Source organism: Gordionus sp. m RMFG-2023, chromosome 3 (genome assembly GCF_954871325.1).
Source record: "Gordionus sp. m RMFG-2023 chromosome 3, tfGorSpeb1-WG-v2, whole genome shotgun sequence".
Classification (NCBI taxonomy): domain Eukaryota; kingdom Metazoa; phylum Nematomorpha; class Gordioida; order Chordodea; family Parachordodidae; genus Gordionus; species Gordionus sp. m RMFG-2023.
This window is the reverse complement of record NC_088777.1, coordinates 23092547-23236725: the sequence shown is the minus strand read 5'-3', so window position 1 is coordinate 23236725 and position 144179 is coordinate 23092547. Positions and strand designations below refer to the sequence as shown.

The 144179-nt window shown below is 27.4% G+C and overlaps 1 protein-coding gene across 2 annotated transcripts; it reads left to right on the top strand.

Annotated features, from left to right (window-relative positions):
- The first annotated feature begins 32340 nt into the window (after positions 1-32340).
- LOC135927454 (eukaryotic translation initiation factor 3 subunit A-like) lies at positions 32341-113767 on the top strand. 2 transcript variants are annotated; one of them, XM_065463443.1, is made up of 16 exons: positions 32341-32435; positions 32484-32686; positions 32733-32869; positions 32912-33134; positions 33179-33319; positions 33365-33576; positions 52217-52376; positions 66901-67095; positions 67141-67257; positions 86882-87070; positions 93672-93803; positions 96122-96304; positions 96454-96558; positions 99917-100153; positions 106037-106154; positions 113533-113766. In XM_065463443.1, exons 1-16 carry the CDS (start codon positions 32387-32389, stop codon positions 113748-113750), a joined length of 2619 nt encoding a protein of 872 aa, XP_065319515.1. In that variant the 5' UTR covers positions 32341-32386; the 3' UTR covers positions 113751-113766. The 2 variants fall into 2 exon arrangements, with proteins under 2 accessions (XP_065319515.1, XP_065319516.1); XM_065463444.1 differs by having other exon boundaries at positions 32348-32435; positions 32493-32686; positions 113533-113767.
- Positions 113768-144179: the final 30412 nt, after the last annotated feature.

Here is a 144179-nt window from a genome sequence, read left to right as displayed (position 1 = left end):
TATTTTTATATCCTCAAACTTAAAAATATAATATGAATAAAACATAGATGAGTTTATGTGATAGTTGATTTTCTAACCCAGTCTATGACAATAACATTTAAGAATTTTATTATAAAATTAAAATTACAAGAAATATATTAGCATCTCATTTTATCACTTAAAGATTATTATGTACCTAACTACTCGTATATATAATAACCATTTTTTGTCCCTTATCTGTGATACATCATCACTGATATTTTAATTTAACATGTTTAGGATATATTTTTTTAGCTATTTCCTTTAAAAAAATTGAAAAAAGTTCAAAAATAGCGATTATGACAATTGTCACCTATCTATGATACATCCTCAAATTTTTTATTTAACATGTTTAGAATATATATTTTTAGCTATTTCCTTTAAAAAAATTGAAAAAAGTTCAAAAATAAAGATTATGACAATTGTCACCTATCTGTGATACATCCTCACTGATATTTTAATTTAACATGTTTAGGATATATTTTTTTAGCTATTTCCTTTAAAAAAATTTGAAAAAGTTCAAAAATAGCGATTATGACAATTGTCACCTATCTATGATACATCCTCACTGAATTTTAAATTTAACATGTTTAGAATATATATTTTTAGCTATTTCCTTTAAAAAAATTGAAAAAAGTTCAAAAATAAAGATTATGACAATTGTCACCTATCTGTGATACATCCTCACTGATATTTTAATTTAACATGTTTAGGATATATTTTTTTAGCTATTTCCTTTAAAAAAATTTGAAAAAGTTCAAAAATAGCGATTATGACAATTGTCACCTATCCATGATACATCCTCACTGAATTTTAAATTTAACATGTTTAGAATATATATTTTTAGCTATTTCCTTTAAAAAAATTGAAAAAAGTTCAAAAATAGCGATTATGACAATTGTCACCTATCTATGATACATCCTCACTGAATTTTTAATTTAACATGTTTAGAATATATATTTTTAGCTATTTCCTTTAAAAAAATTGAAAAAAGTTCAAAAATAACGATTATGACAATTGTCACCTATCTATGATACATCCTCACTGAATTTTTAATTTAACATGTTTAGAATATATATTTTTAGCTATTTCCTTTAAAAAAATTGAAAAAATTTCAAAAATAAAGATTATGACAATTGTCACCTATCTATGATACATCCTCACTGAAATTTAAATTTAACATGTTTAGAATATATATTTTTAGCTATTTCCTTTAAAAAAATTTGAAAAAGTTCAAAAATAAAGATTATGACAATTGTCACCTATCTGTGATACATCCTCACTGATATTTTAATTTAACATGTTTAGGATATATTTTTTTAGCTATTTCCTTTAAAAAAATTTGAAAAAGTTCAAAAATAGCGATTATGACAATTGTCACCTATCTATGATACATCCTCACTGAATTTTAAATTTAACATGTTTAGAATATATATTTTTAGCTATTTCCTTTAAAAAAATTGAAAAAAGTTCAAAAATAGCGATTATGACAATTGTCACCTATCTATGATACATCCTCACTGAATTTTTAATTTAACATGTTTAGAATATATATTTTTAGCTATTTCCTTTAAAAAAATTGAAAAAAGTTCAAAAATAACGATTATGACAATTGTCACCTATCTATGATACATCCTCACTGAATTTTTAATTTAACATGTTTAGAATATATATTTTTAGCTATTTCCTTTAAAAAAATTGAAAAAATTTCAAAAATAAAGATTATGACAATTGTCACCTATCTATGATACATCCTCACTGAAATTTAAATTTAACATGTTTAGAATATATATTTTTAGCTATTTCCTTTAAAAAAATTTGAAAAAGTTCAAAAATAGCGATTTTGACAATTGTCACCTATATATGATATATCCTCACTGAATTTTAAATTTAACATGTTTAGAATATATATTTTTAGCTATTTCCTTTAAAAAAATTGAAGAAAGTTCAAAAATAACGATTATGACAATTGTCACCTATCTATGATACATCCTCACTGAATTTTTAATTTAACATGTTCAGAATATATATTTTTAGCAATTTGCTATAAAAAACTCAAAAAAGTTCAAAAATGGCGGTAATGACAATTGTCACTTATCTATGGTACATCTTCACTGAAATTTTGATTTAACATGTCTACAATATATATTTTTATCTATTTCATTTAAAAAAATTCAAAAATAACCATCATAACAAATGGCTCTTTTCTATGGTACATCTTTACTTAAAAATTTTAAAAAATAACTATGATGGAATAGTTAAATCAGAGCGTTATAATTTAAAGAAGCTTTAAGAAACTTTCCCGCCTATAATATTAATATCTACTAAATGTTATTTGACTTTTGGTCGAAAAAAATGATCTAGATATTTGATTAGGTGAAAAAAAGCAACCCTAACTTTAAGGCGTCTTTAAAAAAAACGATCCATATTTTGGGTCGGATTGAATAAAACGACCCGATGTTTGAGTCTGAGTCAGAAAAACGACCCAAACTTTGAGTTGGAGTCGAAAAATACGATCTAAACTTCAAGTTGGAGTCGAAAAATACGACCCAAACTTCTAGTTTGAGTCGAAAAATATGACCCAAACTTCATGTTGGAGTCGAAAAATACGACCCTAACTTCAAGTTTGAGTCGAAAAATACGACCCAAATTTCAAGTTTGAGTCGAAAAATACAACCCAAATTTTGAGTCGGAGTCGTAAAAAACGACCCATATTTTGGGTCGAGGTCGTTTTTTTCGGCTTGGACTTGGGTCGGAGTCGAAAAAACGACCCATATTTTGGGTCGAAGTCGTTTTTTTCGGGTTGAACTCGGGTCGAAGTCGTAAAAAACGACCAAAACTTTGAGTTGGAGTCGAAAAAAACGACCCAAAATTTGGGTGAGCTCTGTTCGAGCCGACTCGGCTAAGCCGATTAACAACACTATCCCCATCTATGTAAATGAGAAAAAAACGCGTGATATTTGTCGATTTTTTCATACTTTAACAGTTTTAACAAGTGGGATGTAGAACTTTTTATTTTTAGCTAGGGAGACTATGTAAATGTTGATTATAGAAAAACAATATATAATGGAGAAATTATGATGCGAAAAATGATTATTTTTTTTAACTTAATTTTACTTTTTAATTTTTTACTTTTATTTTTCTTATATTAATTTTAATTTTCTTTTATTTTGATTAAGTTTTTCACTTTGTATTTAATTATATTTATTATTATTTAATTAAGGATTCAACTATAATTTTAGTATATATTTCTTTTTATATTTAGGTTTTGATTCCCAATGACAAAATCTCTCAATTGTGACAATGGTGTAGGAGAGAGAAGGCGACAGGGCAATTACAACTTTTCAGTTTAATGCAAATCAATATATACTGTGGGACAAGGAGAAGTGTCAAACTGTATTCTAATACAAAAAAAATTCCAGAAGAACGTAAGAAAAATATGTAAATAAAAGTGAAAAAGAAAAATTTTTTGATAAGATTATGTTTATGTAGAATATAAAATCTAAAATTAAAAACAAAGAATTATAAAGGTAACATTCATAGTAGATAAGATATAAAGAAGTTTGTGTTTAGTTATTTAAAGGTGATAATTAGGAATTTTATATTTAGAAGTTACTGGTAAACTAAAACCATTTGAATTTTGAAACTAATAGAAACTATGATATTTTAGATTTTAGAATTATTATAAATTGATCACTAGAAATAAATATGACAAAGAAAAAGAAACATAAATTGCGAAGATTAAATTAAAATTTAAAAATTCGTCGAATAAGATTAGAATATAAATTTAGTGTTAGAAAATAGTTGATGTTGTAATTAAATTCTTATTGAAGATTTACGTTTAACTTTTATTTTAAGGGCTGCGAGAGATAAAACAGCCTCAAGGATTTGATATGTGAATGTATATAATATTAGGTTGTAGATTAACCAAAAATCTTCATAAAGAGAAACGGCTTTCGTCATTAGAAAATTTATGCCGCAAAATCGAGCTCAATTAGAGATCGGATTTTTATTTTTGAATCAAATAAGATTTTAAGGCAATTAGGCAACTTTATTCTAATAATAGTAAAAAAATAGAGAAATACTAAAAAAGAAATGATAAGATTTATTTTAAATTGTTTTAATCGGTTTTAGATAGAAGAAAATATCGTGCAGAATGAAGAAATAATTTTTTTTAATAATGATATGGATATGCGAAAAAAAAAAGAGACTTCTTTTTGAAATAAAAAGTACGTTTTTTTTAAATATGTTGTGCTAGAAAAGTTCTGATGGAATCAAATTGATTTTATACACAATTATGAGAATCATATTTTCAAAAAGAATGAAATTGATGAGGCATAATTATGAGAATCATATTTTCAGATAGAATGAAATTGATGATAGACATAAATATGAGAATCATATTTTCAGATAGAATGAAATTGATGATAGACATAATTAATCATATTTTCAGATAGAATAAAATTGATGATAGGCATAATTGTGAGAATCATAATTTATAAAGGAACAAATTGATATAAGACACAATTATGAGAATCATAATTTCTGATGAAATGAAATTGATGATAGACATAATTATGAGGATCATATTTTCAGATAAAATAAAATTGATGATAGATAATTGATTTGTTTTTAACAAGTTTGCGAGAGTTATGAGAATCATAATTTTGGTGTGTTGAGAAACAATGAAACTTGCTAGAAGATAAGTCAATTTTGGTGAAAAAGAATAAAAAAGATATTTATTCCAGTTGTTTTTGAACAAGGCGTGAACCACATAAAGAAGAAAATAAATAGATATTTTATTTTTCTTTTAAGAACAGGTGTGTAATCACAAGAAGACAAGATGTTTTTGAATAAAAATTTAGAACTAAGATTTTTTTAGATTCCAGATATTCAAGAGAATTTTAGATATAGATTCAACGGCAGTGGCTCCTACACTTTCTGAGCGAATGAAGCAGAATACCCCCCTGAAAAGTACCCCCTTGAAACGTACCCCTCCCCTTCGAAAAAATGATAATTATTTTATGACACCCATAAATTTCAAAAATAATTTTTATTGCATCAATTTTTAATATATATTATAAATAAAATGCAAAAAATATATACTTTATAAATATTACTTTTAAATTAATAATTTAGATAAATTAGGGGAAGAGAAAGCGAAAGAATTTATAATTTCATCAATATTTTATTTTTTCCATTGATAATATGGTTAAATTATTGAGAAATGAATCTTTCATGGTACTACTAAGTTTTGTTTTAATTAATTTAATTTTACTCATGACTCTTTCGGCAGTACATGAGGTTGTAGGAAGTGCAGCATAAAACACACCTATTTTAAAGTAAAAAAAATTCTATATTTAATGATGAAAGTACCTCTCCTTTTTGGATTGTAATGTTTGAAGTCTAGAACTTTCAAAATCAAAAGGTAGATTTCTCTCCTTCATAAAATCTTCATCCAAAAATTCAGTGTTATTATCTATTAGATTAAAAAATAATTAAGACAATAATTTATATTATACTTCTCAAATTAATCAAGCAATCTTTTGCCAATTGATTTATTGCAAACCCTATATCCTTCGAAATAGTTTGCTATTTTGTACAAGCCAAACTTGTTATCAACAATATTTTACCCAAAACATAAAGTGATAAGATAAAATTAAATTTTTCTATTCTTAAGACTATAGCACTAGCCATAGTGTAGCAGGATCTTCAGAATCCTTTAAATTTGTTAAAGCTGCCCTCAAGGCATCATAAAATAGAAAAAAATTTACAATATCTTTATATGACGATAGCCAACTTCTAAATAAAAAAACATTTTAAATCTAAATAAATAAGGTACTATTACCGTGTGGTATTCTTGATGCGTAGAAATCGTTGCGATTTTTTCAGATTATTACACTGACATTTTTTGAGTACCTCATATCTTTTTACACCATTAAAATAGACATAAATCTCATCTAGTATTCCTAGAACATTTCGAAGTTCTTTAATTGATTGGCATAATTGAACAACGATTAAATTTAATCGATGACAATAACACCAAATAAAAGCTGCCTTTGGCGCCTCTGCTCTAATCAAAACCTGCACACCATTGACTCTTCAACTCATGTTTGAGGCGCCATCATAACTTTGCCCAACTAGAAATTCAAGGGGTAAATTCATCGAGCCAAGTTTGGATATTATATTATGCTTAATATCGAGACCTGTGGTATTTCCCATACAATATATGTCAATCAGTCTTTCAACAAACTTCGGCGTCTCACAATTTTCATATCTTACTATCAAAGCTATTGCTTCTGATTTCGAAACATCATATGTGCCATCAACTATGATTGAAAAGCACCCTTTAAATGTAATCTCATTTTGAATTTTTTTATAACCATATTTTTTATGGTTTCAATGAGAATATTTATGTTATTATATGATAATAGATTTGAATATAATTTTTTTTTTAATCCCTTATTTTTTTTATCCCTTTTACACTATCATTTTTTTGTATATACATTTTTAGTACAGGTTCAGAATCTGCAATAAGCTTAATAAGGGCCATCACATTGTCTTCTTGTTGCCTGTTCCCCCAGAAGACTTGGTTACTAGATATTAAAAAATCTAAACATCTTATTATAATTCTTATGATAGAACGGTTATTATATACACATTCTTTCTGGGGTGTTATAAATTTTAATATCAAATTTTTATTGTGAAAAAGCCTTCCATAATCGGCCATCATATGTGCCTGTGAAGATTCATGCAGAATAATATCACGATTAATATTCTGCCATTTATCAGACCTTCACATGTCCATTTTGAATTTGTGTGTGGACCTCCAAATAAGAGACATGTTAAGCAAGAAACTTTATTCATTTTAATACTATAAGTAATCCTATTTCTAGCAATTTTGCTATTGTCAATATTAGTTTTTTCATAAAAGCTTTCATTAAAGGATCTGTTTTTATTAATATTATCTTTGGGGAATAAATAATGTGTAGGTTGAAGAGCTCCTAATTCTAGATATTTATCAATTATAAATATGTCAATTCTTTTTCCAACAATATTGATGGGATCATTTGATTCTAAGAAAAGGTAGGGAGGGAAGATAAGATATTTAAATTAAAATATGAATACTACTATATATTCATATTATGCTTAAAAAAATAAGTAGAAAAATTTCCGTCAATATATATTAAATTAAATATTAAGTTGGGGGGGGGGGGGGTATTATTACATTAATAAACCAGAGATCACTTGATCATGATGGATGTAACAAAAAAGTAAAAGAGTTAAATAATTAATAAAATTTTAAAAAAAGAAGTATCCCCACTCAAATTTACTGAAGCAGTTGCTTCGGAACCCCACCCCCCGTTGTAGGGGCCACTGTTCAACGGTAAATAGACATGTTTACAAAGGATGTGGATTGGTAGCTTAAGGACGATTACCTATAAAGGGCTCAAGGGAGATATGGATTTGGACTTCATTGAGGGTAGAGGGGTGATAGAATTTGACATAATAGTAGAAGTACTAGATGCGATTACCCGAAACCTTAAGACAAAGATCAATGAGAAAAAATATCTTAAGACAAAGTCGATATCCTGGCAAGTGCAAACTGTCGTAGAAGACTCGGAAATCTAAAAGATCGATACAGTTACAAGAATTAGATGAAAGGAGCTAAACAATTACAAGAGAACGTTGGAAACAAGAGACTAGATAGAACAGATGGTCAAGACGTTCACGCTGCAATCGTTAATCGCTGACCAATATAGACAGGTGTTTACTGAAACTCTAGTCTAAGATACGAAAGTCGACGACCTTAGAGACAAGAATTCGTGGAAACAATAGTAATCGCAGACAAATTATCGCCAATCATTTTCCGAGAAAAAGCGTTGATCAATTACAAGAGAACATTTTAAACAAGAAACTAGATAGAACAAATGTTCGAGACATTCATGCTGCAATCGTTAATAGCTTACTAATATCGCCACGGAAACTTTAGTCTAAGATACGAAAGTTGACGATCATAGAGACCAGAATTCTGGGAAACAATCGTTAATATCAGACAAATTATCGTCAAGCGTGACAGAGTTAAAGAGCCAATAGGTTAATACAAAAGAACGTTAGAAATAGGCGACTAGAAAGAACAACTGGTCAATGTTGTCAAGCTACATCGTTTACCAGATAATATGCTAATCATTAATTACCAGAAACCGTTAGAAATAAGCAAAGACTAGGATAATTTACTAAGGTTAAAACGAAATATAATTAAAAAGAGACTTAAGAATGTATCGGGAATCATGATAACAGAAGTGAATCGAGTTCGTCAATTGCCTATAGAGATCAAGAGATAATTGTTTACAAGGGGCTGACAAGAAACAGAAGGATTAAAGAATTTCAGATTGTAATCGGATACAAACAGTCCTTAGAAGTGAAGAATATTAGACAATAGACCGCCGTTGTTAGAAACTAGAAGACATTAAAGATTATGACGAATAGATTTGGTGGAGATACAAGATCTGTAAAGTCGAAATCGAAAGAAGTTGGTCATTCGCTGATTGGTGGGTCTAACTTAAGTGAGGGGGTTGCATTTTTGCGTTACAAAAAAATGCATTATGCAAATCGTAAACAAAAATAATGTTTTATTAAAATATCCCCGTCTATGTAAATGAGTATTTGTAGATTTTTTCATACTTTAACAGTTTTAACAAGTGGGATGTAGAACTTTTTATTTTTCGCTAGGAAGACTATGTAAATTTTGATTAAAGAAAAAGGATATATAATGGAGAAATTATGATGCGAATGATTATTTTTTTTAACTTAAATTTTAATTTTTACTTTTTAATTTTTTACTTTTATTTTTCTTATATTAATTTTCTTTTATTTTGATTATGTTTTTCACTTTGTATTTAATTATATTTATTATTATTTAATAAAGGATTCAACATAATTTTAGTATATATTTCTTTTTATATTTAGGTTTTGATTCCCAATGACAAAATCTCTCAATTGTGACAATACTATTCCAACAATCTAGGTCAACTTTTTTTACAACTTAATATTGAATTGGTGCCCGATGAATGGCGCTTGTTAATCGATTCAAGCAAAAACAGCTTGAAAGCAGTTTTGCTTCATAACGGAAATTCTAAGCGATCAATTCCCATCGCCTATTCCAACCAGTTAAATGAATCATATCAAAATATGAAATATTTATTGTCAAAAATAAATTATTCCATTTACGAATTTAAGATATGCTACGATCTCAAAATGATCGCAATCCTGATGGGCCTTCAGTTAGGCTACACCAATCAGTTATGTTTTCTTTGTCTCTGGAATTCCAGAGAAACTCTAAAACATTATACAGTATCCGAATGGGAGGATCGTCCGTTCTTAAAAAAAATCGCGTAAATATCCCGCTTGTTTCTAAAAATAAGATTTTGTTGCCTCCGTTGCACATAAAATTAGGACTAATCAAAAAAAATTTCAAAAAATTGTCCGAGGGCCCCACGATATACCTTAGAAATTTTTTCCCCAAGCTTTCCCAAGCAAAAATAAAAGAGAGGATTTTAGTGGGCCCCCAAATAAGAGAACTCATGAAGGACAGTTTTTTTGAAGATGAATTGTTACTCATTGAATTAAAACATAGGAATCTTTTAAATGGATATGCAGATCGTTCCTTGACAATCATAAATCAGCCGACTATCGTGAGAAAATTGATAACTATTAACAAATTATAAGAAAATGAGATGCCGAATGTCCCTCAAAATCCATTTTCTTCATTCCCATAAAGATTTTTTTCCTGAAAATTTAGGTGCTGTGTCAGAAGAAATGGGGGAGCGGTTCCATCAACAGATAGAAAATCTCGAACAGTTTTATCACGGCAAGAATCGTATAAATATGTTGGCGGACTACTGCTGGAGTATCTTTTTTGAAGATAAATCATCAACTTCATATTCGCGGAAATTTATTTAGATTTACCATTAAATGTTTTTAAATTCGATAAATTTTATGTTATTGTTTAATTTGTTTTAAATTCAATAAATTTATTGTATATTACAAGGTAAATCCTATATATAAAGGAGGGGGTGGGACAACGGACCGATAAAAGGTTTATTAAAAGTAAAATATGAGATAGGTTAGCTTAGCATAATATATTTATTTAAATATGAGAAATATAACTATTTCATTTAAAATAAATTGTTTGGGAATCGTACCGTGTGCAGTGTAGCGAAGAGAACGAAAGCCACAATAAATAGATATATTAAAAATAAAGGTAAATTTAAAAAATATAGGTTGTTTAAAAATTGTGTAAGGATTTTATTTAAAAAAATGTATAATAATAATAAGGAAGGTTTGCTGCAAAAATTAAGATATTTTTTAGTTGTAGGGATCATTAGAACCGAAGTTATAAACCTTCAAAAAGTGCTAAAAATGACCTTTTTGGCCACTTTAACCAAAAATAAATAAAAAACCTGACGTGCTAGAAAAAAACTGACAGAGGATTTAGAATATGCATAAAAAACTGTCTTAAAACATGTTTATTTTATTTTCTCCCCAAAAATCAAGTCGAAATTTGTCACACAGTGTTATTTTTCTCGTGGAGTAAAATATAACAACAGCTCCAATTTATTACAAGACCCAAAGGTTTAAGAACATCTTTCTAGTATCACAAACTTTTAACTAGGCTTAAGATAAATTTTTAAAAATTTTCACAATTTATTTTTTCCTTGTGGAGTAAAATATAATGGCAGTGCAAATTTATTACTAGACCCAAAGGTTTTTGAATATTTTCCTAATATCATAAACATTTAACTAGGTTTAAAACAACATCTCAAAATTTTTTCCCCTCGTGTAGCAAAATATAACAGCAGTGCCATATAATTACTAGACCCAAAGGTTTTAGAACATTTTCCTAATATCATAAACATTTAACTAGGTATAAAACAACGTCTTTTAAAAAAATTCAAAATTTTATTCCTCGTGAAGTAAAATATAATAGCAGTCCCAATTTATCACTAGAACCTATGATTTTTGAACATCTATCTAATATCAAAAACATTTAACCCTGATTAAAACAAAATAGTTTAATTTTCTTAATATTCAACAAATTGACCCAACATATCTACCCAACAAGTCAACCTAGCAGACCGACCCAGCAAGCCAACCTACCGAGTCGGCTCATAAGACCCTTTGGGTCGGGTCGGGTCTGATCGATGGTCAAATAGGTTGGCTAGGGTTTAGGGTCGTTTTTTTCAGCTCGAACCTTAATGGGTTTTCGGCCAAGCCGACCCGACCCAGCAATTTAACAACACTAGCGCCTACCCATACCCTCCCCAAGAAGAATTGGCAAACTGTTCCTACCCCTGCCCCCCCCCAGCTCATGTAGACGCGGCGTTGATATAAGATTTTTTATTAGACATTGAAACCACTACATTAAGTAATATCTATCAATGATCTATAAATTTTTACCGAAATATGCGGTTCAAAATATTGGAGTTCGCTTAGAGCTAAAAAATTAGTGTTAGGGTTTACATAGATTATGAGAATTAATATATATATCTGCAACAGATAGGGCTGCTGTTTGACTAAAATAGAAATTATGAGAAATAATAAATTACATATATTTAACTAACATTTTACAAAATAATAAGTATCATGAATAAAGACAAATATTTTATGGGTGTGGAAGGGGGGATGAATTTGGCAAATTTCATATAAAAAAAAGAATTCTTTAGAATAGATATAGAATAGATATAGAACATTATTTAAATAATTAAAATTGCATTATATCGTTCTTTCGCAATATGCAAAATAATCAGACGTGAAGCCAGGGTTGCCATGTCTCCCTCATCAGCGGGAGACTCCCGCAATTTTTTAGTTTACACGCAGACATCTCACTCTTGCAAAACTACCGCAATTTGAAATCTCCCGCAAAAATCTCCCGCAATTTATTTAATTTCTCATGCATTTTTTTTTTAGTATTTTAACGTTTTTAATCTAAAAATAATAGTTTTGAGAGAAATTAATTGATTATTTTTATATTTTTTAAATAAATTTTAAATATTTATTCGAAAATATGTCTAGTTTGTAAATTTCTTTCTATCCTGTTTTATATTTATCCAATAATAAATCAACATCATTTCATTCATATAATTCAGTACAGGGGAGTATATCAACATCGATTGCAATACAAAAATATTCTCAAAAATATTACAGATGCAACTACATTTGCGGAAATCGTATATCATGTAGTTCAACATTCACAGAGCTATATTATCACAATGTGGGTCGAATCTTTTTCTCATGATGTTTTACGACTCCAGTATAAGTGCAAACCTTACTTGTGGCAGAACAAAAATGAGCAAGGCTATCACAGGTGTTCAGTGGCCCCTACAACGGGGGGGGGGGGGGTCCGAAGCAACTGCTTCAGTAAATTTGAGTGGTAATACTTTTTTTTTTTAAATTTTAAAATTTTCTTTATTATTTAATTCTTTTACTGTTTTGTTAAATCCATCATGATCAAGTGATTTCTGGTTTATAAATGTAATAATAAGACCACCCACCCCCCAACTTAATATTTTTAATATATATATTGACGGAAATTTTGGTCGATGTTTAGTAAATTAGGTTGTTATCCGAGATTTCTTGCCATAAATTATTTTTCCAATTTTAAAATATGCCTAAAAATATTAACCAAAAAAAATATAAATGCCTAATTAAAAATTGCAAATCGCATATTATAAGAGATGATAAATGGCTAAATCACATTAGAAAAAGACATGGTGGGCTTAATTTTAACGTTATAAAGAAAAGCTTTAAATTATTTAGAAGCTGGCTATCGTCATATAAAGCTATTGTTTTTTCTACTTTATGTTGCCTTGAGGGCTTTAACAAATTTAAAGGATTCTGAAGATCCTGCCACTTCCACTATGGCTAGTGCTATACTCTTTAGAATATAAAAATTTGATTTTATCTTATCACTTTGTGTTTTGTAAAATTGTTGATAACAAGTTTGGCTTGTACAAAATTGCAAACCATTTCGAAGGTATAGGGTTTGCAATAAATCATATTCAATTGGCAAAAGATTGCTTGATTAATTTGAGAAGTATAATATAAATTATTGTCTTAATTATTTTTAAATCTAATAGATGATAACACTGGATTTTTGGATGTTTTTTCAAAGGCACAAGATTTTGTGAAGGAGAGAAATCTACCTTTTGATTTTGAAAGTTATAGACTTCAAACATTACAATCCAAAAAGAAAGGTATATATATACTTTCATCATTAAATATAGAAATTTTTTTAGCTTTAAAATAGGTGTGTTTTATGCTGCACTCGATTAATTATTATGCAGTTTAACGGAAGATTTAATGATGATTCGATGAAATTTTTACATCAAACATTATTATTTACGCCAAAGGGAATGGCAGAAAAATCAATTATAAAAGAAGATATCGAGAATATCGGTGAATTTTACAATTTAAATTCAAATCAAATTTTCGAAGAAATGTTGAAGTTTATAAATATTTATAAGATGGCTATAATGGGAAATGTAATTATTACTCATGACCTAGAGGTTCGAGAATCTAAAGATTTGTCAGATTCTGAGTATTGTAAATTTATTCAGTTAAAATATTTTTACCAATATATTATTTAGCTTCTTCTGATGATGATTAATTCATAGACTTACGATTCAGATTGGAAAAACTATTCATTTATTTTACCTTATCGTCTACTTTTAAATTTTTCTGCTTTCCCTAATTTAACAATTTTATATAAATATTTATTAACCATTCCTACAACCTCATGTACTGCCGAAAGAGTTATGAGTAAAATTAAATTAATTAAAACAAGACTTCGTAGTACCATGAAAGATCCATTTCTCAATAATTTAACCATATTATCAATGGAAAAAATTTTATTTAAACAATTAAATATTGATGAAATTTTAAATTCTTTCGCTTTCTCTTCCCCTAATTTATCTAAATTATTAATTTAAAAATAATATTTATAAAGTATATATTTTTGCATGATGTAATAAAAATTATTTTTGAAATTTATATGTCATAAAATAATTATCATTTTTTCGAGGGGGGGATTACTTTTCAAGGGGGTACTTTTCAGGGGGTATTCTGCTTCATTCGCTCAGAAAGTGTAGGGGCCACTGCAAGTGTTTTAGTACCTGTAGGTAAAATTCCACTTTTACAGACATATTTGACAGTTAGAGAATATATTACAGTTAATAATTTAACAAATTTTACTAATCAATGCTCTTGATATTAAATATAGCAACAATTTGCATTCAATTATTTAACGCCATCTATTTATTTTAAGTAAAACTTATATTAAAATTTAATCTTCATATTATTCATCCCACAATGTCTTAAAATATTTTCTGATGTCCTTATCAATATTTTATAGTTTTCTGTAAAATATATAATTCGCTATATTGGTAAAAATTACTTGATTGTCATTTGATAATTAGATATACTGTAAATCAACGACATATAATATTCCACTGTTTGTATTGTGCTTTAATATTTTTTTAATTTATGATTTAATTTTATCAATAGTTTTATAATTATATTTTACTTTTATTAAGATAAATAAATTAAAATTACTCACTTTATAAAAATTTATATTTGATATATTATATTATTTAGTAATTTTATGGATCTATTATTAATAATTATAATACATTTCATTCTGTCTTAAGACTTATCTTTGGCTTATATTCCATTTATTAAAAAACATTTTTGGTTCATTTTATATATTTATAAATTTATTTTCCCAAAAATCTATAAATTATGATGAATAGTTTTATAAAAAAATATTAACTTTTACATTCTTTCTTTCAAATTATTATTTAAGATATATGCATACATATTTGAGGGTCAGAGAGTGGGGGGAGTAAGGGGGATATTTTTTATTAGCTAAAAATGATATTTACAAAAAGTAAATTTCTGAAGGGAGGGAATTTCCCCTTGCCCCCCCCCCCTTGGCTACGCCTATGTACGTTATCCAATAATCCTACCACATCTGAAATAGCGGCTAAAATATACATAGTACATTATTATTATTTAAATAATATTTTATAGGATTTTATCAAGACATAGTCTTTGGATTTTATATCGATTCAAAAAGATGATTATTCTTTAATCAGATCTTAGTTGATTGAACAGTATCATTGATAACTCGAATTAGTTATATTTATCAGGATATAACTTACGATACATAATGTTGTTTGTAACTCTTGTTTTAACTCATTGATGACAATCTTTATTATCACGAGAACAAATTCAAGATATAGCTACATATAAATGCCCATGCGAAAATAGAGGTTAAAGTATGTTGAAGTGAACTTTGTCCATGTTGAGCTTTGTAAATTTTTATGACAAATGCAGGTCTAAAAGAAAATCGCAGGCTCGTAACATAAGTCAGGATCAGTTAAAATTAAACTTATTACAGGAATATAAACTTTATTACAGAGAAAACAAGATTATTAATCGATATTATTTCTTTTCAAAGAGGTGACAATCAATTAAAACCCAGTTAATTTTAACATTAACTACTCCTAACCCCGAATTGAGCAAAAGTTTTGCGCTTTTGTAAAAAAAATATATTTAGTAGTCTTTAAAAAAAAACAATTTCAAAAAGTAATCAAAGTTAGAAACAAAAATTAGTAAAAAATAATTAATGTGGACATAATAAATATACAAGAATTTTGCTAAAATCAAACAATTGACATTTTTTTAACTGATTCGGGAATAAATTTATCATTTTCCTCATAAATCTTAACCATATAAGGTTGGATAACCATAATATCACTGCTAATGCGGTCCATGAGCTTGGTATCATGCCTTAGTCTGGAACATGTAATTCGGTGAAGTTTTATGATACTTATTGGCTGCTTTTAACTTCAAATGTAGTGGGTTTAGTGTCAAGTAAAATAAAATATTTTTCATTGTCTAATAAAAATCATAACCAACATCTAGCATAATAGTATCATTAAATTTAGTCGCAAAAAAAATTGCATTTTTTTAATTAAAAAATTCTACATTAAGTGAGAAAAGATTATATTTTACATAAAAAATATTATATATATCTATATTATAATTTTCCGATGTCCTCGCTACGACATTCGTGATGTCATATCATCGTTACGCATTTATTTATTCTTCTTATTATTATTTACTAGTAGAAAGCCCGTCAAAAATGACGTGGAATGAGATTTTTATTTGTTTTTTTACGATAGATGTCATGCCAGGTCCAAGCTCAATATTTGAAAAAAAATTCCAAGCATCCAAGAACTTATAATTTTAAAAAAGTTCTTCAAGCCCAGCTCTACCCATAATAATTTGTAAAAGATAGTTCCAAGCCCAGTCCTACCCATTATAATTTTGAAAATTTTTTCTTACCTTGGTGATAGTTAAATTTTTAATTAATTTATCATCACATGAAGGGGAAATATCTGATTTACCAATTGGTCTACGGGTTAACTCCTGATATATGCAAAAAAACAGGTTAATGATGCTTAATACTAAGTGAATGTATGGAAATATTCTAAATACGAACCTAATTTGCTAAATAGCGACCAAAATTTATTAAAATGTAATAAGACTTATTATTTAATATATTATAATGGAATCACGTGGTTGAGTCCGGCCTCCTATATATCATCCCCCTAAGGATGGAGCCACCAAGTTAGAATAAGAAAAAAAACATAACCATTACCGGGATTCGAACCCGTGACCATGGGATCAGTAAGCGAAGCTCTTGCCGACTAGGCCATAGAGGCTTTCCAAAAATCACGATTTTTCAAATATATATTATAAATATATTTGGTAGTGCCTATCCAAATAAAAAATAAACAAAATTCAAATTTGATAGGTAGTACCTTAAGGTAGTATGCATCATTAACCAAAAAAACATGTGAATTTCGTAATAAGGGAAACTGGGAAAGCCCGGGCAAACCACTTATTAGAGAATCATGACAAAATCAGGTCTGCCCTAATATTATTATAAGAAATATCAAATCATACTTATTGGAGATAACCCCATATATTGTTACGAAGAAAAATATGGATTGAAATTATGTCCACTGAAACAATTCTAATAAAATTTATTTTTTATAATGCTTAATGATTAATGTTTGTATCATTATTTCTTATCTATAAAATAAAAATAACTGACTCTTATACTTTTTTGTAATATGATCAATTCAATTAAAATTATATCTAAAAGATAAATTTTTGTTTATTATATAGGGTTATTGTTGTTTTTCAGATAAATTTAGTGTATGTCTTGCATTTCCGAAGATTTGATAAGGGATATCTATATCTTTATGTTAAGTAAAAAAATGTTATCTATTTAAATTACAAAAATGCCATTAAACACCAATTAAACTAATATGCAAATTATTTATATATTTTTTAAGATTTTTTTTTTATTGCCATATAAATTTAGGCTAATTTTTTTAAAAAATAATGAAAATTAATTATTATTTTATAATTTTTATTTATCATTATTCCTGCTCAATAAATAAGTTATTGATAAACACATATTTATATTATGGCGTTATTTAATTTTTTTTAATTTACCTACTATATCCCACATACCTATATTGCATTTTAATTTAATAAAACTTTGATATCTCATGCTTTGTGATTTATCACTATTTGTTACTCACTACTATTTGTGATTCATGGCTATCTCTGATTCCGTGCTATTGTGATTCCCATGCTACACTCTCCCCGTCCCAAGGCCGGGTTAAGGTGACGCCCTATTTAAAATGAATATTCTGAAAAAATATATTTAGTAAAATATAAATATTGCAAAAACTTTTAGCCCCCCCCCCCGGCCCAGCAATCTGATAATGTATCTGTTACATGTAAAACATCTATTTCAGGTGATTCTGATATTTCTCAAGGGCATACAAAATAGATACTTCTAGATTTTAAAAATCTTGTAACAGCTTGATGGGCTTCATCTTGCGTGCAGACATTTCGCAATATTTTTCTCATAGCACGAAATTTTAGAAATAATCATATTCAGCGAATTCTGAATATTTGAATGTCTCAACATTTCATACACTCTATAAATTTTCTAATCATTGTTATTAATTTTGAATATAAAGTTATTGCGTTTGATTTTATATATATCTAATAATATATAATAAAATATAACTGTAAATTAATTAGAGAGGTCATTGTAAATTGAAAAACTAAGATATTAAAAAGTATAGACAACATATATTATTGAAATTACTATTGGCAAAATATTATTTAAGAATTAGGATCAATCTTAAATATATTGTCTTGAGGCCGATTTTAAAAACGGCTAACTCATTATTTTATCTTGAATAATATTACGCAAGCCTAAATATTTATTTGTAGAAGGAACAAAGATTGGACACAAAATTTCGGCCTGGGCACGATATAGCGAAGACCAAAACAGCGAAAGAATATTCCCAAAAAATGTTCCCAGAATGGCGAACATTTTTGATATGAGAAAAGTATATAATTAGTTTTACAATGTCCAACAGTCTCTGAAAATTTAAAAACAATTATTAGGCGTAGAGAATGCGTAGAGAATTAGATAAAGAAGACTTTAAAACTAAAAATAAAAAATCTAATGACTATTATTTTGGTGAATGTAAAAGAGTTATTATTTAAAATATAAATAATTATAAAACTCTTCATTTACTTATTATAAGAAAGAAAGATGTATTGTTTTTCATGTTTTTAAATTAAATTTATACCATGTTTAAGATTTAAAAATGATTTTTATTATATTAGGCACATTAGGCATTAACAATTTATTGTAAAAAAATTAATAACATATTTATTGCTCTATAAACATTATATTTAATTAAAAATATACTAAATATTTACCATATCAAGATAAACAAAATAATAGTTATTTATTGATAATATTAAAAGAAGGTAGAGTTTATCTAATGGTCATATTTATTAATTATAATATACAAAAAATTAGTATTTATAAATTGACAATATATAAATATCGTGTTAATAACTTAATTTATTGGGAAAAATTAACATATTTATTAGTATACTAAATATTTACTATTATTATTAATATTTTAAAAATAGATATAATATGTATTTATGACTTTTTTAGTGGAGTATTACATTTATGGTAACATTTTTTTATTTTTCGCATTTTATTGTTCGCTGTTTCGTATACCGAATTCAATTTTTCTGGCTAAAACCGTTTAAACCTGAATTCATAGTAAAGAGCGATTGCGATTTAGCCGCGATATCGCAGCGACTAATCAGCTGGATCGATCGCAGCGATTTTCATTCATAGTGCAAAGCGATTCTATTAATTCACAAAATGGGATCCGTCAAATTATTATTCTTATACAAAATGATATTGAAGAGGAGGAGATTAAACAATTTTAATATTAATAAAAGAAAGGAGGGTTAATTTTACATCCTTTTTCCTAAACTCTTAAAAAATAAGGCTAAATCTTAATGAGAATGACAAAAGTAATTTTTTATAAGGAAACCTTTTATTACATACTTGAGCTTATAAAACCAATATTGCATACAACATCAACAAATTTTATAAAAAATTCTATTTTAGGAAACCTTTTATTACATACTTGAGCATATAAAACCAATATTACATACAACATATACAAATTTTATAAAATATCCTATAACCATTGAAGAAAAACTGGTTTATTTAAGGAAAAAATAAAGCAATTTATTATTTAAATATTTTTTATTTAGGTATTTAGCCACAGGCTATAGGTATCCTACCTTAGCTTATTCCTTCAAAATGGGCATATCTACATTCTAAAAATTGTTAGGAACACATGCAAAGCTTCTAATGTTGCTGCAAAAATCTTTCTTTGCCACTAAATGTCATTTATTATTAATTAGTTTAAAATATGAATTGATACTTATTTTGGCTTGCTTCGTTGTGGAAACACACAATTAAGTGGCTTCCACCACCCAAGAGGGCATATCAAGTGCAGTGAATTTGTTTACACTGTTTGGCAGTAAATTTACTCTACTGTCAAGGTCCATTTAATTAAAGTATTTGTTTTACTAATCCGTTCTAAGCCATAATTATTTTTCATAATTCTATCTATTAATCGCTATGGTTTGTGTTACGCGACAAAATTTTGCTAAATATATATTTTTTTATTTAGAATGATGTTTAAAAGCCTATCACTGCACAACTATTGAATTGAAATTAAAAAAAAATGGGATGACGGTTTGTGGATAAGCCAGGATTGATTGATAGTAATTTTCATAGATTATTGAAAAGAATAGAGAAATAAGATAATATCTAATTAATAAATAGTGTGCTTATCTTTTTAGAGAATTTGTTTTAATAGATTACTGAATTTTTGATGGTGATCATTATTTATAGATTATAAATTGATTATGTGAATTCCACTGGTATATATAATCATTGGTGAATTCATAATTGTAACAAATCAAGTATATTTGATGGTAAATCTAGAAATAAATTTAATAAATGATTGTAAAAAGTAATTAGATATTCTGTGAAAATTAACGTGGTGTTTAGACGTAGCCAGGATTTTCCTAAGGGGGTGGAGGAATTAAAAATTCCTGGGAGCTTAGCCCCCACGCCCCATTTTTGGGGGATCTTCGGCCCGCTTTTGCCCGGCCTTCGGCCGGGTTTCCTTAGTCTATATATAGTCATAAAATATTTTTACAGGATAGGAGGTTAATTTTAATAAAAAAAAATAAGCCTAGAACAAATATGAAATATATTTTTATTAGTTTATATAAAATATAATAATTAATTGTGTATACATTACTATAAAAGCATAGTAATAATTAATTCTAAACAAGTATAAGAAATATATTTATAAAATGAAGTAGACATATAGTTGATATTCCTCTATTATATAGAATTGGTTACAAAATACTAGGATAAATTCCATTTTTACAGACCTATTTGATAGTTTGAGAATATATTACAGTTAATATTTTAACAAATTTTACTAATCAATGCTCTTTATAATAAATATAGCAACAATTTGCATTCAAATATTTAACGCCATCTATTTACTTTGAAGAAAAATATTATTAAAAATTAATCTTTATATTATTCATTCCACAATGTCGTTAAAAGATTTTTTTCTGATGTCCTTAACAATTTTTTATAGTTTTCTGTAAAATATGTAATTAGCTATTGGTAAAAATTATATGATTGTCATATGATAATTGATAAAATTAGATATATTGTAAATCTACGACATACAATATTCCACTGTTTGTATTGTGCTTACATTTTTTTTATTTAATTCATGATTTAATTTTATCAATAGTTTTATAATTATATTTAACTTTTATTAAGATAAATAAATTAAAATTGCTCACTTTATAAAAAATTATATTTGATATATTATATTATTTAGTAATTTATGGATCTATTATAATAATTATAATACATTTCACTTTTGTCTTAAGACTTATCTTTGGCTTATATTCCATTTCTTAAAAACATTTTTGATTAACTAATGCTTTTTCCAAAAATATATAAATTATGATGAATAGTTTTAGTTTATAAAATTTAAATTTTACATTCTTTCTTTCAAATTATTGTTTAAGATATATGCATACATTTTTGGGGGTCAGGGAGTGGGGGGGGGAGAACTAATGGGAATATTTTTTATTAGCTTAAAATGATAATCACAAATAGTGATAAATTTCTGAAGGTGGGTAGAAATTTCCCCTTGTCCCCTCCCTGCCTATGGCATGGTTTATCATTCCATTTTATCATTAATAGTTTCTTATCATATTAAATATTTATCTTGTAGATTTCGCAGACGATATTTTTTTCAAATTTTATTTTAACATCTGATAATATTAAATTTTATAAACTTTTAAATCAAATACATATTTAAAAATGTTTTTACTATGTTGATGAAAGTGAATGACATATGTTTTGATAAAAAATTTATTTTATAAAAAAATAATTTGCATTTGAAAAAGACAACTCTGGTTTAGGGAATTATAAGTTATCAGTTGATTTGGATGCAAATTTCCCCCCAAATATGTACAGGTAATTTATACTTTTATTAAATTTGGTACAATCTGTGCATAAAACAATTGTAGATTTCAGAATTCTGAATTAGATATATAATGGTTAATATAATTCAATTCTTCAAATTGTTTACCAAGTTTTCAAAAAAACAGATTTCCTTTTTTCTTTTTTTAAAATTTAATATATATATATATATTAATATAAAGAAATATTACCTAGGCTTGAGTAAAGCCTGAGTAAAAAATGTTTTTAAAATTTTTGCTGATGATAGCTTAACATTTAGTTCATAAATTAAAATTATAAATAAATATTACCTTAGCTTGAATAAGCCTGAGGATTACTAATTGTTTGATTATAAAAGCTAATCATTTAGTTTATATATTAAAAGTATAAAAAAATATTATCTTAGCTTGAATTTTGTTACTTGAAAAATATTTGCAATTTAAATTTGGACAGCTTATTTTATCAAAATATCTGCTTGTTTTCTTAGTTAAACTTTATCGATTCGTTGCGGCGTATGAGCAAAAAAAAATTTTCCTTGCTAAAAGTCGTATGGCGTACGACTATCATTTCTCTTTTGTATTCAGTTATATCTATTATTTACCCCATGTGTTGTGATGTCCTAATTGATCGTGGCAGTGGCTATCTTTGTAAATTTCTTTGTAAATTAAAATTTTATTAAAAAATAATTTCATATTTCTAAAAATAAAATATTTAAATTATATAAAAAAAAAACAAGAATAAAATTTTTTTTTCAATTAATTAAATATGATGGAAGATAAAAAAATTAATGTTTCTAATGATACTATATCATATAAATGCGAATTTCCTAAATATATAGGTAACATCGATACATATTTAACCAAAATTGAACTTAAAAAATAACAGCCCAGATGACGATAACGCCACGACCTTACTTCATAATTTACCAGATGACATATTTTCAAAATTACAATCGATATGCACTGAATCCGATCTCAAGAAATCGTCGATACTCATCAACAAACTTAGATTATTACAGCCTTCCAAGATTCGAAACAAAAAAATTAGCGAATTCAATGAACCGGTTCAAAAAGTGAGAGAAAGTATTTTAGATTGGGTTACCCGTATTTGTCAACTCAATATGGACTGCAACTTTATCAGCTACGACAAGGTTTTAGAAAAAATAAAGGTATTGTTAAGGTAGCAAGCTATTAAGCCTAGCACTAAAGGAAGATAATGGCAAAGTATACGAATAATAAGGAATTGAATATAAAAATATTAAAAAAAAGAAGTTGATTGACTTTTGATAAATATAATAATAAATAAACGAGATGATTTTGTAAAAAAATAAATATATAAGCGCGAAAAAAAATAGAAACGATTATTATTTTTATGTATGATTTCATATTTTAAGGAAAGAAAAATAAAGAAATAAAAAGAGAAAAGAATTATTGAAGTAAGTAAAAAAAACATAGATACATAAAAAAGTAGTTGTTTGTTGTTATAATACCAGAGTGTTGTTTTGATATTGGTGACCCCGACGTATTACGGAGAAAAGAATATTTTAAAAATTAGAAAACATAGTAGAAGGTTTTAAAAGAATCAGAAAACCAGTATTTAAAATTAGAAAACATAGTAGAAGGTTTTAAAAGAATCAGAAAACCAGTATTTTTAAAATTAGAAAACATAGTAGAAGGTTTTAAAAGAATCAGAAAACCAGTATTTTTAAAATTAGAAAACATAGTAGAAGGTTTTAAAAGAATCAGAAAACCAGTATTGTTAAAATTAGAAAACATAGAAGGTTTTAAAGAATTGGAAAACCAGAAATTTTTAAAAATAAAAACGTTTGTAGTAGAAAGTATTAGATAAAAGCAGAGTCTACATGAGCGGGGGGTTAAGCTGCTTTAATGGGGATAGGATAAATTATTTGGGGGGTTATCTATTAAATTTTGAGATAAAATAGGAAAAAATTTATTGCTGTAAAAATTAATACTTTTATTATTGTATTGTTATAATACAATTCATCGAACAAATCTATATATTGCAAAAAATCATACACATTGTTTTCCAAATATCCTGTTTAGATATTTCAGCAAGCTCATAATGGCATAATAATTAATTCATTGTAAATAATGGAGGTTTTAATTGAATTTATTATCTAAAAAATAAATTCTTTATATTCACAAAATATTGATAGTTGGTAGTAGAGATAGATTAATTTAAGTTATCCTTTAAAAATTCTTTGAAGAGAGTATCAATAAATAAATAGGTGAAAATAATGATAAAAAGACATCGCCGCCGAAGGCGGCGGGGATTTTTTAGGGGGATAGACAAAAGTTTTTGAAGGGGATTTGCATCCAGTGAAAATTCTGTCATGTAGACGCTGGATAAAAGATAGAAAACCAGTGTAAAAAAATTAAAAAAGGTTTTAAAAAAAAGGAAAACCGGATTAATAAATTTCTTGTACAGCATACAAGATATATGTATAGTAGCATCTTTAGTTTATTTACAATTCTAATAGTATTTTATTTATTAACGTTGCAAATAGTTAAACTCTTTATATTAAAAGTATTAGTTAATTTTTTGTAGAGAAAAAATGAAAACTTTTAAATTTATAAAGTGTTGGGAATTACAATATAATATTGTGGGAGCATTAGTCATATTAGTGATTTGGATGTGCAATTTGATTTGGGGAAGAAGAGTTAAAAAGAGTCGTAGCGTGAGAATAAAGGGCCAGAAATTAACATTAGAGGGGCATAATGGAGAGGAGGATGTTATGGGAAAGGTAACATGGTTGCCGGTTCAAGAATTAATTAATGGATGGACAGAGAGTGAGGTAGATAAATTAATAAGTAAACCTGATGGGAGAGATGCATATAATGATAACAGATTGGGACCTTATAGGGGACCAAGGGAGAATTCTCAGGGACGAAGAGGGGAAATAAGACCCAGTTTTGAATCGAGAGTGAGGGGAAGAATGAATTGTTATAATTGTGGAAGACAAGGACATATGGTCAAAGATTGTAGGGAGGCAAAGTGTTTCGAATGTGGTAGATTTGGTCATATAGCCCCTTATTGTCCAGGAAAACAAGAGAAATTACAATGTGCGGGTTGCGGAAGATTTGGTCACAATAAGGAAGAATGTAATACGGGAAATTATAATACTCGAGGAATTTTTCCCCAGAGAGTAATTGGACCAAATACTTCAACTGTGCGAACCATTAAGGATGCCAGAGTTGGGGTAAGAGGAGTATTTCCGGAGGGAGTTGAAGATCAAACCGTGGAATGTTTTTGATGTCGAGAAAGGGGACATGTGGCAAGGGATTGTGCTAATTTGTGACTATATGATGGTAAAAAAAATGATACACGGGGCCAAGAGAGTAGGTTATTGGAAACAAACAAAATATATTCATGAGGACAAAGAAATATAATTGGGAATGTAAGGATAAAACAAGACGAGGTAATACATGATCCTTGTCCTAGAGTAATAATAGACTTCAATGGGAATAGGGTACCTATCTTATTTGACACGGGGGGCAGCTATTTCAGTAATGAGTTATGCGAGATATAGGAGTATTTGGCCCTATGGAATGATAGCAAATGAAGGCTTGAGAATACGACAATTCGATGTGTCGCAAATAGCAGTAATGGGAAGAGTGAAAATAGAGGCAATGACGGAAAGAGGGATAGAGGTTTTGGACTTATGGATTATTAATAGGAGAGTAGAAGCGGTATTGGGGTGGGATTGGATCACCCGGATTGGTTTATGGTATAGTTTTTGGGGGGTATTTGCATGGTGGGGGGTATTCGTTCCGATGGTGAGTGATGATATATATGGGAGGAGGACGTATGAGGACGTGGAAGTATTGTCCTGAATTGAGAACCTGTTCAATTGGGAGCGGGAGGGAGTTGAGGAAATGAGGGAAGAAATTAGGGATGGAGGTCGGGGAGTAAGGTTTAGGAATGAGGGAATTAGGAGAGATAGTTATAGTGGAGAGGTAAGCGGAGAGTGAGGAAGGGAAGTGGAAAGGAATAATATCATAAGAGGGATTGGAGCGAATAAGTTTAAGGGGGAAATAAGGACGCATAATCCTAAAGGGAAAATAGGGAATAATTCTAAGGGGGAAATAGGGAATAATTCCAAGGGGGAAATAGGGGCGTATAATTCCAAGGGGAATAATTCTAAGGAGAAATAGAGGCGTATTATTCCAAGGGGGAAGTAGGGGCGAGTAATAGTGAATAGGAGATGGGGGCAGAAATTTGTACAAAGGAAGGGTAAAAAATAATTGTAAGGGGTGGGTGGGAAGGAATTACGAGAGAGAATTAGCGGTGGGGAGTTAAGGGTATGCGAGTAAGGAAAAAGACAGGCAATGGGAGGGGAAGATCCAGGAGACAACAGATAATGAAGCGAAGAACGGGAAAAAGAAGTTGCAGGATAATATTAAAAATTTAATAAAAAAAGAAATGACAAAGGAGAATCCGAGCCAAAAAACGGCATGTTGCAACCGGGAAGGAGAATTAGAAGTAATCAGGATGCAGGAAGGAGTAAAAAAATTGGTGGATAATTATCAAGAAATTTTCGGCGAAGAATTAAGCTGTCTGAAAGATTACGAAGTATATATCAAATTAAAAGAGGGATGTGTACCAAAGTTTTGTGCTTTGAGGCGAGTACCGTTTGAATGGAGGAAGGATGTCGAAATGGAATTGGATAAATGGGTACAGAAAGGCATCGTATGTGCTGTGGAATATAGTGAATGGGCAACACCGTTAGGGCCTGTGAAGAAAGCTAATGGTCAACTACGCCTGTGCGCTGATTTTCGAGTGACTCTAAATCCCTGGGTCGTAGTTAAATATCCGTTACCGAGAATTGAAGAAATTTTAGCGAATTTGAAGGGAAGTATATATTTTTCAAAAGTTGATTTTTCCAATGCGTACTTGCAATTGAGGGTAAAATCAGAAGTAAGAAAGTTGTTAACCATTACTAGTCCCAAGGGGTTATTTGCGTTTTGTAGATTACCTTTTGGATTAAGTGTATCTGCTCCGATATTTCAGAGGACTATAGCTGCGGTTTTTCAAGGGATGGAAGGCGTATTCTATTATATGGATGACGTATTGGTAATGGGGCGAACTCCGCAGAACAGCATGAGCAAAGATTGAAGGAGGTGTTCCGAAGAATTAAAGAAAAGGATTTGCGGGCCAGTGCCGAAAAAAGCGTGTTAGGAGTGACGGAAGTCGTATATTTGGGACATAAAATAACGGAAAAAGAGGTTAGACCGTTGGATAAAAATATGACGGGAATTGCGAATATGTTGAGGCCGAATAATAAAATTGAGGTTCAGGCTTTTTGGGAATGGTAAATTACTACCACCACTTTGTAGAGGGATTCGCTCAAATAGCTGCGCCATTATATACTCTGCTAAATAAGGGTGAGAAATTTGATTGGAAGGAGGAACAGGAGAATGCGTTTGAAGAATTAAAAGCTAGAATTAGAAGGGAGCTCATTCTTATGTGTTTTAACAACGAGTTGGAGGTGGTGTTGGCGGTAGATGCATCGATTAAAGGAGTAGGTGGGGCGTTATTGCATTATATAGATGGAATGGAAAAACCGGTTTTGTTTTTCTCGAGAATATTCAGAGCCACAGAAACGAGATATTCCGTGATTGAAAAGGAGGCATTGGCTGTTATATTTATACTGACGAAATGCCGTGAGTATTTGATTGGGCGTAGATTTGTGATATATACAGACCACAAGCCGTTGGTACACTTGTTCAAAAAGGATAATAAGGAGCTGATGTTATCGCCCTGATTACAAAGATGGCTCTTACTGGTGGGAAGTTTTGATGTACAATTAAAATATCGACGGGGAAGGGAAAACTGTTTACCAGATATTCTTTCTAGGCGTGGAGCTGGAGAAGAGGGATATGAAATGGCTCAAGAGGATATAGAGGAGGGAAAGGAGCAAGGACTAATTAGAGCGATGGTCAAAATAGCCAAGGGAGGACCGATAACGTGGGAAGAACATAAAAGGGCAACTCTAAAGGATCGTGAATTGACTCGAGTTAAGGCGTGTATAAAGGGGCGAAAACCTTGGAGCGACGGAGATAAAGTTTTTAAATACATCGAAAAGGAATTAGCTATTGTGGATGACTGTGTGGTACGGGGAAGTCGGGGTATAGTACCGTTCAAATTGAGAGATTCGGTCTTGGCAATAATTCATGCAGGGCATCAGGGAGTTGAGAAAATGAAACAATGGGGCCGAGAATATGTATGGTGGCCAGGGATGAACAAAGAGATTGAGGACATAAGCCGAAGCTGTGAAATGTGTAACCTGTGGGCGGGTATGCCTCACAGAGGCAAGAAAAGAGTATGGCCCAAGACTACAGAGCCGTGGGAACGTATCAACATCGACTTCTTTGACTTTGAGGGTCAAATATATTTAATTGTGGTAGATGCATACTCCAAATGGGTAGAGTACGAGTCAGTAAGGGGGTTAACTACGCAAATTGTAATAAAGACCTTAAAGAATTTATGGGCTTGTTTTGGGGTAGCGAGGACGATCATGTCCGACGGCGGTCCCACTTTTATGAGTAGACAGTTTGAAAAATTTTGCGCGGAAACCGGGGTAAAACATGTCTTAGCACCTCCTTATCATCCAAGCTCAAACGGACAAGTGGAAAGAATAGTGGCTCTGGTTAAAAGTTGGTTAAGAAAATCGAAATATGGCGGGGGGGGGGAACTATGGATCGCCGTGGCCTATTATAATAATAGTAGAAAAAAGGAGGAGTTGTCACCGGCGGAAAAATTTTTGGGCCGTAGAACTCGCATTCAATTAGATTTGCTAAAACAAGAGGTACCTCCAGAGATGGATTCGAGAGATAATACGTGTAAATTCGTGGTGGGGCAAACGGTTGGGCTAGAATTTTTGGGGGTACCCGAAAATGGGAATCCGGTGTGGTCATAGAGAACGTGGGGCACAAATTGCATAGGATAAAGTTCCCAGACGGGAGAGAAGGAATAAGGCATAGGGATCAGTTAAAGAGAGGAATGGACCCCGGAAGACTTAGGTCAAGTCAAAAGACTTAGGTCAGGTCAGGAGGTAAAAGGGGAGTCAGCATGTGGGAAGATAGAGAGCGTATATAGAAGGAAAATAATAATAATTGTGAGAATAAAAGAGCATATAGAATGCGAGACGTAACAATTTTTGGAAGAATAAAAGAGCCTATAAGAATTAGGTGGGGAGGAGGGAGAAATTAATAGAATTGGCGAAGAAAACAAATGTAAATTCTTTTATATAGTCAATTTTTATCAAATGTAAATTCTTTCTAATAGTCAATTTTTATCAAATGTAAATTCTTTCTAATAGTCAATTTTTATCAAATGTAAATTCTTTCTAATAGTCAAATTTTTTCAAATGTAAATTCTTTCTAATAGTCAATTTTTATCAAATGTAAATTCTTTCTAATAGTCAAATTTTATCAAATGTAAATTTTTTTTTGATAGTCAAAATTTTGTCGAAGGGAACAAATGTAAATTTGTATAGTCCCAATTTTTTTGTCGAAGAGAACAAGTGTAATTTTATTTTGTTGTGATAATTAAAATGTCAAAAGAGTTGGAACGATATGTTGTTTGGGATCAGATTATTGGAAGGGAAATTTGGATATGTTAGAGACGGGAAAGGGGCGGTGTCCCAAATTATTTGATGAAAAGATAATTAATTACTCGGCGTGCAAAGCATAGGCTTAGGAGGCAGTGGGCCAAAAAAAGAAAAAAAAGAGGAACAGAGAAAAATTATTTATTTTTGTGAAGAAATTTTTTTTCGTTAAAAGTTATAATTCTTTTTTTTTGTAAGTTAAATAAAATTGGTGATTACCTCGAATTGTAAAAGAGGAATTCGTTACAAAGTACGTATTTTGTAAGGATTATATAGTATAGAATATATTTAGGTAGGTAATCAAAATGGATCAAAATAATGCTCCATGTTTGTGTAGAAGTTGGATCTGGTGCGGCCTCATAGGACCGGGGGCAGGGGTCGTCGAAGCGGACGGGGAATAATAAGATGAACTATGGAGGACGGAAGACGGTGCTATCGCTGCCAGGAACGCGGACATATTCAATATAAATGCCCATGGAATCAGGAGAGAAGGGCGGATGGTAATCGGACGGGATTGCAACGGGCTCGAGCAAGGGTGGAGGAGGTACCAGCGAGGCAGATAGCGGCGATTGTGGGGGCTCGGACGGAGCAAGTAAGAAGCGGTGAATCGAGGCCCGTCGCAGAAATTCCGGGAAAGAGGAGAGATGAAGAAGAGGAGCAGCTTGAACATCGTCCAAGAACAGCTAGCGTGGATCGAAGGATATGGCCCATAGTTGATTTAACAGTCGAGAGTGAGGGCACAAACGATATGACAGCGGGAAACAATATAACGATGTGAGAGGGTATCACGGCTGCCGAGAGTATAGGAACTAATCAAGGAGTGATGGGAACCGAGGAATGGAGGGAGCTAGTGGCAGTTCTGGACGATGTTGATTAGCTTGGAGGCTGGTTGGATGTCTGGTAGAAGATTCGGAGTGGGGCAACCTCTGGGAGGAGGAGGCGGAGGATCGTCTTTTCTGAAGGGGGCGTGTTAAGGGAGCAAGCTATTAAGCCTAGCACTAAAGGAAGATAATGGCAAAGTATACGAATAATAAGGAGTTGAATAAATAAATATTAAAAAAAAAGGTTGATTGACTTTTGATAAAAAAAATAATAAATAAACGGGATGATTTTGTAAAAAAAATAAATATATAAGCGCGAAAAAAAAAGAAACGATTATTATTTTTATGTACGATTTCATATTTTAAGGAAAGAAAAAATAAGGAAATAAAATTATTGATTTTATGTTTCAAGAGAAAAAAATTATTGAAGTAAGTAAAAAAAAACATAGATACATAAAAAAGTAGTTGTTTGTTGTTATAATACCAGAGTGTTGTTTTGATAGGTATCAAGCTCTTCTAAGATAATTAAATACAGAATTAAAGATTTACTCATTTGATATGACATTATAAAGGTAGGCAAAGAATTAGACGAAACTGACATCGAAACATCTATACATAAGATTGTTATCAAAGAAAATAAACACTCTGATCTAAAACATTTGGAGGGAGTAATACAAGATAAGAAAGTTTACGAACAAAAACCAACTAATACTAGATATGACAATACCCAGATGATGCCATGTACTGAGAGCAACAGACATTATGATAATAATTACAGACATCAGTTTAGACAACCATGGCAGACTCGACCATATTATGGCAACCAAAGATTCAACATACAAAATAACTATCATTTTTCAAGACGAAACTATGACAGTTTTTATGATCAAAATAGATGGGAAGCTCCTTGAACACGAAAGATTTACACCTAAAGAGAACCTAGGCAATGTTCCTTCAGAGGGTGGAATGTTGTGATGTCCTAATTGATCGCTATCTATTAACTAAAAGATTGATTTTTTTAAATTCTTTATATTAAATTTACTTTAACCTCGCGGACTCGTTTTATAAAATTAACTCAATAATTCGATATAAATTACTTGATAGATTTTGTAAACTATATAAGCGTATAAATTTATTGTACTTTAAAGTTAAAATATTTTATATATATTTTTATAAATTAAAATCTTAAATTTTTTAGTTAAATCTTGTCTAACTCCCTGCTAACCTTAACCCCATGGTACCTTAAATTACTCATAAACCTCTAGATTTTATCATAAAAGTCAAATCTTTTTGCTCTCTCAGTTTATTGTTATAATAGGATATATATTATATAGGATTTATATCATAATACTATCTTTACTTTTATTATTATGCGTTCACACAAAAACCTATTATTTTTATATTTATTTTATTTTGAAATATTTTTATTTAAAAACACTTATCTAACCGTACCAAATTCCTTAATTTCTTACTGCTTAACTCTTTATTTGTTATTATTATATTCAAAATTGTTATAAACGGAAATTATTTTAACATATTCAAAATTATCATTCTATTTTATATTTTGAAAAAGAAAATTTAGCATTACCTACTAATTATGTAATATTTTTTTTTAGGAAATTTGATTTTAGACGATACAAAATTTAAAAACAGGTAATATATTTGTGGTTATTTAGCCGTTTCTTAAATAGTCTAAATCAATGTTCTTGGCAAATTATATATCAGAATGTATAAAAGACACTTTTAAGTAATAAAAAAAAATTTGTGAAATTTATATTTAACAAAATACAAAAGATAATTAAATTTTAATAAAAGATTAAAATCTAATAATAAGGGTCTAATTTGTGTTAACTTCACTTACTTTTCGTAATGCCTGTGTACATGCATAAACCTGATAATGTTTTAAAAAGAGCTCAAGGTTATATCTTTTTAATATATTGTGAGTATTTATAATGAATCTTTTTAGAATTTATAGATGTTGGTAAAGATGATCGAGCATTAGAAGCATTAGCAGCCTTAATTAAAAATAAGCCTCATAAGATATGGCAGAAAACTCCAGAAAAAATTTTATATGATTATTTTAACAAATTCTTAACACTATGCGTTAAATTACGTAAGTCAGATATTGCCAAAGAAGGTCTCTATCATTATAGAAATATTTGTCAACAGGTTAACTAATTTTTATCACTCAAATTTAAAGAGATATGTATTACAGGTCAATGTTAGTGCATTAGAATCGGTATTTAGAAATTTTCTAGAATATGCAGAGAAGAGAACTTTTGAAGCATTAGAAGACTCAAAAGATAAAATTATACATGTTGATGATCTAGATGTTATCCAATCACCTGAAGAGTTATATATATCACATAAATATATAATAGCTGGGTATTTTAGATTATTGTTGAGTGCTGTTAGTGGGGAGGATTCATTAGATCGTAATAATCGTTTATTATTAACACCATGGGTTAAATTTTTATGGGAAGCCTATAGACAATGTTTGGATTTACTTAGGAACAATAATTTAGTCCAACCTTTATACCATGAAATTGCTAAAAAAACCTTTGAATTTTGTCAAAAATATTCAAGAAGAACTGAATTTAAAAAAATTTCTGAAAATGTACTTATATTACTCATAATTTTTATATTATTAAATAACTTCAGTTAAGAAATCATATCTCACTGCTTCAAAAACAAAATAACCCATCAATAGCGATTGATCTGAATAACTATGAAACCCAGCAAATGCATTTAAATACAAGGTTTATCCAATTGGATATAGCTATTCAAATGGAATTGTGGCAGGTTTTACATTATTTCATTTAAAATTTGAATTTTTATATTTTTTAGGAAACATTTAAAGTTGTTCAAGATATTTATGGATTAATGCAGATAACAAAAAAGCAAGTTAAAACTCCTGTTCGTGTTTGTTATTATGAAAAATTGGCATTAGTCTTCTGGAAAGCGGAAAATAATCACCTGTTTCATGCTTGTGCATTACATCGTCTTTATAGCCTTTTTAGAGATAATAAAAAGAATTTTAGCCAAGAAGATTCACATAAGTAATTTATATATCAATTAAATATCATACTACAAGATCTTGCTATTTATAATTAATCTTCCTTTATTTATTTTAAACATGAGGTCATTATTATAATGTTAATATCAGCAATATATAGATGCTCCTTTTTTTTAGTCAAAACCATATGTTTGATAGGTATCAACCAATAGTTAAAAATTTTATTACATGTTCTAAGTACTTTAAATGGATATTTAACAGGCAATATTTATTTTTTAATGAATTTTTAAAAAGTGTTAAATCTGAATTATTTGTTAGGGATATTTATCAATCCCTCAAATGAAAAAATCTTTTCACTACTAAAGAAGGCAATATTGTATTATATTTCAAAATTATTTCCATTATTGGAATTTTATTTAATAATTTGTAATTTAATAGCCTAATCTTGATATTGAAATATTTGAAATCAATACTGTGGGGATTTATTGTTCATTGTGGTGTTTGATTATGATAATCAACAAAATTAAAAAGTCATCATTTATTTTAGTGTTATCTCATACATTAGAATAAGATTTTATATTTAGAGATTGCCTCTATTAATAATTCTTGCATATTTTTAATAATAGCTTTAAATGCTGCACATTTTGATTCAAAATATAAAATTTTTAAGATTGAACAAATTGTCAACCAAACCATGACTAAATTTTTGTCAAAAAAATGAAGCGAGTAATACATTTGACAGTTTATATGAACCTTTTCTGGGTTTTTAATAATACAACAGATTCTGTAAAAATTTTAAAATTTTTTAAACATAAAATAAAAGATATATGACACCTAATTTCATACAAATAAATAAAATTAATATTATTGTAAGAAAATAATATTCAACTAAAAATAAAAAATATCGGCTTGGGTGATTAATTAACAATTTTTTCATATCTTTCTACCAGACCAATTAATGTAACATTAAAGGTAAACAATACTTTAGTAAAACACTTAATTTTTGCTAACTAAATATTTTCGGAACTAGGTCATCATAATATCCTTCTTTCTCCTTTTGTAATTTATCCATTGATTGATGTAGGAGATAATATTTGAACATATATTATTCCATATAATAAAATTCACTTTGTTTTAGTTTAATGACCATGGTTCTATGTTAATTAGTGAAACTTTTATTGCAAAGCACTTTTGGGCAAAACTTTTATCACGAAACATTTAAAGTGAATAGATTACAGTGAAACTTTTTTTGCAAATTGATAATCGCAAAAAATAACAAAGTCATTATTGCAAAACCCAAATCGCAAAGACAATATAGTGAAAACTAGTGTTGCGTAATCGGCTAAAAACTACGCCTAAGCCTAATAAGGCTAAGCCTAAAAATCGGCTAAGCCTAATTAGGTAAGCCTAAAAATCGGCTAAAACTAAAAATCGGCTAAGCCTAATTAGGTTAAGCCTAAAAATCGGCTAAGCCTATATAAATCTGCTAAAAATTAGTCAAAATTCTGCATCGATGCTTAGTATTAATTATTATTTATTTATTTTAGTAAAATAATTTATTTTATTTATATTTAATGTAAATATTTTATTATTATCAACAAATAAACATGATATGATTTAATATTTTTTATTTATATTATTATATTTTCAAATGAAAATAAATTTATTTATTTGATGTTATTTTAATAAAAAAAATAATATGCTGCTATATTGTAAAATTGTAATATTCTTTTTAATATAATTTATTAGTGATTTTCACAATCTTCTTTATAAATACATCTTTTATTGAGGAATTATATTGTAAATTTTATTAGATAAATAAACAATCTTTTAGGTGAAATCTTTTATAATTTTTTTATCATTTTTTTTAAATTATCTTTTTTATTAAATGAGGTGGATTTTATGAAACTTTTTTGATGATTTTATATGATCTTTTTAAGGATAATATTTTAATGTGACAATTGTCATAATCGTTATTTGTTTTTTGAATTTTTTTGAAGAAAATAGGTTAAAATAAGTATTAATAACATGTGTAAATATAAATTTAGTGAAGATGTACCAAAGAAAAGTGACAATTGTCATAATCGTTATTTTTAAAGTTTTTTGAATTTTTTTGACGACAATATGTTAAAATAAGTATTAATAACATGTTTAAATAAAAATTTAGTGAAGATGTACCATAGAAAATTGACAATTGTCATAATCGTTATTTTTAAAGTTTTTTGAATTTTTTTGAAGAAAATATGTTAAAATAAGTATTAAAAACATGTTTAAATAAAAATTTAGTGAAGATGTACCATAGAAAAGTGACAATTGTCATAATCGTTATTTTATATTTTGAAGAAAATAGGTTAAAATAAGTATTAAAAACATGTTTAAATAAAAATTTAGTGAAGATGTACCATAGAAAAGTGACAATTGTCATAATCGTTATTTTATATTTTGAAGAAAATAGGTTAAAATAAGTATTAATAACATGTGTAAATATAAATTTAGTGAAGATGTACCAATGAAAAGTGACATTTGTCATAATCGTTATTTTTAAAGTTTTTTGAATTTTTTTGAAGAAAATATGTTAAAATAAGTAGTAAAAACATGTTTAAATAAAAACTTAGTGAAGATGTACCATAGAAAAGTGACAATTATTATAATCGTTATTTTATAAGTTTTTGGAATTTTTTTGAAGAAAATATGTTAAAATAAGTATTAAAAACATGTTTAAATAAAAATTTAGTGAAGATGTACCATAGAAAAATGACAATTGTCATAATCGTTATTTTATAAGTTTTTTGAATTTTTTTGAAGAAAATATGTTAAAATAAGTATTGATAACATGTTTAAATAAAATTTAGTGAAGATGTACCATAGAAAATTGACATTGTCATAATGGTTATTTTTAAAGTTTTTTGAATTTTTTGACGAAAATATGTTAAAATAAGTATTAATAACATGTGTAAATATAAATTTAGTGAAGACAATGAAAAGTGACAATTGTCATATTCGTTATTTTTTAAATTTTTTTGACGAAAATATGTTAAAATAAGTATTAATAACATGTGTAAATATAAATTTAGTGAAGATGTACCAATGAAAAGTGACAATTGTCATAATCGTTATTCTTAAAGTTTTTTGAATTTTTTTGACGAAAATATTTTAAAATATGTATATATAACATGTTTAAATAAAAATTTAATGAAGATGTACTCTAGATAAGCGACAATTGTCATAATCATTATTTTTCAAGTTTTTTGATTTTTGTTGACGAAAATATGTTAAAATGAGTAATAATAACATGTTTAAATAAAAATTTAGTGAAGATGTACTATAGAAAAGTGACAATTGTCATAATCGTTATTTTTAAAATTTCTTTGATGTAAATGGGTAAAAATATAGATTGTAAAATTAAAATTGCCTGAGTATATGCCATAGAAAAACATATGGTAATAATAGATTCTTCCCCAAAAACAGGAGCAAATTGGCATTTTATTACATTTGTTCATCGGGTCAGAAATTAATATGCAAAATTTATATCATAATATCTAATCCTAAGTTAGAAATTATTATTTTTTTACCAATTTTCACCAGACAATCTTGTTTAAAATTTGGGTAAACTTTTTTTTCTATTTTAAAATCAATATCGATGCAAGTTAACTATTTTCGTCAAAAAAAATCAAAAAACTTTAAAAATAACGATTATGACAATTGTCGCTTATCTAGAGTACATGTTCACTAAATTTTTATTTAAACATGTTATCAATACTTATTTTAAAATATCTTTGTCAATAGAGTACATGTTCACTAAATTTTTATTTAAACATGTTATCAATACTTATTTTAAAATATCTTTGTCAATAAAATTCAAAAAACTTTAAAAATAACGATTATGACAATTGTCACTTTTCATTGGTACATCTTCACTAAATTTATATTTACACATGTTATTATAATACTTATTTTAACATATTTTCGTCAAAAAAATTCAAAAAATTAAAAATAACGATTATGACAATTGTCACTTTTCTATGGCACATCTTCAATTCAAAAAACTTTAAAATTAACGATTATGACAAATGTCACTTTTCATTGGTATTAATACTTATTTTAACATATTTTCGTCAAAAAAATTCAAAAAACTTTAAAAATAGCGATTATGACAATTGTCAGTTTTCTATGGTACATCTTCACTAAATTTATATTTACACATGTTATTAATACTTATTTTAACATATTTTCGTCAAAAAAATTCAAAAAACTTTAAAATTAACCATTATGACAATTGTCACTTTTCATTGGTACATCTTCACTAAATTTATATTTACACATGTTATTAATTCTTATTTTAACATATTTTCGTCAAAAAAATTCGAAAAACTTTAAAAATAACGATTATGACAATTGTCACTTTTCATTGGTACATCTTCACTAAATTTGTATTTACACATGTTATTAATACTTATTTTAACATACTTCCTTCAAAAAAATTCAAAAAACTTATAAAAGAACGATTATGACAATTGTCACATTAAAATATTATCCTTAAAAAGATCATATAAAATAACATCAAAAAAGTTTCATAAAATCCACCTTATTTAATAATAAATAGATAATTTTAAAAAAATGATAAAAGATTTCACCTAAAAGATTGTTTATTTATCTAATAAAATTTACAATATAATTCCTCAATAAAAGATGTATTTACAAAGAAGATTGTGAAAATCACTAATAAATTATATTATAAAGAATATTACATTTTTACAATATAGCAGCATATTATTTTTTTTATTAAAAAAACATCAAATAAATAAATTTATTTTCATTTCAAAATATAATAATATAAATAAAAAATATTAAATCATATCATGTTTATTTGTTGATAATAATAAAATATTTACATTAAATATAAATAAAATAAATTATTTTACTAAAATAAATAAATAATAATTAATGCTAAGCATCGATGCAGAATTTTGACTAATTTATTTTAGCCAATTTTTAGGCTTAGCCCATTTTTAGGCTTAGCCGATTTTTAGGCTTAGCCTAATTAGGTTTAGCCGATTTTTAGGCTTAGCCTAATTAGGTTTAGCCGATTTTTAGGCTTAGCCTAATTAGGCTTAGCCGATTTTTAGGCTATACCTAATTAGGCTTAGCCGATTTTTTTACCTAAAATCTCGGCTAAGCAGTTTTTAGTCGTCTAAAATTAGCCGATTACGCAACACTAGTGAAAACTATTACGCGAAACATATATTGCTAAGATATTATAGTGAATTTAATATCAGATAATTGCTAAATTTTATTTTAAAACATTTATTTTTATGTTGTTTGAATAATATTTAAAAAAAAATCGTTACAAGATTGATTCATTTTAATTTTCTTTTAGCCTTAATAAATTTATATAATGATTAATGAACTTTTTGGTTTATAAAATTTATTATTGGAATAAAATATTTTGCTATCCTGCTCTATTTTTTTCTCAAAGTCTTATTTTATAAGAATACACAAGGAACCTAGGCTTTATTAATATATTAATCTTGAGTTCATTAGTAAAACCTTCATCCTTATTGGCGAAGATATCTGGGTTGTATCAATATTTAGTGTCTAGTAATATTTATAAATTCATCAATCAGTTTTGCCAGTCACTAACTAAAAACAATTATAAACTATTTGACTGTCTATCAAATTTTGAATGGAGATTCAAAATAAGTTACATCCAAATGAAATAAAGTATTTCCCTAATTCAAAATTTTAAAAATACTTGTTAAAATTTATCTTTAATGGCATAAAGCACATTTTATAAATTTATGTTGGGGGGGGGGGTAAATTTATCTGGGCAAAAACCTGAACCAAAATGTCACCTCCATACTTACAACCACAAGTAAGGAGAAAACAGGGTTACATGCTTGCTTATAAACAAGTAACAAAAATCCATAAAAATTTCGCATTTATGATTTAAGGGACTTTTGTGTGTAAATTAATATTGAATATGTTGTTTTACTTTAAATAAATGCATTCGCAATATATTTATTGTTTTGCGGTAATACACTTACGATAAAGACTTAACTCAAACACATTCTCATCGCGATAAAAGTTTTGCTAAAATGTATTCGCTCTAAAGTATTCACGATTAATATTTCTCTGAAATAAATAAGTTCGCGTTATTGTCTTCACTATAAATGTTTCGGGGAATTGGTTTTGCAATATTACCTTCGCGATAAACGACATTTGTTAGGCTAAAAGTTTCGCTGAATTGTCCTGATACAGAATTGGATCTGATATTCCTTTTATCAGTTGAATAAATTCCTATTGTTCAACAATTGAAAGAGGGGTGTATTCCTTCAATTATAAATTATATAATAAAGGTTTCTGATATAAGGTTGATTGATAATATATTTTTTTGGGGAATCATTAAATCTTCATTTTTGTTGCTATCATTTTGAATGACACACAAGAGTTGATGTTCTCATATTGTTTTATCCTGTATTTTTTAATATGTCTAGGGTAGAATCTCTAAAAATGATATATTATAATAATTTAATTTTTCTATTAAATTTTATAGCAATGCCTAAATTTATTCTGAAATGAAAGGTTCCTCTGATAATATTCTTTTTGTTTACACACATTCTTTTTGTTTACACACATTCTTTTTGTTTACACACATTCTATGCTAACTTGGTCATTCATTATGCTTTTATAAATTATTTAAAAAAAATGTACCATCTAGGATGACAGCAGATTTCTTATGTTGAATAAAATAGATTGAACATAATAAATTATATGTTTTTAATTTTTTATTTTCATGATAATTTTATTTATTTATTTCTGAGGCTGTGTCCTAAATTAAAAAAAAGAGAGGTACAAAACATGTCCCAAATCATACATTTATTTTCAATTTATAATATATAAAATGTTTGATGTGAATGTTTACTAATTCTATATTTTATATTATTTGAAGATAATAAGTTTCATGAGTTTCAAATTTAAACACTTATATAAATCCTTAGAAACTAATATTACTTCTTCTTCTCCGTTTTATGGCGATTTCCAGGTTTACCCGAGTAGGCCAGTTTTCCCTCTGATTTTTCTTTTCCATTTTTGACGGTCCTGAGCATCAATACTTGTAAGATTCATGCTTCTCATATCCACCGCTATCACATTTGTCCACGTCATCTTGGGTCTTCCTCTAGGTCTTGATCCTCCTACCTCCATCATTGTGCATCTCTTTACCCAGTCATCTCTTGTCGTACGTTCCAAAAGCCCAAACCATCTTAGTCTATTTTGTCGCATTACCATACCAATCATTTCTATACCAAATCTTGCTCGCAATTCCTTGCTAGTTTTTTTCTCAGAGATATTCCACACATCCATCTTACCATCCTCATCTCTGTTCTTTTTAATTTGGCTTCGTGTCGTGAGTCGCTTTCATTGCCCATGTTTCACCGCCATAAACTAAACAACTCCTCACACAGCTTACGTAAACTTTCCCCTTTAACTTCAGAGAAACTTTTTTATTTGTAAGAATATACGACATCTCTCTGAACTTATTCCAAGCTTGTCTGATCCTTGCAACAACGGCAGAATCTACACCACCATCTGCGTTTAGCATATCATCTAAATAACAAAACTTATCCACTTTTTCTAGGGTTAACCCATTGCCAATATCCAGACCACCATTTTTTAGGTTATCATTATTATGTATCCCTTTCATGCATGTTCTACAAATAAAGGTCATTCTTTCTTACATCAAACTGCCCTTTTCCCCGCTACATCTTTTATGTACCCATTTCTGGCATCTGGTGCATTGGATAGAATTTCTAGCAACTCCTTTCCCACATACACCACAAGGCCACTTACCGGATTCCTCCATCTTTAGATTTTCCCCACCAATCATCACCTTTGTTTTTGATGCATTCATTTTCAGGCCCTTTGCTTCCATAGTCATCTTCCATTTACTAACTTTATCCCTCAATTCTCCCTCACTGTTTGCCATTAATACAAGGTCATCTGCATATAATATCTCCCAGGGAAGTCCTTCACGCATTTTTCTAGCCACCACATCCATTACTAAGATAAATAATAATGGACTCAGCACGGATCCTTGATGAAGTCCTACCTTCACCTCAAAGCTGTCACTATCACCATAATCCGTCCGTACTGCTGTTTGTGCTTCAACATACATTGCCATCACTGCGGTAACCAACCATTCCTTCACACCTGATTTTCTCAAGGCCCATCTAGTAATCTCATGCAGCACCCTATCAAATGCTTTCTCCAAATCAACAAACGCATAATAGAATTTCTTTTCCTTCGCAAGATACTTCTCCTGAATTTGTCTCACCACAAAAATTGCATCTGTCATGCCTTTTCCCGATGTAAAACCAAACTGCATTTCATCAATTTTAATTTGTTCCCTTAACCGCTTCTCTAACACTCTCTCAAATACTTTCATTGCATGTTCCAAGAGTTTAATAGCTCTGTAAGACCTGCAATCTAAAGGATCACCTTTCCCCTTGTATACTGGGATAATTATACTTCTTCGTCAGTCCTCGGGAATAGTACCTTCTGTGACAATTTTGGCTAAATTCATTAACCATTCAATCCCTAAATCATCAGAACCTTTAAACATCTCTGATACCACCATTGTTAAACCCGATGCCTTCCCTTTCTTCATCTTTTTCACTGCTCTCTTTATCTCGTCCTTGCCAAATTTACACCATGAACCTTCTACCTTTGCACAACTAATATTATTATCCCATTCATTTTCTTCATTCAAAAGTCCTTTCATGTAAATCTTCCAGTTGTTCTTATTTTTCCTTCCATATTTTTCAAACACTTTACACCTATCACATCCTGCCTCTTTTTTGACATCTGTTTTGCCATTCTAACCATATTTCCAATTCCATCAGCGCATTCCATTTCATTAGCAAACTTGTGTCTTTTTTCTTGAGCCTTCACTATTAATTAGTGTTGTAAAACGACTAACTCAATATTTTAGCCAGAAAAATATTGCATAAGCCTCGAAGTTTCGTCATTAGATATTCAAACCTTTGTTCCTTCTATAGACAAAATCTTCAGGCTTGCGTAATATTATTCGGGATGAAATATTGAGTTAGCCGTTTTTAAAATTCAGCTCAAAATGAGCCATTTAACAACACTACTATTAATTTCTTAGCATTTCTTTTAGCCATCTTGTAAATATCATTATCACTATTTTCTTTGCTATTATACCATACTTTGAAACACCTCCGTTTCTCATCTACGGCTTTCGCTACCTCCGGGTTCCACCACCAAGTCTCCTTATGTTTAGGCGGCCCTTTTGTCCATCCACATACCTCCTCAGTTGTCATTACCCAGGCTTTCTTCATGGCTTCCCACTTGTCATTCACCCCAGATGCTTGTGCCACCTCCGCCTCCCTAATCGCCAATGCCATATTGAATTGACGTCTAGCACTCTCCTCCTTCAATTTCCAAACCTTCAGCCTTGGGACAAACTTTCTTTTACTGACCCTGGCACCTTTAAGAGTGAGATCTCCTACAACTAGTCGATGCTTATTTATACATTCCTCTCCTGGTATCACTTTCACATTTTTTACACTACATCGATCACATCTCAATAACAAGTATGCACTTTTGGTATTACCCGACTTATAAGTCACCAGCTTCTCTGATTCTTTCTTAAACATTGTATTACAGACAATCATATCCATAGCATCACTAAAATCTAAAATCTTCTCTCTTTCCAAATTTCTCATGCCGTAACTGAACCCTCCATGTACTCCTTTATAACCCTCACTACTCGCTCCCACATGTCCATTCAGATCACCAGCCAGGATAATCTCCTCTTCATTTGCCAGTCTTGATGTCACCCCCAATAGACTGTCCCAAAATATATCTTTCTCTTCTTCACTTCTTCCAACCTAAGGAACATATGCCGAGATAATATTATATAGCTTTCTACCAAAAATCATCTTGATAACCATTATCTGGTTGTCTAGCCTTCTCACTTCGACTACTTTGTCTACCAATTTCTCTGCAACCAATACCCCAACTTCAGTCTTACCACCATTACCTCCTTCCCAAAAGAATTTATACTTTTCGCTAGTCTTGCCAATCATTCTGGTTCCATTTTCTTTCCATCTAGTCTCCTGTATGCAGCACACATCTATATGCCTTCTGTGCAATACATCGACGACTTCTCCCGCTCTTCCCATCATACTCCCAACATTCCATGTTGCGACCCTAACTCGATCACCCGTAAACTGGTTTCTCCACTTTTTATCAGGTCGTTTATGGCCGTCATAAGTTTCATTTTCATGAATAGTGGTTCCACCAGGTTTCCGATCCTTCTTTTTGTCATAGGCGGATGAGGAGGCCCACGGGGTACTTTGGGCTGTACCCCGCCCATGCTTTGTTGTAACCATAGGGAAATTTTGTAGCAAGGTTTTTACAATCGGATGCCCTTCCTGACATCAACCTCTTTAAGTGGTTTTTACACCCCGTCGAGGAGACGGTGATCCTATTCTAGACCCAGATCACAGGGAACCTTTTAGACCTCCATTAGCCGCCAAAAAACGTTGCCACTTTCCCGCCACAATTATGAAATCCTTATTCCAAAATTTTCATATACATTTATTTTTTAATTACCTTACCTTATCTTATGAATGTTTAAATTTGTCAAAGTTATTACATTTATTTATAAATATTCAATAAAAAGTGTTGTTTTGATTTGTATTTAAACTGCTAAAATGACTTAAATCACATTTTATAAAAATTCATTTAACATAATAATTTTTTATTATAAAAATATACAAAATTATAAATAGGAAAATAATACAGAAAATTATAAATATGAAAGGGAAAATTTCATTTTAAATTCAAAAATTTGTTTCTGATTGACTATATCATTTAACATATCTTGTGTGTTTGGCTTTAAATCCGAAGATATAGATTATTATATAGTTCTAATTTAATGTTATAATATTTGTGATGATATTTGTGATGATATTTGTATATTTAACATATCTTGGATGTTTGGCTCATAATCCTAAGATATAGATTATTATTATATAGTAAAATTTAATGTTATAATACTTGTGATGATATTTGTACATAAATATATCTTGAATGTTTGGCTCATAATCCTAAAATATAGATTATTATATAGTTCTAATTTTGTTATAATACATGTGGAGATATTTGTACATTAATAGCACCCTTAGATTGTTTCAAACTGAAACTTGCTTTAGTGTGCTTACATATATCCTCCACATTTTCTTTTAGCCAGTAAAAATCTTCAACAAATTTAAGGTGCTTGCTGTTCATCATAGCAGCTCCTGAACCTATAAAATAATATTTATATAATCTCTCCCCATTTGACTTTATTTGCAGCTGTATCTCTATATTTAAGGTCGCTATTACACCACTAATGTCTATAAGGTCTTATATTTTCCATCAATTGATATTCGTTCCCCATTTTTATTCCCTCAATTTGCAAAAGTTTAATGATAAAATGATTGAAGTTTTACGAATCGTAAAATTTTTAAGAATCACGTAATTTGCGCAAAATCATTTAGGCCAACATTTTAATTTTCCATTAAAAATGGCTTATATTATTTTTCGCTAGATTCGCGCAAATTGCGCGATATAATTTTTATGTAATTTTGATATTTAGGACACAGCCTGAAGTAGAAAAATATATTATAAACAATACACAATTTCAAAAATAACGTCGGTTATTCCTTTTTATATGTGTCCAAAATCTAAAAAATAAATTGATTTTAATAAAAAATTAACATTCTATTTTTAATGTTAAAATTAAATAGAAATTATTTTTCGTCATTTACAAAAATTTATTTTTTAAAAAAATAAATAAATTTCATATAAAAATTTATTTTTTAAAAAAATAAATAAATTTCATATAAAAATTTATTTTTTAAAAAAATAAATAAATTTCATATAAAAATTTATTTATTTGGGTAATTTTTATGAAAAACTAGTAAGTAATATTAAAGTATGTTATTTTTCGTATTTTATTCTCTTTTTTTGCTTTTATAAATGTTTTTTGCTTTATTTTTTTCTCTTTTTTCGCTTTTATAATTGTTTTTTGCTTTATTTTTTTTAGGTATTTTTGTTTTTTTGTAAAAAAATAAATAATGGAAGATTCAGACATGTTTCATAATTTTATTAATTTGCGAAAATTTATAAATTTTGAGGTTTTTTTTGGACACAGCTAAACCAATTACACTAAGTTTTTTTATATTTAACTCAAAATGATTTTAATATGATAATTTAAAGTTAGTTTCAAAATTCCAATCGTGATTTAAACTAATTTCGATATTTTGGTAACTTATAGAAAATTATCGTAAATCAAAAATATCGCAGTTTTTGAATTTCATGTTTTAATCATAACTAATTTACAATGAAGGTAAGATCTTCTACTTTTGAACATCTGTAAAAGCAAGGTTGAATTTTATTTTTCCAAATTAATTTTGAATTTTAATTTCAAATGTCCCATGAAATTCCAATTGATACAATTATCCACGAGAATTTTTTTTAATTTGCAAGAAGAAGGAATGAATAATACTGCCATAGCCAAAAAACTATCTAAACAAAGAAACGATATTAAAAAATTAATTGATACCATCAAGGTTGCTCACATTGGCCTCAAAGAGCATCCATAGGCGACAACATCCAGGGATAAACTCAGTTTACAAGGAATTATCAGATTTATTTTATTGAGAGAAACGACATTAAAATACTATACCTGCAAGAGAATGATTCAATTTTTGGGTTATAAATTTTATAATTACAGTTAATTCTATAAATTTTAGTTTGATGATGGACTGAGAAAAAGCCTAAATTAATAGTTAATCAAAGAAACGAAAATTTCTTAAAGAATTAGAATGAAAGGACTTTTATCCAATGACCAAAATTTTTTTTTATCAACCAGTCTAAGTTTCTATTGGAACTCGAGAGTACTGGCAATTATAAGGAAAAGGAAGCATTTTATCATGTTCCATGTCAAATGAGCAAAAAAATCAAGATTTTCGACCGACCCCTTTCAATTTCGATAAAAAGTTGTAGACTGGTTATATATGTTCACATTAGATCGTAAACAAAATTTTAGCGCATTAGCAACTATATTAGCTGAGATAATCGGGTTAAAGGTCCAAAAAACGTCTTTTTTTTGCCTTTTACAGATGTTAAATAATTAGTTTTTAATTTATAACTAAATATGATCAATTGAATCTAATATCAATAGCTATAATTGATAATTATGGCGAAAACATTAAAATTAATTTTTTTTTAAATATGGGTCATCTTATGGTCAGTTGAAAATTTGAAATGGAAATGAATATGATCTCCAATTTTAAATTTTATTAAGAAATATTATTCGTTTACTATTTTTTTAATAATATCTTCAACAATTAGCATAGCTGGATATTTATTTTAAAAATTATTGCGATATTATACATTTAAAAAAATAGATGGCGCTATATATAAAAGATTTAATAAGATAAATTTCATTTTTTATTGCTTAAAAATATTCTCAAGTATAATATATCATAAAATTCGGTTATATAACTTTGTAAACCTCATTCCCCTGAGATATTCGCAGGATAAAAAATTTTAATAATTTTTTTAATATATAAATGTAAATAATAAAAAAAAATCCGACTAGCACACGAATAAAAAAGCAGGATTAAAGGAGTGCGGGAAAATTATTAAGGGAAAAGAAAATCACATTAATTACCAGGCCTAAGATTCTTTTATGGAATTATCATTATCTTAAATTATTATAATAACCAGAGATAAAGAAAATTTTCGAAGATTTTGAAAAAATTTTTAAGCAATAAAAATAACAAAAAATTAACTTTATAAAATTTTGGGTATCAAATGAATTTGAGCATTCTCTATAAAATCAAAATTTCTATGATCAAAGTCTTTGAATTTCGAGAATGACCCATAATCAAGATGCCTTTGAATCGATTAATGAAACATTACACAATATTGGAGAATCACAAATTAAAAGAAAACGTTTAATGGAGAAAAAATACCTAAAAATAAAATTCAAAAGATTGAAAAAGCAATAAAGAGTAAGGTTTTAGAAATATCTGATTCCGAGAATGATAGTTCAATGAAAGAGGAAATTCTTATTATATTAAAGGATAACTTTGATAAATTATCAAAAAATTAACAATATCAAATTCTTAAAATTTTACCTCAAAAATGGATGGTAATAAAATTCAAGAGGAATTCAACATAACATACATGGCATGAAAATCCAAAATGGTGGTAAAAGAAAGTGTAATTCTTTCATTCCCAAAACATAATGCAGGAAAGACACTAAACGAAAAAACATTTAAACTCTTCAAGGATTTTTATAGTTCTGATGAAATAAGCCGACTCATGCCCGGAATAAAAGATTGTGTATCTGTTAAAGGCGAGAAAGAAACTAATATTGAATAATCTTAAAGAAATATTCAAGATATTTAAGGAATAATACCCAAATATATTAATTGGATTCTCTAAATTTGCCGTTAGGCCAAAAAACTGTATTTTAGTTGGAGCTAGTGGCACACACTGTTTGTGTCTGCGCCATTCATCATAATGTGAAATTAATGACAAATGTAATTGTAATCATAGCAGTAGAAGATTACTGTATAAATTCTTAAAACTATCTTTTGGCGCAAATTATTTGTAATCCCTCTCACCCAAAATGTTATTTAACAGGGCCAATATACCAATTGTATAAGAGAAATCGTATAGAATATGTTACGTTTAAACAATGGATAACGGTGGATAGAGCAAATCTTGGAACTATTATAAAGTCCTTTGATGATTTCATCGATTATCTATTAGAAAAAGTTCAAATTTTACTGCGTCACTCTTTTATAGCTAAACAACAAACTTATTTTTGAAGAATTAAAGAAAATTGAAAAGATAAAAAATTTTTAACAATTCTAGATTATTCAGAAAAATATTCCTTTATTTTACAAAATGAAATTCAGGGATTTCATTTGAACAACGTGCAGGCCACTATACACCATATTATAAATCTGGAGAAGATTTAAAATATATTAATTTTGTTATTATATCCTAATCATTAAACCATAATACTAGTGAAGTCCATCTTTATCAAAAAATTTTTATTAATTTCTTAACAGTCAAATTTAATTCTAAACCAGAAAAAATAATATATTTTTAAGATGGAGCCGCGTCTCAATACAAGAATCGCTAAAATTTTCTGAACATATGCCTTCATAAATACGATTTTAATATTCCTGCCGAATGCCATTTCTTTGCCACTGCTCACGGCAAAATGCATGTGACGGTATCGGAGGAACTGTCAAAAGATTAGTTGCCAGAGCTAGTCTTCAAAGGCTAAATAAAAATCCAATCCTAACCCCATTAGAATTATATAATTATGCTAAAGAAAATATTAATGAAATTCAATTTGTATATGTATCCAATCAAGAATATATAGAAGGGGAATTAGCCCTTCGTAAAAGATTTAATTCTGCACCGTTCATACATGGGACCCAAAAAATTCACGGGGTTATTCCCATTTATCAAAATAGACTAAAAACCAAAATATATTCAAATTTCAAAATATATAATATAAAACAAGTTTCGTTTATAAATGAGAAAATTATATTTAAAAATATTAATAGATATGTAACATGTGTATATGATGATAAATGGTGGGTAGGATTTATAATCTAAAAAATGATACAAATGAAGAGGTAAAAAAACCGATTTTTACTTGAGCCTCATTTAAATTTCCTCTGAAAGATGATATTTTAGTGTTGCCCAAATCTCATATTCTCTCGCTAATTAATCCTTCTACTCCCACCTGTCGAACATATATATTATCTCCTGAAGAAATCTTACAAGCTAGCCAGGCTTTGTATTCCTTTAGATGAAGTAAGATTTAATTAATTTATAAAATATCTTAATTAGGCAAAATTTGTGAAGATTTTAAAAATTTCATGATCTGAATTACAAATAAATATATATAATGCACATTGTAATCGATTTAGTATGATATATATACATTAAAATATTTTTAATCAATAAAAAAAATGAATTTTAACATATTAAAACTATTATATATAGCGCCATCTATTTTCTTAATGGTATAAAATCGCAATAATTTTTAAAATAAATATCCAGCCACGCTAATTGTTGAATATATTATTAAAAAAATAGTAAATAAATTATTTCTTAAAAAAATTTAAAATTGGAGATCATATTCATTTCCAAATATTAATTTCAAATTTTCAACTAACCATGATGACCCATATTTAAAAAAAAATTAATTTTAATGTTTTCGCCATAATTATCAATTATTAACTTAGCTATTAATAAGATTTAATATTTGATCATATTTAGTTTTAAATTAAAAATTAGTTATTTAATCAGTAAAAAGCTAAAAAAGACGCTTTTTGGACCTTTAACCCCGATTATCTCCGCTAATATAGTTGCTAATGCGCTAAAATTTTGTTCCTGACATATTTAACCTTTTTTTAAAAATGTTCTTGTTATATGCACAAAGAGGTAAACGGAAAATAATTCCCTGATATAAAAACTTTCCGGAAAAAATAGCCTGGAAGATATTTCCCCGGAAACAGAAAATAATTCGGTGAAAATATTGCCCATTTTTTTGATATTAAAAAATATTAGTTGAAAAATAATTCCCCGAAATAAGCAAAAATCCTTTAATAATTTTTTTATTTCAAAAATAACCCCTAAAAATTCGAAATTTTTTTTATAAAAGTTCTTTTATATAATTAAATATTTTGCAATTTCTATATATAAAAAATCCCTCAAGTTGAAATAAATTTTTTTTTCAAACTCAATGCTAATACATAACTGAAACTTTTATCACCATTTATAACAGCGAAACTTTTATCACCAATTTATAACAGCGAAAATCTTATAGAGAAGACCAAACATATCTCTTCTTAGACAATTTAGCGAAAACTATTTACGAATCATATATAACCATTTTATTAATGGGAAGTCTATCGCAAAAATAGCGCGAAAGCAATACTGCGATAATTTCTAATAGTGACTATTTTCTTAAAATCAATAAAAAAAACTATTTTATTCTTTTATATTTTTCTGAACAATTTATCTTTTAAACTGTTTTCTGGGCAATTCCGTCTTATCTGAGTATTAAGGAAAAATTTAAATTTCTTAACGTTTAAGAAGTGTTTCAGCTTTAATTTTGAGCGATTAAATAGGTCAATTTTAAAATTTTAGACTCGATAAATCTTATGTTTGATATTTTTATAATTTAGCATCGATAGTATAAAAGGTATTTAATGAGATTTTCTAAATTTTGGATAGAAAATGTGACACATAAGATGGAGTGGCTACGATGAAAATGAAACGATTACGATAGATTATTTTTACAATACTCAGATGAAAAAATTTAGGGATAATTATTTTATAAACGTGAATATAGAATATGAAGGAGTAAATTCATGGTAAACGATTCCTTATTATTTTATAGCGTTTTTTTGAAGGCACTTCTGAAAATCTAATTAAAATCTCTCAATTGTAAATTTAAAAAACTTATTTGAAAAGATAAATAATGTTATAATTTTTTTAAATTAAACTAGTTTCTAAATTGTAAAAACGAATTTATTTTTAAAAGAAAAAAACCGATCTGAAGGTATTTTTTATAAAATTTCTTCCAGTCATTATAAACTTTTAAAATTCTTTCGCATAAATATTTAAAAGTTGGGATAAAAATGCCAAAAATTTTTTTAATCTAGGCGATAATTTAGTTTTAGGGGGTATGATATAGTTAAGTATTAGTTTATTTTTTAATATTTTTAGCTTAAATTTCACTAAAACTTGGTTAGGAATAAGACCTAAACATTATATGGTTTCGGGTTAATCGATAATATTTTAAAAATTAAGTTGTTTCTTATAGCATTAACTACTTTCGCGCAAAGATGTGCATATTAAATATTTTAATTATTAAAATAAATAAAATATCTTCTTATCATAATAAAGCGTTTACATTGAACCCAAATGTAAACCAGCTATTTTTTAATTTGGTATATACTAACTAATAATATTTAAAATGACAAATATCAAAACTTATAAAATTTTATCGAAAAACATGGAATAAACCTTTTTTTAATTGAAAAATAAAATAAAATGATCAGTGAAATTTTCAACATGAATTTATCAAACAGGTTTTTGACACAAACTAAAAAAATAATAATATATTTAATAAAAAAACGCGAAGGGGTTTTTCTTGCTGATGTCACCGTCGATTGATATTCATAATAATTTTGGCATGTATGATTAGGTAAACGATTGATAATTAGGGGGAAAACAAAAAATGATTTGTGATGCAAGGTCATCTTATATTAAATACTTGATAGTTTAAAACAAAATATTTATGATGATCAGAACTTCCAATTTTTGCAATTATATTTTTAACGAATAGTTTCAAAAAATAACGCAAATAAAGATGGCTAAAAATGAATAATCGATTCATGGCTAATACCATGATTTCTTTCCATAAAAAGAAATTTTTTTATCAATGTTCATGCTATTATTACTCATAAATCGAATATTGTTTAAATGTTATACAACAAAATTCCTTTTGAAATTGATTTCTATAAATTTTTTTAAATTTTTTTTATTAATATTATATTGCCCAGGAAATGTACAATTACTCTTTTGGCAACCTTATCAATACCCATCCCACCTTCTAAGAATGATATCGATAAATTTTACGACAACAATGATAAAAATAGGAAATTAGCTGCCCTACTTGGGCTTGTTACTCCACCCACAAGACATTCTTTGATTCAAGATTTGGTTTCACTAAATTTTTATCATTCATCATTTTGTTTTGTTTGTCATACTCATGTGTAGGGCTAGCAACAATGGGTCATTCCATATCAAATTAATCACTATTACAACCTGACTATCCCTGATTTTGATAAAATTTGGTATATAAGTAAATAAAATGTAAATTGTGTATCCAAAATTTTAGCCTTCTAGCTCTATTAGAACTGGGTAAAATATTGGTTTTAAAAGTAATACCAATGTTACTCAAAAATTAATTTATATAAATACTTTTATCTCTTGATTTATTTACTTAATTTTTAGCCATATAAAAATATTTCCTTTATTTTTATTTCGAATTTGCAACAAAATATATTGGTACAATAAGTATTACTTTAGAACTATAAAATAATATATCGATCTCTTCTCTACATTTTTTATACAAGTTTAGCATCTGTGACAGTATGTTTTTCATCTTTGGAAATACATTCATATATAATTTATTTAGAATATCGTATATAAAGTTAATAATGTATGGAATTAAAATTTAAATAATGCTGACTGAAAACTTTTTACGAACCAGGAAAATCACACAGCTTTCACTACTTTTTGAAAATGATGATTCGGCCGACTCCCTTCTATTTTTTTAAAATTTGGTAAGCAAAGAAAGGTCAATGTAACTAAGAAATAGCCAAAATTTTATTCTCCTAACATTTATATTTTTGAAGATATTAGGGTTTAAAGTGGCAAAAATGACATATTTTTACCATTATCTGCCTTCATTCAATTAAGCATATCACCACATAATTTTAAATAACAAATTTAACATCAAAATTACGTATAAAGATTTTACTTTTAGATAAAAAAAAATTTCCCCCAATTTCCAGCCATTTTATTTAATATATAATGACTAAAAACGATTTTTTGGAAATAATACGACCTTCAGTTTTTTTTAAATTTAGTAGACATTATTAATTCTTCCTTTATATTTATAAAAAAAAATTCCTCTGGGACGAATCTTCATTCTCAAAATCGATTAAAATGTTTAGGAAGGTGTTTAAAATTTTCCCGAAAGGGGGCGTCTTTGTATAAAATTATATATTAATCAGTTTTTAATGGGTTTTTTGAACTATTTGATATAATTTAGAGTATTATTCATCTTGTAAGTGAAAATAACAATAAATGGGGCTTTCATTCAATTATTGAAATCGCCTATCGATAAAAGAAATTCAATTTATTACTTTATTATAAAATTTTTTTGCCCATATAACCTATTTAATGAATATTGATAAAATATATTCAACCAAGTTTATAGTTCTTGAATATATGAATTAGTGGTCTGCATCTGGCCTAATTTTTCAAGCCTGGCCCGGTCCGAAATTTTTTTAAAAAAAGTTTTGCCAGCCTGGCCCGAACCCAAAATTTTTTTTAAAAAAAATTTACCAACCCGGCCCTAATTTATTTAAATATAGAAATTAATTTTTATAATTACTCAAAATAAAAGACATATGTTATATGTCGTTTAGTTTCAATAAATAAAATCAAATATTTTTATTTTACATAAAAAATTCAATATAAAATTGATAAATTAAGATATATTTAAAAAAATTTCCAAGGTCCGACCCGGCCCAAATTTTTTTTTTAAATATTAGGCCCGGCCCGAACCCAATTATTTTAAATATAATTAAGCCCGGCCCGAAGCCCGTTCGCGTCGGGTATGGGTCGGGCCTAACTTTGCATATCTCTAATATGATTATCTTGTGCATTTCATATATGGCGCCCTAAATATTTAAAATAATTGATATTCCCCGTATTTTTTACGCACTTCGCTCAACTGCCATATTTAAATTCTCCATTTCACTTGGAGTTTATGATAATGGGATCAAAATCCTTATCGAAAATATTCTAAATCTTAAATTCGATGAAATTGCTTGGACACAAGCTTCTTTACCCACAAAGATGGGAGGTCTGGGCCTCAGATCTCCATCCGATCTCGCCTTAACGGCCTTTATATCCAGTTGCCTACTAACTAAAAACATAATAAATTCCAATTCTTTAAAACCCGACTCTTCTTTTAATGATGCAATCATCGAATGGAGGACACGAATTTCTGCTGATCACCCTCTTCCTGAATCTAATAAGCAGAAGGACTGGGATAGGCCTATTATTGCACTCTGCGTTGAATCACTCCTTTCCAGAATGCAATTATCTGACCGTCTTTTATTCTCTTCTTTGCTTAATGGTTCAGGCCATGAGTTTCTCGAGGCCATTCCGTCTATTAATCTGCAATTACAACTAAATAAAAACGAGCTCACACATGCAATCGGTATCCGTTTAAATTGCCTTATTACCCAACCCCGCATATGTTTAGGTTGCGGCTCCGCAGTTTTGGGCAATGGAAGACATAGTCTTCATTGTCGCTCATGTAAAGGTCGAATTGTAAGACATAATCTATGCAATTCGATCATTCTTAGAGCTCTTAGATCTGCTCAAATCCCCTCCACTCTTGAACCATCCGGTCTTTTCAGATCTGATGGGAAACGGCCTGACGGTATTTCGCAAATTCCTTGGAAGCGCGGTCAATTCCTGGTCTGGGACTATTCTTGTATTGATCCACTCGCTCCATCAAATCAAACAGTCAATATACTCGAGAAAAAGGAGACACTCAAAATAGCGAAATATTCCGAAATTTCTCAAGAATATATTTTCATCCCCATTATTTCCACTACCCTTACTACTTTTGGGAAATATGCCTTATCCTTTTTCAAGGAACTCGGCTCCCACATTCGTCAACTAAAGGTGAACCCCGTGAGGGCTTCTTCTTAAGGCAAAGGCTCTCCATAGCGACACAAGACTAATTATATTAGCTTCATAAGCAGTCTCTCCCCACAAGATTATCCTTCCTAACCTCAATATATTTATTTTTATTTTTTTTTTAACACCGTCACAAACATATCCTCCAATACTATATTTATTTATTTTTTTTATATGTATATAAATATATATACAAATAATAATTATTCATAGAATATATTTATTTGAATCTTTTGTTTATATAGTATTATAAAAATAATATAACTAACAAATATATATATATTAATAATTATAATTGAATAAGTTTATATATATATATCTAGAAAAAATATATATAAAAATATATAACTCACTTTTAAAAGATTCTAATTTTCTGGTAGCACACTTACTTTCTTGTGACGACAATGTATAACTACGGCCAGTAGCAATTAACGGTGAAACGAATGTTAAGATATGACATTTTGGCAAGCAAAGAGTGTCGTCTATACTTGGAAATGTAATGGAATTAGAAGGTCCGGATGGGTGTAAAAACTTTATATTTATTTCTTCCTGCTTTTGATTTTCCCTAAAACAAAGGCTAACCATCGATTAGAATCATAAACACGCGTTATGTATCCTGATATTTCTCCAAAAATTATACTTTCATCATTATATGTTAAATATTTTATAGGCTTTCTATTGAATTGGAATACATTTTACTTTTAAATTGATGTAACCTGTTGGAATCACGGTGTGAATTTTCTGTGTTCCAGGTATAGGTCTAGGTTTTGGAAATCTTTCCCTGAGCAATAGTTTTCCGTAATCATATTTTTTTTGAGTCATATATTCAAAATATATGCCATTAATATTTTCTTTAGCAAACTCGTACAATTCATATGATGTGGTTATTTGCTTTGATTAAGGCTTTTGTAAATTAGCTCTAGCGGCTAATCTTTTAACAGTGCCACCACATCACAATAACTTTTCCCATGTGCTGTAGCAGAAAATGCCATTCCGCCTGTACCTCGAAATCCATCTCATGATGGCAAATATTAATATACTGTGCAGCAGATCCATCGGAAAAATAAAATTTTTTATTTGGCATACATAATTTATTAATTAAAAAATTTAACAATGTTTTTTGGAAATAATGTACTGCTATTGCATTGTGTTGCAAAGATTCGGATATTATTACATAATTTAGGCAACAAATATTTATAATATATAACAAAAGGATGAACAGTGGATTGAGCCCTATTCCAATGATAATTTTGTACTTCATCCTGAAGTATAAAGCTATAATTTTCTGGAAAATACATAAAATTAAATATTGGCCTTCGTCTAAATTCAGTTTTAGATTGTTTTGATACAACGATTGTTGCGTTGAAATAAAAGAATGGGGTAATAAAGATTCCATTTTTCAAAAAAGGCATCGATAAATTCATCTACTGGCTTGGTTATTGTTTCAAGAGTGGTTCTATCTACGGATAGCCATTGTTTGTATGTTATAAATTTGATGTCCTTAGAACGAAACAACATTTCTATTTGATCGCTTAAATGTGTTGACTCTGGATCACATTTCCCATATAACAGGATGGTTGAGGCGGGTTATAAATTATTAATGGTAAAATATGTTTGTATGTTCTAAAGGGCAACATATCATCTTTGGTTGAATTGGGTAAATTTTATCCAATGATCATTAATTTAAATGTTTGGGTAGCTAACACATACATTATATGCACCACTACTTCCAACGAGTATACAATTTTTTGGGCGAATGCTTGCAAATTTAGAAAAACCGATTTTAACATCAGGCCTCATTTCTTTAAAAAATATATAAATATATTTCAAATTATCTAAAATTAATCTCTTTTGTATGGTATTCTTTTTTCCGTCTTTGGTCAAAATCGAAACGCAATCTTTCTTGCCTGGCATGATTCTGCTTATTTCGTCCGTACAATAAAATTCTTGTACAATTTTAACTGTATATTCGTCTATAGTTTTTCTAGGCTTGGGGTTAGGTGTTGATAAAAATCCCTTTTCCGCTATCAATAATTTAGCTTGTCTTGCGATGTATTTTGTTATATTAAATTCATTCATTATTTTGGACACTGTCCAATTTTCTGGTAATATTGTCAAAATTTTATATTGATAAGTTTTAGATAAGAGTAGGAATTTTTTTTTAATATTATCAATATTAGCTGGCTCAATCGCATTTATATCTAAATGAGATTCTATAGTCTTTTTTATTTTTTTAATTGGATATCTTTTTTCTGTCAACCTTTTCATATTTATTGGAGATTCCCCAATTTCTATCAATGATGTATTAATTGATTCAATAACCGGGTTCTTTTCTATATGATGAATATCAGGGGCTATAAATGCGTCATTTGACTTATGAGCTCTTCCGAGTTATCACATATCTTATCACCTGAGTGAAGTGACATTCAAGATTGTACATTTCTAAGATTTGTAGTTACATTATTATGTTTCAGTATTTTAAAAGGGTTACAGCATCTAGTTTTTCGCATAAGATTTTTGTTCATTTTATTGAAATTCTATATGATAAAAAAAATTAATTTATAAAAATATCACTTATTCGAATATCTTAATTACAAGTGTACCAATACTACCTTTAGGAGGTTAATCCGATACGATATTGCAGATATTATATTGATATCGGCCAAATAACCGATATCACTAATCTGATTTTGCTGGCTCTACATATTATATATTTTATCTTAACTTAAAATAAATAATTATAAAATTTTAAATAACCTAGTATTTTAGGGCTACTTTATTCATATATGTATAATTATATATAAATATATAGTAAAAATGTGATATAATATTTTTTTTATTCCAAACTTTATTTTGATGTAGAAAGTTGTATCCCATCTCATCATGATCAATGTAACTTGTTAATTTTTGAAAAAATTATTGATTTAGTTTTAAAACCATTAATATCCTTATAACACGTTATTAATTAGTATTTATTTAGTTTTTTATAAAATTTAGCGCTTCAATTATATAAGAATATTCTTAACTCAATATATATTTCCTTAAATCAAAAAATTAAATATATCGAAAAAAATAAAAAATTGACCCGATAAATTTCTACTAATAATTTTTTTTACTTTTTATATTATAAGAATTATTAGAATTTATTATAGTTTTTTTAAAATACCAAGAAATTAATTAAAAAATGATTTATAACAGGGTAAATTAATATAATAAAAGCAAAAAATTAAAAAGATTTAACCATATGTTTTTTTATTTTTACATAATACTCAAAAAATAAATGACGATCAAATATATAATATATGACAAAACAGATTTAAAAAATGCATTAAAATATAAAAAATTGGATCATTTGATTTTCGTTTTTTCTTTATGTATTCCGATTTTCTATATTCCTTTAAAATATATTTAAATATAAATTATATTTTTATAAATTTACTTTAATCCATTGGTTGTCCTCGATAGCCACTCTCCAAATATTGATGCATCTTATTATAATAACTTGAAAAGTCATAAGGAATAGTAAATTCATTCAGAATTGATGTTACATTATGAACGATTTTATTTGGTCGGGGATTGATTGACCTATATTTGTTTTTTAATACCCCCAAAAAAATTCTCTATTGGATTTAGTTGCGGCGAATAGGGTGGCAAATATTCTATTCGCTCTTTAAAACTATCAATGAGGTGACTTTTATGGATCGATGCATTGTCCATAACAATAACTGCATCACTTGGTATGATATTAATTAGTTCTATCATATATTCTCGAAATAGTAGGCTATTATAAGCTCCCTCGATGATGCGATAAAGTATCACACCGTCGATTTCCATAGTACACAATATACTTAAATTTTTACCCTTAGATGGTGGGACTTTAACAGTTGGCGTAACGTTGTATGGTGCCCAGGTGTAAACAGGTACAACATGTAAATTTATGCCTGTCTCGTCTAAGAAAAATATTTTTTCTCTGGCAATGTTTAATATTTTTATACAATAAATTTGTCGTATATTGACTGTGCCCGGTGTGTTCCTCCTGTCAGGTTCCTTTCCTGCACGTTTTTTGGACCATCCTATTTTTTAAATATATTTCCTTATAGTTCCTTCATTTCTAGAAAATCCTGGAGGTAAATTTTCTATAATACCTTTAATAGTTAATGTATTGTTCGCCATTAAAAGTTCCATAATTTTTCTTTCCATATTGAATGTGTCTTTTTTTTTCCTGCCTCGCTTTCCAATCACATAATCTTTTAAAGGGTCTCCGATGATTTCGGGAAATGTTTCGCGTCTTAATTTATTAATAGACGATAAAGACATATCTAAATACTTAGCGATATCTTTCATTTTCATTTGCTCCTTCTCAGGTACAGATAATAATTTTTTTGCTATATCTATTTTTTCATTATTTCAGTTTTTATATTTCCTTCTTGGAATTGCCGAGATTAAATTTGCTGGATCAATAATAGAATCACCACTTAAAGAGGGAGAATTTATAATATAGAAATTATTTGTAGCAGATATATTAGGTATTGAATTAGAATAAACAGGATCAGGATTTGATGTAAATGAATTTGTAATATTTGTGTTACTACTATATAAAATTTGTCGTATATTAAACATTTGTGAATTGAATGAAATGGATCAGGGTTTGATGTATATGAATTTGTATTATTTTACTATATAAAATTTGTCGTAACATTTAAAAAAAATATTAAACTGTATTTTTTAAAAAAATATTAAACTGTATTTTTAAAAAAAATTAAAGTATAGTAATATGCAAAAAAATTACATTAAAATTTTACCATATGTATTTTTGTAGTGTTTGTTTAGTTATATATTAATGAATCGTCATTTATTTTTTAAGTATTATGTAAAAATAAAGACACATATTGTTTCATTCTTTTAACTTTTTGTTTTTATTATAATAACTTACTCTGAATAGTGAACATGTGTTATTGAATGATTAATCAATTTTAAATTATTTATTTTATTGATTGAAACACACATTTATTGTTTTTCTTATTTACAAGTAAAGTTATGCTGATTTTAGAAAATCCCATTTAATATTTATATTGTTTTAAGTTATTTTATATATAATTTCATAATAATAATAAATTAATATTTGTAATATTTATAAAATATCAAATTATTTTAAAAAATTGAGTAGCGAAAATTTTGATTTTTTGGCGTCATAATCAGGGACCCGAACGGTTCTGTTTGGTTATGGTTCAGTATGTAAAAAATTATAATGGTTACTAAAACTAACCATATTTCAAAACAAGACGATCCATATTTATTCATTAAAAAATCAACAATCTAATATCTATCCATTAAGAAAAATATAATATAAATCATAATTATCCAATTCTCCATCTCCCAAGGTCCATTCTTTGTTCCTCGCTGACATCTTCTCCCATTACTTTAATTCTTCATCCCAAATTTCCAACAAAGGACTTTTTATTGACAATCAACCATGTGATGATCACGTCTTTTTTTCATCCCCCAGGAAAACTCAATTCCCCTGTCAGAAAATAACTGACATTTGATGTATTAAATTAAATTTGTTTCTTATTTTTTTTCAACAGCTACAACAGTTACGTTTTGGTCACGGTTTTTAAGAAGAAATTTATAAAGGTTCGGTTCATATAATTATAAATAAAGGTTCTTTACGGTTATAAATTTTTTTTTTATTGAAGCAACACCATCTCCTAATTTATTTTTATTATAAGCATCTATGAATTATATATAAAAAATATATAAGATTCAAAATAACTCATTTTTAAATATATTATTTGAACGTATAAGTAATATATTTTCTAATATAAATGGATTCCTTTTTGTTCATTGTGACGATAACACAAATTTTAGCCCCGAAAAAGCCCTTTCTACAGAAACTTGTATTGCGGGAACCGCCAGTACTATAAGAGCAAGTTTATATAATTCTGGATATTCAAATTATTTCCATTTCTAAAATATAAAAACTGAACCGGTTTAACTGTTTTTTATATATGTTCTTTACTCCTTCAAAAAATAATTATATCGGTTACGGTTATGGTTCAGATATTTATAATGGTTTAACGGTTCGTTACTGTTCACTCCGGGTCCCTGGTCATAATGCACAAGATTTCATATATTCAAGAACTCGAAACTTGGTTGAACATATTTTATTAATATTTATTAAATATATGTTATATGGGCAAATATATAATAAATTATAAATAATGTAATAAATTGAATTTCTTTTATCGATAGACTATTTCTATAATTGAATGAAAGCTCAATTTATTGTTATTTTCAATTGCATGAATAATCCTTTAAATTATATCAAATAGTTGAAAAAAACTATTAAAAACTGATTTAAATATAATTTTATTCAAAGACGCCCCCTTTTGGAAATATATGTATACACTTTTTTAAACATTTTTATCTATTTTGAGAATGAAGATGGCCGCATCCCAGACCTTTTTTTATAAATATAAAGGTAGAGTTTAGTAATGTCTACTAAATTTTTTAAAAAAAACTTAAGGTCGTATTATTTCCAAAAAAACGTTTTTAGTCCTTATATATACACAAAATGGCCGGAAATCGTAAATTTTTTTTTTTATCTAAAAGTAGAATTGTACATAATTTTGATATTAAATTTGTTATAATTATGTAGTTTTTAAAAAATACTTAATTGAATGAAGGCGGATAATGGTAAAAATCCGTCATTTTTGCCACTTTGAATCTTAATATCTCCAAAAAGATAAATTTTATGAGGATAAAATTTTGGCTATTTCTTAACTACACTAACCTTTCTTTGCTAACCAAATTTTAAAAAAATCAAAGGGGGTCGGCCGAAAATCTCATTTTTTTGCTCATTTGACATGCAATGATCCTTAAGTTTTTATTCATAATCAAGAATTTTTAAAGTTCTTTTATGGATAATGAAAACTAACCAATAACCAGTATAAATTATAAACCAATAACAATTCAATATGATATAGAGAAAGTATTGTTTAAATCCAATATGATATTTTGAAATCAATAGGCCAGCCCTACTCTTGTGTTATACTATTTGCAAAAAGTGTAGCTTGTTACTTTTAAAAATGCTATAAATAATAGATTTTATACACTCTATTTTTATAAATGAAATTTTTTTTGACATAAATAAAAATATTTATATAAATAAGATTAAAACAATATTAACTGTGGATTGTATATAACTAGACCTGTATGATCATGTGTAAATTAGTGGCAGTGGCTTTATAACATTGGCACATTAATTTTTTTGTCATTTATATCAGCAGTGGCGCACCGGATTTTCTTAAATCAAGAACAGGAGGAATATATATTAAATTGTATAAATTTAGATTGCACTTTATCCTCAGTGAAATAATTAAAGAGATATGGTACAAATATAGAAATATTAAAAAGGTTACTATCTGGATTTAGGTATAGTTTTACGTTCATTTAGAAAAAATACAGAATCAAATATAGAGATTCGCAAAGAATACAAATTCGTTTGTGGATGTAGCCTATATGAAAGATAAAATTTTTATCGATGAGAACGAGTTTTCAATATTAATTTTCACCAATAAATCAAAAAGCTTTAAAATGTTCTAAGGATAATGGCAATGAATTATACTATCGTTGCTGCTCAGACTATTGTGGGAATATTTAGATTCGAGGTTTTGATGGTCCTTGCAACGCTATACACTTTAGCAACTTTGTAAATTTAACATTAAATTGTTGATTTTTATGATGGGAAATGTTTCATTTCATCATAAAAGAATGGATAGAAAGGAGATGGCATACAATATAATATTTACCAACATACAGCTCTTATTTTAATCCCAATAAAAATGTTTTTCTAATGGAAGGATTTTGTCCGAAATCAAAATCAATGACGAGGAGGAATTAATTCAATTTATAGAGCATGGAGAGAGGGAAATATCTGAGGAAAAAATTATTTAGAAATATGAAGACCTATATTTCAAAGGAAGAAGAGGGGAAATTATTAATTATTAAAAATTTTTGTTTCTTAATATACATTGTAATTATAATGAAATAATTCTGATGTGCAAAAATATTTAAAATTTTTTTATTAAAAATTAAGTAAAATTTAAAAAAATAAATATATATGGGAGAAAAAAATCTTTAAATGTCAAAAAATTGTTATGTAGGATGGAAATAGGGAAAGGAATTGTTAAAAATGACATTAAATTAGAGAAGTGTAGAAAAATGACAGGGAAAATAATTAAATTATTTTTAAGAAGACAAAAAAGAATGATAAAAAATGAGAAGAAAAGATAAGAAAAATAAAGATTAAGAATGACTTAAAGAGATCGCAAAAAGTTAGAAATAAAATTAGAAGGAAAATAAATAAAAAAATTTAAGAAAAATTGACAAGAAATTTAAAATATTAGCGATTTTCCTTTTTTAATGGAATTTTTATTGATTGACACTTTCTTTTCAGACTTTACCTATTTTAGGGGATTCACACTTTTTTTTATTGATACCTTTCCTTTCTTGATTAAACCTTTTCCTTTTTTATTTGACGCTTTTCCTTTTTTGATAGGACTTTTTCCTAAGCCTTTGGTAATTTTCCTTTTTTGATTGAGACTTTTCCTTATTTGACTTTTTTTATACTCCCTACTGCCCAACATTCAGGGATCCAAACCGAAACAAATATAGATTTGGTCCAGGTTCTGATAAAAATAACAGTTCAAGGTTTTTAATTTCAACAACTCTGGCCATGAATGATTAGATTCATATCCCAGCATTTTAAATAACCAGCTAATAGATAAAGATGCTTTTCGTTATGCAATCAATTTACGCTTGGGCGTACCTTTCCTAAACCATTATATTTGCATTAAATGCAATCAGCCGGCAGACGCGGATGGGAGACACGCTCTCCACTGTAAATTTATATAAAAAATCAGCCGATATGATAAAATAAATAATAGCTTATTTTTTAAATAGACCAATTTTCCCTGTATTTTAGAACCTACATCCTTTTTAGATAGAAAAGCCCCTGACGGCAAAACCGTCGTACCATTTACGGGAAAGCCTTTAATGTCGGATTTTACCTGCATTGATCTCATAGCTCCATCTAATAATTCCCATGATCCCTTTAACAGAGCCGCTAAAAAATATAAAATACTCACACACAATGTGTGATAATCACTTTGTTCCCACAGCAGTTACATCAACCTGCTCTTTTGGACAAGCGGCTTTAGATTTATTCAGAATAATATCCAAATCAATAAAAAAATCATACCTTTCTCCATTTTACAAACTCAAGCAGAAAATCGCCGTATCTATAATTAGATCTAATTCTCAAATAGTTAAAACATCATGGCCCAACCTCGCCATTTGATATTTTTCTTTTTTTAAAAAAAATGTTTTTTTCTTTTTATAAAAATATACATTTGTATCAATCTTTTTTATAACTTAAACTGATATATGACATATTTTATTATATTCTCTATATTATAATGCTAATTTTTAAATAATAATATTTTATCATTTTTGTATATGAATTTTAATAAAAAATTGAATTTTAATAAAATCTTATTATTTTTTATGAATTGATAGAGAAATATATAAAGTATAAAATAAAATTATTAATTAAATTTATATAAGATATAATATAATATTTTTTAACATACCTTAATAAGATATAAGCATAGCAAAAAGGCATTGTTGTTTAAAAGTTGTTTCTCATTTTAATTCATAGCATTTATTATTAAACCAGCAAAGGGTTAAATAAAAATAGAAGTTTCTAATTTAGCTTTTAGCCATATGCCATAAAAATCCCCTAAAGATAGCTGCTTAAGTTGTAAATTCTTCAGTTACTTTAATTAGTTTTAGGAAATTTATCAACCCAATAATTGCTTCCCATTCCAAAGCTGCAAAATAAAGTTCACTGTATGATACTGATAAGTCCTCACACATCTTTTAATTCATTCAATCTCTCTAGCATGACATATGTTGAAAACCATCTGTGATAATCCAATATATGTTTTTTTTAAGTTTAATTTTTTTATGATTGATATCAATTTGATAACCATTACAATTATAACTTATCTAGATTTTAGCCCATTTGCTTCAAAAAACTTTAAAAATAACGATTATGATAATTGTCACTTTTCTATGGTATATCTTCCTTAAATTTTAATTTAACATGTTAAAAATACATATTTTGCCCATGAACTTCAAAAAATGTTTAAACCTATTATGATAATTTTTATTTTTCCAAGGAACATCTTTATTGAATTTATAATTTAACATCTTTACAATATAAATTATATTTTTACCCTTATGTGAAAAATGTTAAAAAATAACAAATATGACAATTGTCACATTAAAATATTATCCTTAAAAAGATCATATAAAATTACATGAATAAGTTTAGTATAAATATTTTTTAAAACATTATTTAGAAAACCACCTCTTTTAATATACTACTTCAAAAAGTAAATAATTTTACAAAAATGATAAATAAAAAATTATAATTTCACCGAAAAGATTGTTTATTTATAATAAAATTCACAAAAGAATTCCTCAAAAAAGATTTTACAAAGAAGATTTAAAAGTCTTATCAAATCAAAATATGTTCAAAAATCTTTCCAAATTTAAAAAATATTTTTCTAAAATTAATTGTAACAAAAATAATATTACAATAAGCAGCATATCATTTTTTTTATTAAAAAACATGACATAATATAATCATTATTTCATTTCATTTCATAATATAATAATATAAATAAAAAATATTAAATCATATTTTGTTTATTTGTTGATTATATTAATATTTAATATAAATAAAATAAATTATTTTACTAAAAATAAATAAATTATAATTAATGCCTGGCATATCTTACACGCTGACGGACGATTAGCCGATGCAGAATTTTTGACTAATAGTTTTAGCTGATTTTTAGTCTAAGCCTATGAGGTTTAGTCGATTTTTAGCTACTAATTAGGCTTATGCGTAATTTTTAGCCGATTAAACAAAACTAATTAAGATTGATTTTTAATTCATCAGGTACATTTGTGAAACGAGTAGAAGTATCATTCAAATTATCTATATTTTGTATTTGTTCTTCATCATTTTCAGACATTTGATTGTCATTATCGCTATCCTCCATTAATAATTTTACTATAGCCCCATTATCAGTTACAATGTATATTTGTGGTTTTGATTTCTTAATCTGTTAATACTTTGGTTAAATGGAGTTTTATATTTTCTGCAGTTTGCTAGTGTTCTCAGTTTGAATATACTGAAGATTAATTCCAATAATGGGCCTGTCTAGACGAGTATCAATTTTTAGAGATAATAACTTATCATTTATTTCTTTGATTATATTTTGCCGAATACTTAAGGCTAATTCTGCAACATTAGATTTAATATTTTGAGAATTAATTTTAATATTATCCATGCCTTCTTATATAGGATTAATAATTTTTTTAAAACCGCTATCATCGGAGTAATTTGAATCATTTTAAATATTTATATATATTAATATACTTTATAGTTACAAATGTAATTTATTTATAATAATAACCAAAATGAATTTCTTTATGCTGTGCCACCAACATCTCTTTACTGACAGCCTAGCCATGATCAAAAGGGTTGTGGCGGAATACAGGTCTAGACAAACTCTTTACATGCTAGTTTTTGAAATAAATTGGAAATAAGCAAAATTTTAACAACTATCAATTTTATGTGTAAAATTTTAAATATTTTTAATAGATCCGTTTCAACATAATAAGTAACGTTCCCATTGAACTAAAAAATTTGTTTGATTGGTTAGAGGTCGATTTTCACCCATTAAAATTAGCTTCGAGAGTTAGCACTTGCTTAGATTACATCAAAGAAAAACACCCAGAGCTCCAGCAATACATACCATTTCTCAAAGAAGTGACTCTCTTCAAGCTTCTACAACAAGTTATCTTAAATAATTCATTATTATAATCATTTTCATTTATATAGATTGCTCAAGTATACAAAACTATCAAATTCGATAGGTTTTGTTCCATAGCTTCTTTTCTGTTACCCCAAGATATAGAACGATTTATTGTTAACGTGGCCAAAAATAATGATATTCAAGTAAAAATTTTTATCATTCTATTTTGTTAATTTTCAAAATATTTTTATTAAGAATTTAAGGTTGATATAGTTTTAAAAATTGAACGATAAATATAATTAAATGAAACATTTTGAATGGTTTATTCAGTGATAAAAATGGACCTTTTATTGCACATGAAAATGGATTTTTTAATGCACAATGTAGTAGGTAAATATTACGCCAATAAAAACTTACCAATGCTTGGGAGGAAAAAATTATGATTTTTTGAAAATTAAATCATATTTATTTATTATAAATAATTTAAAAATATGCCCTGGAGGAAAATAATCAGAAGCTCCATTCCATTTCACATAAAACATATGTTTTCCTTTAGAATTTATGCTAATATTGTTAAATTATCAAAATTACTGTGTATATAATTTGTTTTAAAATATTTCCATATATTTCTAACAACTTCTTATTTCTTTAACTTGCTGTAATTATTGTAAAAATAACATATTGATAACATTTAAAAATAATAATTACAGCAAGTTATTTTTTAAGAAAGTTGTTACCAATATATGGAAATGTTTTTCATACATATCATATTTATACTGTAGTATTTAACATATATATGTTAGGAGTAGGACTGTTCTGATTCACAAATTTTTCATTTTATCTGTATAAATCCTATCTGTGATAACATATATCGATCCAATATTTATTTAACACCTTATAGATAGCAATGCTGAATTTATTTGATATTATATTGGCTTAGTTAACTAATTAGTCCATGAAACGGTTTCAGCTTGGCTTAAGCCATTGTAATATGAAATCGGCTAAGGCATAACCGTTTTTACAATTGAATGGTTCAAATGTAAGGCTGCATTCATAGTATTATCAGATCCGAATTTTCAAAACATCTGATTTATTGACTTTCGACATGGCATTCATAATTTTTTATAACTTTTCAAACTTGGTCATTAATCTGTTAATTGAAATTAATCAATATTTATTAAAACGCCAAAAAATATAAAAAAAACAAACGGTTAATTATGATGACCAAAATAACGTGATTTTCGAACGACCATTTTAAAATTGATGAAACTTGGCATGGAGGTTAAATAGATTGTATCTTTTATACAAATCAAAATTATCTCGAGATATTGACCTTCAAAGTAAATGAGAGCATTTTCCTCTTCTCAGAATATTTTTGGTCTAAAGTAACAAATTATATAACATTTTGTAGCGCTCAAATATCTCTTTTAGAAAATACTAAAATTATTTTAAAAATATATTAATGTCGTATTTCCGGTAAAGCATATAAATATTTTGAGTAGAGTCTAATATGAAACGATAAAACTCAAAAAATATGTTTATTACCAATATACCTAAATATTAATGGAGAAAATAAAATTTTAATTATATTTAGTTTTTTTTAATTTTAGGAATAAAAAAAATCAATTATAAAGAGTATTTGAAACGATGAAACTTATCAAATATGTCTATTACCAATATATTTAAATATTAAAGTAAAAATATTAATTGAGAAGATAAGAATTTATATTTTATTAAGTCTTTTATAATTTTAGGAATAAATGAATCAATTATAAAGGACGCTATATTTAAATATAATATAATTTATTAAATATGCATTTTATATTATAAATAACCCTTAATTATTATATAACTAGAAGTTTTTAATATACCCCAATGAAAAGAAAATATATTATATATTTTTATCAATACTACAGTGTGATGATTTAATGAAACATGGTGACGATTAAATTAAAACCCATCCAGATAAAAATATTTTGTTTGCATAAATAATTAAAATAACACATTTGCAATTTATAAAAATATTTAAAATAATCTTTTTTTTCTTTAAAATTTTTTTATGACCGAGGTTTTTTTTTATAAAATTAATTTTTATATATAAACTGGAAAACTTTTTGAATGAGTTAAAAAATACACAATTTCTTTTTAGGTGTCAAATTATGATAATTTAACTTATTTTTCTTTGTTTATTTTATTTTCTATTAAATTTAGAGTTGTTAAAATATCTAGATACGTATCTAAAAATGTTGTACCTGTATCTAGATATTATTTTAGAGGTATCTGTATCTCTTTTTAAATACTTTTTAAGATACATTTTGATATACTTTTATTTAACGCTTTTTTATATTATAAATAAAAATACTTGAATGTAAAATTTATTTTATTTCTTATGAGCATATAACTTAATATTAATATATATATTAAAAAATTATATATATATGAAAAATATTAAAACTTGTATATAAAAAAGAATATATAAATATTAATTAAATAATATGTCCGAGTTATCAATAACAAGCAAATTCTGATATTACAAACCATCTCAAGAAATTTGCCATTTTTAATTGCCATGGAATTGGTATTTTATTTTATTCTATTATATTAATTTTTATGATTAATATTGATGACGATAATGACGACATTCCATGACCAATTTATAGATTATATTTTAAAATAATATCTCAAAATAAAGAAAACAAATCTCTGTTAGTAAAATGTTTGCCATGTCTACCAAAAAATATACAAATTTCAGTTAGCATTACCTTAACTTGCAACATTGTAAAACATTTAAGGGTATAAATACTAAATAAATGTTTACAATTATAATTTTAAATTTTAAGAGAAAACATCACTCTTTAATCCAAATAAAAAAGGGGAAGGTATTGGACTAAGCTCATCGTCCATTGATTTTTTTTCCAAGAGACCTCAGACTTTAACCCAAACCACTTTAGATGATTTAATAGCTGATTTTATTATAGATAACATTCAGCCATTTTCAGTTGTTGAAAATCCATGATTTATAAAAATGATCAAAACATTAGCTCCACAAAAAAATATAATTTGCAGACAGACAGTGGTTGCTAGAATTTCCCAAAGATGGGAGAATGAAAAGAAAGAAATCATTAAAAGTCTAATAGAACCATCGTTATTATGCACAACAGCAGATTGTTGGAGTGCCTATCGCCGGTATAGCTAACATTTAAATTTGTATAATAATTTAATTACAAACAAATTATTTGAGCTGTTTTAAGAAATGTTAATTTTTAGTTCATACATAGGAGTCATTTCACAGCTTATACTGTGCAACTATTTCCCAGCTCATTATTAAATTGAAAAATTTTAAACAAATGAACGTGAAATTTTGTTTACCACTCTTAAATGCCTTACTTAAAAGGATTGAAGATAGGTAAATTAATAATAAATTAATCAATATTTAATAATTCTAGGTTTATTGGGACAATTTTTGAAGATGAAAATATTTTGGCAACTATGCTTCATCCTTTTTTTAAACTAGATTGGACATGGTTGCAAATGGATGAAAATTTTATTAAAAAAAACAATTAATACAAAGATTAGTTGAGGAATTATCAAAGTCTTCAAATGAGTGCAAATTAACCTGTGAAAAAAACCAATAATTTAATATCCGATTTTTTTCAGTATCCCACAGCAGGAGATATGATTGTTAATGATTTAAATTCTGATAATCAACAAATTTTAAATAGTTTTTACAAAAATGAATGTCGAGATTTTAATATTTTTAAACAATATCCTGATATAAAAATATTATTCATTTAATATAACACCACAATCCCTTCCAGCGCCCCTGTTGAAAGACTTTTTAGTATAGCTAAAAATGTCTTTACAGATAAACGAGGATGTCTTAATGATCAAAATTTTGAAAATATTTTATTACTGAAATCTAATAATTATTTATAATCATTTAATCATATATTATATTATTTTATTAATGATATAAAATAATTATTTTTATTAATCATATATTATATTAATATCTAAAAATCATTATTTTAGTTATATTTTGATAAATGTGATATCAAGTCAATAAATTTTTTAGATCATTTCATGAATTTTCACAATAGAATCCTAATTTAAGTTTATTCAAACCTTATCTAAGAGTATAATAAAAAATGTATCTACCTAGATACATTTCTGTACCTAGATACATTTTAAATTGTATCTGTATCAAGATAACTTTTAAAAAGCTGTATCTGTATCTAGATAAATTTTTAGACTATGTATCCGTATCTAGATCCATTTAAAAAGTATCTTTTAACAACTCTGAAATTTACCTTTCTTATATTATAATTTCGAAAATGACTTGTGAATGAAATCTTTATTATTCACTTTATTTATATAAAAGATCAAAAAATATTTATTTTTCTATTTGTATTGCACATAGTATAACGAAAAAATCTATATTATATAATAATCTAGTGTAATTATCTATTAAATAAATAGTTCAAAGTAATAGATTGGATTCCCTCTTCTGTGAGTAGAAGGCAGTGAGATCATAATTAATGAAATTAAGCAAAAGGCTAGTAATCCTCAATTATATAGATTCTGTTATTTGGTGTGAGATATATTGATCGATATTTATTTTTCAAAACGCCAAAATTTTTTTTAATGGGGTTTAGTTGACGGGAACAAGGTGGAAGAATGCTATTTTGATAATTTTGAGTTATTATATGGGCACTATGAATAGGGGCATTATCCATAATTATGAGTGAATTCAACGGCAAAATGGATGATAATTCATCCAGGTAAGTTTTAAATTTAATTGCTGTAAATGCCCCGTTTATAATCGTGTATTTTTATAGACCATTAATTTCTATGGTACCCAAAACCGATACATTTTTTCTTTTTGATGGAGGGAGTTTGACGGATGCCCTCTTACCCAGCCCGAGAAATGACGTGGGAATTGAAACCTGATCTAAATAGAATATTTTTGGGAATAGCACGATCATCATTTTAGGCAAAATTCTTTACGAATATTGATGACATCTGGGAAATTCCGTCTATCTGGTTCTTTTTTAACCCTTTTCCGGCTCCATCCCATTGGTTTGATGCATCTTGATATAGTTAACTCACCCAACATTAGATGTGGCGGTAAATGTTCTATTATATTTTTAATTTAGCTATATTCGATTGAAGTTCTGTGTTGTCTTTCTTCTTCCGACCGTTGATAAAGCGTCGTCATAATATTTAGGGAAAGTTTCCCGCTTGAAACGATAAACTGAACTAATGGATAAATTTAGTTCGTGGACAATTGTCTTTGCATTGGACTGATCAGCAATTGGTTTGCTCAGCCATATTTTACCCAATTCCATTTTTCATCATTCCAATTACTATTTTTTCCTCAAACGAATATGATCAAAATTTGGTTGCTCCTGAATATTCGAATATTGACATCGGTTTGTAATGTCAGTTAGACATCTAAGCGAATTTGATTGGATAGCTGAATAACTTTGGTATCTATTTGTTATTTCAGATGAACCCACGAGAGAATATAAAATTATATATATAAAGTTAGTAAATAATCGAATATTATATTAACAAACGTGAAACTGGAGATTGATTTAAAATACTAGCGATAGTTAAATTTGGCATAAAAAATAGAATAGTTTCTAATCGGGAAAAAAATTATAAATTTAAATAAAAATTTTAGAAGTTTTAATTTAAGTTAAATTACCGGAAGTTTTTAAAGATAATAATTTTTTTCTCAACATTTTCTTTCTAGTTTTTAAAAGTAAATATGTATTTTAATTATTTTGTAAATAAAAAAAATTTTCTGGACGAATTATATAATTTAATTGTTAACATGTTTCATTAAATTATCACAACTATAATTAATTTTTTTTATTCTTAATTCTTAGTTAATATATATGTTAGCGGCAATGTGAAATATTCGGCAATGTGAGGTAGTGGTAGGCAGGGTAATTTTGTTATTTCGGCAAAGTATCAGGCAATGGCAATGTGTAATTTTTGTAATATTAATTTATCAAAATAATCTTATTTTCAAATAAAAAAAACAATATTATTTTTGAGCATATCTCCTCTTCCGGTTTTTATATTTTCTGAATTTTCTTATTCCCTGAGCCTCTACTAATGCCCGATCATAGTTATCGAAATTGACTATTCTTTCCTACGATGATTTTCTCCAACAATTTCTTATATAAGGTCGTAGATAATGTTCTCTCCATTCACGGAAAATATCGTCCCTTTTCAATTCTCCCAAAAAAAAGACATCTTGTCCAATTAAAATGTCGATTTCTAAAATATAATAATCTACACTCTTCAAAGATGATATAATATTATGCCAACATATTCGAAATAATCAATTATCGCTCTTCCAACTACATATCAACATTCGCTGAAAGCACTATCGAGGGGGGCTTGTCCTATCAAAACTTTCTTTTTCAAATAGTAGAAGCGCTTAACTTCTTTTGTGTAACGAATAGTTCTAAGACAACCTTAAGATTTCCCTATTTTGCGGCCGTAGAAAAATTTCCTTAAGTTTGAATTCTTTTTACATCACCACACCCTAAAGATTTCCCCGACAAAGTTTAATTTTTTTTTTGCATTTCTTGTTTTACCAGTATTTTCGATTATTTTTTTATTTGTCAATGCATCTAATTTATTATTATTTTAAATTTACCAACCCTTCTAATTTCGATTGTTCATAATCTTTCTTTTTTCTTTCAATTTTTGATTTTTTCTTTCCCCCTTTTTTCTTGTTTATACCCCCCCCCCCTTTTTTTTGTTCGTAATAATACTTTTTATACTTTATGTACCTAGTCTTATTTTATAAATATTATTGTTTATTTATTATTTTTTTTTCAAATTTACCAACCCCTCTAATCTCGATAATACTTCTGAAAGGATAGATCAGGCATTCCTCTCTTCCCAATTTTGATTTTTTTTCCCCATTTCCCTAGTTAATATCTTCTTTTTTTTCTTCCAATCAAAATTATATCCGTATTTTTTTTTGTGTTTTCTCCCTTTCAAAGCCATCTCATGGTTAACTCTTGTTGTCAAGTATGCTTAAAAATAGTTTCGCTTAATTTAAATGGCGTGTTTAGGAAACATGGTTCACCCGCGTGCCACAATTCTGGAAAATTTCTCTTCTCTTACTGCCCAGATCCTTTAATTAACGCTCCTCACTCGTATGACCCCAGTCCACCATGTTCCTCAAGCTCTGTTGATTTATTCCTTAATTCGCATAAGCCCCCAGTTCTTTCTAGGATCCCTATAGCCGCCCGAGAGTCTATCTCAAGGTTCCTCACGTCACTTATAAATAATTTGAATTCGGATTTCTCCTCACTACCCTTATGGTTAGACCTGGTTAGTTTTTGTTTTCGAGTCCTAGTTAAACCCAAAAATAAAATAAAATAAATAACTTATCTGCCTTAATTAAGGAAAAAGTTTCCAATTTTGGAAATACAATTATCGATGAATTTTCTCCTTCTTACGCTTTAAACCCCAACTCCTTCCGTCACAAATTGATCTCTGAAAAATTAGATCTTGGAGATATTAGCGGTGCGGCTCGAATATTGTCTTCCGATGACTCTATTTCACCTATCAACGTTACCATATTTAAACAACTTCTTGAAAAACATCCACGAGCGTCCCCTTTTAACATCCACCCGCATGCCTCCTCCCCTATTCCCTTTACCTGTGACGAAGTACTTAAGTGCTTAAAGTCCTTTAAAAAAGGGACGACAGGTGGGTTGGACGGCTTCAGACCTGGTTTCTTTGTGGAGTTAATTCAATGCCCTGATAGTGGCTTCATTGACCCTTTGTTCAAAGCATTAACCGAACTGTGCAATAATATCCTCGTACGCGAAGTTCCCCATTGCATTCGTCCTATTATTTTTGGCGCCCGTCTTGTCTCCTTGACCAAACCGGATGGCGTCTTTAGACCCATAGCCATAGGGTCATTCTTTCGTCGTTTAGTCGCCAAGGCTATCGTAAATAGGATTCGGCCTAAGGCTAGTTCCTTCTTATCTCCTTCACAGTTAGGATTTGGAGTGAGAGGTGGGTGTGAAGTGGCCTCACATATTGCGCGTATTTTTATAAATACTGAGGCCGATAAGGTTTTCTGCAAGTTAGACTTCAGAAATGCCTTCAACACCATCCATAGGAGGGCATTCTTACCATCTTTTTTACACCATTTCCCAAAATATGGGAATTTCCTTAATTCCTGTTATGCATTCCCTTCGTTACTCAAATTCGGGGAATTTTCCATATCCTCCGAAGAGGGGATACAGCAAGGTGATCCTCTAGGCCCCCTGCTCTTTACTATAGGGATTCATGATTTGATCAAAAATTTAAAGTCTAATTTCCAATTAGACCTTAATTTATGGTATCTTGACGATGGCTCTTTTGGCGGTTCTTTATCCAATGTTATGTCGGCCATAGAGTACGTTGAAATGGAAGCTTCGAATAGTGGTCTTTCCCTAAATAGGAAAAAGTGTGAAATTTCCTCCCTCAACAATAAGGATTTTATTCCTCCCTTAGATTTTACACTCATTCCGCACGAGGAACTCTGTCTTTTAGGTTTTCCTACGGTTTTTCAACCTCCTTTTGTCAAAAAACTTTTGACGATTTGATCCAGTCCCTTTCTAATTCACTCAAGAATCTTCCTCATCTCCCCAAGCATCAGTTCTTCTTTCTCACCAAAAAATGTCTTTTTCTACCTAAATTCTATTTATTTAAATCTTCCCCCGTTTTCCAGTACAATACTCTCCTTAAGGTCTTCGAATTAAAATTTAAACATTTTATCGAATCCCTTTTAGGCTTAAATTTTTCCGATTTCAATTGGTCCCTCGCCTCTATGCCCGCTTACCGGGGTGGACTGGGATTGTTACACCCCTTCCTTATGGCAATTGCGTGTTTTCTTTCATCTCGAATATCCTTCGCCGATTCTATTTCCTCGCTTATCGAGTTGGACGATCCCCTTCTATCTTCAGCTAAACAAGAGTGGCTTACTCTAATCACCCAAGGCTCCGAGCAGCCAATTTCCTGCCATCTAAAGAGCTTCCTGGTCCCTATGCTTCAATGCTCGTTTGAAAAACTTTGTATGTATCCTGAGCTAACTAACCTTCAACTGCTCAGAAACGCAAAAAAAACTCACGGCCATGAATGGCTAGACGCGATTCCGAGTGGTAAAAAGGAAACGTTACTCACAGACGATGAGTTTCAAACTGCCATTGGCCATAGGCTTGGTTGCCTTATCCCTTCTGTGGACACCTGTGCTGCCTGTCACAAACAGGTTGATCCTTTCTCTAGACATTGTTTCTCGTGCCTCAAAGTCAGTGGCCGTTTCCTGAGGCACGACAACCTTAATAGGTTAATCGGCAAAGCCTTGATTTCGGCCGGTTTCCCCAATAGCTTGGAGCCATTGGGTCTCCCAAATGCTAACGGTAAGCGCCCTGACGGCATGTCTTTAACGTCTTGGCACGGCGGCAAAAGACTTGTCTGGGACGTCTCTTGTGTTACCTCCTTTCCGGCTAACGGAAATACCGACCCCTTGGAACGACAAGAAACCAATAAGTTTAATAAATATAGATTCCTCTCTAACTCTTTTATATTTATTCCCCTAATTTTTAGCAACCTTGGAAACCCAGGTCCCCAATCCCTAAAGTTCTTAAATCAATTGGGTAGAAGAATTTCGTTAAGGACAGGGGTCAAAAACGAGTCCCTATCTCTTAAACAAAAAGTCCAATTTGAAATCCTAAAGGGGAACTACAAATGTTTCTTCGAAACACTCCCATTTCCCTCCTAGCTTATCAAATATAGTCATTTGTTTTATATTAAAATTTTTTTTGTTAATTTTATATATATTTTGCATCGCAACTATATTTAGATTTTAACCACAAAAAAAAATATTTTTTCGTTATAATTAACATTTATGTTTTAAATATCTTATATATATATATATATTTTTTTTTCCGAATAATAATATTAAATTAAATATTAGTTTTATTTTTTTTAAATATTATATTATTAATAATTTTTTCATTATTATTAATAATTTTTTAAGATTAATTATATTTTAATTTGTTTTATTTTTAAATTTTATATTTTTTTTTCAATATATTTTTTTGATTGATATATTTTTTTTACTTGATATATCTTTTGATCGCTAATTTTTTTTACTTTGTGTTATATGATTTTTTTAAAATATATATTTTTTTTCAATATATTTTTTTGATTGATATATTTTTTTAAATATATTTTTTTTACTTGATATATCTTTTGATCGCTAATTTTTTTTATTTTTTGTGTTATATGATTTTTTTAATATTTTTTTTGATTGGATTTTTTTTAATATATAATTTTAAAATGATTTTTATCTATTTATATTTTATGTAATTTTATCTATTATATATCTTTTGATAGATAATTTTTTAGGTAAAAGTGACTAATTGTCATAATCTTTATTTTTAAACTTTTTTGAGTTTTTTTAAAGCAAATAGATAAAAATATGTTTTGTAAATATGTATTAATATTTCAGTGAAAGTGTACCATAGAAAAGTGACAATTGTCATAATCGTTATTTTTAAACTTTTTTTAAAGTAAATGGGTAAAATTAAACATGTTAAATTAATATTTCAGTGAAAGTGTACTATAGAAAAGTGACTGTCATAATCGTTATTTTTAAACTTTTTTGAGTTTTTTTAAAGCAAATAGAATAAAATGTGTTAAATTAATATTTCAGTGAAAGTTTACTATAGAAAAGTGACAATTGTCATAATCGTTATTTTTAAACATTTTTGAGTTTTTTTAAAGTAAATGGGTAAAAATATGTTTTGTAAACATGTTAAATTAATATTTCAGTGAAAGTGTACTATAGAAAAGTGGCAATTGTCATAATCGTTATTTTTAAACTTTTTTGAGTTTTTTTAAAGTAAATGGGTAAAAATATGTTTTGTAAACATGTTAAATTAATATTTCAGTGAAAGTGTATTATAGAAAAGTGACAATTGTCATAATCGTTATTTTTAAACTTTTTTGAGTTTTTTCAAAGTAAATAGGTAAAAATATGTTTTGTAAACATGTTAAATTAATATTTCAGTGAAAGTGTACTATAGAAAAGTGACAATTGTCATAATCGTTATTTTTAACTTTTTTGAGTTTTTTTAAAGTAAATGGGTAAAAATATGTTTTGTAAACATGCTAAATTAATATTTCAGTTAAAATGTACTATAGAAAGTGACAATTGTCATAATCCTTATTTTTGAGATTTTTTAAGGTAAATAGGTAAAAATATGTTTTGTAAACATGTTAAATTAAGATTTCGTAAGATTAATTATTATTTCCTAAAATTTTAACTACGAAATATATTTAAATATAGAAAACTGCATCGGTTATTTGTATATCAATTAACTATAATATCATTGACTTATTTATTTCAATTCTGTGAGTAAATACATTTTAAATATTTATTCACTTTAGTGAACGATCTGAATTACAAGTTAGAGCTACTATTGAAAATTAAATCTATCAAAGTATTAAATTGCTTTTCGAAAATGAATATAATTACGAAATTAATTTTAGCATTTTCAAAGTTAGCCCTCATATTTATATTTATTTTAAAAAATTACTAAGATTATACACCAAATATTCTAAGTTTTTTTTGAGAAATGAAGGCCTTTGGATAATTTTTTTACTATATTTTATTGAATTATGCTAGGCTTTCTCTATGAAGGCCTTTAGCCAATTTATGTTTTATTTATATTTATTTTAAACAATTACTAAGATTATTTCACCAAATATTCTAAGTTTTTTTTGAGAAATGAAGGCATTTGGATAATTTTTTTACTATATTTTATTGAATTATGCTAGGTTTTACTATATTTTATTGAATTATGCTACGCTTTCTCTATAAAGGCCTTTAGCCAATTTATGTTTTTAATTTTCCTCGGGTTTAATCTTTTTTTAAATATTTCTCACAAATTTTATAAGTTCATTATTTTTATTCATTTTTTAATATTTATGTTACATCATATACGCACTAGGGGTAAATTCTTTATTATTTTAAATAAAATTTACCAAATCAGACACATTTGGTAAAATGGGTGGTCTTCGCCCCCCCCCCTCCTATCATATTTATATGCTACTTAATATTATTATATATTTTTACGCTATATTATTAACGGAAATCTGGTAAGCCTTCCCTATAAGATCATGTAAGATTTTGTATCTTCACAATAGAAAAAACAATATTTACAACTCATTTTTTTTATTATCAATATAATTCAATATAAATATAAAATTATCATTTATTTTGACATTTTTTATTTATAGCATGAATATTAAGAAGCATATCAATAGTAGCTCTAACTTGTAATTTCAGATCGTTCACTAAAATGAATAAATATTTATTACTCACTTGATAAATAAGTCAAGATATTATAGTTAATTGATATACAAATAACCGATGCAGGATTCTATATTTAATATATTTCGTAGTTAACATTTTGGGAAAAAATAAATTAATCTTATATCGGCCTTCTATTATAAATTATGTTAAAAAAACATTTCCGGTTGCTATGAGGATTAAAGTTTAATTATAATAGTGGAATTTATTATCATTTGAAGTGATTAATGTATTATTAATAAAATCTCGAGTTTAATCAAATCAAGGAATGACGATTAGCACGAAAATAACTCGTCATTAATTTTGATAATATAAATAAAAGCGAATTTAGGAATTTTATTGTTGATATTACTGTTAGTGACTTAAAAATATAAAACATATCTAAACTGAAATTTAAATTTAATATCTTTACAAAAGATATTTTTACCCATTTACCTTAAAAAAACTCAAAAAAGTTCAAAAATAATGATTATGACAATTGTCACTTTTCTATAGGGCACTTTCACTGAAATATTAATTTAACATGTTTACAAAACATTTTTACTTTAAAAAAAGTTCAAAAATACGATTATGACAATTGTCACTTTTCTATAGTACACTTATATTTAAATTTAATTTAACATGTTTATTAAACATATTTTTACCTATTAATTTAAAAAAACTCAAAAAAGTTCAAAAATAACGGTTATGACAATTGTCACTTTTCTATAGTACACCTATATTGAAATTTTAATTTAACATGTTTACAAAACATATTTTAACTATTTACTTTAAAATAACTCAAAAAAGTTTTAAAATAACGATTATGACAATTGTCACTTTTCTACAGTACACTTTCACTGAAATATTAATTTAACATGTTTACAAAACATATTTTTACCTATTTACTTTAAAAAAAGCTTAAAAATAACGATTATGACAATTATCACTTTTCTACAGTACACTTTCACTGAAATATTAATTTAACATGTTTACAAAACATATTTTTACCTATTTACTTTAAAAAAAGTTTAAAAATAACGATTATGACAATTGTCATTTTTCTATAGTACACTTTCACTGAAATATTAATTTAACATGTTTACTTTTACCCATTTACTTTAAAAAAAGTTCAAAAATAACGATTATGACAATTGTCACTTTTCTATAGTACACTTTCACTGAAATATTAATTTAACATGTTTATAAAACATATTTTTACCCATTTACTTTAAAAAATCTCAAGAAAGTTTAAAAATAACAATTATGACAATTGTCACTTTTCTATAATACACTTTCACTGAAATTTTAATTTAACATGTTTATAAAACATATTTTTACCCATTTACTTTAAAAAATCTCAAGAAAGTTTAAAAATAACAATTATGACAATTGTCACTTTTCTATAATACACTTTCACTGAAATTTTAATTTAACATGTTTACAAAACATATTTTTACCTATTTACTTTAAAAAAAGTTCAAAAATAACGATTATGACAATTGTCACTATTCTATTACACGTACACTGAAATATTAATTTAACATGTTTACAAAACATATTTACCCATTTACTTTAAAAAAAGTTCAAAAATAATGATTATGACAATTGTCTATTTTCTATAGTACACTTTCACTGAAATATTAATTTAACATATTTACAAAACATATTTTTATCTATTTGCTTTAAAAAAGTTCAAAAATAACGATTACCTAAAAAATTATCTATCAAAAGATATATAATAGATTAAATTACGTAAAATATAAATGTATATCAATCATTTTAAAAATATATATTAAAAAATATCAATCAAAAAAATATATTTAAAAAAATATATTAAAAAATATCAATCAAAAAAATCCTATAACACAAAAGTTAAAAAAAATTAGCGATCAAAAGATATATCAAATATAACTTCAATCAAAAAAATAACAATCAAAAAAATATATTTAAAAAAATTTATCAAAAAAATATATTAAAAAATATCAATCAAAAAAATTTATTAAAAAAATCCTATAACACAAAAGTTAAAAAAAATTAGCGATCAAAAGATATATCAAATATAAATTAAAAAAAATATATATATTAAAAATAACAATCAAAAAAATATATTTAAAAAAATTTATTAAAAAAATATATAACATAACACAAAAAATAAAAAAAATTAGCGATCAAAAGATATATCAAGAAAAAAAATATATATTTTAAAAAAAATTTCATTAAAAAAACATATAAGACAAAAAATAAAAAAAAATATCAATCAAAAATTATATTACAACAAATTAAAATATATTTTAAAAAAAATATTAAATAAATTTATAATAATAAATTAATATACACAATGTATACTTTGCCGAAATAACAAAATTACCCTGCCTACCACTACCTCACATTGCCGCTAACATGTATATACTTAAATATATAAATATATTGGTAATAAACATATTTCATGAGTTTTATCGTTTTAAATGGGGCATTTTTTAAAATATTTTTTTGTTTTACCAGAAATACAATGACATGGAAGATATAAAATAATTACATTTTCTTAAGGAAATTTTAAGTGCTACAAAATGATATATTAGTTGTTATTTTAAAATAAAATTTTTGAGTACTTTGAGATTCGTTAAAAGAAGAAAAGGCTCTCATAGAACTTTGATATTTCATAACTCGGGATACATTTGAGCTAAAGTATTAAATTTGGATTTGTAAAAAATAATCAATCTAACCTTCATACAAGTTTTATCCCCTTTTAAAATTGTCTTCCGAATCACTGATCAATTTGTCATAGAATTATCCAAATTAAAATATTTAGCTTATATTATAAATTATATAACATACGAGTAAGAAATTATATAATTTTAACAAATACAAATAGGGAATTCAATTCGTACAAATATGAATAAGGAATTATTTAATTCATAGCTCATTCTCATTCCATTTGAAATCAAACACCTTTCGATTGACCTCTTTTCAATTTTGATAAAAATTTTTATCTTAGCTTACTAGTTTATATTGACAGAAAATGGGGAAAAGATACAAAAATCGGCTTTTTAAATCTTATTGAGGTTTAATAATTCGTTTTGAATAGAAGCTAAATTAGTTTCAATATAGAATCTAATATTAATAACTATCAATTGAAAATTTTGAAAGAAGCTTCATAATTAATTTTTTATAAAATATTGGTCATCTTATGTCTATTTGAAAGTTTAAAGGCTTTTCTTAATTTTAATCAATATATTTGCTAATGAGCTAACATTTTTTTTGATTTAACAGAAACATATGTAAACTATCGAAATTAAAAGGGGATTGCCAAAAATCTCATTTTTCTTGCTCATTTGACATAAAAATGGTCCACGTACCAATAATATAATTATTCGATTCGAAAATAAAAATCGAATATGATTAATGCAAAGTATTAAAAATTGAATTGAAAATGAAACACCGTTTTACTATATTTTAAATAGTGATGTTAAGGTAACTAGTTACATTTTGGCTAAAAAATAACTGTAACTAGTTATATTTTTAAAATTGTAACTGTAACTAGTTAAAATTTTTGAAATGTAACTGCCAAAAGTAACGAGTTACTTTTAAATATATATTCAACTAATTAATTTTATTTTTAATATGTTGTGATAAATTAATTTTAAATTAAATTTATTTTTAAATTAATTTTAAATTATATTTATTTTTAAATTAAATTTATTTTTTAAATTAAAATTTATTAATTTTTAAAATTTTGTGAAAATGTCTGATTGTTCCCAACAATAACACAAATACTTATATGTATGGCAGATGTGTAGGGATTAAAATATTGTCAACCTCTAAAGGATACTATATTAGCTAGTATTGAAAAAAGGTAACTAAAATCAAATAATTATTTATAAATTAATAATAACATGTTATAGGTTTAATAATCTTTATGATAATGACAACATCATTGCTGCAATTCTTCACCCTTTATTTAAAACTGACTGGCCTTGGATTATGCAAGAAAGGAATAAAGCAAAAAAGGAGGAAATTTTAAATTTAATAAATACCTTAATAGGGGAGACCGGGGTAAAACGATAGGCATTTTGCATATTTACCATAAAAATTTTAAACAAGAGTCAAACACAACAAATTATAGATCAATGTGTAGCCCCATCCCTCTTCTACAAGATAAAAAAAAGTGTAGCCCTCTATCTATAATATTTTAGGAGCTATGATTAGTTATGTAAAACTACTCATTTTCGCCATTTTCTGGGTACAGGGTAAAATGGATAAGCACTAGGGTAAAGTGGTTAAAATAATATTTGACACATATTTATTGTTTTATTTAACAAATATTACAAATTTAAGATTTATTTATGATTTTTATTTAAAAATTAATCGATACAACAAGGACATGTAAAATAATTATCATAATTAGCACATTTAGAATGTGCCCATTCAAGGCACATTGTACATTTTAGCCATTCATCGCCCTCGCGACTATTTTTATAGTTTTTATTACAAATATCACATAAACAATTATTTTTTGATAACTTTTTTTATCTCTGAATTAATAATTTTTTTTTATAAGGTGTAGATGTTAATATTTCTGAATTCTTTTTTTTAGATATTTTATCCGATGAAATATTGAATAATTTTGGAATAGGTATTATAGATGAAGAATTGAATACTTTATTATAATTTTTTGAGCATGATGGTAACATATCATGATAAGGTTCATCAATATCATCTGGAACATTTTCGTTTAATAATATAGATAAATCACTATCATTATTTTGAGTCACTGTAAGATTTTGAGTCACTGTAATATTTTCATCATTATTTTCAAATTCAATATTTGAGCTAGCATTTGAATTATTACAGCAGATATAATCTTGTTCTGTAAATATATTTGGGTTTAAAGGAAATATGCCACATGCTAACAACCCATTTAATATATTATTTGGTGTCACTGCCCTTGGTATTTCATTTTTTAACACTCCTGGAATATCATAAATCTGAAATTGTTGCCCACATGATTTCTCATCCATGTGTCAATAGCTCCATTATAAAACTTTTTCAATGGCCCATAAACTGCTCTGTCTAATGGTTGGAGTTTATGCGAGCAATGTGGTGGAAGTGTTAGAATAACAATCCCATTGGAGCGACAATAGTTTATAACGGAAATTGAACAATGAGAGCTATGGTTATCTAAGATTAATAAGACATTTTTCTCATTGGATGCACTAGAATATTTTTTAAAGTGTTCCAAAAAAGATAAAAATTCCTCCTCTTGCATCCAACCCGATGCGTTTCCCACACCCTTAGATCCAATAGGCCCATCACGAATAAAGTGATCTTTGTATCGTTTTCTTGGAAAAATAAAAAATGGTGGAATGCTATGGCCTATAGCATTGATGGCTAAACATATTGTAACTAATGTTCCTCTTTCTCCTGACGTTATAAAGCCGACTGTTTGGCACCCTTCTGTGCTATAATTTCTGCAGGAGTTTGAACGGTGGTGAAACCACTTTTATCTGTATATTATGTGGTTCAAAGTTATAAGAATTATATAGCTTAATTAAATTTTCAAAAAATTTATTGACATTTGTGGGATTGAAGCCATATGCTCTTGCTAGACTAGTAGCTTCAGGGGTACGAATCGAAAGTTGGGAATGTCGTTTTCTAAACCCCATAAACTAGTCCTCTCCAGCCATACCATTAGTTGTCCAGCTTTCTGGGAAAGATTTGCCATATTCTTTAGCAAGCTGATATGCAAATCCTCTTATCTTGTTTATTTATAAAATAAAACAATTTCATTTTAATAATTAACAATACCAGTTCCATAGAGTTAAAATGATATATAATTAATTAAATAAATTGAATTAATTTCATAATTTTAATAATGCTCAATTGGTAACTTTAATGTTAAATATCAATATTTATTTGATTATAATAAATGAATGAATGAAAAATTTAATGTGAATAATTTTATATTTTAACCGTTTTACCCATAACAGCTTTACCCCTAGGTGACATATATTATATATATCGTTATTGCGTGACTTCTAATATAGCTAAAGATGTCAGATAAATTTTATTTTATAGTTAATACATTAAGGAACATGTGTGCCAAATTTTGAATCCCGAGGATATGTAAATTTTACTAAAAGCAAAATATACTAGAGATTGATTTTTATATTTTTTGGGTAAAAAACAGTTTTTTGACAAAATATATAAAACCAGGTAAGTTTTTTAAAAGATGAACATAGGTAAGAAATTAGATATTACATCTTCACACCAAATTTTAGGTCTTTATACTCAATGGTTAAAAAGTTATTCGCGTTAACATTGTTACCCCGTCAATCGCTTTACCCCGGTCTCCCCTACCTCAAAGTGAATCCCAAACGAATGAATCATGCTCAAAACCAACATCACTTGATGTAGTTGAATTTTTTGACCTAAAGCGCCAAAATATTCTGGATAATGAACTTATAGAAAACTTTATCAAATCTAATAACAACACTTTTTCTTTATATAACGATTTTCCAAAGTTAAAATTACTCTTTATTAAATATAATGTTGTTCTAACATCAAGTGCTCCCGTAGAGCGCTTATTCAGCCAGGTAAGCTGGTTTTTGGAGATAAACGAGCACGTCTCCTAGATAATAACTTTGAAATTAATTTGTTGTTAAAAGCAAATAAACATTTATTAGATTCTAATTTTTATGAAAAATAAATGTTTTTTTTTTCAATGCAAATATATATTTTTATATTGGATGTAAATATTCAATTTTGCGATATTTTTTATATAAATAAATTGTATATTATTTTAAATAACTGATTATACTTTGTTTATCCTAATTTTTTTTATATTAAATAAATGCATTCAATAAATAAATAATGCGCATATAAAGGATGTATAAAGTAAGTAACTAGTTACTTTTGAAAATAACTGTAACTAATAACTAGTTACTTTTGTAAAAATGTAACTAGTAACTGTAACTAGTTATGTTTTTGTCAATGTAACTAGTAACTGTAACTAGTTATGTTTCAAAAGTAACTTTTAACATCACTAATTTTAAAGCAAAAGAAGTTAATTTAAAAAAATTAAATAAGTTTAGTATATTTTTATAATTTTCAAACATTTTGGAAAATTCAAATTTTATTTCTTTCTATCTATGGATTTCATTCTTAGTGTATAACATTTTTTTAAACTTTCATAAAATATTTAATATAGCGGTATTATTTTTAAAGATAAAATATTTTATGACAAATATTATCTGGCAGAGTTTACAAAATTCTTTCCTATTTAATATTACATTACTTTTTATAAACCAACGACCTAACTTATGAAAAGCTATATTTAACCTCGTGTAAGCAAATAAAATTCAGTCTCCTTTATGCATTATTTATACAGCTTACAAATACAAACCAAAATTAATAATAAATATGAATCCCCTTTAAAATTACAGGTCAGGCTAGATCACGAAAAACGTTTATTGTCTTTTGGCACTGATTACACTATATCAGAACGGGAAGATGACAACTCGGACTGCCCCCAACTCCAGGCTCTTCCTACAGAAAGGATAAGGGCTCAACTCATTTTCTTGGCTCAAACACTCGATAACGGCCTATCCCTCCTACCATTGGTTCATTTGCAAGTATATTAATATTTTATCTTCTATACTTTATTCATAATTTTTATAAAATTGAAATAAAAAATGAATATATTTGTTAAAAGTTTTTTAATATTTAAAATATTATATACAAAAGTATTTATATTTAGTATTTAAATATTAAATACTCGCATTATTACCCAATCTTGACTAGAAGAATCATAAAAAATATGGTTTTATATAATTATCCCTTTCGCGCTCTACTTTTTTTCCTTCGATGAAATTTTTTTTTAAGAGATATTTATTATAAACCTAAATAACACATTTTCATCAAAAAAACTTAATTCGAGTATTTCTATCAAAAGATATTCAATGATTCCAATTAGAGATCTGCAAAGTTTGGCCCGGCCCGGTCCAAACGGGCTTTGGGCCGGGCTCGGGCCTTATTTTATTTAAAATAATCAGGTTCGGGCCGGGCCTAATATTTTTTAAAAAAAATCGGGCCGGCTCGGGTCGGATTTTGGAATTATTTTTAAATATATCTAAATTTATCAATTTTATATTGAATTTTTTATGTAAAATAAAAATATTTTATTTTATTTATTGAAACTAAACTACATATAACATATATCTTTTATTTTGAGTAATTTTAAAAATTAATTTCTATATTTAAATAGGGCCAGACCGGGCCGATAAATTTTTTTTAAAAAAATTTTGGGTTCGGGCTGGGCTGCAAAACTTTTTTAAAAAAATTTCGGGTTCGGGCTGGGTCGGCATAACTTTTATAAAAAAAATTTGGGCCAGGCCGGGCTTGAAAAATTAGGCCCAATGCAGATCACTAATTCCAATTGTCATCAATGGGCAAAATGCAAGTTCATTTAAAAAATATTTTATTTCATATGAAATGATAAATACGTTTATTATTTAAACATAAATATATATTACATTTTTGGCACATAATTCTTGAATAAGCTTTGCAATACTTGCATCTTTGCTTAATAGTTACGGGCTTTGGAAAATGACCTACTTGGTCATATCTTATATCCGATATGGGGCAATATTGATAGCTTTTCTTCTTTTTACAACTACACTTGAAGGTCTGCCGGTCTTCTTAGTATTTTCCTTTCCCACTAGCATCAACCCTTTTGCTATCTGAAATTTAAATACCAGTAGTGTCATAAATTTTATATTATTTAATGCTTTCATATGACGTCTATAGAGGAGCCAGGCATTTACTACGCAAGAATTCAATAAATGAAAAACCATTCGCATATAATATCTTTTCCATTTAATATCTGTCCAATATAACTCCACGTGAAGATCTACTCCACCCATTCCCTCATTATAGTTTTTAATTATTGCGGGCATTTCTACATTTATAAAGACTTTATCCGAAACAGACCATCGCTTAGCTTTGGTTGTAGGTAAAACACCTAGATATAGTAGTAACAGCTTTGTTGTCCTGCCACTTGCAGATAATACATTCTTTTCGCTTTTATAATCTATAGTGTCTCTTCCTTCTTTTTTTAAAGCCTTATCATTTTTAAGTGTGCACCCTGATAAGCGATTTGATTTCACTCTAACAAATTATCTACCTTAAATGTTTTATCTATTATTTATGTAATTATAATATTCATCATCGGGTATTGACATATTACCACAATTATCATCGCCCCATTTGTCATAAAACGATTCAGTTTGTTTAACAACAGTCGTAATTTGACTGGTCGATGGTATTTCATTTACTTCCTGAGCCTCTTGTAATTTAATATAATCTTTTATATAGTTTTCCGTCATTTTGCGATCTGTCCCTGACTACATACGTAATTGCTTGAATTTGGGACAGAGAAAAAGAGAAATAAAATGATACTTGTGTAAAACAAATTTTTCAATTAAAATGCTTTATATTAAGTAAAATCAATTTTATTTCTCCTTTTCGCTTTGAAAGGTATTACAAACTTTAAGAAGTATATTCATTTATTTGATTGTTTTGGTAAAATATATTCTAAAAATTTAGATATAAATTATAAAAAAATATATTAATAATACTTGAATATTGGGGCTTATTTAAGATATTCCTTTATTTGATTGTTTTGGTAAATTATGTTGTAAAAATTTAGATATGAATTATAAAAAAATATATTAATACTTTGAATAAATTTGCAGGAAATTAATAATTAGATCGATCTGTGGGTTGTTAGGTAGTGTTAACCATCACCCAATTTTATATTAATCATAACTATAATATAATATAATCTTATAACTATTAACTCATAATGTAAAAATTTTTATAAAAAATATTAAGGCCTGGCCTGGCCCGGGTTTAACAATTTTAGGCCCGGTCCGGATATATTTAAAAAAAAATTTTTTAGGCCTGGCCCGGATATGTTTAAAAAAATTTTTTTTAGGCCCGGCCCGGGTATATTTAAAAAATTTAAAATACGGCCCGGGCCGGGTTTAGGGCCGGGCCTGCAGGTCTCTGATATATATACGATATCAAAACCTTGGCGACGCTATCGACTTTTCCGAAATATACATTTTTACCATAAATTGAAAAAATGTAGATGGCGCTAATGGTTGAAAAATATTATTCTTAAGGAAAATGAAAATATTGATACGTTTATAAGAATTGGTGATAAAATTTTCCAGTTCTGCCCTCCCCCCCCTCTCACTATCCTTAAAATGTTTTACATTTTTTAGATCTCTACTTTGCTACTATAGCGAGCGAATGACTTATTAGCTCGATAATATATAACAGCTGCAGTAAAAACGAATACTTTATTAGGCATATATTCGATTATATTTTACAAAATAAATTGTTTAAAACGATCTCTCTTTCTGCGAAATAATTTTAACCTGTCCGTTCAGATTAATTTTATCGTCTGTCTACCAATAACAATCTGGATTTGGAGAGTGCAAAAACCAAAAATTAGCAAACATTTCTTATACTTCAAATGGTAGATATTGATTCTCCTCTTCATATAATTAATCAAGAGGCTATTGATAACATTAATATATCTCTACAATCAAATGGGGAATCTCTCATTAAAAGAAAACGCTTATGTGAAAAGAAATATTTGAAGAAAAAAATATCTAGAGTAAAAAAAGTTTTAACAACTAAAATTATACCATTATCTTCATCAAGTGATGAAAAATTTGATGAAATTGCAGATAATTTAAAAAATTATATGAAAGATATTTATTATTGAAAATTTGTTACATTATTAAGTGTCTAATGGGCATATGCCCACTCTGCCTATCAGTTAATTAGTATATTTAATAGAAAATCAAAATTTTTTAGTATAAAAAGTGAAAATATCTGGTTATTGATAAGTTAGCAGCAAAATTTTAACCATAATCCGTAATTTCATAAAGCGCCATCTATTTTTTTATCAATTTTTGGAGTCGATAGCATCGCCAAGGTTTTGATATTGTATATATATTTAACAAAGGTGTCTAAATAAAAAGCAATAAAAAAAATTGGAAAACAAACTCACTATTTTGCTTAAAAATACAGATAAAGCAATTTAGGTAAACCGGATATTAAAAGCCTATAATAGCGCCAATATTTATTTTTCTTTGTTAGCCCATTAGAGAATTTCTTTACCTACAAAATGATATATTATAATTTTTTTTACTATAAATAGTTTTTATATAAGCATTTTAAAAATTTTACAGATTCCAAAGTGGCGCTTTTTTGTTCCTTTGAGCCCCTATATCTCGTGAACCAGTTGTGCTAGCGAGATAAAATAAACGGCTTTCTCACTCTTTTACCTATCTAAATAATTCCAGAAATTTTTAACAATTTTAAAAGAGGCCGGCCGAATCGTGATTGATTTGACGTGGAATGGCCCATATGATTTATGGTTTTTATTTCAAGGTATTATTTCTCACAGGCGAAGAACGATATCCCCACTGATACCTAAACATGATTTTATGATATTAATAGACTTTCCCAGTTATATTTCAAAATCATACATGAACTCGGAAGAGCCACATAGGGCAAACACTTTTATCCCCCATTTATAGGGCTTCGATTAAATGTATTGTCGTAATTTAGAACGTCCCTTGAAGGGAATTATGAATTCGTCTACAGTTAGCTTCTCTTCAAGTTGATTTTTTTAAAAAATTTTTTATTAGTTGGCATATGAAGGGTTGAATTTTGAATAATTTATTGTATCCTTCACCATCCCTATTTACCATATCTTTGTTATTATTAATATGGAAAAATTTCCGGATCAAAAGGAAACGATTTCGGGACATAGTTTCCGCTACCTGTGGAATAGATGTTTCAACAGACCAATATTGTCTTATAGAAGGCATCTTAACTAAGCTAGTATATAAATGTATCCCAATAAATCTTTCGATTTCATCACTATCTGTATTTATAGATTTACCACAACATTGGAAGGAATAAATATTTGTTTTCGATACGAAATTACTAATTATCTGGTGGTCCAAAAATTTACGAAAATATGTTAGAGGAGTTGAATCCTGTTCAGGAATTTCCAAAATAGGGATAAATTCTGTATTAATTTGTCCGATATCTTTCTTAGACCAAATCGGGTTATCTTTTATTTTAGTTATTGTATCTTCTACTATATCCTCCAATTGAAGACCTAGTTCACTCATAATAGAAGATGATGTCGGCAAATCATCTCCCAGCAAAGGATAATAATTATCTTCTTCGTCTGAGCTCTCTATATCGGCCTCAGATATATCACCCTCGGGGATAAGTGTAGTCATATCTAAATGCATATTGATATAAAAAGCATCTCATATTTCATGTTATTTATAAAAAAATATTTATTAGAATCTCTCTATATCCAAGAAAACCCACTTATAGATATTAGATAATTAATACAGGTAATAATTACGAAAATTTAATTACCCCCCCCCCCCCCCATCTAGTTTTCATTAGTGATCTGCATCGGGCCTAATTTTTCAAGCCCAGGCCAAACCCGAAATTTTTTTAAAAAGTTTTGCCAACCCGAACCCGAAATTTATTTTAAAAAAATTTACCAGCCCGGCCAGGCCCATATTTATTTATATATAGAAATTAATTTTTGTAATTACTTAAAATAAAAGACATATGTTATATAGCGTTTAGTTTCAATAAATTCAAAATTTATTATTTTACATAAAAAATTCAATAGAAAATTGATAAATTTAGATATATTTAATAAAATTTCCATAGTCCGACCCGACCCGGCCCGAAATTTTTTTAAAAATATTAGGCCCGGCCCAAACCCAATTATTTTAAATAGAATTAGACCCGAAGCCCGTTCGGGCCTAACTTTACAGATCTTTAGTTTTCATAACCCTAAAAGTAAATATCCTAAATAATTTGCCTAAAATTTCCATTTATTGATAAATTAATATTTTGGTGCATAAGAAATGACCATTGATGCCAAATGGCAGCTCAATTTCACCTAAAATGATTAAAAAGATGATAATTTTTAAATAAAAATATTACTTATATTTTTAGCAAGATTTGATTAACCAGAAATATGAGTTAAAATTTTGGCGCGAAAATGATACGAAAAAATTGATTTTTTATAAATATAATATAATATAATAACATGACAAAGCGAGTTAGTGATAAAATACGAAACAGCAAATATTAAAAATTAAAAATATGATTACAAAAGTTATCAGTGGCCATTTTTAATGCATAAAAAATATTATTGAAAAATTATGATTCCAAAAGTTATCAATGGGCGCGAAAGGGTTATAAACAAAAGTATAATAAGAGTATTTGTATTTTTTCAAGAACCAAAGGATCTTATATCTTAGATACTAGTATTTATAGTACTGCCCAAACTCCCATATATTGCCATCTATATTATGTATTTAACATTCCTTGTGAGTTTCAGCACCCAAAAAATATTTTAAATTTTTCCTGGAATAAGAAAACACCGGAGATTTTAAATTTTTAATTGATTATTTCGTATGGGAAAATTTTAAGTACAAAATGATATAATTTCTGACTCTACCATAAGTAAATAAAAAGATTTGCACCATTTTAGACTTTAAAATATGTACATAATATATCATATCGGAATCTGTTAAAAATTATTAGGATCTGGAATTTTTTATTAAGGCATAGAAATAATTTATTATTCAGCATTTTTAAAAATGCATAGTATCGAATCTGTTTTTAAAAGTATTGACCGATTTGACGTATTCTTCAAAAAGTTCATATCTGTATTGTTCATACTGAAATATTATTTGAATCCCAGCCCATATTTTTGGGGGTAAAATCAATCAGCTAATATATTTAACGAATTAACACCAAACCTTTGCTCATATCTCTTGTATGCTATTTTTCAATCGGGTCTTGCCCATATGTGGATTCCTACAAGTTTATCCTGTGACAATAGTTGGCACCATATTTATGGACTGCAATAAATTTCTCACCTTCATTTTGATTTTTGTGATTTGTTAATTTTGAAGCATGGAAATAGTAGCATTTTTGGTTTATTAGAAATGGCTTTTTGCATTTAAAAAATTCTGCTTTTCTTACCATTGCAGTTCTAATTGCTGTAAACTATCAAGGACAATATTATTTGTTTAGATAATAATACTCATTTTTTTATCCATCATGACATTTAGATTTTAAAAATTTCTTTATATATCACATAAGAAAAATACGGAGGCTCAACAACTTATTTTGATCAAACGATTTCAAGAAACTGCAACAGAAGATTTTCATAAAGTTGGTCAGCGTCTCGATGTCATTGATAATAGACGGAAGAAATTGGAGGATATTCAAAAGGTTTTTATTGATTTATTTATCAATTGTAATTGAAAATGTTATACAAAAAGGACAGTCAAAGTTCAGTCATTATTATGTTGTATTATTTTAAGTGGGAGTAAATTTTGAGTTACAAGATGCGCCTAAAAAATATTTTGGCCGCTTAAAATATACCGACTCATACATAATACATTATTAGCAAGCTAAACAGTGAAGAATGAGAAAAAGTCAACCTTATTTTAATTTGAAGTTAATATATTATTTTATTATTGCCTAAGAATTCAACATTGATAACTAGTATAGCTTTATGCAACAAATATCAGAGACCTGCAGGGGCCAGGCCGTATTTTAATTTTTTTAAATATACCCAAGCCGGGCCTAAATATATTATTTTTAAAATACTTGGGCTGGGCCTAAATTTTATTTAAAAATACCGAGGCTGGGCCGTATATTTTAAAAACAAACATGCCTGGCCCGAAAAAATGAACCGGGCTGTGCAAATTACCTCTGCAAGGTTCTGACAAATATATTATTAAAAAATTTATTTTATTTATTTCAAAATAATTTATATAAATATGTAACTAATTTTTATATTAGATTTATTTTTAACGCAAGCTGTCACTAATGACACTTAAAATATATAAAATTCTAACTTTGACCAGTTAAAAAGTTTTGTGCTGCTGAGCATTATTAGAAAACCTTTATGGTAGTCATACTGCTAGCATTCGAGCAACTTACCAGATTTAACCATACATCAAATCTAAATTAATATTATAGATAAGTTTTTTTTAATTTATAAAAATTAACAATTAAAAGCAGGGACCCAAACAAAGGCATATTTGTGCCCCATTCCCGTTCCGGCCAAAAAATATGTCCGTTCAAGTTTTAGAACGCTTTCCTAGAAATATCTTTTCTACCTTATTACATATTATACCGATGACTCTTTAGCATTAATTAAGACATTTTATTATCATTTATATTTGTGCGGCATTTTAATTGAGTTGCTAATATCTCAACACTAATTAACCATATTATCTATTGAAATTTAAAACTTTTTTTATACAGATTATTTTTGTGTATTAGATACAATTTCTAAATTTTATATATATCTAGATACATTATCAACTCTGCTAATTTGATATCAATAATATCTATTCAAATTTCAAACTTACACAATGACAATATTAATTTAATGACTATGTCGTGATAAATAAAACATTTTCTTATAGATTATCATATATATTTGTGGTTAATAATAATTTGAGTATTGAAACTAACTTAGTAACAATATCATCCATTAAAATTTAAAACTTTTATACAAAATTAATTTTTTAATAAATTTAAATCATGTAATTACTGAATAATTGGTAATAATTTTGTAAGGTAAAGCAAAATGGAATTAAGAAAATAAAAAACGAATATTTAACATTTATGAATGAATCATTTTATATAATTATGTAATAAATAAAAAAAAAATTCATGAATTTCCTTCCCGAAAAGTTCCCAGTTTTGTACCTGATTATAAATTTATAACCTTTGCTAATAAAAAAATTAATGAATTTCATGAAAATGGATTAGTTAAATTTTTTGATAGTAAAAATAATTCTTTAAATATTAACGAATTCCCAAATATACGTCGTTATCACAGCAGAAGTTGTGTTAAGTACTGAACGTTCTTGTTTATTCTATTACATTTTGAAAGCAATATCAGAATTAAAAGCAAATGGTTTTCATTAAATAAAGAATTGTTAAAAAATGAATTGTAATATAATAATTATATATTTTATTTAGCAAATTAAAAATTTTTATTGATAACTATGTTTTTTTAATCATAATATTATATATTGAAAGTTTTTAAACGTTTCTTTTTTAGGTTCGTAACGTAAACGACGTTTCATTTGTAAAGTAACAGTTTCAGCCCCTATATTTTTCATATTTTTTTGTTATAAACGATAATTAATCAAATTTATACAAGGAATGATTTTAGATATGGATGATATAAAATATATATAATTTTTATAATAATTTAAGTATCATTTTTAATAAAATATTTATTCTATAATTTTCAATGGTGAATTTATAGGAAATTAATAAATTATAAATTTATTAACTTCAAATTAAATTAAAGGTCACTCCTGGTTATAAATTTTTTGTTTGTTAATAAGTATATTTATATTATTTATAGGCATGCATAGCTCTAAAATTATTACAAAATCTCGTTTTAAATAAAATATTACATTTTATATCATCTGTGACTTGATTTAGCGCTTTATATTGCATTTTTATTTCAAAGACTTGAGTTATATCAATTTTCGAACATTTAACTAAATTTATGATAGGATATGATTAAAGAAGCCAAGCAAAATAAGTTGAAATTGGAAGAAAAAGAGGTCATAGCCAAGCGGGAACAAGAAAATAAAGAAAAAGAACTCAGCAAAATGCAAGAACGCAAGATGATGGAACATACAAATTACCCTAACAAATCACTGGCTACTAATATAAATAAAGGAATCAATGACAGAGTATCACTTATTATTAGAATTCACAATTTTTAAATATATAATATTTTAATTATTTATTTTAGTCATAGATGATATTTCTTATATTAATTTATATTATATTGAGTAAAATTACTGGAATAAATTCTTTAAACTTTATTATACTACATTAGGATGCCACAACAATTTACAATATAAACGAAGCTGGTGATCTTAAGAAAACGCAGAATAAAATAAATCAGGATTTAATAGCCAAGTTAAAAACGCAATACAAAAAAGTATGTTTTACATATATTTTTTTACCATAAACCCTTTCGTGCCCTACATTTTTCCCTTAAGCAAAAAGTTTTTTTTTACCCTAAAACTTAGTTAAACAAACACAAATAACACATTTTCAAAGTTTTTTAATTAAAAAAGTGCCTATATATAGAATTATGAAATGTTGCCATTCATCATCATAGGGATATTTATATGTAAAAAAAATATACAATTTATTTTGAATGATAAAAAATAAAACAATTGCAATTTTTTATTTAAGCATGGAGATATTTTGCATTTTATACATTCGAATCTAGAATAGCCATTTGTGCATTTCTTGCATCTTTGCTTACTAGCCGCTGATGGTCAATGTCCTGTTTTATTAAATCTATTATCTGTGATTGGATGAAAACTATTCTATTACCTTCCTTTTTTCAATATTCAAAGTATATCTTCTTTTTTATCATTTTCCTTTCCAACCATCATCAATCCTTTATCTATCTGAGATTCAAATACTAAAAGAGATATATGTTTACTATTTTTCTGCTTCATGTGCCGTCGAGCAACCTTGGATTCACTACACAGGAATTTAATAAATAAAAGAAAATTCGCAAATTAAAACTCTTCCATTTTATGTCAGTTCTGTAGAGTTCAATCAACATATTCTTATGATTCACCCCACTTATACCACCGTTATGATCTTGAGTTATAGCGGACGGAATTTCGACGTTGAAAAAAGATTTATCAGTTACCGACCATCTCGTTCCTGATTTGGGATTGATATAGAATAAAATTTTAATTGATCTACACCTAGACATGTTATTGCACTCTCCAAATCCAGATTGTTATTGGTAGACAGACGATAAAATTAATCTGATCGGACAGGTTAAAATCATTTCGCAGAAAGAGAAATCGTTTTAAACAATTTTTTTGTAAAATATAATCGAATATATGCCTAATAAAATATTCGTTTTTACTGCAGCTGTTATATATTATCGAGCTAATAAGTCATTCGCTCGCTATAGTAGAAAAGTAGAGATCTAAATAATGTAAAACATTTTAAGGATAGTGGGAGGGGGGGGCCCAACTGGAAAATTTTATCACAATTCTTATAAACGTATCAATATTTTCATTTTCCTTAAGAATAATATTTTTCAACCATTAGCGCCATCTACTTTTTTCTTCAATTTTTGGTAAAACCAAGGTTTTTACATCGTATATATATTTATAAAAGGTGTCTAAATAAAAAGCAAAAAAAAATTCTAAAACAAACTCACTATTTTGCTTAAAAATACAGGCAAAGCAATTTAGGTAAACCGGATGTTAAAAGCCTATAATGGCACCCATATTTATTATTCTTTGTTAGCCCATTAGAGAATTTCTTTACCTACAAAATGATATATTATAATTTTTTTTACTAAAAATAGTTTTTTGAGATAGCATTTTAAAAATTTTACAGATTCCAAAGTGGCTCTCTTTTGTACCTTTGAGCCCCTATATCTCGAGAACCAGGTGTGCTAGCGAGCTAAAATAAACGGCTTTCTCATTCTTTTATAATTTCAGAAATTTTTAACAATTTTAAAAGAAATGTTAAAAAATAAATACTAATCTGTTAAAAAAAATTAATATTATTTTTACATTAAAAAATTTACTATTATTTTTACTATGTTAAATATAATTATATTCTCTTTGCTACTCTAAAAAAGTTAATAAATTGTCATAAACATATGCTTAGAAAAAAAGACCCATCTAGACTGTGATCCTAAATAAAAGATCAATAACGTATTTATTAAGATTTTTGTGGTTATCCACAGTAATAAAAAATAATGAAATTACCGAGGGATGTATATTTTTTTTACATTCCCACATACCATCACCAATATTCTTTACCCCATAATTAAGATAGTTGTGTATAGATTGAATGAGAATGTTATTTATCAAATCTGCACCACACTGTAATAACGATAGTGGACCCCATAACAGCAACAAAATGTGCTCACAAATTATCGCCTCATGAAATTCTATTAATAAGCGCAAAATGGATAAGATTAAAATAAAAGGTACTTTTTTTATAATAGTTTGTTATAAAATTGTAAAATAGCTTATTTTACAATATAGCATCCCAATAATAATCATATCTGTATGGGCTGCCTGCTTATATATGGCCCCAAGACATCTATACTCAATTGATTTTTTAATTTGATTACCAATACAATTCATATTTTTATGAAATATATTATATTATAACGATTTTTGAATAACGCCATCTACATTATATTTTTTATTTATAAAAATTTAAATAAAATAATAAATCATCGAGATTTTTGATTAAACAGTTTAGTGAATATCATCTCAAATCCCTTAATATTGATTTTTATTTTTGCCGAAAATAAGAAGACACTTGGAATTTTTTATGATATTTTCCAATGTAAAATTTTAAGGACTATAAAAGATATATAATTTGTAACAATATCTTAAGTATTTTTTTATTTGATTAGATTTAATGAAATCACGTATTGCCCGATTCGAGTTTGAAAGAGTATATCGTTGGATCTGGTTGAGCTAGCGCTCTAAATTTCGATTTTATTAAACAAGATAAATAACTTATAAGCAAAGTTTCATTCATTTTTCAGATGGTCAGGTCGATTTATCATGCGATTACCCATATATATTTTTTTTATTTAATAAAAAACTTTGAAAATATTATATTTTGTGTCTTGTTTACCTAAGTTTTAAGAAGAAAAAATTTTTTTGTTCATGGGAAAAACTTCGGACACGTTTGCTAAATAAAAAGCCAAAAATACGTTTTTAGAAAAAATATAATATTCTTCGATTTGATTTTTTGGAGGCCTATAAATGTCGCTCATTTTAATAAAATAGGATGAAACAAGTAAGATATTGATTTTTTTCTTTAATTTATCATAGAATAATTATTTAAATAAATAATATATTTTTTATTATTAAAATACAACTATTAATCTAAATTATTCAAATAAATACAAAAAAATATTTATATTTAGCACATTCAACCCCCTATATATTACATTCTTATAATATTATTAGACAAAATATATTTGGCTAAACAATTTGTATATGAAATTACTATTATATTAAAATTATTTGTTTTGTGACTCAGCCTAAATATCTTTCTGCACAACTTGTGAAAATATATTTTAGGCTGCCCAATTTTTTAAAACTTTTAACGCAAATTTATAAATTTTTCATAAGAAATAATTATGAACTAGTGGGTTATAAATTTTAAGGGCCGGACAGCACTAAAATTTTGACCAGACAAGTTCAGAAATGATTATAAAATCATTTTTGGCAGGCCTAGAATAACCACTGATTTACATTTGAATTAAATTTATGTCATACTAGGTTGATCATTTAGCTAGGGCTATTCGCCAAGAAGAGGTTGTAAAACTTAAAACTTACACTCAAGATTTGATGGAACAAAGGAAAGTTAATTGGGAAAAATTGGAAATATTGCGAATACAAAACGAAGAAAAATCTAATGCATTAGGACTAAAAGAAAAGGATAGATTGTCTCGTATAAAATATGATATAATTAGCATGGTTGAACAATTGAAAGATGTCCATGGACCAGCATATCAGGTTATTATTTTAAATATTCAGGTTATGCATGATATAAGAACTATTAAAATGACAGTAAGCTAAAAATATATTTATATTGATATGATACGATAAAACAGTACTTTATATATAACATAGGGACTATTTGAAATGAAATTTTTTTTTAATTACCTCTTTCCACTCTGATAAAAATTAGTATGAAAGTCAGGTTCAGGCCTAAAAACAATTAAAAAATTCTGTCAGCACTTAAGCCAAATAAAATCTGCAGGGTTTCATTTCATAATTTAATCAATGAACAATTAAGAAAAAACTCAAAATTCAAATTTTTATTAAACTTTTCATCTTATCTCCATTAGAAAAATTAATTGCAACCTTCAAATTTTATCAACTGTGTATTTACTGAAATCTAATGTTTACTTTCAATAATAGCATAACAAACAATTTGCAGTCATATTTTTAATCAAAATTGTCAATAAAAATTCATAATTTTAATATATTTAAATTTCAAATTAATATAAAAATAATCAAGGCATAATAGATGCCGAAAACACGGGTTTAAATAGTATATATGGCACATTGATAGGCGGTTAAAATTATTTTTGAAACAATAAATATATATATGGGAGGGTGAATTTAAAATATTTTTCAAGTGAAATGAGCTATATTGTACAATCTTATTTAACTTAATATTTGATTAATTTTTTCACAATACAAATCTCACTATATACGATAATTTTTTATTACTGGTGAAAAATGGAAATATAATGTAAATTTTGCTTAAAATTAATTTCCTCTTAAGTAGCAGCAGACTAATTGGATGAAAGAGTGTCCATGAATGCTTGATTATCTATCATTTGGATTGTTAAATTTATGGTATTAAAATTTATTTAAATGATTGTGAAAATAAAAAACGGGTTTTTATAAGTAGAACTACTCGTTGATGAAACTACTGGATGCATATTTAAAATTCAAATAGGCGGCCAGTGGAGCGCAACTTTTTAGCTGCACGACATAATATTTATTTATAATATATAGATTAAAATATTTCTTTTTGTCTAATTTATCTGAATTGATTGAAACTGTTTTACAAATGATATTTTATTTTTACGACTTATTCTAAAGATATAAAAATAATTTATAGATCTATTAAATGAATTAAGCAACACCCATAATGTAAATGAGAATATATTATACTATTAAAAAATTGATATTACATATAGTGTTGCATTACTTAAAAATTTTGTGGGCTACGATTTTTTATATGCTATTAAAAAATACCATATATATCGGACCTGCAAAGATACCATTTGCACGGCCCGTCATGGATTTTTTTAAAATTTATTTTTATTTTATAGATAATGGCGAATTAAAATATTTAGTTTTAAAATACAGGCCTGGCTTAGGTTCTGGTCAACAGGTTTCTGATATATATAAAATCGATTTTTTTTGTTACAAATACGATAAAATTCTTTATATTATATAAAAATAATGTCACAAATTTAATGCCACCGATATCTATACAAATTAATATATAGGTCATTCCATCTCAAATCAATCATCAGATTTTGTTAAAATTTGGTATTTAAGTTAATAAAGTATTGTAATTGACCAATTCAAAATATTAGATTATTAACTCTATCAGAACCGGAGATATAGAACTTCAAAATGGCTCACAGTTTGGTCATTTTTCCAAAAAAATGATTTTTTAAAATTGGGATAAAGATGTTCTATGCATATCTATTATGGCTCATTTTATAGCCCTAAGTAAACTCTTGAACGTATGTTAAATAAAATTAATTTTTAGTTTATATATTTTTTTAAATTTGCGGTTAAAAATTAATGAATTTTTCAAAATGTTAGACTTAATTTTTTTTTCCAAATTTCAGATATTTTTTAAAAAGTACCAAGAACTATTCATATAAAAAATTTCAGAGTGGGGCCAAAAAAATTAATTAGGAAAAATCTAATTTTTGGGAAAAGATGGCGTAAGTAGTTACAAAAATATCGATTTTAACAATATAAGTCAATATAAGAAATTTTTTTTATTCCATAATAAAATATTTATCGAATGATTAATAGTAAACATAATATTTAAAATAATTTTAATATAATTTCTTTAAATTTTATTTATATATTGCCATTTTAAATTCATCATTAGTTAAAGTAGTTCTTCCTGCGGATATGGCCACATAACTTATACGATTTAATACATTATTTACTTTATAATATATACCAAATGGATGTAGGGTAACTTAGGAAGTGGCCCAATGATAACCTTGGAATCATCTTGAAGTATAAAAGAGTAATTTTCAGATAAATCACAGATAACCAAATAATGATCTTGCTCTAAATTGTTTTTAAGATTCTGATGGAATCTATTTTGCTGTTGAGTAATAAAAGCACGGCGAATCAAAAATTTTCAAATTAGTAATTATGAAATATGTTAGCTGTTTGTGTTAAGGTCTCTAGATTGTTCTATCTACAGATATCCATTGCTTAAACGTTATCCTGTATATATCATGTGCAATTAATAAATTTTCTAATTTAGCCCTTAATGCTTGGTCCCCAGGACATCAAAATAACAGGCTGGTAGGGGATGATTGCTGGAATTATGTTTTTGTAAGTCTTTATTTCAAAACTATTTTTTATTAAAGTTGCTAAATTGCTGTGAATGCCACTTGAACCTGGCATTATGCAATTTTTAGGGCGCAATGAGGCGATAATCCGATTTTAATAAAAGAGTAGATAGCTTTAACATTTATTATAGATTTCTTTTAAGTTATTAAGAATTAACGATTTTTGAACATTAATCCTTTCATCATTTTCAATTATAGAAAGGTAATCTTTTTTCCGGGCAGTAACCTACTATATTCATCGTAATAGAAACTTTTTACAACGTCAACTGTGCTCTGATCTATGGTTTTACTTGCCTTGGGATTAGAAGTTGAATGAATCACCTTTTGACCAAGAATGAATTTTGAATTACGGATCATATAAAACGAAGCGTTAAATTTTTTTAAAATTTTGTGAATGCTCCAATTTGAAGTAATGTCGTTAATAATTGATATTTTTGTGTTTTAGACAATAATGGATAGTTATTTATATTTTTCATATGAATCATCAAATCGTCGCTACCATTTGTATTCATCTTTGGTTGAAGAATTTTGTCAATAGCTTTTTGAAAGTCTGCATAGCTTTTTTCTTGGGATATTCGTTTTCTCCTAGTCTCTTTTTTTTATTGAAGATTGCCCCATTTGATTTGAAATAGAATTTAAGGATTCTAAAAAAAGTGTAGGGAGTTGCACATTGTCGTAAATTGGATTATCATTTTCTCTATCGGTGGAGTTTAAGAAATTATTTGAAGTTGTAGGGATAATACCATTCTTCTTTTTATATAAAAATTTGCCACACTTAGGACAAATATATTCTCCTTTGTTAATTTTATGATACAGTGTCATCCAAAACGTCACTTTCTTAAACCTTTTTTTGGAATAGTGATTGGAAGATTCAATGGATTTGTACAAAACATATTAATAAGTTAATTTTAAAAATTACAAATTTTAGGAAAAATTAACAGTTAAAATATCGATAAATTATTGGAAAAAAATTAATCGAAAAATAAATAATTTAATTAATGCTTACTTAATAAATTTTATTATCTATAAATTAAATTCAATGAAATTTAATTAAAATTATTTTAAATATTATGCTTACTATTAATTATTCAATAAATATTTTATTATGGAATAAAAAAAAATTATTAGATTGACTTATATTGTTAAAATAGATATTTTAAACAACTTACGCCATCTAGCGGATTTTTTAAAACAAAGATTTTTCCTAATTAATTTTTTTGGCCCCACTCGAAATTTTTTATATGAACAGTTCTTGGTACTCTTTACAAAATATCTGTAATTTACGGGAAAAATTTTGGTCTAACATTTAAAAAAAATTATTACAATTTTTTAACCGCAATTTTAAAAAAATTTACAAACTAAAAATTAATTTTATTTAACATACGTTCAAGAGTTTACTTAGGGCTATAAAATGAGCCATAATAGATACACATAGTGCATCTAATTTATACCAATTTAAAAAAATCATTTTTTTCGAAAAATGACCAAACTAAGCCATTTTGAAGTCCTATATCTCCGGTTTTAATAGAGGTAAGAGTCTAATATTTTGGATTCGTCAATTACAATACTTTATTAACTTAAATACCAAATTTTAACAAAATCTGAGATGGTCGGGTTGTAAAGTGATTGATTTGACATGGTAAAACGATTGGTATTTTGCATTTTTACCATAAAATTTGAAACAAAAACTAGACAGAAATTATAGATTTATATGTAGCCAAATTTCTCATCCACAAAATAAAAAAGTATAGCTCTTAATATTTAGGAGTTATGATTATATGAAGTGTGCCATTATTGCTATTTTACCCCATAGCCAGGGTAAAATAGTTAAGATAAACATAACTTTATTGTTTTATTAAACAAAATATTTTAATTTTGACATCATTCATCACTTTTAGATATAAACTAATTAATACAATATTGAAATGGAATTTTTTTTAATTATAGGCACATTTAGAGTTTAACCATTTTAGGCACATTGTACATTTCAATTCTTCCCCTTTGCGACGATTTTTAAAATTTTATTTCATTAATGTTACCTTTTTGCTCAAAAATATCTTTTTATATGGTATAGACGTGAATATTTAGAAATTTTTGTTTTTTAACTTTCATTAGATTGGACATTTTAACCGTTTTACCCATACAACTTTACTCTTGCGTTACTTCTAGTTAAGATATAAACGTCTTAAAAAAATTTTTTATAACAATAACTTTAAGTAACATCTATGAAAAATTTTAAGCCTTAATATATTTTGGTAAAACAAAATAAACTAGATGGTAATTTTTTGGTAAAAACGGGGTTTTAGCAAAATATATTAAACCAGGAAAGTAAAATATGAACCTAGGTAAATATGATATAAATATACATTCATAAATTTATTGATATATTGTCAAAGCCTAGCAATCATTTCATATTCATTTAATTTGAATCTTTGTCAGACCAATTTTCTTTTTGAATAAAGAACATATCGGAAAGAATTTCTAAAATAAAAAATTATTAAAATTTATTCAAGTCATTTTATCCTCGTTTTCAAAGCTATCCAGCGGGACAGCATGATACTTTTTAGAGAAATTATAAATTAGTCTTTAATTTTACAAGTTTTGGATTTCTTTTTTATGCTTAATTTTTAAATAAAAGTATAATTTCTGAATCGAGCGACATTTGTAAATATTGACCTACATAAAGTTTACATGAGAGAGGGAGTAGGAACAATATTTACCTTCATTTTAAAGTGCGAGTGGGGCACCCAAAGGGGGGGGGGGATATTGTAAAATAAAAGCCCACCTTTGTAAAAATTTCAGTGGGAGGGGTCTCAGCCCTTTTTACCCATGTTTACTTATTGTAATTACAACTTTGATGATATGAGCATGTGTTAGTATATGATATGAATATCGCCGGCTAGGTTAATAGTCAACGGTACTATAAAGCATAATGCAAGTGTCCACCAAAATCCTACGCAGTATGCTGAAAGCCAGATAATTTCATTAATGATAAAAATGATAGTATTGATGAATTTCTTATATACTACACTATTATTTTTGGTATCAATATATGGTACCGGTCTATGCCATGTTAATATCTGTGGTGTTACTTTTAGTTTTCGAATCGGTATCGCTAAAAAATAATATGCATTTTCGCTAAAAGCATCATCAAATTATTCCTTATAATTTATCATTTTTAAGGATACTGTTTTGAACAAATCCAGTAGTTGTATTTCTTTTCAAATGGTTGTTTTTTTTCTTTAATTCATATATTAATATATTTTAGACTGCCTTAATAAATTTCGAACAAGATTTGATTGACGAACGTGCGAAAAGATTAAAAGCAAGAGCGGACGAAAGAAAAAGAGAAAGGAAAGCCCGTTATGAACAAAGAAGAAATCTCGGTAATTTTATCAATTTCTCTCTTTCATTTATTTTTTTTATATAATTTTTTCTTATTATAATATTTAAGCTCGCATTTAGTCTTGAAATTTATCTTCGTTTTTTACATACATCGTTATATATCACTGTTAAAAAAATTTGGAAACCCGACACCTGAAATTCCAGACCTGACCCGAAATAAATAATCACAATTTCTTGAGGGTTGAGTTGCAAGCCTCTAGTTTGTGTCTAAATTTTAAATTAATTTATTTTATTATTAATTGTATATTTTAAAGTAAATCATTACTAGGGAGGGGTATTTTTCCAGGTTGACGTTATTTAATGGATATCTCTTTCAGGAATAATTTCAAATGATTTTAACAGAATATTAGGATATTTTAAATCAGTCGTATATATTTATTATTTTATCACGATTGGAGTTGCATAACAAGGTTTTTAGAAGTTAGTCAAGCGATGAGAAGATTTTTTACTGGTTACAGATGTACAAAAGTCTGTCCTCGTTTGATTTGGAAGTTCTGCAAGTACGAGTGTCCATTTGTTTTCAATAGATTAGTAGTGCATCCTTTTCTGTTACTCTAGATTGCTATTATTATTATAGTTGTTTGACAAGGAGTTCTACCTACTATTTTTGCTAGATATGAATTCTGTTAAAGAAAATTATTGTGGAATTAAAATATTTATTTTTAAATTTACCAATGTTAAAAATAAAAAATTTAATAAAATAAAGATTCGGCGAATCCATATTATATTTAATCTTTTTTTAAATACACTTATTTTTGGAAATTTTTATTTATATATATTTATATATATATAGATAAACAGAAACCTTTTCTCTCTAACCAAAATAAAAAATTATCAGCAATTTTTTTTTCGAACCAGAGAAGTTTAAACAATTTTATATGATTATAGAGCGAATATTCGGTGGTATTTACTATTGGATTAGATTATAATTAATCTTTAATAGCTAGTTGGTCATAGACCTGCCAAAATATGAGCGTACGTGAATTATATGAAGGCCCATCCTTCATATAATTATGCCGATTTTTTTTACTCAAGGATTCCAACAAACCTTGTAACCCAGATGGGTAATTCCATACCAAATCGATAACTTTTCGGCCCGAGATTTTTAATTTCGATAAAATTTTGTATGCTTAGAGAATATCATTTGAAAGCATCGAATCCAAAATTTTAGCTTCCTAGTACTCATAGTTCCAGAGATATCAATAATCAAAAGTGCCAAAAATGACCTTTTTTCGAAAAATACGATTTTTTGAAATTGAGATAAGGTAAAAAATAATGATTTTAAAAATATAAGTTATATGTCATTTTGTAACTCTATTAAAGGCCTTTTATTAAATATTAAAGATTTTTTTGAAATAATATTGTTGCGGTTTTTATTTACGTTATAAATTTTAAACATAAAAATTCCAGATGTTTCGCTTTCCAAATTTTTTTGAATTTAATATTTTCTTATTCTCTAACCTTATATCTATTTATAAAAATATTTAAACTTGGAACAGCCATGGGTTTTTTAGTTATTACGATTTAAAAAATCAAAAAATAAATATTTTTGGCGCTCTTTTATAAAATAACTTATTTTGTTATAATTATTATTTTTTTAAATTTTTTTCACTTTTAAACATAAATAATAAGATTTTTCAGCATTACTATCAGGAAAAAATATTATATAGATCGTTTGATAGGCTTACTTATTATTAGAGATTTGCAAAGTTAGGCCCGGCCCGGACGGGCTTTGTGCCTAATTCTATTTAAAATAATCGGATTCGGGCCGGGCTAATATTTTGAAATAAATTCAGGCTGGGTCGGGTCGGACCTTAGAAACTTTTTTAAATATATATAAATTTATCAATTTTATATTGAATTTTTATGTAAAATAAAAATATTTGATTTTATTTATTGAAACTAAACGCTATATAGCACATGTCTTTTATTTTGAGTAATTATAAAAATTAATTCCTATATTTAAATAAATTCGGGCCGGGCCGGGTAAAAAAAATTTCGGGTTTGGGCCGGGCCGGGTAAAAAATTTCGGGTTCGTACCAGGCCGGCGAAACTTTTTTAAAAAAAATTTCGGGCCGGGCTGGGCTTGAAAAATTAGGCTCGATGCAGATCACTACCTATTATTATTGCTATATTGATAACTTGTAAATAGTTTTTATAATAAATGATTAAATTACCTAAAAAGATAGTTAAGATTCCGATATCTCATACAAGAAAATATAATAATTAATTGTTGAAAGATAAAAGCTAGTTTTCATGTACCTGCCCTAATATTAATTAATTTTTATTTTACAAATAATTTGATATTAATTATTTTTCTTCTTAAAATTATTTATAATGTATAAATATAAATGCGTAAATCCTTTTAAAGAATCTAAACACTTTAATTATAAAAAGAACCTGCGCAAAGTCATGACGTGGATGACACAATATCCAAACATTGAGGCGGAACATTATATTTGTGATAAATGCCGTAAAAGGTTATCACAAAAAAAATATCGAAAATATAAATTCTGATAGTGAATATGTAAATAACAGCATCAACATCAATAGATAAAATCAATATAACTTTAAATGAAATAGGAATATCTCCTATTAAGAAAAAAAAACTAACCGAAAAAAAGGCAGCAAAAATAACAAAAGCGATAAAGATATAATAATTAACAATCCAGATTCGGATACGAAAGATAATAATGATATACTCAATAACATGAAATTACAATATCCCAATTTATCTAAAAATAAAAAATATCAATTGCTGACCATTTTGCCTCCCAATTGGAGCGCAAATAAAATAAAAACGACATTCAACGCTACATATCATATGACATATAATTCCAAAATCATTTTAGAAGAAAAGGGGAGTCTTTCAACTCCAAATCGAAAGCCTGCAAAATATCTCAATCAAAAAACAGTTGATATTGTTTAAAAAAAATTTTGCATTGATAAAGTTAGATATTACCAAGAAAAAAAAATTGCATATCTATCATTGAAAAGGGGGAACGAGTGAACGCTCAAAAAGGTTAGTTCTTAATAATTTGAAAGAATTATATAATCATTTTAAGGCGAGTAATTCAAACTTAACAATTGGATTTTCGAAATTTGCTAGCTTAAGACCAAAAAATTGTATATTAGCAGGGGCTAGCGGAACACATAGTGTATGCGTTTGTAGCATACATCAGAATATTAAACTTATGATTTTAAGCTGTGAATTAGCAACATTGACTAAAAATGTTGAGGATACATTAACAACTTATAGAGATGTTATAGGCAGAATGATTTGCAATCCCCCGTTACCCACCTGTTATTTTGGTGACTGCAACGAATGTCAATATATCCACGTGAATATATATGATTGAGGATCTGAAAATCGATGAGATTAGAGGATATGTAACATGTGCATATGAAAACGATTGGTAATTAGGATTTGTACAAGAAGTGAATGTATTAAGAGATGAAGTAAAAAATAATTTTCTTCACCCTAAAAGGACCAGCAAATTCTTTTGTTTATCCAGCTGCACAAAATATCCTTTTCATACCAAAAAATAATATTTTAACAATAGTTAGCCCATCAACGGCTACTGGGCGTACATATATCGCAAAACGAAATTTTCATGGCGTCAAAAAAACTAAATTTAATGAAAAACCGAAAATAGGTAATATCTTTCATGAATTCTAATTTATCCTATATATCTTAAAAATTTATAAAATAATTTTTCGAAAATTAAAATTTTTTACAAAAAAAATGATTATAACCGCAGCTAAATAATCTCATTTCATGATATTAATGCTGGAAAATCTTATTATTTATGTTTAAAAGTGAAAAAAAGTTTTAAAAAATAATAATTATAACAAAACACGTTATTTTAAAAAGGAGCGCCATCTATTTTTGAAAAAAATATTTATTTTTTGATTTTTTAAATCGTAATAACTAAAAAACCCATAGCTGTCCCAAGTTTAAATTTTTTTTATGAATTGATATAAGGTTAGAGAATAAAAAAAATATTAAATTCAAAAAAATTTGGAAAGCGAAACACCTGGAATTTTTATGTTTAAAATTTATAACGTTAATAAAAACCGTAACAATGTTATTTCAAAAAAATCCTTAATATTTAATAAAATGCCTTTAATAGAGTTACAAAATGACATATAACTTATATTTTTAAAATCATTATTTTTTAACTTATCTCAGTTTCAAAAAATCGTATTTTTCGCTAAAAGGTCATTTTTGGCACTTTTGACTATTGATATCTCTGGAACTATGGGTACTAGGAAGCTAAAATTTTGGATTCGATGCTTTCAAATGATATTCTCTCAGCATACAAAATTTTATCGAAATTAAAAAGGTCGGGCCGAAAAGTTATCGATTTGGTATGGAATTACCCAGATATGAAGTAAAAAAAGGGTGGGACTACATTCGAGCTATTTGTATATGTTAGTAATTATTATAGCAAAGGAAGAAAAAATGTAAGAATAAAAAAAGGTTCTTCTTTCCAAAAAATTATTTTTTATTTACTAAATTTTATTTGTAAAAATTAAATTGGGTATTATTATTTGGAGGTAGTAAATAAATAAATAATAACAAAGAGAGAATTAAAAAAATGGTGGACAAGAGAAGATACTTAATTTTAGTAAAAAAATTAGCTAACTCGCTGAATCACGGGGAAATTTTTAATATTATTATTTTTTTTTTTTTTAATATATTTATTTTATTTATTTTTTTAATAATAAATATAAGATCGTTTGGATATTTTTTTGGTGTAATTTTACAATAAAAACGGAGTATATTTAAAATTTAAAAAAAACAGAGTAAATTTGAAAGTTTAAAAAAACGAAGCATTATTCAAATTGAATTTTGGTGTATTTTTACAATAAAAACGGAGTAAAAATTTTTAAAAAAAGGAGTATATTTTAAATTTTTAACAAACGGAGTATATTTATGAAATTAAAAAACGGAGTATATTTAAGAATTTAAAAAAACGGAGTATATTTAAAAATTTAAAAAAACGGAGTATTTTATTTGTGAAAATTTTCATAATTCTTGCAATTTACTATTAAACTAATACTAGATAATTAATCAACTTATTTGAATAAACATAATATATACAATGATAATATAATATATTTTTAAGGAAAAACAAAAATAGTTCTATATAAATTTATATCATTTAAAAATTTAATTTATTTATATTAGACATATTTTTAATATTACGAAAATATGAATATTCACATACATATAAATGAGAGGAAGATTTTCTTCCATTTTTGGGGATGCTTGCCTTAAGATCCCTCCATGAACACTTAATACGTTGAGTGTGGGTTGATATATCATAGGGTCTATAAAGTTTTTGCTATGATTGACAGAGTAATGATCATATCCATTTTCATTCAAATTGTTAAGATTTATCAATATTTAATTTACCCCTTCCATTAAAAAATTTCTACCAAAATCTAGAAGATCTTATATTTATTATTTTTTATAAAAAAAATAAATAATATTAAAAATTTCCCAGTGATTCAATGAGTTACCAAAAATTACAAATAAAACATAGTATATTAATAATAATGAAAAAAACGTGTTTTGGAAAAAGTAGGTTTTTTATGTTAAAAATAAATAAATAATATTCTAAATTAGAAAATATTTTTTTAAAAATTTAGACTTTAAAAGAAATAAAAAAATTTTCGTAAATTAAAAAATAAAAATAAAAGATGGAGGATAAATTTAAAAAGAAAAAATAGAGGGTAAATTAAAGTAAGAAAAAAAATGAAGGAAAAAAATATAGTATTAGAGATAAAAGGTTATTAAAAAATATGCAATTTTTATAATAATTTGGAAGAAGGTAAAGTAAAGGGAGTAATGAAATTATAAAATATATTAATATCATCTTATTTGAAATCCATAAGAATATTTGTAAATTGACATCATTAATGCAAGAATTGTTTGGTTTCAATTATCCTAAAAAGTAAAGTATAAAATATATAATTTAATTTGTAGTCAATAAGTTTCTATTGTAAATTATTCGAAACAAATTGAATATTAGATTCTTTTATGAATAGATTTTTCATATAATTGATTATCCGGTTGGTGAAAAGTTTATGTCACGGCACAATAGGAGATTATTGGAAAACAAAGTCACACATTTTTTAGTAACAATTTGACTATCTTTAGGGCGCGGGATGTATCAATACCACTTGAGGGGTAATAAGTTTTTATTTGACTTTAAGCTAGTTTTTCTCGAAAAATAAACTTTCCTATACAACAAATGTTTTACAGGAGTGATAGATATAAAAGATAATAAAGATACATATAAATATTTAATTACGTTACTTATGTCGTTACATTTCAAAACTATTTATATATTTTTTTTGCAAGAATAGAACTCGTTACCCTTAATAACACCATGGATTGAGACCACAGGCAACTCATTGAACCCGGGGTAAAATTGACACATGTCGGGTTCGAACCTCTCTTAGAAAATTGGTTTCGATTAAGTTTCTATTATCAAAATTTTCACTCAATAGGGTTGAAAATTCTTGAACCCTGGTTCGGGTTCACATCCCTGATTAACTACATATTTTGATATTTATTTTTTGGGGCCTTGCAGGCATGTGAGCAATATAATTCATTCCTGCAATTTTTTAACACTCTTACTTTTTATTTAGTTAACCACGAATTTGCGGAAATTTTACAAAAAGATTATATAAATACAGCATATTTTGTATACTTCGCCATGAATTTGCGCTAACTATGAATGCAGGGTTAAGTCTATGTCTTCGCTGGTAATTAAAAATGCACATATTCACGATTTTTATTTTCGCAAAATATGAACTAATATATAGACATGAGTAGGTAACCAAATTACACAGACTTGCCATATTTTGATAACTACACGGAAGGCGACAATAAATAAATTTAATTACTTTTATTATCTCATTTATTAACAAAAATCTGTCTTATATATATATTTTTTTATAATATGATATTTACATATACAAAATTTAAGAAAAGAAGAATTTATTTTTAAGGTTAAAGAAAAAGAATTTATTTTAAGGTTAACTAAGTAAAAAAAGAAAAATTAACAAAGTAAGAAAATAAAATCTTGTTTTTAAGGTTAAATAATTTAACTGACCTTTAAAAGTTTGATTTTATATTTAACAATTATAAAACAAATAATAATGATAATATTTGAAAATACACGCGCCACAATAAATTAGCGACGCCATACAATTTAATTGACGGTTTTGACAGGGAAAAATTGCCGATTCCAATCAGCTGATCATAGGTCTACTTTATAGGCCAACAGTTTATATCTTCTTTTTTAATTGCATTGTAAATTAGTTGTCAAAATATTTTAACAGAGAGAGAAGAAGAAGAGAGAAGAACCAGGTACGAGGAGGATAAAAGAAGTAGGTATGACGAAGATAAAAGGAGTAGGTTTGACGAAGAGAGGAGCAATAGAGCACCACCGAATTCTCTTTACCAACCACCTATGCGTCAACAACAAAATTTCGATCAACCTAGCAATCAAAAGTTACATCATATGCTCTTTGATATTATTTATTTAATTTTCTTTTAAAATGTTTTTTCTCGTTATAATGATAAAATATCATAATTGTAGCATTTAGTGCGCTGACTTTAGGAATCAAATTGAATATTTTATCTATTTTAAAAATATTCCCAAATATAAAATAGGATTATTTGCTGGATTCGTCCATGCAAATAAAAATTTAAACGAATAATAATCGAATGTTAATTTGTAAAAAAATTCAGGCCGCGTTTTTTGACCTGTCCCTAATTTTTATCAGGATTTTTTAATTAAAAAATTACTTATTAATGTAATTATTTTTATTTTAAAAGTTACTACAAAAGAAAGTTATATAAAAATTTTATTTTAACGAATGATATAATACAAATTTATATTAATTTACATGAAATGATTTAAAATAATCGTTTTTATATGTAAAACATAACATTTGGTACAAATCACTTTAGTAACCAATTTACACGTCCAATCTGCTATTAAATTCCATGTCTTATTAAATTCTACGGAATCGGCCCTTTACAACATTTTTCTCAACATTTGGCATCAATAGACACTTTTTTATTCAAGGGTTCATTTTATTGTATTCGCAGAGTACCTCTGCTATCTATTTTTTCTTTTATCAGAAATTTTAAAGATACACAATCTCGGCTCTACAATAACCAAGAATTTATAAGCATCTATCAAATATATGAAATACTATACATTGATACATCTAATGTTTATACGCTATAAAGCAATCAATGAGTTAATTATATCTACAACTTCGATAATTTTATTATAAACTTTATTTGCTGCTGGGCATGAAGTTTTATTTTTCCATCATTCCTTTTTATCAAACCGTTCACAATCTTTGATAAATATCTTTAAGGAAATTTTCAAAAATCCGTGTTTTATAATGTACCTATAGAATCAATATCTGCTGATCTTGAAGCATAAACTCCCTCATCTGATGAGCCACTAATATTTGAATCTTAACTATCCTCAGGAACACAATACTTTTTTACTATAAAAGGTTCTAACTTTAGATAAATAGCTATCTCATATTATCAAAAAAAACATTCATATTGTGTGGTATCTGGGTTCACATTCCTTAAAACTTAACAATATATTTTTATATAAAAATTTCTTTTATCTTCAGAGTTGGTTGGGTCAACTGGCCATACTTTAAAATGAGGATATTTTATTTAGATCTGGTACATAACTATTTTTATCATTAACCTTATACTATTTGTTTCTAATATTTATTAACAAAATTATTTCATTTTTATGTTGCCATTCATTTATGCGATTGACCTGTGAATCTTCAATTTCAATGACGTCAATTCAAATAAGATGGAGTAATTATATATTTACTAAATGTCGAAACTCACATAATATATTTTTATTTATATAGGTAGAGGTGTTTACCAAAATCAGAATAAATTTATTCCTGAACAGAAGTACCATTATTAAACATATTTTTCTAATGTATACCTTGATAGCACTTTTATTTTTTTTAATATATAATTTTATTATATGATACATACTTATATTTATTATATCATTAAATGTATAAGAATCCTTTTTTTTACAATTTTGTTTAGTATGAACAGCAGGAACATTCGAACCAGGTTAAATATGCTCTTCAATCTTATTTATTAATTTTATACATATCAAATTTTTATTAGCTTTTCAACTCAACAAAGCAATGACGATGAACTGCCCTGGAGGAGAGGTTTCTTTTAAATATTATTTTTAGGATTTATTTTTTGTTATAACAGCTGATACTGGTAATAAAAATAGCCCGAACATGCAACGATCATATATGAGCAGGAATAATACAAGTTAATTAATTTGAATTTAAAAATTTATATAACACGTTTTTTAGGCTACCCATCACATTATCGACAGCAAGAATGATTTTCAAATTATACTTTTATTTTGAAATAATTTATACCCTTTACATGTAAGTAGCAATATTCATCCGAGGAGGGTCTTTATATTTTAACAAACATACATGGTGTATTATTAAAATTATTATTTACAATTTAACTAATTATGATTTTGTGGTTTATTTTAATTTTATTGTGAAAAAATAAATTTTCATGCCTAAAATATTAAAATTCTATTATTTTTTTGTATTAAACATTGAAATTTTTAGTTTATATATTTATTATTATATTAGCTTTATATAATTTATTTAGATTGCATATAACTAAATATTTATGATTTTTTTTCTCACAACTCGAAATATTCAATAAAATAATCCCAAAATTCTATTAATTGGAATACAGATCAAATATTTTTTGTCCAATCCAAATATTTTTTTATGATCTGATTCAAACTCATATTTTCGCAATAGTCTCATCCTTTAGAATTTGTCAGTATCAGATTTAGCCTCATTTTTTAGAAAATATATAGTCCATTTAGTAAGTATCCAAGGGAAGAAATAACTATTTTTAAAAATTCTTAGTATGAAATATTTTATTTTCTTGGCTATATAAATGAATTTTAATTTACATTTTAGAAAAAGAAGAGACACATGTGAAGTTTCAAATTAAGAATTTAACTAAAACTAAGGTACATCCGGCCTCTGATGATAAATTTGCAGGCTCCAGGATGTTTGTTATTCAGACCCTCGTAAGAATGTTGCTAATAATAGAATTAATCACTGCATGTCTGCCCTGGCTATATATACTATTACATGTCCTCCTAGAATCAATCAACATTTTATACATGTATGTGATTGAACGATGTTACATTAATTTCGGTGGCCTATGACACTTAATTGTTTGTCTGGTAAGAGGTTATCTAGGTTTTGGCTTGGTAATTTCGAATCATAGGGGAAATTTTTTTTAAAGGTATATTTAAAACTTGAAGAAAACCCTAATATAATTACTCATTTTGTATTTCCCATAAAGTTTTATATTGACTAAATAATATATTTGTGTGTTTCTCTTTGTTATATTCATTAACATTTAGAATTGCGATATGATTTGCATTGTAGTACGTAAATAAGATTTAAGACGTGTTAGTCTTAAAAATTGTCGTCCTGCAGAACAATCTCTTACGGGTATTATAGCATTTTAATAAATTTTAGATATTATATGCAAAATAATTTATTTTTTACTTTGTTCTGTTAACATGGTTATGACGTCCTCTAATAAGTTTATTGTATATTTTTCCAACTTTGAGTAGTTCAAATACATATCCATATCAAGAATTAAACGATCCATTTCAAAATCGGTTCAATAAAAAACTGCTTATTTCTCAAGTTAATGAATCGTGAATTGCAATTAAATGATCAATTTTGGTTTGTTGAAACGATTTTTCATACCTTCAATTTTATGATCTAAAACTTTATAATAAATTTGTTAGTAATATTCAATAACTGACCCTAAATGATGGTAAGATAAATTCGAATCTTAAAGGCGTTCTTTCTATCGCTATAAAACAGGGCCCTCTAAATTTAATTCCTTAGTTTTTATAACCTCTCCAAAACTTATCGATAATATCACTTGCCATATTGCATCTAATATTCTGATCAGGATTTATATTTTACATTTTGAAAATTTAATGAAGAACTTTGGATTTAATTTAAAACTTCTATGCTCAAATATTGTTATCATTTTTAAAAATAAAAGCTTTATTTGATGTAATCAACTTTTTGTTCTTAAGCACAAGCAACCTCATTGTTAAATGTATTTGCATTCTAATAAAAGTTTTATGATTATTTCATAATTCCTTTTTATTGATTTTAGCGATATTATTCGCATACACCATCGTAGTGGGGTATGACGGCCTTAAAAACTGTTTTGGGAGATTATTGAACAAAACATAATAAATCCTTCATTAACTATAAAATCGCTAATTTTTGCAATAGTATTAAATGAATCTTGTATTACAAGATATGTGACTTGCAAAATGTACATAGATTGCTCTAGATACTTCATTATGATGACGTGTTAGTAAACTCAATATTCCACTAACCTTAGAGGATTCAACATAACATTGTTCTCTGCATTTTTGATGTCTAAAAAATAAGTAATATTTATTTGATTAATTTTTTTAATTGATCATTTTCAGATTCTAAATTCATATTTTTAATTTCATATGATTTTCACTTACAAAATGTAGACTTAGTGCCCTTAATTTTCTTTACAATAATTTATGACAAAAGATTAAAAAATAAGACCGTTTTTATTTTTGCATATTACTTACAAAATAAATGACGAATATATAACAAAAAAGATATAAAAAATACATTTAAAAAATTTGATATTTTGATTTTGACTTTCTCTATTCCTATTTCTACATATTACGACCCTTAAAATATATTTTTATAAATTTGCTTTAATTTATTGGTTGTCCTCGATCACCAATATCCAAATAGTGATGCATCCTATAATAATTTAAAAAGTCATAAATCGATGTTACATTTTGAACTATTTCTTTTATTTAGTCGGGAATTGATGGTCCGTTATTTGTTTTTTATTAATCATTGGATTGAGCTGGAGCGAATAGGGTGGTAAGGTAAATATTCTATTCGCTCCTTAATGCTATCAATGGGATAACCTTTATTGATCGAAGTAATTTCCTTAACAATAATGCATCACTTGGTAGAATATTAATAAGTTCTATGATATACTCTCGAAATAATCAACGAAAGTATCATACCTTTGCAGGCGCGTAGCCAGGAATTCTCTAAGGGGGAGGGGGATTGGATAGAATTATCATCGTATAAAATTTATAAAAACTAATCATAAAATTTATTTATGGTTTAAAAAACATAGCTATGTAAATAAGATAAAAAAGTTAGCCAAAATAAAGTCCATAAATGAAAATTAAGGTCCGTGAAGTTGGCGGAACAATGTGAGGATCAATTAACAAAACCTATGCTATATTTAGAGTCTTAATTGATCTTCAAACCATGCATCAGCGGAATCAATGGTTTATGAGTTATAAGCAAAATAAGGAAAGTGTGAAATTTTGAAGCTGGCGGAACGATTTGAGGATAAATTACCGAAACCTATACCGTTGTGTAGCTTGTTAATTGATCTTCTATCCGGAAAGCAGCGGAATGAACCGTTCATGAGTTATGGGCAAAATAAAAAAGTGTTTGCACTTTGTCAAAACTGAAAATAAATAAAATCATAATCTGAAACTTCGCAATTATGTAGTATTCAATATGTACATTAATAATCTGCAAACCGCGTATCCGTATCACTAACCGTAACCTAGTTATAACTGTTATAAAAATGTGAAGTTGACGGAATTATTTAAGCTGGCGGATCGACTTCAGGATCAATTCCCGAAACCTATACCATTGTGTAGCCCGTTAATTGATCTTCTATACGGAGAGCAACGGAATGAGCCGTTCGTGAGTTATAGGCAAAATAAAAAAGTGTTGGCACTTTGCCAAAACCGAAAATAAATAAAATCATAATCTGAAACTTGGCAATTATGTAGTATTCAATATGTACATTAATAATCTGCAAACCGCGTATCCGTATCACCAACCGTAACCGAGTTATAATTGTTTTAAAAACGTGAAGTTGGCGGAATTTTTTTTAAAAGTGAGGATCAATTACAGAAATTTATGCCAAAGTGTAGAGCGTTAATTGATCCTCCAGAATCTTTAAACCGCATACCAACGGAATAAACCGTTCGTGAGTTATGGGCAAAATTGAAAGGTTTTCGCATTTTGCCAAAATTTAAAATTCGAGCAATCATTTTTTAGTTAAAGCCAATATTTAATGTCTTAATTGATCCTCTAAATCCTTCAAACGGAATGTCAAAAAATTAAAGGAAAGTGAGTTATCAACAATAAATATTTCAAGGTCAAATTTCGACCCGACAAATTATGGATATTAAATTTTATCGATTTAAAAGGCCAATGATAAAGCTCGAAAGCCTATTATATTTATAAAAGTATATTCCTTTTTTATTGATAGATCTTAACTATTTTAAAAAATATTAGAAGAATGTAAGTAAACTTGAATTACAAGTAGCTATCTAGAAAAATTATGTATTATTTAATTTAGCCAAGTATATGGGCCTTTATGGCTTTTGTACTTGTCGTTATATTTAAATCTGTTGAAGATTTTTTATGTAATATAATAGTGAAGGAATGGTGAATAATATTATGTACGAATAGTAATATATTAATCAGAAAACGCAACAACATTGCAATGCAGCCAGAAACAAGGTTAATATAATGCCTTATGATAACACCTAAGGCACATGTCCAAATTTTAATTTTAAATCGAATACTCCTCTGTATAGGATAATATGCCTAGATATATGGTCAATTTATTTTTACCAAGGTTCATACAAAGTCTATTTGCATGTAGTATAGTTATTTTAATATCGGCAATATTTATATACAGTTATCGTTTGTTCTTGTAACCTATTTCTTATAGGAAAATTTGATTTTAATGGATAAATAAAGTTGTGTTATTTACGATATATTAATAAATGTAACTGTTACCTATTTATTGATAGTTTTATTTGATACAGATTGCCTGCACATTCATATGACTTTTAAGGAATATAGAATACTAGTTTTGAATTCAATATTTCATGGTTTCATTTGTTTTCAACACATCATCTGACTTAGCACTTATTCCATTTTTATCACAGTAAGCGGTCTTTTATAACCATAATTATGCAACATTTTAAAATTAACAATTCACACATAAATTATGTATATATAGTATATATTCTTTTAATCCTTAACACTGTTTACAAATGAAAAAAATGAAGAAAATGGAAAAAAAATGGAAAAAAGATGAAAAAAAAAATGAAAAAAAAGAAAAAAACGAAAGAAAAATGAAAAAAAGAAGAAAAAAACGAAAAAAAATTTAAAAAATGGAAAATATAATATGATAAATGGGAAAAACTTAAAATGATAACCATAGCTACATAAGTGATATTATAGATGGAATAACCCAAGTATTTAAAATTTAAAATAATATATAATATTTATAGATAGATTCCTGGATGATATTATAATTGGAATGAAATATTTACTACACAAGTATTTTCTTTTCTGTAATTATTATTTTCGCTTACCATTTACTTATATTCCGATTCTGATTATCCAAAATTTTAATGGTAAGACCATCTTCAAAGAAACCGCCAATAAACATTCTGCTCACTCCAGATTCAGGAGCAGGAGCTAGCTTCCAAGAACCCCGTTACGACAAGCGCGGCCGCTCAATCAAACTCGACGGCAATACCCTCCAGCTTAGATGCTATGGCCAATGCTATTACCACGCAGACCAAATTATAAAATTGAAATTTGTTTTTGTTTTTGAGTAAAATTATAAATTATAAAAGTTATTTCTAGATTTTAATTTTTTTAACTCGTTCACACCAGGTCATACGGTTCTTGGACGACCTCCCTGGCTATTTCAACTATAATTGATGCAGATGGTCTCTTCTACTAACGACGATGAGGAAGATCAAAGGAATACCACCTTCAGATCTAGGGCCCCAGGAACCCTGACTCCACGCACTCTCAATTAGGAGCATAAAGTCGCCAAACTAAGGCGCCTATGGATCGTCTTACTCAAAGGGCCTAAATATAAAGCTAATGACAAGGATCTTCATGAAATTAGACATTTTAAAAAACTTATCAAGTGTATGACGGCAGACATGCGCTTCTGCGACACCCTGATCAAGGTCCCTATCATCACAATGCAAATACATCTGACGAAAGCTACCTACCTATTATTTAGCAACTCTTGATGCTGGAGTAATCGAAATTGGGGACAACGATCAAATCTGCTCCCCAATGTATGTAATCTGAAGTCAAACGGCTCTCCCAGACTTATCAGCGAATTCTCAGGTTTCTAAGAATATCCTCCCCTACCCGTTTCAGCTAAACTCTATACCTATGATGTCATCTAACCTGGAAAATGCAAAATTTGCATGTAAAATCGATATCAATTTGGCCTTCTTTTCTATACCCCTCTCAGTCCGGGTTCGCCATTTCTTAGGTGTCAGGTTCCAAGGTATCAAATACCGGTATAAAGTACTCCTTATGAGAGCTTCGTTTAGCCGATATTGTTTACAAGGCATGATTTTAGACGCTTATGCAAAAACCACAGGAGAGCGTATAAAATGAACTTATACTTTACCCTAATCTTTAGGGGCAATGGTCAACAAGGTCTTTTAGATCTACGCTGGAGGGATAAAGACTAACTATCTTCCCTAGCAAGTCAGTCCTTGACCCCACGTCACACATCAATATACCTAATCCTATAGACTTAAAGATCAAGACCATTACCGCTGACAACAACACTAGGTGGTGCCCAGATTAATGGAAGTCTTTCGTAATTTTCTATCAGCATTCAGAGATTGGGCGCCTTCTCGCCGCCCGAGTCCTCAGCGTAGTCAACAATTTCTCCTATACCATTAGTGGGATGGCTCGACTTATATCGCTCTACGCTTATGATAGACACTTACCTCGCCTTCAAGAAAGCGGAAGTTATCATTGGTACACTTCAGCATCCCATCAAGCTAAGATCGCACTCCGTAAACCCTGTCTACTTTGACGCTTTCAATGACTTCATCTGGTTATGACCGAAGCAGCGCTGCACTTTATAATCCCTATGCACTCTATTGCGCATATAAATTAGTGATCAAGCCAACTAAGAGATATCCCTCTTCGGATTCAAAGCCTGTCGAAATAATAACAACCTGACGATTGGATGAAATCTCAATCAATTCCACATATCTCCTATGAAATATCCAAGGGTACTCAAGTCTCAACAACATTAATTAATTAGAACACAACGCCCCCACGCTTATAATAAATATATATCGTGATTAAAACAAATTATACTGTTGTTGCGTTTTCTGATTAATATATTACTATTCGTACATAATATTATTCACTATTCCTTCACCATTATATTACATAAAAAATCTTAGACTTAGATTAAAATATAACGACAAGTACAAAAGCCATAAAGGCCGATAAACTTGGCTAAATTAAATAATACATATTTTTTCTAGATAGCTACTTGTAATTCAAGATTACTAATACATTCTTCTAATATTTTTTAAAATAGTTAAGATCTATCAATAAAAAAGGAATATACTTTTATAAGAGTAATATAATAGGCTTTCGAGCTTTATCATTGGCCTTTTAAATCGATAAAATTTAATAGGACAGTGCATATATAATTTCAGTGGTATAAATTTGACCTTGAAACATTTAGTAAGCTCATAAAAAAATTTCATTAAATAATGGCAAAAATAATAGAATGTCTGTCGTTGCACTAGATTTTGTTTTAGTGTACCGTAATTTATTTTTATTAATTTTGTTATTAACTTTTACATTTTAATTTCGGATATTATTCTTAAGCACTTGTTATCAACGGAGAACTAAAAAATGATATAAGTTTCATATCGGTCGAAATTTGACCTTGAAATATTTATTGTTGATAACTCACTTTCTTTTATTTTTTTTGACATTCCGTTTGAAATTCGGAGGATCAATTAAGACACTAAATATTGGCTTTAACTAAAAAATGATTGCTCAAATTTAAATTTTGGCAAAATGCCAAAACCTTCCTATTTTGCCTATAACTCTCGAACGGTTTATTCCGCTGGTATGCGATTTAAAGATTCTGGAGGAGCAATTAACGCTCTACACTTTGGCATAAATTTCGGTAATTGATCCTCACTTTTAAAAAAAAATCCGCAAATTTCACGTTTTTAAAATGGTTATAACCTGGTTACGGTTAGTGATACGGATACGCGGTTTGCAGATTATTAATGTACATATTGAATACTACATAATTGCCAAGTTTCAGATTATGATCTTATTTATTTTTGGTTTTGGCAAAGTGCCAACACTTTCATATTTTGCCCATTCATGAACGGTTCATTCCGCTGCTTTCAGGATAGAAGATCAATTAGGATTAATTAATGGGCTATACAATGGTATAGGTTTCGGTAATTGATCCTCAAATCGTTCCGCCAGCTTCAAAATTTCACACTTTCCTTATTTTGCTTATAACTCATAAACCATTGATTCCGCTGATGCTTGGTTTGAAGATCAATTAGGATCAATTAAGACTCTAAATATTGGCATAGGTTTTGTTAATTGATCCTCACATCGTTTCGCCAACTTCACGGACCTCTGGATATATTTATGATTTTGGTAGATAAATAGGATTCCATTGTCATAGCTTTTAACCAGAGTTGCCAGATTCATTCCAACAAAAAGCATGAGAATTTCACCATTTCAAAAAAATTTTTTATGACATTAATTTCTTTATTTAAATGTATATATCTGATACACAATAGTATAATAAAGGAAGATCGTATATTTTTTAGTATATAATTAATAGATATTATTTTTAAAAAATCTACCAGTTATAATCATATATTTCAGAACATTTTGTTTATATTCTTTTAAATTTTTACAAGTATAATTAAAATTATGCCTGATTGTTTTCGCTTTTCCGCCCTCTTTCCGTCAAAATTTTTTATTAAATACTCTGCGCTCTGAATAAGCGTTTGAATGCGGTAACGAGAATATAGTATGAAGTGTTCTTTGAAATAAAAGTACCCATTTTTTTCATCTAAATTCGAAATTTTATTATTATGTTCTAAATTAAAGCAATTTTTCTGAAATAATTCATCTAATTCGTTATCTTTTATATTAAAATTAATTATTAATAATTTAATTTCCTTGAATCGAATTTATTATCCAGCTTCGTAATACTTAAATTTTTCCCATTTATCTAAATTCTTTTATTTTCTAAATACGAAATGATTGTTTAAATGAATTTATTAGTTTCATTTTATAATGATGTGATTTTATCATGATCATACATTTTATAGAATCATTAAGTTATTGATTACTTCGGATTTTAAAATTGTAATTAATTTATTCATTTGTAAAAATCAATGATATTAATATCATTGATATAAATATTTCCACTGCGATTTAATTTTCGAACTACAATTTTTTAACTACGGTTTAAAGTCTTCCCAATATTAATAACTAGGCCTAAATAAGCCTCGGCCAATATATTTTTAAAAAGTAATTTTAATATTGCTAAATGATTAATTATTATAAAGACTTTCGAAAGCCGGTATAATGAATAATGATACATCTTGTTTAAATAATTCGTAGAAGTTAGGACCAGGGGCGCCGCTAGCCTTTACAATCTCAGGGGGTTCAACTAAAAAAATTTTGTGGGGGGCTTCGCCCCCCATGCCTCCTAATTTGCGGCTTTTAAAAATTACTAAACTCTTGAAGGATTATTCTTATTTTCATATTTGGGTTTTTATTATATTATACGTACAAAATAAACTAGAATATAAATAATTAAGACTAGAATAATGATCATTAAGACTAGAATATAAATATCATTAAGACTAGAATATAAATAATTAAGACTAGAATATAAATAATTAAAACTAGAATATAAATAATTAAAACAATACATTTCTACAAATTTTTCTATACAAAATCGATTTACTACAGTATAAAGTATTTTAAATTGCTGATATAAAAAATTTCGCGTCTAAAGAATTGCAAGTGATAAAACCGAGAAATTAATTCATACATATGCCTCAATGGTTAATGTTTTTAAAAACCTAATATGGCAATATAATTCTAAGCAACTAACATTAACAAAAGGTCATGAAACTAATATAACTCTCTCTTACCATTTAGACAAAGTTTTATAGAATGGACTAATAAGGAAAAATTTATAGGCCCAACCAAATCAACAATTCTTGAAGAAGAGAATATAAACGACCAATCCAAATCATAAAACTATATGGTGGTTAGAGCTTCCTCTTAGATGACATGATGGAAGCTAAATAAATAATCGAGAAAATTATTGTGAGATATTAAATTTCTAAAAGATTATCTTCCATTTTTAATCCTATATAAACTACTGGACAGTTGATCATTGTTGCTCATCTTAATTATGCAATCATATGCGCTCAGCAGCTGTAGTAATAATCGTAAATTACATAGGCACACAAATAATAGATGCTGGTTAATTTGCAGTCATAGCCATGACATACACGATGTTAACTCATATCAAAATCTAGTATGTTAGATATATTGATAAAGCAAAAACACCTAAAATCTTGGAATAAATTATGTTTGGAAGAAATTATGCAAATATATTGAAGCCTTGAGTTATTCACAATTTAAGTGTGCCAAATTATAAATAAATAATTTGGGAGCTAGAAAATAAGTACCATAGTGATATGATGAAAGCAATTAAGATCTTATATATTATTGTATTGTCAATGTATTCAAATATTTTTATTTAAATTTTTCAGAAACTTTGGTCACATCAAAAGAAAGCATTTACTGTTTTTTTCTGATTTTTTCCTATCTCAAAAAGAATTTTTTTATAAGCACCATGTCTTTTAGCTAATTTTGGATATGAAAAAAAAATTTGTAAAATAAATATTAAACGATATATTTACTCGCAGATACTAACGCCTAAAATTGCGTTTCAAAAATTATAAGGTTAAATTATTTATAAAATAAGTTATCTACGCCGGCTAGTCATTATTGCATATTCATCCATAATGTGATCTATAGGAATGGTATTAATAATATTTTTTTCTATGCTCAATAGAGCCAACGAATTTAATCGTTCCTGACCCATTGTTGATCGAAGATATGTTTTCACCCGTTTTAATGCTGAAAAAGATCTTTCACATGAGCAGGAATTAAAAGGTATAGTTAACGCAATTTTAAGGCAATTAAATATACGAGGGAATATATCTATGGGTAAGATTTTTATCAAATCTATTATTGATTTACACGTAGATTTGTGTTTTTTATTATAGGTTAAAATATAAGCCTTTAATATTATGTATTCTTCCATTGGATCAGGAAGATTATAATGTAAGATAAATGGTTTAATGATATCATTATTTAAAAAAAGGGGGAGGAGGGATGTAAAGCATTTATAGCTATTAAAATATCTGTGTTTTCTTGGCAAAATCTCTTTTTTAATTCATTTATCATAATATCCAAAATTGGATAAAAGACATGACACTTATAAAAAGTTTCTGTTTGATCAGAATGATTAGAAGAAACAATATCATCTATTTGAATATAATTATTCAAAATGGTAGAAGGTATATTTGCTCTTTTATTTGTTATTTTATATTATATAAATTGCAAAATTTATTTTAAATAATGAAGAAAAATACGAATTATTTCTTAAATTTGACAAAGAACTGATAAGAGACTCAATAAGAGCCAATGCTGTTGATATGTCCGAATCTGATTTTTGCAAAAAAATAGAAATATTGGAACACATAGATAATAATTTTTGGAATATAAACATACACATAATTGTATCATATTGTAAAAGAATATATAAAATTCCCTTTGCTTTCACCACATCACCATGGTCTATATTTTCTAGATAAGAAATAATTGCAGGGAAAGTCATTTTTACTGCCTCTATAGTTCTAATATGGGATCCCCAACGTGTAGAACTCAAGGCATCAATATTTTTGGATTTTAACCCTAATCTTAATTGCAAATCAAGAAATTTATTGTGATGGATAACAGATGTTGAGAAAAAAGCATGAATACCTTCTAATACATTAAAAAACTTTATAGATTGAGATACTGATTTGCAGGCAGAGATCAGTACAAGGTTGAGTTTATGCGCATAGCAGTGCACATATATAGCCATTTTGTGATTTTAACGATATCTTTCCTGGATTCCTTAAAGATGCCTTTTCATAACACTTGCACCATCATATGCTTGAGCAATGCAAATTGCATTTATGGAATTGTTGTTTATTTTATAAATAAAATATCTTATATATAAATTAATTTTTTACCTATTTTCTTTCCTTCTGTACTTACATTATTTACAATCATGTCATTCACAATACTTTCTTCATTATTCAATGAATCTAAATAAGATTAATTTTAAAATATATTTCTTTTCAGTGTATTTATTTTTGTAAATATAATATATAAAAAGTAATATTCCATATTATAGTGTCCATTTTTCAAAAATATATATAAATAAGCAAACTGTTCTAAATTTATTTAGCATTTTTATTAAAATATAGTTTATTATTAAGTTAGGATAAACAAATAAATATATAATTATCAAATTATGAAAGAATGATTGAGTAAACAATTTAGCCAATATTATCTTTATTAATGTAAAAAGAATAATAGTGTATGATTTTTTAAGATATTGACTATTTATATAGAAAATATTTACTATGTTTTATTTAGTGTAATATAAATGTAATTGTAAATTGAATTTAAATTGAATATAATATTAACTTTTCGTTTGTAAATTACATAACCTGAAGGATTGAATTCATTATATATATATACGTGATATTTTGTATTAAATATACTTTTACTTACTTTACCTATTTTACTTATTTAATAAAACACTTCATTGGCGACGATATTTTTAGAGAAGATTTATTTGATTTATTAAATTTAAAGTAAAAGACTCAATGGAAGTAGCTCCTATTAAAGTTGAAGATTAATGGAAGTAGTCCCTATTAAAGTTAAAGACTCAATGGAAGTAGTTCCTATTAAATTCCATATTCCAGAATTCGTCAAAGAAAAAGTAAATATTCAGGACTACTTATTTAACTTGGAGTTAATTTATAAAGTAAGAAATATTATAGATTTAAATACAAAAAAAGACCTGCTTTTAGCCTATATCGGAACAGACAATCTTATCAAAATTACGAACTTTCACTTTCCAATAAATTTAGAGATGATAAATTATGATACATTAATAAAAAGCTTAAATTTGGTGTTCAAGGATAGTTCGAGCATTTTCGTAAATAGGAAATTTTTTTTACGCTAAAAAGATGTAATGAGACGATTATTGACTTTTCAATTAGGGTTAAAACTGTCTGTTCTCTTTGTAATTTTAAACCGCTTTTTGATGAATTTTTAAGAGATATATTTATCCTAGGAGTAGGCTTACCTGAGTTGGACAAAGAACTTCGGTCAAAGTATATCGAAGGCAATATTACTTTTGAAGAGACCGTGCGTTTAGCGATCGCGCTGTCTTCGTTGGAAAATGAAACCCAGACTGAAGTTAATAAAATAATTAAAAATAAGCTAACACAGGGTTCGAAAAATAATTATTTTAGAAATAATAATTATACAAACGTCAATAGATTCAATAATAATAAACACTTTAGTAACAATTATATTCCTAATAATAATTATAGACCTAGTATCAAACCTAACTCTATTCAAAAGAAAGTGATATGCTTTCGTTGCGGTAAGGCAAACCACATAGCGAAAGATTGTAGAACCCATGCCATACAAATGATTCTGCCACGGACACCTAGCCTGTCATTTTCAAATAAAGCAACCATCGATGCGAAGATAAATGGGTCTTGCAGCTAGCTATGGAGTTTGATATCGGCGCCGCGTGTAGTGTGATTGATGAGGTCACCTGGAATCATATTGGCAGACCACAACTATCACCGGCTTATAAATTAGTGGGATATAATCATATTCAAATCGAAGTACTAGGTAAATGTACCGTAGAAGTCAAAATAAAAAATATTTCGAAATTTTTTCTTATTTGGGTAGTTAAAGGGGAGAATTCCCTTATTTTTGGGATGCCTTTCATAAGAGAATTTGATATAAAACTACCGGAAAAAGTTCGTATTAATAAAATAAATATGAATGTTCCCTCTTTAAATACGATTGCTTCAAAATTCCCTTGAGTTTTTAAAAAAAAATAAGGTGAAATCAAACTGCAAAAGGCAGTCATTCGAATAGAACCGAACACGTTACCGATTGCATTACCAGCAAGAAGAGTTCCTTTTCCGTTGCGTCGAACCATTGAAGCTGAGTTGGACAGACTCGTAGACGAAGGCGTTATCGAGAAGGTGGATCCAACAATAACTCCAATCACTTGGGCTACGCCAACGGTTAATATCTTAAAGAAATCCGGTGCCGTACGGATATGCGGAGATTTTCGTTTAACAATCAACAAATATCTAGCGATCGATAACGATTTACTGCCAACTTTCGTCGACCTAACAAATAAAATCGCGGGTGGTAAAATACTTTCAACAATAGATTTAAGAAATGCATTTTTACAATTCGGAGTTAGTCCAGAATGTAGGGACCTTTTAGTAATTTCGACACATGTCGGTTATTACCGATACCAAAGAATTCCATTTGGTTTGACTAGCGCTCCGATAATTTTCCAACGCTTTATGAAAAACCTATTAAAGGGAATTCCTATGGTTAGTGTATTTTTAGGCGACATAATTATTGCAGGTGAGAATAATTCCGATCACATAGTTAATTTGGAAGAAGTATTAAGAAGATTTGAGAAGGCTGGACTGACCACGACGACTGATAAAATTAAAATCGGAGAAAAGTCAGTCACTTATTTAGGTCATGTTATTGACAGTTTCGGAATTCACCCTACAGAAGATAAGATTAGCGCTATAAAAAATTTTAAAACACCTTCCAATGTTAAAGAACTACGTTCATTTCTTGGAATAGTGAATTATCATGAGGCATTTATTAAAAATTTGCATTCTATTTGTGCGCCTTTACACCGATTAACGAGTAAAAATGTTGGTTGGTTTTGGTCAGCTAAAGAAAATGAAATATTTAATAAAGTTAAAAATATATTGTCAAAAGAAGATACAATAATTCCTTATTCAGCCGATATCCCTGTCGTGATTTCTTGTGACACTTCCGAAGATGGTCTAGGAGCTGTTATTGCACACCGATTTCTTACTGGCCAGGAGAAACCGATTGCTTACGCATCGAGGACACTTTCGGCGGCTGAAAAGAATTATGCCACAATTGATCGAGAGGCTTTGGCGATCATGTTCGCTATCGAGAAGTTTCATCAATATATTTTTGGAAGACATTTTATCTTGGTTACTGATCATAAACCATTACAATATATTTTAGGTGATAAAAGAGATCTTAACAAAATAACAAATAACCGTTTAATACGGTGGGCGACGAAACTATTAAATTATGATTATGAGATAATATATAGACCAGGTAATCAAAATAAATGTGCCGATGCTCTGTCCCGTTTGGGGGTAGAGAAAGCAAAAACCAATGAAGTTACAAAAAAATTCGAAGAAGAAATCAGAGGATTAAAAATTAATTTAATAGAGGATTTATCTTTCACACGCAGTAAAGTCGTAAGTGAAACGAGCAATGATATAAACCTAAAAGAGATTATTAAATTAATAAAAAATCATTGGTATATTGATAATATAAATAATTATTCGGAGATTGTAAAAAAAATATATTTCGATTAAAGATAATATTTCGTTCGAAGAAGGATTATTATTTTATAATGATAGAATTATTATTCCCGATATTTTAAAAAAGGAGGTTTTATATGTGATTCATCGAGGACATCCTGGGATAGTGGGGATGAAATCATTGTGTAGATATTACGTGTTATGGACAAATCTCGATACTGATGTTGAAGACTTTGTTAAATGTTTTAAGAGTTGTCAAGAAGGAAGGCCGGGAGTTAAAGAAGTGTCATTATACAATTGGAACATTCCTACCCGACCTTGGGAACGATTACACATTGATTTGACACCCGTATCTGGAAAATATTGGTTAATTTACGTAGACGCTTTTACCAAATGGGTTGAAGTTGCAATTTTAACACATATTAATTCGGCGAGTGTAATAAATAATCTGCGTAATTATTTCGCTAGATTTGGGTTACCTCGCTATTGTCTCAGATAACGATACTCAGTTTACTGGATCTGAATTCAAAACGTTTCTTTTTAAAAACAATATAAAACATTTTAGATCGGCCCCTCATAGCCCCAAATCGAATGGTTTGGCTGAACGATATATACGGACGATAAAGACGCGTTTCTATGCTGGAAGGAGATGTGGGACTTCGGACCAGTTAAATTTAGCGAATGTTTTAATTACTCACCGTAATACTCCCAATGCAGCTACTGGTAAATCCCCTGCCGAGATGATGTTTGGAAGGTCGCTTAGGACGACATTAGATCAGTGGAAATTATCAACGAGAGAAAGGACGGAAAACGCTCTATGGAAACAAAAGTACTACAAAGATAGAAGTGTTGAACCTCGGGAGTTTGAAGAGCAGCAAAAAGTTTGGATAGCAAACGAAAGGACAGAAGGGTGGCATGAAGGAAAAGTGTTACAACGAAAAAGCGCAATATTGTACGATGTGGAATCAGAGGGGATCGTTAAAAACAAGCATGCAGATCAATTGAGGGATGCATATACACAAGAGAAGGAAATACCCGTTACGTTGACCGAAGAAGTGGAAAAGGCAGAACATGAGAATACAACTCTTGAAAAAAGAGTTTCAAAACCCCCATTACGTTATCACGATGAATTCAATTTATAGTGGCGAGAACTGTAATATAAATGTAATTGTAAATTGAATTTAAATTGAATATAATATTAACTTTTCGTTTGTAAATTACATAACTTGAAGGATTGAATTCATTATATATATATATACGTGATATTTTGTATTAAATATACTTTTACTTACTTTACCTATTTTACTTATTTAATAAAACACTTCATTTAGCTAATATTTTGATATCACCTTATGTGATTATAATAGAAAAATTTAAAAAAAATTTCCATTTCTAGTGTCCTGCTCCTGAAAGGTGAAAATATATTGTAAAGCAATTTTTGCTTAACTTGAAAACTAAAGAAATCAATATTGTTTAATACTCTGGTGAAAAATGACCTAAATAGAAATTCTATAGAAATTAGGCAAATTTGGGAGGAAATAGGAAAAACATATAACTTCAATTATGATCAAGTGAAAAAGAAACCTTTCATTAAAATAGATAATTAACTAATAAATTTTTATTTTATAAAACTTAAATGTCCAAAGTGTTTTGTTATTAATTTGTGAAAATTTTAAGGATTTTTTTCAAAACATTTTGGACACAGACTTATATATAAATTTATTTACCTATTTTCTTTCTTTTAACATTTTTGTTTTCAATATTTATATCTTTTAAAACTACAATTAATCGTCTTTCAACTAAATCAAAGTTTGAATTTTAAAAACTGTATAAAATATATTTTGTTCATCACCAGCTTTATTATTGAATCCTCTTCTTTGGTCCTCAAGATTATTGCTACTTTTATCTTTAGTTTTTTTCATAAAGTCTTTAATGCCTAAATTTTTAAATCGCAAAGTTATTTTATTTAAATAGTGATTTTAAACTCGGCTTACAATATTAAATTTGTTAATTTTCAATTAATAAATCTTTATATTTATTTAATTAGGGTTATATAATAATTTAATTAATAAAAATCAATTAAACTTCAACTGTTAATGCTAAATTGATATTTAAACATTATGCATGGTATTGATATTTTATTTTTAACAAAGAATTTGATTGCAAGCTGATATAGTGAAAATATAATTTATATGTATTAATCTAATCTAATAAAATTTAGATAGTCTTATTAATTTTTAAATAATAAAATTAAATCTATATATTACTTAATAGAATTATAATAAACAGGGGACAATCAAAAAAAGTTCTTTTTAGTTTAAGGGGATATTAAGGAATCATTTTAAAAAAAAAAAATTTTTTGCTTCAGGGGGCTATTCAAATTTTTTAGGGGGCTTGAGCCCCTGCGCCCCCCTCCCTAGTGACGCCACTGGTTAGGACCATTCAATATTTTGAGATAAAAATTTTTAAACCTGTATTCTGCTGCATTCGGCATAACATTTCATAGCAATTATTTTTGACTATTGATTATGAATCATATATGCCCCTTTCAACCTGCTTTAGGAATTTGGCACAGGAAACTAATGGCAGGGTTGGGCAAATTTTCAGAAAATTGTATTCGGATACATATACTTTATAAAATTTTGTATTTAAGATATAAGGTACTAGATACTTTAGAAAAATTTTAATAAGATACAAGATACTTGTATTTTTAAAAAAGTATCTAAGATACAAGATATTTTTTAAAAAAAGTATCTAAGATACAAGATACTTTTTTAAAAAACTTTAAATAGTCAAAATCAAAATGTATAAAGCTTTATTTTCTTATCTATAATATAAATATATAAAAAAATATTTAAAATAAATTGTAGAAAATAACAAATTTATTTTCTTATCTATAATATAAATTTATAAAAAAATATTTAAAATAAATTGTAGAAAATAACAAATTTATTATGAAAGATAATGCGATATTCCATTTAATAAATTAGTAAATAATAATAAATCAGCATTATTTTTTAATATTATTAATTTTTCAAATGATTTATCGTTCAGTTTTTGACGATTTGGTCTATTAACCATATTAGCAAAGCTAAATAATCTTTCAACGGGGGCTGAGGAGGGTAATATTGTGTTATATTTAATAAATATTTCTTTTACATATTTATAACTATTTAACATATTTATACTCCACCTGTTTCATATAATTTAGGACCTCTATTTCAATATCATTTATTGAATTATTAGAATTGGATGTGGTACTTTTAAGGCAAAAGTAATCATCATCTTCATCAATTGAAGATTTTGTTGAAGTATTAATTTCAATATTATTTTTATAAACAATTAAAACTTCATGTAATAACAAATCCTGATGGTATTTTTTTTCTTTTTCACCATCAATCCAACGATTTTTAAAATAGGGATGAGAAATAGTTGCCAAAAATGCACTTTTAAAATTGTTATCAAAATCATATATATTTTTAAATCTTTTATTTAAATAATTTTCTATGGTAATAGCTAATGGTTTGCAAAATTGTAGAATGGTTTGAATTAAATTTGTAATTTTTTTTAACGACATTTAAAATTGGAGCTGGTTCTCCATAATAGCAGTTGATTTCACTCTGTATTGTAAATCGCTATAGCCAATGGGGCCATTATATTGCAATATTCTTCTAAATATTGAATTTCAATATCTCTTAATTTAGGAAATTCTAATTTTTGACATAATTCATAATTTAGGAAGTTCGCCTTTAAATTTTAATAAACTATGAAGACTATCATACAAACTATTTCATCTAGTGCAACAAGGTGTAACTAATTGTTTTCCTAAAACTGCTTTGATAAGTTCTGCAGTTTTAGGCCTATTATTATCATTCCATAGCTTAGTACATTTAGCTATTGCAGGATGATGAATTTTAGAAATGTTAGGAGAATCCTTAATAGCTCTCTCGACATCTGTTGAATTAGACTTATCGTATGGCACAAACAACGAATGTGTTTAGGTTTCTTTAGACCCTTAAATAAACAAATAAATAATTTTATTTGAATAAAATTTTTTACTAAATTTACAATATCATAATAAATTTTAAAGGAGTATTAAATAATACTTTCAATGATTTCGAATTCTATACATTCATCATCATTGATGTCAAAGTCATTCTCTACTATCCAAACTCCTTGATAGCTTTCTTAAAGTTAGAGCCGTTATCTGTAACAGTTGCTATAACTTTTTCGTCAATACCAAAGTCACGATGAATTTCTTTATTATGATCATCTTGAAGTACTTCAAGAAATTTGCCATTAAGTATGCTTAGTTTAAATTTATTGTTATAATTTTCGGTTGAAGAATCATCTGAAGACGAAGATAAACATATTATTCTATTTTATTCTTCCATAATTTTAAAATAGACAGATGTAAAACGATTTAAATATGGTAGTTCTAATTGTTAGCAAATTGCTATATGACGACCAACGTCAAATATCAAAAAATATCTTAAAATATCTAAATTTTAATTAAATTTTTCATTTAAATCTTAAAACAATATCATTTTAAATTTTAATACTATTTAAATTAATCAATATAAATTTTTTTTAAAGTATCTGTATCTTTTTGAATACAAAGTTGGTTAAGATGCAAATACTTTTAAATAATATGTATCTTAGATACTGGATACAAGATACATTCCAAAATTTAAAAAAAGAGTATCTTGTATCTTCGATACAAATATCAGCGATACTGCCCAACCCTGACTAATGGGGATAATATTTTTATTAAAAATAATAATACAGTAATTACACTTTGCCTTTTTTTAAAAATTCAACTGCGTTATCGGCACAAACAGCGGTTACATTTGTTAATGAAAGATTACAATTTTCAAGGCTCTATATAAGTATCGATACAATACTCATCGATTTCTCCGAATCGATAAATATTTTTTTTTGCAAGTTTGCTTGAAACGCCTCTTTTTTTAAATTAAAATAGCGCTGCATTATTCGAAATATTTTAGTATTTCCATTACTTGATATATCCATAAAAAGGAAGAAAACCATGATTTTCCATCAAATCCTCCAAGGTGTGTTTCTTATTTAGGATATAGGATATTTAGCACTATTTTTGAGGCTTTTACTCTTCTACATTTTATGATTTTGGTTATTTTTGAATCAGGAAAGAGATTATAGATAATAAGAGTGCAATCAGTAGATAAATAACTAAAGAATGATTTATGTTGTAGGGAATGCTTCGGCTATAGGAGTATTATCATCATATGGTTGGATATTATTTATTTATTATTCCTTATTTTTTAAATTAAAAATAAGTTTTTGCCTTTTAATGTTTTTCTTCCATCATTTATATTAGATATTATATAAATTGCATTTAAACTAATTTCTTTATCATCTCTGACTCATGAATAAATGGAATTCCAGGTATTTTGTAGTGTTGTTGTAACTAGTTACAACTAGTTACATTTTTGCTAAAAAATAACTGTAACTAGTTATATTTAAAAATTGTAACTGTAACTAGTTATATTTTTATCAATGTAAATGCCAAAATTAACTAGTTAATTTTATAAATATCTATGTATAAATCTAAATAAAGGTAGATAATGATTCAGATATTGAATACATTTCAATAGAATATATAATGTCTTCCTGTGGGCTAATCAATTATAATATAAATGACTTCGACTACCTTCCCAGGCATCGAAGATGTTCCTGTCACACTTTAAACTTAGTGGCAACACAAGATGCCAATAAAATTTAAACAATGAGGATTATAGGAAAGTGTATAAGATAGCTATATCTAAATGTCAACGTTTGTGGAATACACAAAACAAATCTGGGCCATCAGCTGAGCAAATTAAAAAGAGATTACATTCTTAGCTGCCATATCCCATTGTAACAAGATGGGGTTCTTTTTATGCATCTTTATCTAAAATATTATCACTTATAAATGAAATGCCTTTGGATTTCGATTTATTATTTGATGAATTGAATTAGGTCCGTAAAGTTGGCAGAACGACTTGAGGTGCAATTGACAAAATTGATGTCATTATTTAAAGCTTTAATTGCACCTAATTGCACTTCTATCCGGACATCAGCAGAATGAACCGTTTGTGAGTTATGAGCAAAATAAGGAAAGTGTGAAATTTTGATGCTGGCAGAACGACTTGAGGTGCAATTAACAAAAGTTACGCCATTATTTAGAGTCTTAATTGCACCTAATTGCACTTCTATCCGGACATCAGCAGAATGAACCGTTCGTGAGTTATGAGCAAAATAAGAAAGTGTTGGCCCTTTGCTAAAACAGAAAATAAAAGAGATCCTTTTTTGAAACTTGGCAATAATGTAGTATTTGATTTACTCTTTAATATTCTCAAACCCGGATATCCGTATTACTAACCGTAACCAGGGTTGCCAGGTCAAAATTTTCAAATTGTGGGAGAAATTCGGTATTTTGTGGGAGTAATATAAAAATTGTGGGAGAAATATGAAAATTGCTAAAAAAAATAGCCAACTATTTTTCAAAATAAAATAGCCAACTATTTTCAAAATAAAATAGCCAACTATTTTTCAAAATAAAATATCCAACTCTTTTTCAAAATAAAATAGGTAACTATTTTCCAAAATAAAATACGCAACTATTTTTCAAAATAGGTAATTATAGTACGACACAAAATTTCTTAAATACAATCTTTATTATTAAAATAACATATTGATATATTATAATATATTAATTTTGTTTAAAAATAATAACCAACGATCTTTTTTAAATACAAAAGAATGTAAACAAGATAAAATTTTATAAAAAAATTGTAATTTTACAATGTAAAAAAATATATTTTATGCTAATGTATAAATAAGATTTTATAAAAAAACAAACAATTTTAAATTTACAATATAAAAAATAATTATAATCAGTGCGGGGATGTTTTTCTACACTATTTAGTTAATACAATGGGGGAAGGGAATATGATATTTTGAGGCATCAAAAATCTTCAAAGCATAAATCAGTACAGGGAAGTCTATCAACATCTATTGCAAAACAAAAATAATCTTCAAAAATAAGAAATAATACAGATGCAACTACAGTTGCGGAAATGGTAAATACCTATCATGCAGTATAATATTAAGAGAGCTACTTAACATCACAATGTTAGTAGAATCTTTCCCTATAATATTTAACGACTAATATAAATAAAAAGTATACTTTGTAGAACACTAATGAGCAAGGATCAATGTTTTAGGATATAAATCCAGAAGGTCAATTCTTGACGATTTGGAAGATGTGGAAACATATGCAATTCTAACAGATGTATCTAATAAGGAGATATCAAAACATTTCCCTTGATCCTCCCCTATTTCAACAAAATTAATGTCATTTCAATAAAACTATTAAAAAAAATTTCTCCAGATATGAAATATCCAAAGACATAGCTAACCATATATAATGGTAAATATGGCAGATTTGGCATTACCAATGAATTGCATGGCAGCTTTCTGATCTGATAATTCCTCAGTGAATTTGGCAAAAACCAGAGTGTATTTACAGAATTGAGTCAGCATAATGTTGGTTGACAGGTTCCTCCTAATACGCGCCATCGTAGAATTTTAAAATTTTACAAACCTTTAAAAAATAAATAGATTATAAAAGCTGTCCTAATATTTTGAAAAAAATTTTCAAAAATAAATGGCAGAAGTATATTGTTGTGTGTGGGGCCACGACCGTGAGCGGTTCTACCGTGGGATAAGGTGAGGGATCGGCAGAATTCGTGGGACCGGTTTTTAACTTTGTCATCATCCAGAGTAATTTTAGTAATTTAACTTTATTGTTAAAATGTTACAATTTACAAAATAATTAAAAACTACGCACAATAAATTTTCATAAAAGTCATGTATTTTAAATTTTACAAAAAAAATATTTAATAAATTACACAATCAAAAAAAAACACTGATCCAGAAAAAGGAATTTTTCCAACCTTTATAATTTTTAAAACAAAGAGAAAAAAAAGGTTGTTATATAATCGCGATACAATCATTCGCAATATAAAGATAAAGTATAATATCAATTTCATAACAAAAAAAAAGGAAGATGGGAAAACAAAAGAAACAAGTGGAGAAAAACGTAAAGAAAAGAAATAAGTTATACCGGACAAGTGGGGAGATAGAACATAACATATATTTAGAAATTTTACATATAGGAAATCTACTATATGCTGTTAATATGCAGTTGCAATCAGAAGAATATAATTTAATAAAGGTTCACTAAATTATGCTGCAGAAATACCAAAGTAAGAATATTATTACTATTATCGGATAATTATTAATAAGATATAATATAATGTCATGTTTGAGGAGATTGTAATGCTTTTTTATTTTCATGATTTGCCAAAATATTCAAAATATTAATTTTACAATGTAAAAAATAAATTTATTTGATTTTATGCAAATGTATAAATAAGATTTTATAAAATATAGAAAGTCAAATAGTTATAGTTAATTATATTTTATTTGAGATTTAAATAATGGAACTAAACGTTTACCGTCGTTATTAAGATATTTATAAAATTCCTGGCATGACATTTTATAATTTTGTTTAACCATTAACTCGGCCTCTAATGTTGTTAAAGCAATTCGATTTCTCTCCTTTCTCCAGGCAGTCCTCATCAGGCTAAAAATGCGCTCCAATGAGAATGAGAGGAGAAAACATACTCACAAATTTTTTCCAAGCATGGGGATTTATCGTTATTACGAAAAAATTCCACCCATTTCTCCTCTGCTTTTAGACCATCTAACTTTAAGTATTCTGGCGAATCATAAAAAATGGAAAAAATTACAATCTCTTCAAACAAGGCTTCAATGTCTATCGGTAATTTTAATATATTTATTAAATTACAAAAACCATCAAATGATGGTTTCTATTCCAAGGTCATAATATTTAAACATTTGTAAATAGAGTATTAAAATCAAATTTTGATTGTATCTAAAATTGTCTTAATAAAAATATCTGCTTCATTTAAAAATGTATTAACTAGAGTATTATTTGAACATTTTAATATAATATTTTTAGCAATAGCGCCATAAAATTTATTATCTATTTTTAACTGTAGAGATGAACAGAGCTGTAGCATGATTTTGTGAATCTTTACCAATAAAGAATCTTCTGATTGCAACTGAATATTAACTACATGAAGTAGATTTCCTACATGTGAAACTAATCCCAAATATGCTTCTGACATTTCATCCTCGAAAAAATTTTTCAAAATTTTAGGACAGCTTTTAAAATCTTTATTTAAGAAGTATTTCTTTAAGGGTTCGTAAAATTTTAAAATTCTCTCGATGGCAGGTATTAATGATAACCACCTGATAGGTACATCCAAATCAGACCACTCCACCAATTCTTTTAATTCAGTGACTCTTTTAGTTGATGAACTAAATTCGTTAAAACATTTCATCACAATTACTTCGACATCTACAGATAGTACATACATTGCCTTCTTGCAAGAATTATGGTATATGGCATATACAGCCAATTGGTATTAATTCATTATTGTGCTGCCTCAATTCGGTAAATACACTTTGATTTTTGCCAAAATTAACAGAGGCATTATCAGCGCAGAAAGCTGACATGCAACTCATTGATAACCCTGAATCAGCTATATTTACCATTATGTGGTTAGCTATATCATTGGATTTTTCACAATCGGATGAAAAAAATTTTAATAGTTTTATAGAAATGCCCTTATTCTTGTTGAAATAGCGAAGGATCAGGGGAAATGTTTTAATATTTCCCTTATTTGATGCATCTGTTAAAGTAGCATAAGGATGTCCTTCTTTCAAATCGTCTAGTATTGACCTCTTGGATTCAGGTCCTAACACATTTGTGATAGCCTTGCTCATTTTTGTCCTACCACAAGTAAAGTTAGCACTTATTTTGGAGTCGTTAAATATTATGGAGAAAAGATTCGACACACATTGTGATGACAGATAGCATATGCATTTTGCATGATGGTACGCATATTTTTAAAATGATAATATTTGGTAGATTGTCGTTTGTTATAACTGAGCTATTGTTGAATTGAATAATATATCAATTATATTTATAATCTTTTGCTTGACATATAATTTATGGAATAGTATAAAAGTAAGTAGTGAAAAATATTATTTAATCAATATTATTCATCCACTAACTTTATTTAAAAGAATTAGAGATTAAATATCCACTTCTAAAAGTTCTATTCTTCTAACACAAAAATTTTGAAAATGTCGAGTGGACTACTGCAATTCTAGATAACGATATAAAATATATTAAGTAATTTAAAATATATTTATAATAATTATACATACTGTTCTAACTTCTATTCTTTCTAACACAAAAATTTTGAAAATGTCGAGTGGAGAATTGGAGAATTTTATAAAAAATATATTTTAGAGCGGAAAAATAAATAAAAGAACTAGACATATTTTTCAAATAAATATTTAAGATTTATTTTAAAAATATAAAAATAATCAAATACTGTCTCTCAAAATTATTATTTATTTATTAAAAACATTAAAATGCTAAAAAAAAATTGTGGGAGAAATTAAAAAATTGTGGAAGCTTTTTGTGGGAGATTTCTAATTGTGGGAGTTTTGTGGGAGTGAGATGTATGTGGGTAAACTAAAAAATTGTGGGAGACTCCCACTGATGGGGGGGAGACATGGCAACCCTGACCGTAACCGAGCTATACCTATTTAAAAAACGTAAAGTTGGCAGAACGACTTGAGGTGCAATTAACAAAAATTATGCCATTATTTAGAGCCTTAATTGCACCTAATAGCACTTCTATCCGGACATCAGCAGAATCAACCGCTCGTGAGTTATGAGCAAATTAAGAAAGTGTTGGCACTTTGTCAAAACCGAAAATAAATTAGATTACCTTTTGAAACTTGTCAATTAATTAGTTTACAATTTGTGCATTAATATTCCCAAAACGGGATATCCGTATCATTAACCGCAAGCGAATAATATTTATTTATCTGAGAAGAATGAAGTAGGCGGAATTATTTATAAAAAGTGAGGTGCCATTAGGGATACTTATGCCAATGTGTAGCCTTTTAATTGAACATCAAGAATCTTTAAACGGCATATCAGCAGAATTAACCGTTCGTGAGTTATGAGCAAAATAAGAAAGTGTTGGCACTTTGCCAAAACCGAAAATAAATAAGAATAATTTTCTAAATTGAATACAATTATTTAGTATTCAATTTGTGCTTTAATATTCTCAAAACGAGATATCCGTATCATTAACCGCAAGCGAGTAATATTTGCTTATTCGAGAAGCGGAAATAGGCGGAATTATTTATAAAAAGTGAGGTGCAATTAGCGATACATATGTCAATGTGTAGCCCTTAAATTGAACATTAAGAATCTTTAAACGGCATATCAGCAGAATTAACGGCTAGTGAGTTATGAGCAAAATAATAAAGTGTTGGCACTTTGTCAAAACCAAAAAAAATTAAGAATAACTTTCGAAACTTGGCAATTATTTAGTATTCAATTTGTGCTTTAATATTCTCAGAATGGGATATTCGTATAACCGTGACCGAGTTATATTTATTTATTTGAGAAGCGGAAAAGCGGAATTCTTTGTAAATGTGAGGTGTAATTAGCGATACTTATGCCAATGTGTAGCCCTTTAATTGAACATTCAGAATCTTTAAACGGCATATCAGCAAAATTAACGGCTAGTGAGTTATGAGCAAAATAAGAAAAAACCGAAAAAAATTAAGAATAACTTTCGAAACTTGACAATTATTTAGTATTCAATTTGTGCTTTAATATTCTCAAAGCGGGATATCCGTATCATTAACCACAAGCGAGAAATATTTGCTTATTTGAGAAGCGGAAATAGGCGGAATTATTTATAAAAAGTAAGGTGCAATTAGCGATACATATGCCAATGTGTAGCCATTTAATTGAACATTAAGAGTCTTTAAACGGCATATCAGCAGAATTAACGGCTAGTAGGTTATGAGCAAACCTATCGAGACTTCGCTAATCGATGTATAAACCTTTGTGCTATCAATGACCAAAATCTTCAGTTTTGCATAAAATACTTCTGACTTAAATATTGAGTTAACCGTTTTTAAAAATCAGCTCAAATCGAGCCGTTTAACAACACTAAGTATCATATTCATTCACCATCGCAAGTATATATATATTCATAATAAAATTGTTACAAGCACTTTACATAAAACAAAATGTAATAAAATAACAAGAGAATATTTCAAATAAAAAAATTTCAATAAAAAATAAATATTTATTAATTGGTTTGAGATTTGTAAACTAAATTTTCTTATTACTTGATACGTGATAAAAGCGTTTTCGCCCTCTGGTTGTGGATACAACAGAGCTACGCTAGGTTTTCCTCAAAAATCCATCAAACTGGATAGTTAATTAAGGGGAGAAAAAATGAGGAGCCCTTCACACGTTTGTGGGCAAGCCACACGTACTTGTACGCGCAACAGTTCGAGAACTGTTGCTTAAACGTCTACAGGCTAATAGACAAAAAGAAATGGGCAAAACAAAAGCCTATACCCAAGAACTGCAAAAATAATTTAATTACTTTAAGGGTGGGTGGTGGCTAAGTTTAAGTTTAACATCTTTAAGGGTGAGTGGTGGCTAAGTTTAAGTTTAACATCTTTAATGTAAGCCTTGATAATTACTACCAATAATTGAGAATGTGTTCATATCAATTGAAATTAGAATTTATTCATGAAAATAAGAAAAAGCTAATGGGTTTACCGCTAATTGTTTAAATAGGTGAAAATTCCAGTGAATAGACAAAAACTAGTCAGTAATAGGTTTATGATTATCCAGCAACGAACACCACACAACAAAGGTTTTTTTTTTCCTCTTTTTTTAGAGAAACAAAATACTCTACGGAGTGATAGATAGATTAAATAGCGAAAAAAGGTCTTTGATATTGATAAAGATATGAGAGAAAAGAACTATGACGCAGAAATAGGAACCACCGTAAGTGTTAGGAAATAGAAAAGTGATTGTTGGCCAGGATTAACAAAAGGCATTATGGCTTGATTGTTATTATGGATATGAAAAGAAGAAGTAAGATTGAGAAGAAAAAGAAAAGTAGACAAGGAGAAGAGGAGATAAAAAGATATAGTAAAATAACCTGTTTTAAGAAGAAATTTATGGGAGATTTATATAATTTGATTTGA

Coding starts and splice junctions, on each gene's coding strand:
- LOC135927454 (XM_065463443.1), top strand. CDS start 32,387: ATGCCTGTGTACATGCATAAACCTGATAATGTTTTAAAAAGAGCTCAA. Junction 33,135..33,178: donor TTAAAAAAATTTCTGAAAAT/GTACTTATATTA, acceptor AAATAACTTCAG/TTAAGAAATCATATCTCACT. Junction 33,577..52,216: donor AGCCAAGAAGATTCACATAA/GTAATTTATATA, acceptor TATATTGCCCAG/GAAATGTACAATTACTCTTT.